General features: G+C 44.5%; 3 protein-coding genes across 9 annotated transcripts; 1 reads left to right on the top strand and 2 right to left on the bottom strand.

The window, feature by feature from the left end:
• The first annotated feature begins 11782 nt into the window (after positions 1-11782).
• Positions 11783-22580, top strand: RFC5 (replication factor C subunit 5). The gene is made up of 11 exons (NM_001309197.1): positions 11783-11847; positions 13405-13469; positions 13731-13867; positions 15335-15414; positions 16098-16171; positions 17369-17528; positions 18260-18341; positions 18744-18873; positions 19490-19567; positions 20640-20694; positions 21724-22580. Exons 1-11 carry the CDS (start codon positions 11783-11785, stop codon positions 21818-21820), a joined length of 1023 nt encoding a protein of 340 aa, NP_001296126.1. The 3' UTR covers positions 21821-22580.
• On the bottom strand, positions 22286-42296 carry WSB2 (WD repeat and SOCS box containing 2). 5 transcript variants are annotated; one of them, XM_070220095.1, is made up of 10 exons: positions 41868-42029; positions 41035-41125; positions 35304-35472; positions 30381-30625; positions 30086-30217; positions 27630-27730; positions 26096-26268; positions 25230-25340; positions 25001-25108; positions 22286-24383 (listed from the first exon to the last, which is right to left on the bottom strand). In XM_070220095.1, exons 2-10 carry the CDS (start codon positions 41054-41056, stop codon positions 24221-24223), a joined length of 1224 nt encoding a protein of 407 aa, XP_070076196.1. In that variant the 5' UTR covers positions 41057-41125; positions 41868-42029; the 3' UTR covers positions 22286-24220. The 5 variants fall into 5 exon arrangements, with proteins under 5 accessions (XP_070076196.1, XP_070076195.1, XP_070076194.1 ...); XM_070220094.1 differs by having other exon boundaries at positions 41857-41988; XM_070220093.1 differs by having other exon boundaries at positions 41035-41065; positions 41857-41988.
• Positions 42297-45797: 3501 nt separating this feature from the next.
• Positions 45798-83582, bottom strand: VSIG10 (V-set and immunoglobulin domain containing 10). Of its 3 annotated transcripts, none has more exons than XM_001489301.5 (9): positions 82998-83582; positions 72058-72339; positions 63308-63610; positions 61107-61367; positions 52438-52731; positions 50195-50305; positions 49888-49903; positions 47925-48136; positions 45798-47140 (listed from the first exon to the last, which is right to left on the bottom strand). In XM_001489301.5, the coding sequence occupies exons 1-9, from the start codon at positions 83065-83067 to the stop codon at positions 47085-47087; spliced, it is 1605 nt and encodes a 534-aa protein (XP_001489351.1). In that variant the 5' UTR covers positions 83068-83582; the 3' UTR covers positions 45798-47084. The 3 variants fall into 3 exon arrangements, with proteins under 3 accessions (XP_001489351.1, XP_070076193.1, XP_005612627.1); XM_070220092.1 differs by lacking the exon at positions 82998-83582 and adding an exon at positions 72845-73567; XM_005612570.4 differs by lacking the exon at positions 72058-72339 and having other exon boundaries at positions 82998-83401.
• Between the last annotated feature and the right edge of the window lie 24690 nt (positions 83583-108272).

Genomic DNA, 108272 nt, shown 5'->3' with positions numbered 1-108272 from the left:
TGAATTCAAACCCTGGTCTGCCTGACTCAAAGCTGGTGCCCTCGACCACGACTGTCTCATTCTCCTTTGCTTGTTGCTGAGGTTAGGTCTTTAGGCTGCTAAACACGACCACCTCCTCTCACCTTACGTGCCAGCTCGGGGTGACACACAACAGAGGCTTAATAAATATGTGTTCAGTTTAACTCCCCAAAAAGTAATCTCCTGCCAGTTTCCCCACACCCTTTAGGGCATCCCCAAATTCCCATATTCTCATTCTCAAATCTAATAGGCTTTTATTGGGCATTTATGTGCCTGAGACTAGAGAAATTCAAAGATGAATAAAACATGTGGTTTACTTCCAGGAGCTTAATTTCCAGTGAGGGGGTCATGATTATGACCTTGGAGTAATTTCAAATTTTTCTCCTTTTTCATCCCGTTGGACAATCAGCAATGAATTTGAAAACAAGAAGTATCTCTGTTATTATTTCCCCCAGCTATCCATAACAGGGACCTGGAGAACAGGAAGAGGAGGCTGGAAGCTCTTTCAGATTTTTTTTACGTTAATATCTATTTTTACTATGAGCACACACACAAACAGGGGTGATTTTAGGTTTTGTTTCTGCTTTTTAAGAATAGGTGCATGTTCTATGTATTATTCCTATGCTTGGTTTTCCAGTTAGGAATGCACAGTGGATATATTGCAAGCTTGCTTCCTGTTAATTTCATTCCCCTATTGAGGCTCAGCAAAAGTGTTTGAAGGATTTTCCCCCAAAACTGGCAGGATTGGAACTTCCTTCTGCAGCTCAAGTCCTGGTTACAACAAGCCTAAGGAGTGACAGGCCTACTTTTTACTAAACCATCTGGGACCTCGTCCTCAGAATGACCTTTCCAAAGCATAAGTTTCATGATCTCGCCTCTCCTCAGTTTTCCCACTGCCTGCAGGGTAAGTCCAAATCTGACCCTCTTGGCCTGGCATACCAGGGTTTTCAGAATCTGACCCTGAGAGCTATTCAGCCGTGTGTGGTGACTGTCTACACACATCCCACACCCGCAGTGGCATTCTTCATTCTGCCTTAGTGGTCTTTTTGCAGACTCTCGAAGGCATCAGCCTGTCCAGAATGCAGGCCTTGCAGTGTCCTCTATTCTCCGCCTAGACAGCTTTCTCTACTCCCTCATCACCAGGCTAAATTCTACTCATCTTCAAGTCTCGCTGAAACACGACTTCCTTAGGGTCCTCCTCAGCATCCCCCAGCCTGGGTCTTCCTTTACTTTCCTTACCTGGGTACCTGCCTTGTGCTAGTAATTAATAATGCCTGTCTGTCTGCAATTCTCTCTGCCCCACTGGAGGGTCTGTCTCTTTTACCTGCTGTACCCCCAGGGCATAGCACAGTTGGAGGCACATTGCAGGAGTCAGTAAGTGTTTGCTGAATGAGTGATAATGAATGACTCATGGGGAAATTTCACTGCTTCTAGTTAATACACAAATGCGTAGGTGCAGTCTCATGTTGAATATTTGGTTCCACTGACAACGATAAAAAAGAGAAAAATCGCTTACCAAAATAAAGGCGTCCTAGTTTCTTTTTCAAAAGTACCTTATCTATTTTAAGAGCTGTTCTTTTCTCGTGTTTATTAATTTATCTGTGGCTTTAATCATTGTAAAACCACCTTATTTTAAATCGATTCTTTAATAATCTAATTATCAATTAGGATTTGAGCTTGTTGCGTATTGTTGCCATTGTCTCTTGCCAATGGTGGATTGTTCTTTGTGTGTTTTGTAATTTTGAAGGAGTAGATCTTTATTTGTGGGAATCCGATACATCTAGGCTGAAGGTTTGTCCTTTCAGAGACTAGGTTTAGCTCATTTCTTGGCTTGGGGTTTCCCCATGGTGTAAATTTGAACCCCAAACCTATGAGTATGGTCTTGTTACGACAAATTCAAAGGGGGCATTTCTTTCCCACCCAGGGCCCAGAATAAGACAGACAAGCATATTATCTCCCTGTGCTGGCTGGACAGATTTTTCTAGTCCCTCCACCCCCTTCCCTAAGGGTGTAGCTCTTTGACAGTCCTCGTTTGTATGGAGGCCACAGTTCTAATTCCCCCACGGCTTTCCTCCCTGTCCTTTGGGACCTTGACAACCCGAACTCCTCCCCTGCTCCCACAGACCATCCTTTCACACTCTCTTTCTCTGACTCCTGAGGGTCATTCCCATTTCCTGGCATGGTTATATTTTATCCAGCGCTAGATAGATGACTATTAAATGTGGGAAAGTTTTTAGATTATCTAGTCCAAAATATTGCCAAAATGGAAATCCAGGAGACTAGTTGTTGAATCTTTCCCTCATTCTGTGTACATGAATCTGTTTTTTTAAAGTCACTTTGTTCTCCTCTTATTTTCTGTACATTTACCACTTTTCTCCTATTCTCTTATCTTACATTTACAACAGTTACATTACAGAACAAAATGCCTTATGCTAATAATTTCTCATGTATAAACTACTCTTTTTTTCCCTTAGTATTTGGCTCTCATTACTGGTTCTTTTTATTCTCCTTTCCTAACTATCCTTTTGTGTAATTTTCTTGTGAACAGGCACTAAATTTAACTAATATTTGATCTATATGTCACCTGCTAATTTAAATGCTCTTGTCTTTAAAAAAAATCTATTTCAATCTTGCAGATAAAAAAGTCTTGAGGTTGACAAAACTGCAAGCAATGTTTCCATACATAACACTGTCAAAGGCTGTCAAACTGGGCAACCCTGGGTGGCTAAGTCTTAAAGTTTTAGTCCTAGTAATGCAAGTCATATTTAGAATTTGAATGAAAATTCTAAATTGCTTAAAGCTTTTTTTTAGACCTAGATACATTTCTTTAGGTCTTAGGTCCAGGAATATATTTATATAAATATTTCTATTGATACACAAGCATATCAAATGCACTTTTATACAGACAACATTTGCAGCCCAGGAATGCTATGGGAGAGGGTCCTGTTTGTAATACTGTTCATCCTTACAGCTTTCTCAGAATTTCTCATTTACACAATACCAAGTGAAAATCAGACAAGTATTGAAGGAACTACTTTTGTCATTGCTACAGGCAAGGTTACACATTAACCAACTTATAAATAAATCACTCCCCATGACAGAAACATCAGCAACTAAGAAAGTTTATAAGCACAGCCATAAAGCTTTTCCAAAAGGACTCTTTAAAAATTCCCTTAGTTATGTCAGCTTTGATTAATGAATATTCTACCTGGTTTTTCCTATCAACCTCCAAAAAGTTTTAAGAGTTGGTAAATCTCCGTTTTAAAGATGGAGAAAATTGTCACAGTATCAGTTATCTACTGCAGCATAACAGACCACACCTAAATCTAATGGCTTAAAGTGACGATCGTTTTATTTGCTCCTGAGTCTGTGGGTCAGGAACTCCAGCAGGGTCACAGGGGCAGTCCATCTGTGTTCCACGTGGTGTTGGCTGGGGTGGCTTCACGTGAGGCTGGAGGATCGGAGATGACCTCCTCACAGGGCGGGCTCTTCAGCTGGAATGGCTTGGATGACTGGGGAGTGCATAGGACAGCTGGGCCTCTTTTGTTGTGGCATTGGCTGGACTCCCTCAAGTCTGGGTCCAGCTGAGTTCCTGCAGTCCCCTCCTTTGGCCTCTTTCTCCAGCAGGATAGCCTGGGCTTCTGGATAGGGAAGACGGTATCCCCTCTCGTTAAAAGTGGAAACTTCCAGGCCTCAGCTTGGATGTCCCGGAATAGCGTTTCCACCACACTGTGTGTTGGTCAAAGCAAGTCAAAGGCCAGCCTTCAAGGAGTGAGGAAATAGACTCCACCTCTTGAGGGGAGGAGCTGCAAGCGCCCACAGGGCTGAGAGGAATTGTTGGCGGCCATCTTTGCAGACAATCTACCGCAGTCTGTTTACCCAAATAAAGAAATGGCACCTGTTCTATAAAGTTGCAAGAAACCAAAGGGGGAAGTTTATTAACTCTAGTTTAGTACTAGTATCAGGAGAGTTTCTAGTACTGGACTGAAGATGTCGAAGTATATATTTAGGGCAGTTTGAAGGTCACTGTTATTTTTCAGCACTTAAATTTCAAGTGAGAAGGTGCCGTCTCACTTTATTAACATTAAAGCTTAAGCTAAATTCACCTAGTGCTTAGGATCTGGGGGATGACCTTTAGTTCATGACTCTGTGTATCTTCTCCCTCGTTGTCACTTAGGAGTGTGGGGAGACATGAATGAATTGTCTGTTTTCTTGTTCTGATAATACCATATTGCAGGCTTAGAATAACTTTCTAATCCCACTAATTGTTTTTAAAGAAATAACATGATTTTGATTTTGCAAATTTTATCACAGCAAGTTCTCCACAACCGGGTACACCAAGATCTTATCATTGAAACCCTCCCTGGTGTTAAGCAGATGGGTAATTTTGAAATATGTACGTATGGAATTAAGTTCCATGACTATCCAAATACGCCAACCACTTCCATGGCATTTTGAATTATGCAATGGAAAACGTTTCCAGTGATGCCCTTTTATGTGTTAATTTTGCAAAATTTATTCTCAATTATAATTTCAAATCACCTGAGCAACAGAAGAAAATTAAAAGTTGTATCAAAACCAAGAACTTATTTGAATTTAGCATTAAGAAGACATTTCAAGTTAATTAATTGGCACAAACTGAAGATAACCCATATTGAACAAGCCAGTTCCAGTTGACATGTGCCAAGATATGACATGTTGAATATGTTGTTTTTGTCCAATACCCTTTAAATTAAGAAAACAATGAAAGCAGAGGATATAAGATAACTTACTCCCATGAGACTCAGGAAACTTTAATTAGATACCTCTTTAAGAAAGAAATTTGCTTTTGTTAAATTTTTTTTAAAGCTGTACTTTAAATGGCCGTTAAATTTCAAAACTTTTTCAAGACAGAAGTTCCTGTGTCTTGTCCAATCTTCATATTAATGAGCAATCTTCATATTAATGAACAATCTTCATATTAATGAATATGCCAGATATTTTAATTTCCTGAACATCTGCCAACTCTTCAGTTTGGAATTTAATTCTAAGGTGAATCCCTTTTAAAAAAATACACTTTCTCTTAACAGTTTAGTGGTTACCAGAAGGGAAGAGGCTTGGGGGTGAGCAGAAGGGGTGGAGGGGCACATATGTATCATGACTGACAAGTAATATTGTACAAATGAAATTTCAGAATGTTATAAACTAGTATGACCTTAATTAAAAAAAGTAGGATTAAAAAATACAATTTCTCTTAAGTTGAAAGACTTTATAAAAATATTTTTTGACCATCTATATCTTTGAAACATTTAAAATATCCTCAAATTTAAAAATTCTCCTCCATTTTGACTTGGGGCATCCTTGGCTCTTCAATTTTCTGTACTACTCTCTTGCTCTACTTTTCAGCAGTACTTTTATTTAAAATATACATATTTTGGGGGCTGGCCCCGTGGCTGAGTGGTTAAGTTCGCGCACTCCACTGCAGGCGGCCCAGTATTTCGTTGGTTCGAATCCTGGACGCGGACATGGCACTGCTCATCAAACCACGCTGAGGCAGCATCCCACATGCCACAACTAGAAGGACCCACAATGAAGAATATACAACCATGTACTGGGGGGCTTTGGGGAGAAAAAGGAAAAATAAATAAAATCTTTAAAAATAAATAGATAAAAAATAAAATATACATATTTTTTATCAGATTACCATTGAACTTGGGCCAAATGCTTTGAAAGAGGAGTTTAGGGGGATTGGAGGAATGGGATGAAATGTCTATAAATAGCTATTCTTTGTGTAGCATCTACTGTATAATAAAGTGTTGTGTAACTCTGCCATGCCACGTAAATAATGATAGTAATTTGCATTTTCTTATTACTATTCATCCTCGAATTGAATCTACAGTCTTTTGCCAATATTAAGATCTATTTCTCACTTCCTTACATCCCTCAGGGTCACTACTACGATGTGGGGGGGGAGGTAAGCAGTGTCCTTGTTCTGCACACAGTTATACAACAGGTACACACCCAACTGCTTTTTCACCTCTGCATTTTCAGTCTCACAAACCCCAAGGCAGTGTGGTCCACGGCTGGACCAATGCCAGACAGAGCGAGGATAATGTAACCACACTTCCATCACCTCCTTATTAACACCTTTTTCTCTTTTTTTAATCACGATGACCCTAGAGATTCTAGCCCAGGGCAATTATGCTGGACTCAAAGTAGACAGAATCAGGAAAGATTGTAGAAGAAGAAATATTTTTTTTAATTTTACCAGCCTGGAGGGCCTATTATTAATGTGACAGAAGAATGTGATTGAGAAATTAACTAGACTTATTTTCTGCTGTAGACTCCTCACGAAAGACTAAGGGGTTTTATTCCCCCCAAGCAATTTAGCCTCAGAGTCCTGGGGTGTTGGGTTTGCCTGGCTGAGGGGAGCTGGATGCCCAGGAACTTTGGGACTTGGAGTTGAATTATCACAAGGCTGGGCCCTTAGATGGGAGGAGGTGGGAGTGTTGAGAGGCCCAGCTCCCTCAAGAATTGCACACCAGAGATGCAGAACAGCAGTGAGGAGCAAGATGGCGGGGTAGAGATACATCATGTAGTATCTAGGGCTTATCAACAGCAATGTGCACACAAATTGCCTGGAGACCTTGTTAAAATGCAATTCTGATTCAGGAGGTCTGGAGTGGGTCCAGAGACTCTGCGTTTCTAACAAGGTCCCAAGTAGCGTTGAAACTATTGGACCCTGGACGTCACTTTGAGTAGTAGGGGTGAGGAGGAGTAGGTGGAAGAACTTGGATGGAGGGGACCTCAAGCTTTGTGGCACTGAGAGCAATGACAACATTTCTGGGTGTCTGAGTTATACACTGAGGAGAAAGACACTATTATCAACAGAGTTGCCCATCTTCACAGGGATCATTTCAGTCTGGACAAAGAGCATCTTCTCCCACAGATACAGAAAGAACTGAAGACTAAAAGCCCTTCCCCAAGTTTTCTGGCCTATTTCCCCACAAGCATTTGGGCTTCTTGAATGACCCTACAGAAGGGAAGGAACCCAACTGCCAACCCCAATAGACTGAGTTTCCAAACTATCTTGGCTTGAAGAAGGAACGGTGGAGGACCTTGAGCCAGATATATTTAATTTAGAAAAATGAAGACGTGAAATTTTTCGAGCCCAAGTGTCACGGAGCCAATTCAATTGAGCTAGGCTTTCAATCTGAAACTTAAAGAGAATCAGATTCAAGAATCGATAAGTAACCATTCGTGAGTTATTTCATCAACAAATGTGAGGGGATGATGAGTGGATTTCCTTAAGCCCTAACGTGGGGCATTTTTGGGGCTTCTGACAAGAGAAAGTCGTTGAAGGGGACAAGTGCCTCAAAAGATTGAACTTCCTTATCGTCAGTGATTTTGCTGTGGCTGTCAGAGAACATGGCCCTTCCCCTCAAACACCCTCTTCAAACTGCCCTTTGAGATTTTTTTTTCCTCCTTCAAGTCCTTGCTCTTCATTTAAACATGATTTCACCAGTATCAACACATTCAGGAGAAAGACCCAGTTTGATTTTCTCCTGCCAGCATCTTCCAAAGATAGCCTCACATCCATTCTCTCATAAGAACAAGTCTTAAAAATAAACTAAGGCAGTAAGTGCCGTGTCCAAAGCCAAGTTTGTTCCAAAGCTGAGAGTCATAAAATCCAGGGCTCCCTTTCCCTAATTCAATTTTAAGAGCAAATGCCTTTTGTTAGTAATTTTGCCTGTAACCTCTGATCCTGCCATCTTCAGGACCCGATGTTTTATTAAAGCATTTCCAAATCTGGTTCTGATTATATAAGAAAAGTTTGTGCCTGTGCTCATCAATGTCACAAGTCACAAGGCGATACCAGCTTGATTTGTCCTTAATCCTCCAGAAGGGCTAAAATCCAGGCAGAAGATGAGGATAAGACGGAATTATTACATCTTTTTGCCTGATGATTTGTCCTTGAAAAATCAAGTCAGAAAGTGGTCCCACAGTGGTTTTGCTTGGCCAGCAGTTTTTTTAATTAGTTGCCATTGTTTAACATACAGGAATTTCACACAAAAATTCAAATTTCTGGTTTGTCTTGAGAAATCAGAAGATCTGGCCACATTTGGCTGCTGTCCCTTATGATTGAATACTGTTGTAGCGGTCCTTTGTGATCCTTCCGGCGCCAGGATCTGAACCCCGGTGCCATGTTCAGGGATGCCCCCAGTTCACAAGTTTTGATGGGAGGAAGATGTCATTTCCCACCATTGAAGCTATAGATGCGATACTCACTAGCATGCGACCCAGGCTTGGCCAATTCGGCACGTCTCCCCAGACTTTTAATGGAGCGCTAGTTTTAGGAAGAATCCAGTACAGGAGAGAATTGGTGAACTCTTTCTGGCGGTAGAAATGATGAAAGCAACGTCCAGTTTCCATGGCCAGTGCTTTCAGTAGCAACCCAAGGTCGGTCACAGCGGCAGCAGTTTCCCTGCTGGCTTGTTTCCATGGAGTACTTCTGACCATGGATTCAGTTCCACGGCATGTCTTTGTCCCATTTTCCAAGCCGGGTTCTCCAGCTTGCCTATTGATTATGAGTTAGCTAATATTTTGTTGCTACATTCCTTTTCCGCTTAAATCTGCCACCTACAAACTCCGCCCCCTTGAGGCAGGGCATAATTTCCACCGAACCCTCTTCCTTTATATATTAACTTCCAGGCTACTCAGAGACATGTGCGCTTGTAACTGCAGACGTTCTCTCTGTCTCTTTAAAGTGATAGAATTATGGCAGCTGGAGAGAAGCTAAAGACCATCTAGCACAAGGATCAGCAAAGTAATGAGAAAAGTATCCCAGAGGCACCTTCCCTCCCACCCCTACTTCCTCTTACATCTCATTGGGCAGAACTGGGTCACATGCTCACCCTTTAAGCCAATCAGGGGACTAGGGTTGCTGTGATTGGCTTAGTCTAGGGCAGTACAGCTTTCGCGGAATGTTAGAATCACTTGAGAAGCTTTTTAAAACGCCAATCCCCAGTCCCACCCTAGAGGCCAAATGTAATTGGTTTGGCTGGACTTCTGGCATTGGAATTTTTTAAAATCCTCAAGTGCTTTTAATGTCATCCCTCTCTCTAGTCCAGCCCCCTACCCCTGCCCATTTTAGAAATGCCAATACTGAGGTCCAAAGAGATATTAAGTAACTTACCCAAAGGACTATACCTTCAATTAATAGCAAAAACAGAAACAAATAAAACCACACCCATACAAATGTCATTTTAAAGGACACCTTTGTTTTTCCAGAATATGCATGTGAGCATCCTTTTTTCTTAGAAAGTGAAGTCATGTGGAGCTCAAGGACTGAGAAGCAGGAGAGGGTAGGGCAGTGGTTCTCCAACTTGAGCGCATCAGAATCCCCTGCAGGGCTTGTTAGAACACAGATGGCTGGGCCCACCCCCAGAGTTTCAGATTCAAGGGGTTTGGGGTAGGGAGAAGAATAATTAACATGTCTAATAAATGTCCCAGGGGCTGCTGCTGCTGCTGCTGGTCCAAGGACCACACTAGCACAGTGGCTAAGAGCTTGGGCTATAGAATCACACTGTCTTGGTAAGATTCCGTTCTGCCCCTTACACCAAGTCAGAATGTGGGCAAGTTACTTAACATATCTATGAAATGAGGCCAATGATATAGCTTGGAACTATCGCAACAAGTGAGTGAGTCTAATAAATGTAAAGTACTTAGAACAGTGTCTGGCACATAGTAACTGCCTAATGAATATTAGCTATTATCATTCATTCATGGAAGAATTATTGAGTGCTTCCTCGGAGCCAGGCACTATTCCAGGCACCAGGAGTACATTGGTGAATCAAAGCCCCGCCCCTCAATGAGCTTACAATCCACGGGGGAGACACACAAAGCCTGAACTTGGAAATGTATAATATAATGTCCCACAGAAGAATTCTGCATCCCCAGCAAACGGAACAGCAGGTGCGCACAGAGTTGTATGAGAACTCGGTCCAGTCTTGCTCGCATCTTCCGGCTCAAGGAGCTGGTGGCATCATGTTTCTAATGCAAAGACCCCCTAGCACGACGGCTCTTACATGGTAGTTGAATAAAGCCCAGGTTAGGGCATTTTTAGTTAGAGTTCTCCAGAGAAATAGAACCAATAGAATATCTATACAAAATTTATATTTATACTTATATTTATGTAGATTTAAAAATATGTTTTTATATTATATATTATACAAAAATACATATTATATATTAATAATATATTTATGTAATAAATATATACTTTGTATTTTAAATATATTTTTCTATCTTTCATATATTCATATTTGTATAATGTACATCTATATCATAGGAATTGGCTCACAGGATTATGGAGGGCGAGGCGTCCCACGATCTGCCATCTGCAAGCTGAAGACGCAGGAAAGCTGGTGGTGTAATTCAGTCTGAACCCAAACGCCTGAGAATCAAGAGTTCAGATGTCTGATGTTCAAAGGCGGGAGAAGATGGATGTCCCAGCTCAAAAAGAGAGCAAATTCACCCTTCCTCCGCCTCCTGTTCTGTTCAGGCCCACAATAGCTTGGATGGTGCCCATGGGCATTGATGAGGGTGATCTTCTCTACTCAGTCTACCCGTTCAAATGCCAGTGTCTTCCAGAAAGACCCTCAGAGACACACCCCAAAAATAATGTTTTACCAGCTCTCTGGGCATCATTTAGCCCAGTCAAGTTGACACATAAAATTAACCTTCACAGGCATAGTCATACCAGCCAATTCTTTAGATTTTTTTTGAGAAGGAACATTTGAAACAAGAACAGTGGAGATGAGTGTTAGAAGCGAAGGAGAGAGTAAGGTGGCAATGTGCTGCATGCTTCAGATATGTTATTTCCTTTAATCCTTGCAACCATCTTGGAGTAGATGTTATTGGATGAGGAGACAAGCACCTGCCCAAGGCCAAGGGGAAAAAGTGGCATGTGAGGATCTGATCAACCAGGATTAGAGTCGGCCTGGCGGGAAGCAGAGAGCAGGGCATCGTCGTACCACAAGCCACATCTCACCTCCTTCTTCTGGGTCCCCAGGCAGGGGCTGGGGTGAAAGCCATAACTGCCATGAGGTATTTGTCCACTGTCCCACTTCTCTGTTCCTAAAGCAGGTGACAGCGATGTCATAAGATGCAAGGAGCTGCTACTTCGGAATCAGAACGCTTCTGACCCCGGGCCAGCCTCATCTCCTCCCCAGTACTGTTGTCTTTCCCAGCATGTTAAAACAAACAAACAAACTTTATTATGGATGTAATACACACTCATTGCTGGGAAACACAGACTAGCAAAATAGAAGAAAATAAAAGTGGTCCATAATCCCCTCATCTCAGAAAAAAACACTAGGATTTTGATACCGAGTCTCCCTTCAGATCATAGGGAGCCTGTCCTCTGTGCTTGCTAACTAGCCCTTTCCAGTTACACATAGGGGGTCACCTTGCCTCTCCCCGTCTCCCCGGGCTGGGGAGTCCCGCTGGCGCGGGAGAGAGGTGGCGCTGCTGGCTAGAAGGGCAGCGCGGGAGAATAGTGGCTGCAGGCGCCTCCGGTAACCTGGCAACCTGCGCCTTAGCAAAGGCAAGGGGGCGGGACCGAGGGAGGAAGTCGGAAGCAGGCGGCTAAGTCTCGCGAGAGTTGCGTATGCGCGCGAACTCTAAGTGCAAGGGTACCCGCACTGGGTTACGCTGGTCGTTGAGCAGGCCCTTGGGGGGACGTGACGACCCCAGCGGACCCGATCACCTTCGTCTCCTCTTCATGGAGACCTCCGCCCCCGAGCAGCAGCAGTCCGCGGCGACGGCCAAGATCAGGAACCTGCCCTGGTAGGAGGAGGCCGGCTGCCGCGGGGAAGGGGCTGGGCCGCGCGGGGAGGCGGTGGCCGAGGTGGGCAAGTGGCGCGGCCCCGGCTGACCTCGCCCCGCCGCCCCCGGACCTGCGGCCTGGGCGGAGCCACAGAGATTCGCCTTGACACCCCCGACGCCCCAGTCCCCCTCCGTTCTCTTTGGGACTTTCGCCACGTTCCCCGCACCCACCGATTCCTTTTGCACGCAGAGGAAAGCGGCTTTCTCACGCACCTGGGTGACAGCACAAGGGTTCGGTCCCGCGTCTTCTGACATTGCATTGCCCTCTGTGCCAAAATGTTCTTCCCTCTTACCAGAAATCTTGGATGCGATTATTGGTCAAATTCCTAACTAAAATAGTGATGTTAATAATAGTAATTCTCCGTAGGTAACTTTAGTTTAAACGACTTTCTATTAGATTAGTGGTCACCCTGTTAGGTCTTTACAAAGACCGTGGGAGGTGGGTACTGTTATTATTTCAATTTTACATGTGGGGAAACTGCGTCCTAAAGGTTAAATGACCTGCCTGAGATGCAGAGGTGGAAAATGGGCTTGGGTTTGAACCCAGGTGGTCTGGATTCACAGCTGGCACTCAACCGTCCTACTCCCACGACTGTCGGAGAGATGCTTTAAAGACTTTGATGGGATTTGGCTTGCTTTCAGAAAACTCCAAGTTGTTCTTGTCTAAGAACAAGTTCAGTTTGTTTTTATCCTGACTAAAACACTTAACATACAGGTTACAGTTGTAACCATTTTAAAGTGTATGATTCCGTGGCATAAAGTTGTGCAACCACCCCACTATCTAATTCCAAAATTTTTATCAGCCCGAAGGGAAACTCCATACCCGTTGACAGTAACTCCGCGTTCCCTCCTCCCTCAGCCCCTCCCGGCACCCACTAATCTGCTTTCTATCTATGCATTTGCCTATTCTGGACATTTCATATAAATGGAATCATATAATATATGACCTTTGTACCTGGCTCCTTTCACGCAGCAGTGTTTTCACGGTTCTTCCATGTTGTAGCGTGTATCAGCAGTTCATTTCCTTTTATTGCCAAATAATATTCCATGGTATGGATATACCACTATCCATTCATCTGTTGATATATATTTGGGTACGAGTTCAATTTTGAATTCACTTTGAAATAAGAGGTGCCCAACCAGGTTGAGATTATAGGCAGATGGCTGGAAAGGTGAAATTAGAAATTATTGACATTTTGGGCCAGATACTTTGGGAAGGGGGAGGGCATGGGGCCTGTCTTGTGCATTATTGGATGTTTAGCAGTGTCCCTGGGGCCTACCCACTATATGCCAGGAGCACCCTCCACCCAGCTGTAATAACAGAAAACGTCTCTATATATCGCCAGATGTTCCCTGGAGGACGGAATCACCCCTGGTTGAGAACCGGTGGTTTAAATTCAAATTTAAAGGGTTTTGTTTCTCTTCCCCTTTTAGTGAGGACGTGAAAGGATTCTTTTGCACATGACAAAATGTTCTTGCATTTATATATGTTGTAATCCATGCTAAATTGTATTTTAGGGTTGAAAAGTACCGGCCACAGACACTGAATGATCTCATTTCTCATCAGGACATTTTGAGTACCAGTAAGTATCCAGGTGTCAGCTGCTGTTATCCTAGTCGAAGGACCTGTATACATTTCCTGGTGATGTTGTCTCTACTGAGTAATGACTCTGAAGAATTGGATTGAGCTTTATGTGGCTTTAAGAATTGAGTCCTTGGGATTTTTCCTTCCTGCATCTGATTTGAACACAGGGCTGAAGGGCATTCAGCCCGACTCAAGGGCCCACAGTGAATGAGGCAACTCTCAGAGACTCAAGGTGTCTCTTTTTCTTCCCAATCCTCAGTTCAAAAATTTATCAGTGAAGACCGCCTGCCGCACCTGCTTCTCTATGGTCCTCCGGGGACAGGAAAGACATCCACCATCCTCGCCTGTGCTAAACAGCTGTACAAAGATAAGGAATTCGGCTCCATGGTCTTGGAGGTAAATAGGAGGATTATTCTTAGTCTGTGAAGGACTCCAGTCTCTTACTTTTAGTTCTGCTAGTTTTGTTTCACTTTAAAAGTAAGTTGCCCTGCTGGCAGTTGGGAAAGAAGCAGACATAAAATAAGATATTTCAATTCACTTTTTTCTATAATCGTCATTTTGGTCTGGATTGGCATTAGCTAGAGGGCAGTTGAAGGGTTAGGTGGTATTATTATTATTATTATTTTTTGCTGTTGCCAACTTTTGCCCAAACCTTTGGTGGTCCCTCAGTTGCTGGCTGTCTCCCGTATGCCCCTCCAGATAGCTTCTCCACATGGCTCCACCCTGTTCTTGCCTCAGAAGGCCGAGCCGTATTGACTACAAGCTCCCTTGCCCTCTGGGTCCTGGTTGGGTTTGGCCAGTAGAGGCCCTGGCAGGGGTCAAGGAAGGAGATTAATGCCTGGTCCTGCCCTGGGGGTTACCATAGGCTGGCAGCATCCCCACCTGCAGGGCACATCACACAGCCCTCTCCAGGTGCCAATAGCAATCCCACCCCTAACCCTGTAACACCTGGGGGTGGGAATGGGCCCCAGTAGTCCCTGAGCTATTGCATATCCATGGTGGTTTCCCCACACCCCACCAGACCTTTTCAAATACCGCTTCCTTTAATTTTCTACAAATTACTGGATTTGAGTATGCCATGTGTTTCCTTCTGGGACCTCAACTGATATACTTAAATCACAAAATTCTAAATACTATCTATGGCAAGAAAAAAAGTTTAACTTTTCTTTTTTAGATTGGCACCTGAGCTAACAACGGTTGCCAGTCGTTTTTTTCTGCTTTTTCTCCCTAAATCCCCCCAGTAGATAGTTGTATATATTTTTTTAGTTGTGGGTCCTTCTAGTTGTGGCATGTCGGACGCCCCCTCAGCGTGGCCTGACTAGCGGTGCCATGTCTGCGCCCAGGATCCGAACCAGCGAAACCATGGACTGCCAAAGCAGAGCATACAAACTTAACCACTTGGCCTGGGGCCAGCCCGATAACTTATTTTTTTGATATAGGTCTTAGAATCTTGCTGCCACCAACATTCTTACTTCAATGTCTTAAAAACTTGGTAACTTCCAGGTTGCTCCGGGTTGTGGTAGCTAAAGTTAGCATCATTCTGCTCATGCCAGAGGTGCTATTCAGTGTGACCAGGCCAGTTAATGATTCCTCAAATATTCCTCAGTGATTGTTCTCAAAAGGGGGAGGAAAAAAGTCATTTGTCTTCCAGAATGTTATGTAATGAATGATCTAGTGAGTTGTGAGTTTTATATATAGTTGTGATCTTGTTGTTTTTTTTTTTTTTAATAATGATTATCTGTTAGCTGTCATTAAACCTAGAGACCTAGCTTGCTAAGCTGGATTGGTGAAAAGATACATTAATACGTAGATAGCACACCAACGTGTTTTTTATTTATTCTGGCTTCTTTCTCCCACATTTAGCTGAATGCTTCAGATGACCGAGGAATAGATATCGTTCGGGGACCAATCCTGAGCTTTGCTAGCACAAGGACAATATTTAAGTAAGAATTATTTGCCTAATTTCTCTCCCTAGAGATGTTGATCAGCTTAATTTTTTTAATCCTCCCTTTTGCCAGTTTGTAAAGGTAAAAAAAAATAACTTTGTCAAAAGCAGCCATGAAAAAGAAATAAATTGCAGGGATGGTAGTAAGAAATATTAAAATATAAATATTGAAATAAGATATTATCTAAGCCTATATTAGCAAATTCTTTGGGGAAGCATTAACTTCATCTTATCAGTTAACTGAGGCCTGATTACATCCTAAGACTGGATGAGCTGGTTTGAATTTAAACAAAAACAAATTGAGATTGGGACAGATAACTAGGATGGTGGTTTAAAAAAAAAAAAAAAGGGAAAGAAAAAGATGAAAAGACAGGCATGAGTGAAGGTGGTGGAAAGAAGCCGCGCTAGAGTAATAGGATACTATGCAGAAGGAAGATGAAGGTGCCAGAGGATACAACGTAAAAACATACAGAAGTTAGGTCTCAGTTCCCTGTGAGAGTTGAAGGAGTGATGGGATATGTCCTCTCTGTGTGACCGCAGATGTTTGCTTTGGTCAAAGTTGTAGGAGATATGGACTTTATGAAACAGGGCCTGGTGGCACAAATGTGAAGATGCAGATTTGTGCCTGGAAGTTGGAGTGAGATTGAAGAAATCTTTAGATGGTGCCATTTTTTTTCTCAGGAAAGGCTTTAAACTAGTGATCTTGGATGAAGCTGACGCCATGACTCAGGACGCCCAGAATGCCTTGAGGAGAGGTAAGAAGAGCTGCCAGGTACGGTGTGTTAGCTGATCAGCGCTTCGGTGGGAGAATTAGGAACTTTGGCATGAGCTGTGATGTGGCTGGTTTTCCGTTTTCGTTCATCTTCTGGCCCAGAGAAGTCTGTGTACCTTTCTCTGGGTACCCCACCTGATGATCTAGACAAAATAGCTTTGTATCAGGGTTCCCCCTTTCAGTAGCTTAAGGACATAGCCCTGTTGGGACTTTTAGGTGTGACCAGACACTGGTGTGTCATCCTTTTCTGCTGGGTTCAATTTCATGGTTGATGGGAGGTTATGGAAAGTCTTTCATTCCTAAACTGCTCAATAGACCTTTTTGCCGTTCGTACCCTTAGATACAAAATAGCCAGGAAAATAATACTGGGAATTTAGTGACAGTCAGAAAGCTGACATGACTTCCCTACTTGCCAAGTGAGGGATTTGGCAGGGAAGGGAGGGTATCCTGTCACTTGACTGTCTCAAGGGGCCTGGTGCGGTTAGTTTCTTTGAAAGGCCATTCCTGATTCTGAGGTAATCAGCTAGGAGAGAATGGCCTTTAGGAGTTCGGGGTGGGAAGGAGTGGATTGCAGCCCACGTTTAAGAAGAGGAGGACAGTTAGAATATCTTCTGGTCCAAAAGCTTTGGCAGCCTTTCTTTGGCATCTTGTTTTGTGGAGTGACTGTCAGTCTGGGCAGATCCCCATGCGAGAACACTGGGTACCTACAAAATGAGACTGCTGTCATAAGCATCTCTGAATTGGAGTTGTTGCTCCCTCGAATGCTCTGAGGCTTCAAGACAAGGTCCACTGGAAAGTCTGCAAGAAGCCACTCCCCTCCCCGCCCCATAGAAGATGAAGCATCATCAACCTGCGAACAGAATTTTATGCAAAAGGGCAGGAATACTGGAGTTCATATCTTAATGCAATGGAATGGTAGGAGCGCCAGAATCATGGCAACTCTTGAAAAAGGGTGCGTTTTGTAAAATCCGTGGAAGTGACTTGTCAGCTTTTGAAAGGAGAGTGGCTGATTTCTAGTCTTGACCACACTGGTGACACCCTCTCGTTATAGTAGCATCCCCACTGTTTGCATTCTTGAATTCTTTTCCTGTACCCTCTGTGGGACCATAGAAAAGTTCAGGCTTCTCTGTCCCTTGAGATATCAGAATGGACATGAGGTGGTTTTCTTTTCCCTTGCCAGTGATTGAGAAATTTACTGAAAATACCAGATTTTGCCTCATCTGTAACTATCTGTCAAAGATCATCCCAGCCTTGCAGTCCCGATGTACAAGGTTCCGATTTGGTCCCCTCACTCCAGAACTCATGGTCCCCCGCCTTCAGCATGTTGTAGAAGAAGAGAAGTAAGTATATTGAAAAGCAGGAAAGAGGAGTGTCTCGGGGATTGAGTGTGGTGTAAGCAGGGCTCTGGGATGGCCGGCGGGTTTCCATTTAAAGCCGTGTTTGTAAGTGACTTAGCAGAGTGCCCAGCACCAGGGTCTGTTAGCTGCTGTCATTTTCTCCAGTATCTCCCAGACGCTCTTCATAACAATCATTTGGTTCTTCTCTTGCTTCCATCCTCCTCCCTGGAAGCTGTCTCAGTTGCCTCCTACTCTTCTTTTGTCATTGGAGACTACAGGCTGCCAAGTCCCTTCTGCTAAGATGCCTCTTGGCTTTTTTGACTAGAAGGGAAGGTTCTGAGACATTGCATTCTGTGTAATCAGATGCCAAGCAAGTAGCCCACCCAAGCTGCTGCTTATCTCAAAGGGGGTGCTTTGGCTCTGATCGCAGATCTCACCAGTGCCCTTTCCAGAGAACAGAATTTAGAACTGGTCGTTCAACATAGCAATGCTTGGGCCTAAAATAAGGGTCTGTCTAGATTTTGAGTGGGCTGTGACTACTAATGTGAAGCCCACATCCCTAAAAACCAGAAGGAATTCTAGATCCTGGCGAGCAGGAGAGGATTGTTAACTCCTTCCTTTCCTTTCTTTCTTTCATTGTTTCAAAGCCTTAATCACTCCAGGCCATCTCGTTCCCTGGGTGAATGCCTGTGCTCTCAGGGGCCTCTATGTCCCTTCTGCCTGTTTCCTTTCAGAGTTGCTATAAGTGAAGATGGGATGAAAGCACTTGTAACTCTCTCCAGTGGAGATATGCGAAGGGCCCTGAACATTTTGCAGGTACAGTACTATTTGCAGCAAATCTCAGAGTCATTGCTTCGGAATAGTTTTTAAAGAAAGACATAAGCAACAGTACAACCAATCTGTAAACTCAGAAATCTAGAACTGGTAAGACTTTGGTCTCATAATGCGCCAAAGATTTCCCCCACCTTTGCGTTTTGATTAATTGAAAAAGTAATTTGTTGCAAACAAGGGAAAGATAGGGAATGATTGTGCAGCTGTAATGTGGTCAACAAACAGTGGCGTACTCTGATGAGGCCAATTCTTACCGGTGTAAAAAATACGAGGTTTGAGCCGTCCTGTGCCCTTGCAACCTCGCTGCCTCAGCGGTTTCCTCCTGACCAGCCTGCAGTTTGGCGGCTGCTCTGAACAGCCACTGTGATTCTCCCCCTGTCTGCACAGAGCACCAATATGGCCTTTGGGAAGGTGACAGAGGAGACTGTCTACACCTGCACAGGGCACCCGCTCAAGTCAGACATCGCCAACATTCTGGACTGGATGTTGAATCAAGATTTCACCACAGCCTACAGAAGTATCCTTTCTTGTGTCCTGCCGAGGGCGCAGTAAGTGCCTGAGACCAGAACTTGGTCCCATTGCTCAGGCTGCAGCCACACCCGTACCCTTCTGGTGAAAGACAGTTGGCTGCGTGTGACTCTGGTCAGCTTGTGGTGGGAGCACGATGTCTGCGGATGGAGTGAGGACTTGTCTTAACACCCCAGAGTTCTTCCTGAAGGGCTCTGACCTGGGGGCGGCTTGAAGCTGCTTCACTCACAGATGGGAGAGCAGCAGTTAGACCTGGGGATGGAAGATGCAACCGTTTTCAAGTGGTCAGTATTACTCTTGTTTTACCGTGAAATTAAAAGCTAGGGGAATGATATGAAGCCTTTTTTGGGAATGCATGTGGCTGTGTTCTCTGCTAGACAGAGATAAACCTTATTGAAGGTTGAAAGCCCTTATTGAAGATGAAAACATAAGAAAAATAAGAATTGGGGTCCAACATGTGCAGCTTCAAATGGAAAAAGAGCAACAGCTGCGCTGGGACTAAAAGCCCTACTTTTGGAAGTCACTCACCGGGGTGTGGATTCAACATTCTCTGCACTGTGTTTGTTCTGGAACTTGTTCCCTTTGCCTTAACTGCTCCTCTCTAGATATTACAGAGTTGAAAACTCTCAAGGGCTTGGCATTACATGATATCCTGACAGAGATACACTTGTTCGTGCACAGAGGTAACTTCCACACTCTTCCCTGGGTTAGCAGCTGTGGAGAGGGTGATGTGCTTTGGGGTAACGGCTGGTTAGACAGGGAGCATGTGGCTTCATTTTTGAAGCAAAAATACAGGAATGAAGAGGAAGTATGAACCTGACCCCTCATTTTTAGTTTTGTCTTGCTGCTATTTAAAACTTTGTTCCAAAAATACTCTTTTAACCTTTAGAACTGCTGGGGAGAGTGGAAACTCCTGAAAGCTAACTTTATTTCCACCGAGGGTTTGTATTTTATAGCAATAAGTAGTATATTTTAATTCACATTTCTAACAGAGTATTTTTCCCAAAAGGGGAGGGGGAGAAAGGCCTGTCTTCCTGTAAAGCGCAGCAGTCTTAAGTAAACCATCTGAAGTTCCACACTTGCTCATATCTTCTAGACAAAGAATCAGTTCCCAACCTTGCAGCACCTAGGAGTCACCCCAGACCAATTAAGTGGGCCTTTTGGGGGGAATGGGCATCGGTATTTTCTCAAGCCCCCCTGTGATCTTTGGCGCAGCCTTTTGGAGCAGCTCTTCCCTCCACAACAGCCAACTGCAGACAGAGACTGCCGGGCCCATGAATGTTGGTTCTGACAGTGCCTTTACAGGCCTCTTCCTGGCTGGCTGGCATGTTTGCTTCTGCCCGAGAACATGGTCGGCCCAAACCGGGCTCTGCACTTTGTGCAATCTGAGCATGAATTGACTTTTAAAAATCAGTTGTTTTTAAAACTAGGACGGTGAGAACTCAGCTTTCAAGTTAGCTTGTAGAGCTATCATTTGTTCAAAGAGCAGTCTTGGTAATGCTTCTGTCTTCTCATGATCACTTTGGAATCTGCTGCTTTTCTTTTTGGCTATACCATGAAGAATCACAAAATGGAGTGGATAAACTATGAAAACGTATACACTTTTTACTTCATTAGAGGTGTGGTATCTAGTGATCTGAGGCCTCAAGAGAAGTTTAGTGTTATCTATTTGATGTTTCAACTCATACTTGTCTTGTGTGATTTTAATAGTAGGGAGTGACAGACCTCACTCATTTGATTTCATTTTTCCCCCAGTTGACTTTCCAACTTCAGTTCGAATACATTTATTGACCAAAATGGCAGACATCGAGTGAGTATTTATTTCCCAGTTTTCATTCTTTTCCTGCTGTTATCCCTTTGGTGTTTGTTGTTTCTACCTGCTTGGTTTCAACCTTTTTAAATCATTCATATATGGTATAATCTAAGTTTTAGGTGGTATTATTGAATGATACATGGGGAAGAGTGTGAGTTGCTTAAAGAACATATGAATAAACACAAGCAGGGTACAGCTCAGTTATATACTTGGGATAAAGACCTCAAAGGCTTGGGCTCCACATTGGTTCTGGAAATGCTCTTGTTATTTGGGAGGCCTGCTTCAGTTCAGACATCTATGTCATTTGGGGATGACCAGTCATCCTGCTGTTATTAAGGCATTTTGGCATGCTAAAGCATATTGGGGGGAAAGTAAACATAAATTCAATTTCCCACTTTGCCTGGGTCAGTAACCACAGTTATTAGCCCCCGGTGAAGCTGGCAGCTATCATTTAAGTAGACAAAGCATTGGGTTCAAAATAGACATCAACATAGGCCAACTCTAATTTGCTGTCATTGGCCTTCACATGCACAAATTAGGTCACGTTGTGAACATGAGGATTTTGTTTTCAATGGCTGGGCACTTAAAAGGTGTCAAGATGAATTGCCAATGTCCTGCTTTACTGACTAGACCACAGAACCACAGATATGTCAACCAAACTTCCCAGTGAATTCAGAGGAAAGAAATCTTAATTATGATTCTTCTCTTAATGCATTTTGTGGATAAAGAAATAATCCTTAATCACATAAATTCTGCATATCAATATTCAGTTAGAACAAAGTTAAGTTCAGAACACTGTTATTGCTAACAATTTTTAAAATTTTTCCTCGCCAGTTTGAATCATTTTCATAAATGAGTGTTTAAGGCAGAGAAGAAAATGTTAGAGGACACTTAACATTGCTGTTGAGGATAAGTTTTTATTACCTCCTATCCTCCAGATTTTCAGTCTTTGATCTCTGTTGTTCTTGTTAAAAGGCAGCTGTCTGTGATATTCTCTATTCTTACTTTTTGTTTCATTTCTTTCAGGTACAGACTTTCTGTTGGCACCAACGAGAAGATCCAGCTGAGTTCCCTCATTGCCGCTTTTCAAGTCACCAGAGACCTGATTGTCTCAGAGGCCTAGATGTTGAGGATCATTTGCTACAGTTGTCACGCCCAGCAGTGACTGGAGAACAGGGGACTTGGTTATGGGATGAAGCCACAGTCACCCCACATCTTGAAAACTGTTCCAGGCGTGGGTGGGCAGACGTTTAAAAAGTACTGTGTGTGTGGCTTTTTGGAACAGGGATGTACAAAACAACTTTAACATACAACTATTAATTGTGTTTTATGGGGGGGAAGCAGCAAAAACCTTTTCTTCAGCCTTAAGGCTTTTACAGTTGCTTGGATGACAGGAAACTGGCCTACCCCATTTTGGTGTGGAACATAAGGCTTTCAAAGTCCAAGTGTCTTCCAACTCAAGATAAACAAAACATCTCCAAAATTAAGTTTATAAATCTAATCTGTGGAACAATCTTTGTATCTAAATAGATGTTAGTAGATTTCTGGCCAAAACTATCATACTCCTATAAAAATGGACTCAATTCTCTTACTTTAAAAACTGGTCTTTTTATTTCTCTTCTTGAAGTAGAATTACTAGCAGGCCCCTAATTGTGGTGTATTGACAGTAGAGGAACGTTCACTTAGATTATGCCACTGGGGGCCAGAGGTTGTACAACACTCACTTGTCAAGGCAGGGAGGGCACGTGAGATGGAGCTGGACTGTGAACCGGCACCTGCTCAAGGATTAGGACTTGTTTCTAACTGGAGCGTTTATTTCACAGCAATTACGCTGCATTTATGATAGTGGTCTTCACAATAAAGCAGCTTTCTTGTTGGTTGTATTACAAGTGACTCTTCCTTCCTTAGCCCGGTATACTTACTCAGCTTGCATCTATATGAAAAAGCTGCCTCGGTCTCTGGTATCACAGAATAAACTTTCTTTGGAGGCTTTTCGTTATAAAGTTGTCAAATTCTTATACTACCAAAAGGGAGAAGTCAGTTATTTCCATCATTCGTGTAAGACTCGCTCCCCAAGAACACCAGCAAAGTTTGAATCTAATGGCCAGGTGGGACCTCAAGGAGCCACCCAGAGCCTCTAAGACTATGCTGTCTGTGATATTTCAGGCTAACCACAAAATTAAAAATTTGCCCAATGCATTCCCATCTGTCCAGTCACACTCACTTGTTTTAAAAGGGGATTTTTCTTTCTTACTAGAAGAAATGAAACAGAGAGCCAAAAGCTTTTCACTTTGCTTCAATGAAAGCTTCTCATCTAAAAGAAATGTTTGCCGTCAGCAGCAAAGGTGGTGGGAGAGATTCCTCTACATTTTCAAGTTTTATAATGTTACACTGGCCCCCATAAAGCACCTATTAAGAAAGCCAAAGGATAAGATGTTGCATTTCTTTTAAAATAATTTACAATATATTAAATTTTCCAAAGGCTGATTTTGTTTGAATGAGGCGTCTCCACTGAAGGAGAGCAGCGCTTTTAAGAAGCTGTTTCTGTTTAGGGGTGGAGTGGAGGCTGGCTGATGAGTCTGAGGTGAGGCAGTAGTCAGCTCTGCATGAGAGTCAGCTCGATCGATGACCACACCAGGTCTTTACACAAGGAAGAAGAGACAGCTTCACAACTGTTGGACTTAAGTACTATGGTTTTTAGATACCGTCGAGAAAAACACAGTTGTACCTTAACATCAGTTGAGAAAATACAATAAATATGGTAACGAATGGCAAACAACTGACAACTCAGTAGCCATTTGAACAGCCATGCAGTTTAGGAATACATCCTTGTGTAATCTGACATATAAATTTGTCATCTCCTGCACATGCACACCATTGTTAAAAACAAAAAAAGCCAATGATAGTGTCTGTATCAGTCAGGAGCACAGCGTCTGAGTCACCTGTAATTTAGTTAAGCTAAGTTAATACCTCACATCAGACGGCTCCAGGAAAATTTTGTCCTGCTGGTCAGAGGGGAGCTAGACAAAGGAGAGCATTTGCCAACATCAAAACAACTGACACAGCAGGAGAGAACTTTAAACGATGCCACCACTGCATCTGAAACACAATAATGACAAGTACTAGGCAGAAGCCACACTTCCCAGTTGAGGGAGTTGAAACTCTGCCACTACACAGAGGCTTTTGAGGGCTAGTTACTCTTATTAAAACAACATCAGTAACTGCACTTTGAATCAGAACAACTAGAAAGAGTTCAAATTGCTGTTTATAAGTGGACTGAAGCTTTAAGGTAAGGCTGTGTTGCCGTGGATGCAGAATCCCCTCTGACTGACTTGCACGTGTCACAGGGGGAAAGATGCATGACCAGTCCACTGGAATCTGGTTTTGCTACATTCTATTCACAATCCCAAAGAGAAATTCTATTTCAATCCAAGATCAGATGTTTGGCCCATTACTCCAGCTACTCCTTTGCCAGGAAGATTTATCCTGCTACAAAGAAAACAAGTTAAGACTGTAGCGTTGCTTAAAAAGTCCTGTACGTGAGGAACTCTTTCATTTTCTTGGGGATTGGCAGTGCTAGCACTTGGTAGGTTGTTAGGAAACTTCGAAGGGCTTTTCGGCATAAGTGCTTCAGTGATGATAGGACCCTAGGAGCTGTCCAGAACTGGACATGGCCATCCCTCGTCCTGAAACGAAACAGAAATCGACGTGTAAGGACAGACCTTGGAAATACATGTTTTCATTGTGATGGTTATTAATGTTTCCACTCTGACTTGCAATAGCAGGAGACTCTGGAGTGAGATGCAACCCTGACCGTTGAAATGGATGTAAAGGCTGTGGTGCTAAATAATTCAATCTGCTGAAAGGACTAGAAGAACTCCAGCCACCTTTGATATCAAAGTGCTATCTGTCAGCACAGCCCTCTTTAAACCGCACTATGAGCGCGAATGGAACAGAGGGAAGATGAGTGCCACCGACTGAATTATAGATGTTCCCTGGAAGGTGGTCTCTGCCCTAAATGGTTTCCCATATAAATTCTGCATCATCTTAATTTACGCTTCCTTGCAGATATGGCCCATTAGGTGGCATGAATTGTAGCTCTTTAATTACATTTAGATTAAATATTAAAGAGTAAATAATAACCTATATTGGCAGAATAGAATATTAGAATTTTAAGTAATCTTGGATTTCCTAAAAGGTTTCCTCATAGGCAAGAAAATTCTAGATGCTTTCTTTCCTTAAAAAGCTACATGGTATACTCAGCAGCAATTGCTACCCATCTGTTCAGCTAACAGATACATACCCTGTGGCAATAACTCCACCATGTGGAAAAAATGTGCAGCAAAGACCATTGGTCATAGGAGCAAACGCAATTGGAGTTTTCAGTTCCAGGGCCCAGATCCTGAGGAGCCTGGACGAGAGAAAAAAAGAACATTCACAGATTAGCAGACCTGGGGCCAGATGCCGAGGGTGATGCTAAAATTATTTGCAGGGACTTGCTCTGAGGCCGCATAAAGATGTCTCTTCATTACCTGTCATCCGCCACCGTGGCGAGGTACAAGCCTTCGGGAGAGAAGCACACAGATCTCAGGGAGCTAATGTGGACATCACTGTCGTCCATGGGGGGGTCGAGTTGGGTATGGCTGAGGAGAAAGAAACATGACAGTAGGCCTGGAGTGACAGCCACCCTCCCCCCTTCATTTTCATCCCCAGGCAGGAGGCCAAACTGCCATGGCCATGAAAAGACTCAAGATGCATCTTGTACCCCATATGGAAAAGCTTGGGATTTGCAGACAAGAAAAGAAGACTAAAAAAGTGCATTTCCTAAGGCTCCGAGTGTCTTGTGGAGGGGACTGAAGGGTTACTAACACTCCCTGTGCTAATTTTCTTATGCAAAGTAGGTCAGCCCTCACTTTAATGCCACAGTACAAACTGAAAGTCTTTTTTAAGCTAAGATACATGATAATTATAGGAGTACCTATTATTTGCTTCATAAAACAACAGAGACAAAGGGAAAAAGCAGACCAAGTTGTGAGAACACGAAAATTCATTTTGGAAATAACAGTTTCGATAAGAGGATTGTTCTGAGCTTGTTTCTACAGTTATTAGTAAATGGAAAGAAAGAGTCACTTTGAGTTTCATAATGCTGAATCCAAAGAAGTACAGACAGCCTTCTCTATCAGGAGACTCAAAGGCACTCGGGTCTAATTTGAGAACTTAATTGACAATGAAACACTAGTGCACACCAGTGCCTTAGAATAACCACTGAACCCACTGTGTCTTTTCACCAGGGTGTCCCCTCCCATGCCCCAGACTCTAAAAGGGACCTGTCTAATCCAAGGCGGTTTCTCATCAGTCACCCCACAGAGGAAGTCGTACGCAGGGATTCAGTCCTTACTGGAGTGACCTCAGCCTCTCCCCAGTGTAGGGGTCCCACATGATCACGTTGGTATCGTAAGAAGCTGTGACAAGCAAGGCAGAGTCGGGGGAGAAATCACAAGAGACAACACTGCTTTGGTGGCCCTCTAGCTTCCGGATTAATGTGTAGGACCGCATGCTCCATAGAAAGACCTGTGGAAAGTGACAGATGCCTGGTTAGGGGCAGAAACAAAGTGCTGAGAACATGAACAGTCGGTGAAAGGCAAAGCAATGCCCTCTTCAGGCCCCAGGGCCTGGTGAAGCCAGGTTCTCCACTCCCCTTTTCTACAGCTCTTCCAGAACGTATCATACAGGTTTATAAAGTAACAGGTCTGAATTCTTGAGGCCCCTAACCAATGGACGTGCTCGAGGAACTTCCTTGAAGGGAGAATAAACTGAGCCAGCCTCAGGAAGTCTGCCAGCTACAACATCTCAGTAGAGGCTTCTGCGTTCTGCTTCCAAGCTGTTTGCAAACAGGCAATATGTGCTGATGAAGACCTAAGCCAAGGGCTATCTCATCCCTTCACTTAAAACCAAAAACAGGGCTCAGAAGTGAGCTCCAGGGCCCCCAACAAAGTGGCGGCACCCTGCCAAGACAGTTTACACCGCCCATATGTTTACAGGACCACGGAAATCTGCCCCATGGCTCTACGTCTGACATAGTTCATCACTTTAAACCTTTCTGAGAATCATTAAAAGTAGGATTTTATTTTCTTCCCTTTAAGAAAACGCTCACTTTCACATAGTTCCAAACCTCAAATGAATGATTAACTACCTGGGTATACCAAATAGCTAACTGTTAACTCTCCCAAGTCAGTCACAGCAAACAGCTCGATGCAGGCACAAAATTCAAACAAATTGTTCCCATATTGTCCTTGGGTTTCTAATACTTGTTTAAATAACAGAAAGGATTTCAGGACAAAGTTCAATAAGTAACTGTACATTTTATGATGTGAAATGGAAATTCTAATTAGGTAGATTCAAATTGGATGGTTCAAAGGAAACTTAGATCCATATATGGATGGCAACTTTTTCTTTTTTTTTTTGGTGAAGAAGATTGTCGCTGAGCTAACATCTGTGCCAATCTTCTGCTATTTTGTATGTGGGATGCCACCACAGCATGACTTGATGAGTGGTGTGTAGGTCTGGCCTGGGATCTGAACCCGTGAACCCTGGGGCTGTTGAAAACGGAGTGTGTATGACACCAGGCCGGTCCCTGGGTTGTAACTTTTAAAATCTTAGACTCCAAGGGGAAAAGACATTTAAAAAGCACTGCTTTACCATTCTGTAAAGGCAAACAGCTCCTCTCTTTTGGTTCAGGTCAAAGTGCAAATCAAATGGGAGGTGTGCAGGAGGAGGTCACCACCCACCAGCATACCTTCTGTTGGGGCTGATTTGCAGATGGAGTTTGAGGACACTGGCTTACTGACCCTCTCACAACACAGGCTGCTTCAGACTCCATGTCTTGCTGAACTAAACTGACAGAGGAAAAGGCAACAATGTTTGAGACTTACCGACTTCTCTCCAGCTGCAGAGCACAGCATGCTGCAGTCCGGGGAGATGGAGCAGCAGTAGACCCACTGCAGGTGGCCCGATAGCACCTGGATCTGCTTACCTAGCAGAGAAAAGGAGCTATCAGCGAGCCAACTCTCAAATCCACTACGCAGCAAGACTGAAGAACTGGGAGGAACAGCCACCCACCCAGTACATGCATCTGGTTGTCTATCAACTGAGCCCAAAGGCCCACTTTTTTAATGCAGAGAAAGAAATAAGGCAAGATTTGTCATTTAAACACCTGAAATCTATGAATATGCTATTCTAATGCCCAAAGGAAACTAGTACCTTCTGTTTCACCAAATCCACAAGATCAGTGGGATAAAGGGTCAGATTTGACAGCTCACTTTGATAGCAGAGATCATTCTTTTCAGGTCCCCCAACCACCTCAAGCACTTTGAAGCATCCCTCCAAATTTGAGTTTGTTTATCTTCAATTCTTGGTTGTTACACTCTGTGGCAGTTTCCCCCATCACAAGGATCCCACTCTATGCTCTCACCCTCGCCAGGCTGTCTGGGTGAGTAAGGGTGCAGAGGAATTAGGGTCACATGCTCTGGGGTCAGGCAAACTTGAATTTGAACGGTGGCTCCACTGTTTACTCAGCGCATAACCCAGGGTCAGTCACGCAACCTCTCCAGTTCTCAGTTTTTGGAAAAAACTAAATGCCCATCCATAGGGGAACAGGTGAGGAATGGTTGAACAAATGGTGATATATCCACTCCGTTAATTCAAATGGAATTGGGGATCTAGATTTCCACGGAGTACTGTTTAGCGAAAAAAGCAAGATGCAGAAAAAAACGTGAAGAATATGAATCCATTTTTGTGAAACAATGACCTCAAAACCCATAAATGTAAGAGTGTAGGTGTCTGAAGAGGATTATGCAAGTACACAGGGAAATACAGAAGGCCCTCGGCAGGGGTTACAAGGCTGCAGGGGGATTACAGCGGAATGCAATGGAGGGGAAGACAAGAAGGATGGGGCGGCAGGAGCCAAGCCAAAAAAGAAAACGGGTATAAATAAATATTTTTTTTGAGGGAGTCATGGTTTCTTGAGCTGTCAGATAAGAAGAGTACCTGGCCCCCAGAGTAGTTGTGAGTGTTGAATAAATTAAGGCAGCTTGGTAGGGCAGGGCCAGGCAGCGGGGAACACTACTTTAGTCCCCTCTTCTCCCTGCAGTCCTCATAACTGGCCTAGTCCACTCTGCCCACTCTCAGTCACCCTCAGCTAGTACCCCCTTCCCAGCCACCAAGTGATTTTAAAGCCACTTCCAGGACCTTCCTTAGCTGGCGACAAGCTGCCTCTGGCCATGCATTAAAAATGGCACTGCCTTTGAGAAGGCTTCCCAGTCAGCAGAGCTTTCTTAGACTGTGTGACTTCAAGTTCCATAGTAATGGGCAGAAACTATCCGGAATCCTCTCAGTGATTAGATGCTGCCAGATGCGGACATTACTAGCACCTTCTTAGCTGTCTGACAAGTTATCAGACTCGTTTCTAAGAGGGCGGGAGAGAGGTCCTCTCTTGTGGCTGTGGGGAGCTGGAACCATCATGGCTTGGACAAGAGTCCCAGTGCCGTTATTGGGGACGAGTGTGCCTCTTCAGGAACCGTCCACATCGCCATTTCCTCCTCCTGCCTCCCTCCAGGCCCTGCGTCCCTGCCCACGTTGGGGAGAAATGGCCTGGAAATAAACTCCCCTTCCCTACGCCACCTTTCCAGTTAAAGATCAACACCAAAGATGTGTGAAATTCTTTACTGGGCTGCTCCCGTAAGCAGTTCTGCTCAAGGCAGAATTCCATAAAAGTTGACCTTCTCTAGCCTGAGAGAACTCTTCTAGGCAAAGACTCTACTTCACAAAGAAACTCTTTATTTCTAACAGAGTGTACCCAACACGGATGACTTCTAGACCAGCAGTTTCCAGCCTAGGAGACTCTGCCCTCCACGTGGACACCAGGCAATGTCTGGAGACATTTTTGGTTGTCACAACCAGAGAATGTGCTGGCATCTAACGCGTAGAGGCCAGGGGTCATGCTCACCATCCTAGAATGCACAGGACAGCCCGCAACAAAGAATTATCCACCCCAAAATGTAAACAGTGCTGTGGTTGAGAAAACCTGTTCCAGATCAGTTTTTCCAAAAGGGCTGATATCAGTAGGAGTGAAAATTGGTTCTTGGTGTCCCCCAAAAATCACGTGTTTTTACACTGAAAGTATAGATGTGCATTCAGTGCATAAATAAACGGTGTATCTTTGGTATTAAAACCTCATGGGGGATTAGAAAAACATATCTAAAAAGGATCCTTAGGAGGCAATAAGAAGAAGGTTGAGAACCACTATTCTAGACAAAAATGACCGGGAAAGTGGAGAAAGGGGCAAATATAGTATTTTTGGAGTTGCCAAGTAGTTCTATCAAGTCCATACCATGTTTATTCAGGTCCCAGATGCGAAGAGTCTTATCTCGAGACGCAGAGACCAAAATCAAGCTGCCACTGGGTGTGAAGCTGAGATCTCTCACGACATCTTGGTGGCCAGAAAGATTCAAAAGCAGGAGCCCTGGCGTGGGAGCAGGAGCATTCAGTCAGCGGGAGAGGCGGCACCCAGTCTGCCAGTCACTGCTACACCCCTTAGCCAACTGGGCTGCCAGTAGATCCTCTGTTCCCTAATTAGAACATGCCCACGAGCCTCCAGGACCTTGTGCCACCCAGAAATGACCTACCTGTCTGCACCTCCCAAATCTTGATTTGCCCATCATTGAGTCCTGTAGCAAGGATGAGGCAGGAGACATCCGGCACTTGGGGATGGTGGCGTGCCCAGAGCTTCCTGCTAGGTGGAGAAGGCCACGGGCTAAAGGCCAAACCCCAGACAATCTGCCCACAGTCAAGAGTCTTCTCCTTTGGGCTGCCTCGTCCTTTTGAATCACTCTTGCTGCTTCGGCTTTTGGCTTCAAACCCTTTAGGGATGCTGGGGGAAAGAGAGTTCTTAATGAGCCTGAAATCGTCACCACGTCAACCAACTTTTCATCCTGGGATATCTAAGATGTTAAAGTCCTAGAAACAAATTGGCCTTCAGTGAATTCTGGTATGATTTTTCTTTTTCTTTCTTTTTAGAATTCATGTAACAGAGGTTCCACTGGCCTTGGATCATCTCATTTGTGATAGCCCTGGAATGGGGTGACCTGCCTGGTGGGATAACTAGATCACAGATGCTCTAGGGAGCCATACGCTTCCTCAGAAAGCTCTCTCAGGTTTTGACGCGTGGAAGGAAAGATGCACTCAGTTTTTCCCATGAGAAAGAGGGCATGCTGTAGGTTTGGAACTGGGGCAGAACTTAGGGTCTGAACACTCATCTGCTCTTCTCCTGCCTGATGAGCCCCCTTACCTCTAGCTAAGAAAGCCCCGAGGAGGAGGAAAATAAACCTCCTTCTGGCCAACACAGTTTGCTTGGTACACACTGATTTCCACCTTCACTCACTATGTTCTAATCAATTAATGAGGCTCTTTCGTTGACTTCTGATGGTACATCCAGCACAGGAACCAACCAGTGGGGTTGTCAAGGAAAGAAAGAACCCACAGAATGGTTCAGGGGTGCCCTGACCTGGAGGAGCTCCTAGCTCAACCCTCTCCTTTCATATTCTACTTATGGGAAACACAGGCCCAGATAAGCCAAGTGAGACTCCTTAAGACCTGGGCCCTGCCCACTACTCCACCTAGCAGACAGTGTATCGCAAAGGCATGCGGAGTCAGACAGCCCTGGGGGTCAGCTGGAAAACGTGAAGTTTCCTGCATGTAGCACACTTTATCAGGGCGAGTATTAAGTCCTACTTTTCTATGTGACCCTGACCACACTCCAGGGTACATCAAACTAGGGGAAATGGAGATGAGAAAGCTGGAACTCAGTTCTATGAGAAGCCCTATACTCAACACACATGTAGCTGGACCTCTTTATGTATATATTTGTTTCCAAAAAGCTGTGAGTTAATCACACTTTTGTCAATTGTGTAGTTGAAATATATTAAGGAATTTTAACCAAGTTCACCTGTAAAATTAAAAGGGAGGAACTGTGGCAAATGTAGGCTCCTTCAGCTCTAAAACTCTATTAGTCTAAATCAGGTTGGCAAACTATGCCCAGGCTGGCAGTCAGTTCTTATAAACGAAGGCTAGTTGGAACACCACCACGTTCATTCGTTCACGAACCGCCCATGGCTGTTTTCACACTAGAACAGCACAGCAGAATAGTCTCGACAGAGACTATATGGCCCTCAAAGCCAAAAGCATTTGCCATTTGGGCCTTAATAGAAAAAGTTTGCCAACCCCAGGTTTAAATGGCCAAATGTAGCCTGAAATTTTATTATTCTGACAAAATGTCTGAATGTGGTAAGGAAGGTCTTTTCGATTGGCCCTGCTTAATCCACACGCCTCACAGACCTGCCTGGCCCTGGCACAGGGGCCTGGGTCTGCCAGACAGGGAAGCAGCACAGAAAACGCTGGCTACGGGGAGAGCTGTAGGACAGCCTGGAACTGCCAAAGTTACCTGGGTTTGATTTTTCATAAAATCCTAACTCCTATATTCGAATTAAGGAATACATCTGTAGCTACTTTACTACAAAGAAACTAGGGCACATCGACATATTAATTCATTTTAATATTATACATTTAATTTCTCTAGAGGGACTAAAATTTAAAAATCTCCATTTTAGGGGTAGAGTTAATTTTCCTGGGGTCACAAAAGCAGGGGCAGAACTAGAACTAGAACTCGAGTCTGGGGCATCCCAGGCTAGCGCTCAACAGATCACCTGGATTTCTGAGGTTGCCAATGAATCAGGGGATGAGTGACAGGAGGTGGCAAAATGCGATTACAGGAAGGGCAAGAGAGATCACTGGGAGAACTTCACCGAAATTAAAGTTTCTAAAAACTTCATTTCTAAAAGTAGTACAATTACCTAATTAATATCAATTATTTGCTCAATATCAAAAGCACTGTAATATTTTTAAAAATGTGTAACAATCCTAACAGGAATATAAAGGCCCTAAATTCCCCCTTTTTAAAGGACTTTTAAAATAATTATTTTAAATTATGAAAATAGAGAAACATGGGAAAAATTTGGAAATGAGAGAAACAATAAAAAAATTACCCAATAATCCTAACACCACTCTAACCACAGTAAACATTTCACTGTAAATTTTTATTTATGTGTATATATATATGTTTAAAAAAAACAAATTTGGGACCATATTGCATATATGGTTTTATAGCTCACTTTTTTCAATAAGCCTTAAACTATAAGCATTTCCCCAAGTTAATATTCTTTAAAATGTGTGATTTTAAACATGTTACTTTCAAAACAAGTAACTTATTTAATATATTAAACAATAACATTTTCTCTCATTATATTAGATACACAAAAAAGGTTAATGCTCAAATCCCCATTTTCCTTAGTGAACACTGGAAGAATAAATACCTCTAGTAAAGTATACATTTGATACAAGAGTAATTTTCAGGAAAACAGATTCTCCACTTTATACTTTAAAAAAAAACTTTTTCAGACTATAAATTTATATCAGACTTAAGTGTGGATATGAAGTTGAGTCTCTCGTATTTTGAGTGCAAGATCAATAAACAACGAACGACCTTGGCATTATCAGTAAACTGAGCACAGAAGGAACCGAAAATCACGATTAACAAAACACATAAGAATCTTTGATGGCTGCAAAAATATCATACGGCAATGCCACAATTTCCTTAACCATTCTCTCATCACTGGATTTTTAAGCGATTTCTGATTTTTCACTACTATATAATTAATTTCGTGATGAAAATCGCATATGGAAACAGATGACCCCATTTCTGAGATTCCTAACAGCTGGGAGAACATTTTAAGGTCCTTGATGCATACTGCCAAACAGCCTTCCTTCCACAAAGTGCATCAATTCACACCCCGCAATCCCAGCAGTGTGCAGAGTACCCATCTCAGCAAACTCTTGCCAGCATTACTTATTATCAAGGCAACAAGCTGCACACTGAACTTATAAAAAACTTAAATTTAATGTGATTTATAAAAAATGCCCAAAACAAAACAAATGAGACCCTCAAGGGCAGGGGTTGTGTTTGATTTATTTCAGGATTCTTAACCCCTAGCTCAGGGTCAGGCAAAGAAGATTTGCAGCTAATGTTGGCTGAATAAATAAATGCAGACATAGAGCTGCCCTGGAACAAACAAAAAGATGCAAATGCTGGGCCATCTGACTGGGAGCTCACAACATGCAGACACGGGACCTGTCCAGCCCAAAGAAAGAAAAACTAGTTAATATCAGAAACTAAACTTAGTCGCTAATAAAAAGACAAATACCCAATTTAAAAATAGGCAAAACATCTGAACAGACATTTCTCCAAAGAAGATACACAAAAGGTCAATAAGCACATGAAAAGATACTCAACATCAGTAGCCATCAAGGAAATGCGAATCAAAACGACAAGGAGATGCCACTTCACATCCACTAGGATGGCTACACCATCATCGAAAAGACAGACAATAATAAGTGTTGGTGAGGATGTGGAAAAGTCACACATTGCTAGAGGGACTGTAAAATGGTGCAGCTAGTCTGGAAAACAGCCTGACAGTTCCTCAAACAGTTAAACGTGAAAAGATACGTCCACACAAATACTTGTATATAAATGTTCATAGCAGCATTATCTATAACAGCCCAAAAGTGAAAACAACCTAAATGTCCACCAACTGATAAATGTATAAACAAAATGTGGTATCTCCACACAGTGGAGCATAATTTGGCAACAAAAGGAAATGAAGTACTAATACAGGCTACAACTTAGGTAACTGTGAAAATATTATCCTAAGTGAAAGACGTCAGTCAAAAAAGACTATACACAGGGCCCGGCCACATGGCCGGGTGGTTAAGTTTGCATGCTCTGCTCTGACGGCCCAGCGTTTCACCAGTTAGAATCCTGGGCACAGACATGGCACCACTCGTCAGGCCATGCTGAGGCAGCGTTCCACATGCCACAACTAGAAGGACCCACAACTAAAAATATACAACTATGTACCAGGGGACTTTGGGGAGAAAAAGGAAAAATAAAATCTTAAAAAGAAAAAGAAAAGACTACACAGTGTATGATTCGATTTATGTGAATGTCTAGAATAGGCAAATCTGTAAAGACAGGAAGATTAGCAGCTGTTCAGGGCTGCAGAGTAGGAGGACGGCTAAGGGATGTGGGGTTTCTTTTTGGGGTAATGAAAATGTTCTAAGAGTGATCATGGTGATGGATGCACAACTCTGTGAACATACGAAAAGCTACTGAATTGTACAATTCAAGTGTACAATTTGCACATACAAATTGTAGTTTTCTATGATTGTATCATACAATCATACATTGTACGATGTGTAAATTCTATCTCAATAAAGCAGTTAAAAAAGAACTCGGAGCTAACGGAATCTCGATAGAATTAATTTTCGCACATACAGAATGCAGGACTCTGGAAACCCAATGATCAATTCCCAAACTGTTCATTTTCCCTCTCCTGTTCTTGGGCAGGGAGACCCCGAATGGCAGGACTGATTTGGGAAAGTGCTCATGTTCTCCATCATGAGGACTCTCTTGTCCCTTTGGGTGCCAGAATACTTACAACTGCTCCTCCAGCGGCCAGGGGATCAGCTTGACAATGCAGTGTCCTTGAGACCAAGCAAACCAGGAACCATCTGGGGAGAAGGCGACACTCCAGGTTTCACAGCTTGACTTCCAATCAAACTGGTGGGGGCGCCCGGGCTTGAGTTCGGCCAGCAGCAGTGGTTCCTCTGGGAGGGGAGACAGTATGCTTCAAACAAGCCCCCTCAGTTCCACGGAGGCGGGGAGCCAGGCTCCCTGACCACCTTGCTCACTCAGGTACAGGAAAGCTGCTGTCTCCCCATGGCAAAGGGTGACACTATGGAGGCTGAGAGGGAGTTGTCATTTAAATGACCTGGGGCGATAACAGTAGCCACAGGCCACATTCCACTGCCATTACTCAGTCCCGGGACTCCAACAGATTGCTGGTTAACCATGACTCAGAGTAACCTTTGTGCGGGTGAACCCAGTGAATGGAGGCCTCATTTTCCTATGAATGCCTGAGGAGGAAGAGAGGAGAGACCAGGCAAGGATCATGCTGCATGGTGCAGATTAGGAGGCCTTCACATGTATCTTAGGTCTCCTCAAAAAGAACCTGCTGTGAGGCCACAAGTGAAAGGAGTATCTCAAACTCCAAGGCTCCGGCTCACTCACCAGCATGCTCCTCCTCATCCAGGCTAAAACGCTCAGCACTTGCCCTGCTTCCTCTCCCTCAGGCCTAATGATCAGGCTCCCACTTCCATCTCCTCTCTGTTCCGATTTAAATCATCCCATCTTGCCCAGGTCTTTTACAAGACTCTCCTGATTCATTTTCCTGCCCCCAGAGACCCTGCTAAAGCTGAAACACACATCACATCACAACATTTCTTTCAAATACATCCCACCTGCCTACACAATAAAAGACGCTGGGCCCCGGCCTTCCACCCAACACCATCGGCCCCGGGCTCCTTTCTGTTACAACTCCCTGCACGCCACATCTGGCCACACAAGTCTTCCCGAGCAGCTCAGGCACGTTCACGTCTGGACTCATTCTCTGCCTAGGAGAATCCCACTTAGATTAGCAACAGAGACGTCTACCCTGATCTCACACTATCAAAGCGCAAGTCGGTCCACCGCTTATTCCATTCTCTCCTGTAGTAACCAGTTTCCTTTGCCCACCCCCCAACCAGAATTTAAGCACCTTGTTCAAACAGCAAGACAGTTAAACCTTCGTTTCTCTCGGGCTCTAGCACAGCACCTTGTGAAGAGCAGGTGCTGGATCGGTGCTTCTTCATCAGCCTGCAGGGCAGTTCCTACATCAATTCTCTACTCCAAGAGAAGAGTCTCCATGGCTGACAAAGCTTCTAAGTTAAAGGCCTTCTGAATTGATTTTTTGACCACTAGGATTGTGATGCATACTGATATAAATACTGGCCTCCATCCTGAATGAGGTCACTTCCTGATGTTCTACTTTAATGGTTTCGAGACTCTGACCCTTTCATATGTTACCAGATAGTAATTTAAATAGCCCATATTTCATATACTTTAGGACATACCCTTATACGTCTTCTCACATTTGGACCTCACTGAAATCAGGATGTACCTTACAAGTGATGTGGATCAAGGCTGCCCCAAGTACAGAAGCCCAAGGTGTCCTGGCCTACATGCTGATCTATATGACCAGATTCACATCTAAAGTTATACGACCACACAATAACCAGACCCCATCTGCACTGAAAGCCTGTAATGACTTTTTACATCATCTTTTCTTTGTCTAGTAAAAATAAGTACCCATGCCTTATAAATTTAGCCCCAACTCTCCACACACTGCAGCTCTTCACTCCCCATGGGTGCTGTCCCCATGCCTGCAGCTCTTCACTGCCCGTGGGGCCTGTGCCCACGCTATTCTCTGAATAAAGGGGCACTACTGCCAGACCTCGAGAGTCCAAGAAATCTTTCTTTTGACTCCTTGACTCGCCCAGCCCGCATCACAAGGACTAACTTTTCATAGTTAAATACGCAGTATTTTTTCTCAGGGATACATAATGGCAATACAATTCATGACATCTTGGATTCAATGGAATAGATGGTAAAGATGCACGTATTTGTGCATATATGTATATAACATTTATATATGTATACATTTTCTGGTATATACTTTATAGGAAAATACATGGGTGTATCTTGTTTTATAGAATGTGTTGCTAGAAATTCTGTCTTTAAATAGAATTTTAATAAATCATATCAAGCCTTTGGTGGCTTTGCTATTCAAAGAAAATTTAAGGAAGTTTCTTTGTAAAGAAAATATTCATTCCCTCAGGTTCCGTGTGTAAGTCTAGGTTTTACTATATTAGGTCTGTCTCGATGAGCATTTGTAAAGGCCCAGGTAATTCCTCCTGGAAATGTGTATGTGTTTGCACATATGATCCTCTCATTTACGCAATTACTTGTCTGTAGGCGCATACTCCTCTGGACGTGAATATTTGCATGGTAAGAAGTTACTTTATATTTTAAATCCAAAACAGGTCTCCTGACGTTACGCAGCAATCCCACAGCGTTTTCTTCAATCTCGTTACTTCTAGATATTTTCTTATGACGACACAGCCATAGTATGTTAATGCCTCCTTCATGTAGTCCAGTGGTTCTCAAACGGGGGTAATTTTGCCCCCTGGGGACATGTGCCAATTTCTGGAAACATTCTGGTTGTCATAACTGAGGACGGTGCTACTGGTATCTAATGGACAGAGGCCATGAATGCTGCTAAACATCCTACAGTCCACAGGACAGCCCCCGACACAAAGAATTATCTGACCCAAAATGTCAACAGTGCCAAGGTCGAGAAACCTGGATGTAGTCAAATATTAAATGACATTGACTGATCTGGAGATAAATTTTCATCAGCTGACTTCTTTATTCCATCCTAACAACATCCACACTTGGTTCACTTCTTCCACAACATTCAAATCATCCACCCTTTTGACACCATGGAAACTCTACGCAATATAAACTTGATTTCTCTCCTTTCTTAACCTCCCACCAAATCCATTATCAAGTCCTACCAAGTCTGTTTCCAAAAGACTCGGCAAACCCAACTTCTCTTCATCTCCATGGCTACTACTCTAACCTATGCAACATCATCTCATCACCATCATCTCATCTAATCTATGAAACATCAGCTTTCACTAAGCAGCCTTCTAACTGCTCTCCTAGCTCCCGCTCTGGCTCCCACCATCCATTTTCCTCACCAGAGAGATCAATTTCAACCACTCCTAGAATAAAATCCGAACTCCTCGCCCTGACCTCGAAGGCCTGCATAAACCTGGCCTCTGCCTTCATCTCCCACCTGAGTTTACACCTCTCCTCTCCCTGCCCCCGGCTCTAGCACACTAGCATTTTCTCACCCCTTGACTGTGCGCAATTAGTTCCAACCTCAGGACCTTTGCCCAGATTGCCCCCCCTCCCATGGCTGGATCCCTCTCTTCATTCAGGTCTCCGCTCAAATGACAACTCCTTAAAGAGCCCTTCGCTGACCCCAAGTCAATCTCCTTCACAACTCCTCACTTTATTTTCTTTACAGCACAATTGCCAGTATGATTATTATCCGTCTCCCCCAACTAGGACATCAGCTCCACAGGAGCAGGGACTTTGTGCCCAGCAGAACTGCTGGCAGAGGGCAGGCAGACAGTAAATATTTGCTGAATAAATATACATGGTATGCCTCTTTAAATATAAACGAAACGGAGCCTCTTAAACTATTATGATGCCTATGCCAAACATTTTGCATGAAATGCTTCTTAAACACAAGCCATACCCAGATTTCACACTCTATTTCTATGATTTGGGGATTTAATCTCTTGCTATTTCAGGCTCAGGAATCTAGAAGCTAAAAGAAGAAAGAACTCAGTGACTCCTGTCTGTTCGTTTCTAGTTTCTATAACTAAGGAAATTCTGACGGGGAGTCTGGGCCCAAACTAAACTTGGCTGCTGGAAAAGAAAGCCATAATTAGTGCAGAACTGGAAAAAAAAAAAACGGAGCCAGGAAGATCCAGCCTCATCTGGGATTGTACCTGCGGTGGCCCTTCTTGGTGAAAAGGCCTATAGATCAAGGTTTTCTAATCAAACATTGGGATGTGTTTAGACAACTAGGCCAAATGGAAAGATATTTATTATGGGACTCTTCTGTGAACGGAGACTCGCCTTAACACAGAGATGGAAGCAATATGACTCCAGCTGGCAGGAAGCTTGGTGATTCGTCCTGTCTCAGGATCTTTGCATTAGATGTTCCATTGGCCTGGAAAATTCTGCCTGCCTGGCCCCAGATCTTTGCCCGGCTGCTCCATCTTATCATTCAGGGCTCAGTGCTGATGTCACCTTCTCAGAGACCTTCTTGGCCTCACTATCTAAAGTGTCCCAGTCACTTTCCTCTCACTCCATTTAGTTTTCTTTATAATCATCACTTACAGATGCTTTCTTGATCGCTTACTTGTTGTTTTTATGTATTTATTGTCTAACTCTTCCCCAGTCCCACCCAGAACTTGTCTATCTGTTGACTGCTATTGAGCTGTGCTGTCCAATACAGTAACCACTAGCCAAGCGTGGCTACTGGCCACTTAAGTGTGGCGAGTCCGAATTACGAAGGGCTGTTAGGTATATAATACACACTGTATGATGGATCATAATTAGGCTCTGGGTGTTGACACGATGTAATCTACATAGAAATCGAAATATAATGAAATACACCTCAAATCTATATAATGTTATAAACTAGTGTTACTGCACTTAAAAAAATGGCAAAAGAAAAAAAATACAAACCAAGATTTTATTATTAAAAAAAATAGTTGCATATAGTTCAATTGTTGCAAAGTGTGACAATGTAAAGGTGGTGCATTCTTACGTACAACAGCTTTTCGCTCCCAGGGCAGCCTCAATAACGCTGCACTTCTGTTCTGCATGAATATGTATAAAATGTAATGCTGCAAAAAAATAAAATCCAATAACTGAAAGAAAAAAAAATACTACACATTGTATTTCAAAGACTTGGTACCAAAAAAATCCTAAAATATATCAATGATCAATCATGATTGCATGTTGAAATTATACTTTAGATATGTTGGATTGACAAAGATAGTTTTAAAATCAATTTCACTTTCTTTACTGCAGTTACTAGAACATTTTAAATGACATTACGTGGCTCGTATTACATTTCTATTGGCCAGCGATGGCCTAGATAGTGCCTGGCACATAGTAGACACTCAATAAATATTTATTGAATGAATAAATGAATTCTATCCACTGCTCTGAAGATATCTATTGTTGTCCATTGTCATCTCATTTCAATGGGCTTTACTGAGTTTCAAAAGAACGTAACTCTTGGGCCTTTTTTTTCTTTTTCACAGTAGCTTAGCAGCTCTCAAGAGCTCTGCTCATACCCCTAAAACAGACATCCATCATTAGGAAAAACTCAAAACTGGAAACAGATTCCTGCTAAAAAGGGAGGTTAGCTACAGATCCTTTTGGATTTAACTCTAGGGAGCTCATGGAAACAACAGCGGAAGCTACTAAAGATTCATACAAGATTGGGGCAAACAGTGGGGCCATTTAAAGAGATCCGTGGGTAACACATTCACTGAAAAGAAAGGCCTTATCTAGATGGGAAGGCGGAGAGAGCGGCCTCCACACCTTTTACTGAATGCCTGACTCCAGCAAACAAAGAAATGTCATTTCCCAAATTAAAAAGTTACACCACCCCAGGGAATACCCGGATTTCAACCTACCCACCGGCAATCCCTGCTCCATCCAACAAGCCTGGGAAACACAAATAGCAACAATCAGAATCCTCCAGACCAGGACAACGCTCGAGCTTCACTGGAAGAATACAAAGAGGTTCTAGAACAAATTCCGAGCCCTAGGCCTGGACCCGTTCTGAGAATGCTCCCTAAAGAACGTGCCTTTAAGCATGGGGTCTAGTCAAGAGTTCCGACCCCCGGAATAAATCCCAAGCCCGCCCCCAATTTCTATATAGGTGAGGTTTAGGGGCAGGAAACCCACCCCAAACTTCTAAATAGGTGAGGCTCAGGGGCGAGGCGGGTGGAAGGGAGACCCGAGGGCCAGGTCCCGAGGCTGTGCCTGTGCCGAACCGGCACACCGTTCCCACTGAGCCTGCCGTCCGCCGGGCTGGCTCGCAGCGCAGCCAGTACCCTGACTCCCGGCCTCCGATGACAGCGGGGCACAAGGACGCAGGGCCTCACCCAGCAGGGAATCCTCAACTTGCCGCACCGTACGTGTCACCAGGGATCAGCATCCCCAGCGCCACCCCCCTTGACGAATCCGTCTCCCCTGGAAGACGCTCGGAAGCACTTTGTAACGGGGACCCCAGACCCCAGCCTCTGGACAGGCGAGTCTGGGAAGCTCCCAACCTCCCACGGAGGCAGGCACTATTGTTGTCCCATTTTGCAGATACGAAACAGACTGGGGGTAGGTGCACCATCGCACCGCCTGGAAGGGGCAGAGCGGACTCCCACCCCGACCTGCGAGTGCGTCACCGGCACCTGGCCACCCCCCCCAACCCCGGGTATCACCCTTAGGGCTCGGCGCACCCTCATCCCACCGGGCGGAGGTGCCAGGCCCCCGTCCCAGGGGGTGGGGGTCCCGCCACGCCGAGGCCCGATCTCCCCGGTCCCGTCGGCTCCAGGAGACGGGGTGGCTGCCGCTGACAGCGAAAGTGAAACAAAGCTGGGCGCCGGGCGCGCACCCCGCCGCCTGCCCGCGCGGACGGCCCAGGCCGGCCCCCCCCGAGCCCGGCCGAGCCCGCCCCCAGGCCCGGGAGGGCGCCCCCGCCCCACTCACCTCCGGCCTCCATGGAGGACGCGCGGCCCCGCGGCAGGCGGCGGGCGCCTCAGCCCCCCGGGCCGCCGGCTCTCATGCCGCCCCCGCCCCGGCCCCCGCCCCCTCCCGCGCCCCGGCCCCGCCGCCGCCGCCGCGCCCGCCGCCCGGAGAGGCCATCAGCTGCTTCCCGTCACATGGCGGCGGCGCGGGCGGGCGCGGGGCGGGGCCGGGCGGGGAGCGGGGCTGAGGGGAAGACGGGGGCGGGGCGCGGCGGGGGACCCGGGGGCGGGGCTGAGGGGAAAGGGGCGGGCAGGTGGCCGCGGGCGGGCAGGTGGACGCCGCGGGGACGAAAATCGGGGGCGGAGGGCGGGGCCAGGGGGAACGGAGGAGGGCGTGGGGCGGGCAAGGCGAGGGCTAGGGAGACGTGGGGAGGGGCGGGCGAGCGCGGGTCGGGTAAGACCGGGGCTGGGGGCCAGGATAAAACGCGTGAGGTGGGAGAGCGGAGTGAGAAAACGGGGGGGGGCCAGGGTAAAACCTGTCGTGGGGGGCGCGGGCTGAGAGAAAACGGGGGGGCAGGCTAAAACCTGTGAGGTGGGAGAGCGGGCTGAGAGGAAACGGGGCGGGGGGGCAGGATAAAACCTGTGGTGGAGGGAGCGGGGCTGAGAGAAAACGGGGTGCGGGCAGGGTAAAACCCGTGGTGTTGGGGAGCGGGGCTGAGGGGAAAGGCGGGGCGACGAGGGCCAGGTACTTGGGGGTTGCGTGGTCTGAAGGGGAAATGAGTAAAAATGGGGGTGGCAGAAACGGGGCAGAGGGCACGCCAGCCACGGAAAACCTAGGGGACGTGGGGCTTAGGGGAAAACGGGGAGGGGGAACGCAGCTAAGCGGGAGTGGGGAGGCGGGTAATGGGTAAAAGAGGGGGTGTGCGGCGGGGCTGAAGGAAAAACGAGGGAGGGGGCACCGGATGGCACCAGTAGTGGAGGGGAGCTGAGGAGAAAACTGAGGGCGACGCGGCAGGGTGACACCCGCGGGAGGGGGGGGCCAATAAAAAAGAGGGGGAGAGCAGGAGGAGGAGACTGGAATAAAAATAAGGACCTGAAGACACCAGGGATGGGGGATTGGGGAGACAAAAAGCTAACACGAGGAGAGAAGGGGGTTCGGGGACACAGAAGCGGGTGGAAAGCGGGGAGGGGAGTAATGAGGTTAAAGATTAAAATGGGGACCTGGAAGCCAGGAGCCCAAGGGTTCAATGGGAGCCCAGGTGGAGGAGACCAACACCGGGGCTGGGGACCGTGTGCAGGGACAGAGGCAGGGGTGACCTCGGCCCATTTCTTAAAAATGGGAACCCGAAAAAGCCCAGGGGAAAATGGAGAGTGAAACGGAGCATGCCAAGGTTAAAATGGGCGGTGAGAAAGCGTGGCCAGCAAGAGAAAAAGGGGGATCCCAAAAGTGGGGGTCCAAAGACGGACAAACGGGGTAAACGTGGGTGTGATCTCCGAGGGCTGAGGAGAAAGGGGGCAGGAAAGAGGTGCTCAGGGACGGCGGCGAAGAAGTCACTCGGGCAGAGGTAAAATGGGGACTCGGGCTTGGATTGAACACACAAGCACCGTTAAAATGGAGGGACTGGGTGAAAAAGAACGTGGGAAAGTGAGGTTAAGGTAGGAAACACGAATTTGGTTAGAAAAGAAATGGGTTTAAAATGGGACAGTTGTGATAAAGAGCTTAGAGAGCTTGGAGTAAAGTGAAAGGGGGAGAAGGGAATGACCTAAGAGGAAAGGCCTGGAACAGGAAGAGGGAACGGAATTGGGCAACCTCAAGTGAGGTGTCCTGGGGACTACAATTAGCTGAGCCCAGTGAAAAATCTCAAAAGCCATCAGCAACTATGGGACAGGACAGCTGCTATAAACTGTCTTTTCAGACAGACCCTCAGATGGTCCCTGACTCCTATCCTAGCCCTTTAATGTCAGAAAGCATGCAATCTGACCAAAAAGGGGCATGTGTCTGAGGATATGCAGGTAGAAAGAAATGGAAGAACACGTTCCTCAGGGAGATTAGGTAAAGTGAAAGTGTCTCAGTAGGTATAACCGGGTAGGTAACATCTACAAGTCATGGAAAAGAATAAAATGACAACAAGGACAATATTGTTACCGAGATTGGGGAAGCTAGTAAAAAAAAAAATTGGGGAAGGCAATCCCATTTCCCCAAATCTTTCAGTTTATTAATCAAGTCTAAATCAAGATCATGAAAGCATTTATTTAAAAATAACTTTATTCCATAATCTTTTTTTAAAAATCCATATTGTAATCTCAGAACAAATTTCTCCCCAAACCCCGCCCACCCACCATCACCAAATTTTAAACTAAATAATGCAGAGGGACCTGCTTATTCTTTGCAGCAGTTCCTGGCCACTCCCCTGGTGAGAAATACCAGTTGGCACTTACTGCATCATCATAAATTTTACCCAGCAACGGTGATTTTCCAGGTTTCAGTGCAAGGGTGATAGAAATTTTCCGTCATGCATTTTCTTGCTGCAATAATAGGGCCTGTATGTGCTTGTGAGAATTAGAGCCAATATCAAAGCCACAGGATTATGGGAGCCCCTTCCCTGGTGTCCACCAGATTTTGAAGAAAAGAAATGTGAGTTGTGATAGCCCTGAATTATTTATCTTCCTGGTTCTGATAAGCAGATCTCCTGGTCTCTGAGTTCATAATACATTCCGATAAGATTTTTCAAAAGCACAATGTAATAGCTTGGACTTTGCTACACAAGTCTGTAACCTACTGTCAACATGCTTGTGGATTTGGGGATGGGTTATCTCTTAAAGAAAAGAAAAGCCCTAATTCTTCAAAAATCCTTAAAACTTGAAGACCCCCAGCACCTGGGCTCTTAAGTGACGCAGCCACGTTAATGTGTTCACAGGGCTCAGATAGCAGTGACAGCAGTCACAGCTCTGCTCGTCAAAGGTTTATGGTGTTTGGCACCAAGACCCTGACACTCCCATTTGCTAGTGGAAAAAACCCTGCCTCGAAGATTTTCTATTGTGTGTGTGTGCAAGAGAAGAGGAAGTGGCAGAAAGCATCTCAGTGATCTTGCAAATTATTCTTTGTGTTCCCAACTAGGGATTTTTTTCCTACAGTTTTTTTTCCTTTTTTTAAATATGGTTGCCTCTGCATAATTGACTCTCAGATTCAGGAGCGTACTGATGAAGACTAAAGGAGAAACTAGCTCAGTGTTCAGTGACTTCAGAAGCAACCTATCTTCAGCATCTTGTTCTGAAATGACACTAACTTAGACTGGGTGGAGTGGTTCAGTTCGTGAGGTACCAGGCAGCAAAGACCCAGCCCACAAGAACTGCAGTTCACAGCTATTCCTGAGGGGCGAACGTTGCAGCCAGCTCCTGAGCTGCCCAGCGCTCCGAGCTGGGGACACGGCTCACTTCTAGTGATTTGCTTAGTTTAGTCCCTTCATCCAAGAAAACCGATACCCAACCACACCCGCAGAGTAACCCTGCGGATAACCAGCTGCTCACCTTAGGAGTCCCAGTGCCTGTAATTGGAGAAAGGAGGTTCTTGAAACCCTAGGTTTTGTCCATCAGAACAGGGTATGCAACATAAAAGAGTGCAAATTCAAGTCAGATTTTCATGTTTAGCGCATATCCTTTGCTAAGGTCCCTAACATTTAAGAGATTTGGATGAAATCAGAAAAATAAATCTCTAAATTGTACAGGGATTTATTGGAAACATCAGCAGCTTAAACTCATCACATGTTATTTTCTTTTGAAACTTAGTATTACGGATCAGTGTATCCTCCTAATATCCTTAAATAGGAAGGAAACAAGTTTTCCCATTTCCGAGAGTGAGAAACCGGCCAGATGAGCCGGTCTGCCCAAGGAGTACTTTATCACCAAGATACTCCATTACAAAACATTCCTCCTGCCTCCTTTCAAAGCCACAGGGGAAAGGAAGAATGGGAAAGTCTGAAAGCTAATTGTGCATCACTCAAGAGGCTTCTGTATAAATATGAAACTCTGGAAAATGTGAGGTGTCAATGAAAGGCACTTCCTCGTATGGGCCTCTACCTCTTTGGAAAAGAATTGTATCTCCAGGGAAGCAAAAACCATCAGGAGAGCTCTACTAATGCCCTCAGTGGAAACCATGCTACAAAGAAGGAAGAAAAGATGAAAGGCCCAGGCAGCAGCTCGCAGCTTACAGCTGACGGTTTTTTTCCACTAGGGAAGGCAAAGGAGCAGATAACTAACATCCTTTGAGCACCTCTTAGGCACTTTCACATCCAAAAGTACCTCGTTTAGTCCTCACCACAGCCCTGGAAGGTAGGTGTGAGTTCACCTGTTTCATAGATGAGGAAATTGAGGCCCAAGGGAGAGGAAAAGCAACCTGCGCCACCCCACAAAACAAGTCAGGGGCAGGGCTCAGAATCAAGACTGAGTGTCCAACTGCAAAACCCGAACCAAATGGCCTCCCTCTGATGAGCATCAGTAGCTGACACCTCCTCACCTTTTCCAGGGAGCTGACATTTGTCTGGTTTCTCAGCTCACCTGGGCAGTGAAAAAGTGTCCTTGTCACCCCAGGCTAGTCCCTGTGTGCTGGGGCTGGGTGGTTACAGACCTTTAATAGTGGCAAAGGGCACTGAGGCCAAGTGCCTCCCCCTACTCCTGTCCCTACAAGTCAGCATCAGTCAACCTGGACAAAGCCAGGAGTCACAGGGAAAGGGGCATCTCAGACGCCAAATGCAGCTGTCCCTGACACGCTGCCTGTTCCCAAAGCTTTTTAACATCCTTGAGAAAACTTACAGCACGTCAAGCCAATTTAGGAAAAAAATGTCAGGAAAAGTGTGTGTGTGTCTTTCCTTTTTACCAAGTCCCCCAAACCTTTTGAAGCCCTCAGGCAGGGGTGCAGGTCAAGTCAAAGCAGAATGCAAAGCTCATCTTCAGCGTAGCTTTTCAAGCTCTCAAGACAGGATAGTGAAGGACAGTTCTCTTCTTCAAACTGGCCTGTCCTGTTCTTGAACGATGTCACTCTGCTGCTCACTGCTGTCGTCTGTACGGAGGGAAAAATAGATGCGACTCTGAGTGATCTCAGCAGGATCACTCTGTTTTCACTGTCAGTCTTCCAACATCTCGATTTCCAGGCCTTTACTGCTGTGCCTCAGAATTGGATTTCACGGAGGGGCAGGTAGAGCAGGGGCTGTACTTCCCGTTCACCTGTTCTTCTCACTCAGAAGGCTCTAGGCTTGCCTGACGCTGTCCACGCTTCATACTCTTGGCTCATGTCATGCCCCTCACCTACAACGCCCTCTCTCCTGCTTATTCAAACTCAACTGTCCTGAGACACGTGCCTCATATCCCGCTTCTTCCATAAAACTTCTCCCAACCAACGCGCCCCTCAAGACTCTCATCTTACTCTGAAGTCCTGTAGTTTTGAAACGTATCATCCATTAGGCAATTAATCAAATTCCTCCTTGTGACAGCTCCCCTGCTGCTCTCTCACAGTGTTGGTTAGATCTTGCTTCCATTTTTATTTTCCCCACGTGTTTTGGTCTGTTCACACTAACTGGTCTCATAAAGCACCCTGCATGCAGATATCATCGGTCTTTCTTTTTTATTCCCTAGCAATGCCCATCTCGACCCTCTCCCAGAGCAGGCCTTTGTTAAATGTTTGTCAATTTAATTGTCCTGTTGGCAGTTGACAGTAGATTCTCAGGCTCTAGATTAAACTTTAACTATCTTCCCAAGCCTTTAAAAAACCATACTCACCCCTAGAGATTTCCTACTGGGAAGCTCACCACAACCCACCAGAGTGCTTTTAAGGAAAAAGAGCTTACCTTGCAGAGCCTGGAGTCCATTGCCCATCCGGTCTACGTCCCCATTCACCAGTGCGGTCACTCTGTGAATGTGGCCATGCTTGTGTATTTCTTTTGGCAACTCCTCCCTCTCATTTGCGTCCTCCTCCTCCACTCCTGCAGCATCTTCCTCCTCCTCCACCTCTTCCTCTTCTGAATCCACCAAAACCATGACATCATTCATGTCTTGCCCCCTAATTTCCAAAGGGGAAGAAATAATCAGGAAGATACCCTGTTTTTTCCAACGTCAGCCCTCGCTGAATAGGAAGTACTAGATTCTTTACAACCCCTTTGGTAACGTGGAAAATTATTCATGCATTGAACTTGGGTAAGTCACAAGACGACAGTGTGATTGTAACTTCTGAAGAAGATGCTACCACAGGTTGTTACAGATAATCCTATCTTTTCCTGGGTGAGTTTTATCCCTCCCCCCTGGCTCCTCTGGCAGGTCACCTCATTGTCCCAGGCACCTACCTACCATTTTGAGGCTCCCGTCAAAACAAGTACACAAGTGTTCTGCTCCTTTCCTGAAATGCCCTTATTTCTGCTCCACTTACTGAATTTTTTCCTCCTCTTTGTTATTCAAGGCCCAGGTAAAGTCCTCTCCCTCCCCCTGAAGCCCTGAACTACGACCACATTTGGAGTCCGTGGCCAGCGGTTTAGCATTTAGTTCTCTAGTTCATTACTGGTGTTGCCGACCCAGCCAGACTGTACATTTCTAAAGGAAGGAAGAACCCATGCCATGGGCCAGTCACAGTCCTAGGAGCATCACATTCTCATTTAATCATCACAGTCTTCCTGTGGGAAACAGATAAGGAGGCAAAGGCTCAGAGAAGGTCAGGATTTTCCGTGATATCAAGGCTTGGGAACTGCAAAGCTGCGATTTGAACTAAGGTCCACTAACCCCAAAGCCTTTTCCCACTATGCCACCCTACCACCTCCTCTGAGAAATAAGCCTGGGAATGACACACTGACTGGGAGCATGGCCCTCAAATATGGGGGGGGGGGGGGGGAGGTACATTTTCCCATGAAAGATGGTCCCAGAACAACAGTATCCCATTATTATGAATGGGTAAAGAGAAACAAAGAGAAAAGTTCTTTGTTCCCACTCAGATTCTCCTTAGGAAATAAAATACATGAGTTCCATTTAGTAACTTTGCCCCTACTGAGGTTTCCTTTTGGGAGGGGCTTCTTGGCATGTTCAGACTAGTCTTCCAAAACATGTTGGAACCCTATGACTTATTCTTCCTTTTAGCTCTTTTTAGAAAATTGGATAAAATAAATGCATGAATGACTGGGCTCAATACGTACACGCTGTCTTCGTGCCTCAGCGACAGACCAGCAATGTGCCTTGCCCTGAGATCTGGCATTGTAAAAAGAGCACAGACTTTGGAATCAGTCAGACCTGGGTCTGAATGCAAGCATTGCTGTTTACTTCCTGGATGAGCTCGCAGAAATTACTTCACTAAGCCTCCAGCTCCTTGTCTGGAAAATGGAGATGCCTCTTCTACCATGAAGAGTTTATGAAAGGGTTTCTTTTTTTTTTTTTTGAGGAAGATTAGCCCTGAGCTAACATCTGCCAATCCTCCTCTTTTTGCTGAGGAAGACTGGCCCTGAGCTAGCATCCATGCCCATGTTCCCCTACTTTATATGTGGGATGCCTGCCACAACATGGCTTAACAAGCGGTGCCATGTCCGCACCCAGGATCCGAACCAGTGAACCCTTGGGCTCCCAAAGCGGAACGTGCAAACTGAACCTGCTGCACCACTGGGCTAGCCTTTGAAAGGGTTTCTAATAATGCCTAATGAAGGCCCTAGCCCAGTGACTGACAGCTGGTAGGTTGTCAATGATAGTTGCTATTACTGTTCTTATGAAGGAAACAAAACAACAGTGAAGAAAGATCATGGAAAAAGGGTTTTTGATTTGATTTTAGGGAATACTCACCTGAAAGTGTTTCCTACTGCAGGGAGAAAGGAAAAAAAAAATTAATATCCAAGAACATCTATTTCAGCCTCACAGAAGTTTTTAATCTATGTAACATTTACAAAACAATGGACAATGAGAAAACTGACCCAAAATGAGAGGTGGCAGGTGTTAGGAAGGATTGAGTGCTTCACTGTTACACATCTGGACCCAATGAAGAAGCCTATAGAATGGGACTTCAGGTGGAGACAAAGCAGGGCCTCCTTCCCCCACCCACACCCTTTCAAGAAGCCTGAAAGATAAGCAGAGGGACCCCAGAAGTCCTTACCTTTCCAGCAGAACACAGGGCTGTAATACAACATAAGCCCTGAGATAATGGCCAGTCCCAGCAGAAGAAGGCTCACGATAGTGCCCACAATTCCACCAATATTTAAAGGTTCTGTAAAGACAAATTACACCATTGACTCTTCCCTGTGATACACATGCAGCTAGGAGAGCAACACCTCCCGTCCTCTGCCTGGGTCCTAGTCTTATTTTGGTCTCATGACCTTGGGCAAAGTATATGAAATCTCTGTAAAGCAAGATAAATGTCTTCCTCAGATAGTTTGTGGGACTCAAATGAAGCATGTAATGCAAAAGAACATTGGGAAGTTAAAATTTCTATGTGTCCATTAGGCATCAAGACTGTTTATACGACAGAAATTAAGGGCATGAGTTACTGGTGCCATGATAAACAGTATCAATGGAACAGAATAGAGAATCCAAAACAGGCCCACACATAAAAGGAAACTTGATATATGACAGATTAATAAGTAAAAGAGGAACTACTCAAGAAACGGTGTTGGAACAAATGGTTATCCAAATTTGGGGGCAAGGAGAAACTTGATCCCTACCTCACACCATTCACAAAAGTCAATTCTAGATGGATTAAAGATTTAACTGTGAAAGGCAAATGTTAAAACTTTTAGAAGAAAGTGTGGAGAATATCTTCATGACTGTGGGATAGATAAGGAATTCTTACATCACAAAAATTGCTAACGATCTAAGAAAAGATTCATAAAATCAGCTACATTAAAGTAAGAACATCTGCTAATCAAAGGATACCATAAAGAGAAAAAGACAAACAACAAACGGAAGGAAATATTTGTAACACATAAAACTAACAAGGAATTCGTATCTGGAATTTCTAACAAACTCCTACCTAACTATAAGAAAGGGGAAACTGTCAAAGACAGAAATATGTATTTCTCAGAGAAACATAAATAACAAATAAACATGAAATAACTTTCAGACTTTTTAGTAACCAGGGAAATTCAAATTAGAACCAGAGTGAGATTCCATTTTACACCTACTTGATAGGCAAAATCACAAAGCCTACGGGTGAAATCGTGGAACAACTCAACACTCTTATGTACTGCTGTTGCAAATGGAAATTGGTACAACCACTTTGGAAAATAATCTGGTGTCATCTCAAAGACAAAAATGCACATAACCTATAACCCTTCATTTCTACTCCTTGTAGATATCCTAGAGAAATATTTGCCTGGGGACTGGTATATAAGTACACAAGGAGCTGGGTAAAAGAATTTCATAGCAACACTGTTAGTTCATCACAACAAAAACATCAGAAACAGCACAAATGTCCATCAGCAGGAAAATTAGTAACTTAGTTGTGGAATAGTGACACTGGGAAGTTATAAAGCGTTGAAGAGTTATAAAGTATAATTACATCAGCATGAATAAATCCTAGAAACAAAGTGTGGAGTGAAAAAAAGCAAGTCATAAAAGACTACATTTGTATGATAACCATTTTTTTAAAACTCAAAAACAAAAATAAACAATATATTATTTAGAAATGCACACACATGTAGTAAAGTTTTTCTTAAAACATGAAATTCAGGATAGTGGTTATCTTTTTCAGGAGGCCCAGGTGGAGACTGAAAAGGGGCCTACAGGTAGGGTTGATAAAATACAGGATGCCCACTTAAATCTGGATTTTGGATAAACAACAACAAAGTTTTTAGAATAAGTATGTCCCATGCAATATTTGGGACATACTTACACTATGAAAATTCTTCTTTGTTTTTCTGAAATGCAAAGTTAAGTGGGCATTCTGTGGTTTTGTTGTTGTTTTCTAAATCTGGCCACACTACCTACAGGTAATTTAGCAATGTTGCCACTGTTCTAATGTCTTAAGTGGAATGGGAGTTTCTTGGGTGTTCATTTTGCTATTATGCTTCACAACTTACATTTTATATATAGATATTTTTATATATGTATATATTTCATTTTAATATATATTTTTTACATTTATATTTTTTCTAATATATATATTCCTTCCTTTGGGATACACAGATGTTAAGTAGTTTTTTTTATCCCTATGCAAATGTTAGAGATTTAGGACTGAACAATAACTTTTCCTATCCATTTTGTCAAGCCATAGGCAAGCAGGTATGCCTTCTCTCAGGTGGCAGTGACCCACGTGCAGGGAAGAAGCAGCTGTCCCCATGCTGGTACCGGGTCCTCTGAAGCTCTCAAACCTCCTCTTTTGGGGCCACTTCCACCACTCACCTTTCACGCTCAGCCAGATGTCCACCTCCCTCACCCCCACGGGGTTCTCAGCCCGGCAGACATAGTAGCCCTCATCCAGGTCCTGGGAGCAGTTGCGGATGGTGAGGGTGGACCTCTGGCCATTCTGGGTGATGAGATAGTGGCTGTTGGGCTGGATGACCTCCTCGGGCTGGGTGAGGTTCCTCAGCCACAGGATCTTGGCAGAGGGGTAGGCTCCAGACACTTTGCAGGTGAGTGTCACATTACCCCCTATGAAGCAAGTCTTCATGGGCTCAGAGAGAAGGGAGGGGCTCCCTGGCAGTGAAAGAAAGTAAAGAAAGACATATGTTTAAGGAGATCCAAGGAGTCGCCTGAGATTTTCAAGAATATTCTTTCTTTCCTGACAAAGCATCTCCAGGAATTTCTGTACCACAGCTGGTGTTATCTAATAATAAAAGCTGTCATTTACTGAGCACTGACTATGGGCTAGGCACTGTTACACATATTAACCCAATTAGTTCTCACAACTACTCTGTCATTATCCCCATTTTGCAGATGCGGAAACCGAGGTACAGAGAAAGTTAAGTAACTTGCTCAAAGTCATACAACTAAATAAGTGGTGCAGCTAGGATTTAGGGTCACCAACTGTCCTGGTTTGCCCAAGACTGAGGGCGTTCCCGAGACCTGGGGCTTTCGATGCTAAAGCTGGGAAAGTCTTGGGCAAACCAAGATGAGTTGGTTACTGAGTGTGAGATTGGAACCCAAGGAATCAGGCTTTTTGTAGTCCACACTCCTTACTTCTATGCTATAGGCTTCTATGTCCAATAACCACACTGATCATATGAAAAATGGGCACGCAGCCTGACAAGGATATTCAAGAGGACAACAGGGCAGCTGTATTAGTTTCCTAGTGCTGCCGTAACAAATTGCTACCAACAGTGGCTTCAAACAACACAAATTTATCCTTTCACAGTTCTGGAGGTCAGAAGTTGGAAACGATCTCATGGGGCTAAAATCCAGGGGTTGGCAGAGATAGTTCCTTCTGGGAGCTCCAAGGGCGAACCTGTTTCCCTGCTTTTTCAACTTGGAGAAGTCGCTTGCATTCTTTGGCTCGTGGCTCCTTGCATCACTCCGACCTCTCGCATCTTTTATCACATCTCCTACTATTGAGCCTCACCCTTCTGCCTCCCTCTTATAATGACCCTTGGGATTACACTGGGCCCACCCATCTCAAAATTCTTAATTTAATCACATCTGCAAAGCCCCTTTTGCCATGTAAGGTAATATATTCACAGGTTCCGGGGATTAGGACATGGATGTCTTTGGGGGCCCATTATTCTGTCTGTCCTAGAAAACTCAGAATGCATGTCTCTGTGGCCTTGGGGTCTGATTTGAATAGGATGTGGGGAGCTGTAAGGTCTACCATAGTGATCCAATTGTTTTCTTTGCATAAGAAGCCCTTCCCCAAAATGCAAACCCTCCTGGGAAGCAGATCATCTTGGGGGACTTATTAAGTCCATATTTTCAGCAGCTGAGGGATACGGAGTGGCATGCTGGGTTCCTGCCCGGGAGAGTGAAACTGCATGCTTCCCCTTGGCAGTCGTTCTGAGAATCTAGGGTTTCACTGCTGGCGTCCTGGGAACGGGAGGGGGGAGGCATGGGAGTGTGGAATAGCCCCAGAGCCTCTCTCTCCTGGTCAGGTCAACAAAAGAGAAGCCCCCAAACCTAGTTCTGCTCAGGAAACTCACATGCGAGCACCCCTTCTTGGATCAACATTTAGGTTCCCCCCATGTTGCTAAATTGTACCTTCCCCTCTCTGTGGTTAACCTGAATTTCCTTTGGGGTCATAAAGCCAGCAGCAGTGACAAGCCTTATTGGTATGTTTGTATTTGAGGGCCCCCAAACCAAAGTTTGACACCCTCATCATTTATTAAAAGCAAAACAAATAATCCCCCTGGTGGACCCCTCTGCCCCCAAACAAATGTCACGTACATGAATGTACTTTTGCCAAACAGAGCATTCACTCCTCAGAAAGCTCTGAGTCACCCATCCAGCTACTGTGGCACTTATAAATTCAAGGAGTTTAGCTTAAGAGGATGCTGTGTGCAAGGGTCGGGTCAGGGGTTGGGGTGGTGGGGGTGGGTGATGCAGGGCCCTCAGGGATCTGTAAGATGGACAACATACTGGGGCCTTCACATACTGGGCTGGCTAATGTTGCAGCCTGTCATGAGTTGAATTGGTTTCTTCAGTCTAGGGACCTACAAGCCATAAAAGAGAGCTCTGGGTAGCAGGACTTCCTGAAAGCATCATTTTGGGGGCTACGCTCTTCTGCATCCCTGAGGTGTGAACATTAATATTACCTTTCAATGACTTACTAGTCCTCCCAAGTGAAATGATCCAGAGACTCTCCCCAAGGGCACTGCTACTGGAAGTGTGGTCTGAGGACCAAGCAGCCTTAGCACTTCCGGGCACTAGTTAGAAATGCAGAGGCTTGGGCCCACCCCAGACCTAGAGAGTCAGAATCTGCATTTTAATCAGACCCCCAGGTGACTCGTATGCACATCAAGGCTGGACTCAAGTGCTCATGAAGGGAGGAGGTGAAATATGGACATTGTCAGAGTCAAAAAAGTTCCAGGCTCTTGTGCCTGCTTCCCATACTCCTGGAATTGGGAAAACTTCTGGTCAGCTCCCTTCCGCAGACACATTTCTTAATCTTGAGCACATATCTAGGTTCAAATTACTGGCCAAGTCTCAGGGCCACAGGAATGATGATTTAGGCAAGATATGCAAATAAAATGGAAGGGTGGGGGGGGAAAGACACAAAGCTCATCAGCTGCCTCTGCCATTTTCCCCCTCTCTCAGCATCAGTCCATCATTTATCCACTTCCTGGAACTTACTGTCCACAACACACTTCGGGAGTCTTCATTATGTTCCACTCTGGACATGTGCACTGCTTTCCAGCTGCAGGAGTCTGGGCAAGTCCATTGCCTCAGTTCCACCATCCACAGAATGGAGGGTAGCAGGTTGAACAGCATTCTCCCAAAATTCATGTCCACCCGGAACCCCAGAATGAGATCTTATTTGGAAATAAGGTCTTTGTAGATGTAATTAGTTAAGGATCTCAAGATGAAATCATCCTGGATTAAGGGTGGGCCCTAAATCCAATGACGGGTATCTTAGAAGAAGAAGAGAAGACAACAGAGATACGCACACAGAGGAGAAGGCCATGTGGTGACGGAGGCGGACAGAAATTGGAGTGATGCAGCCACAGGGCAAGGAACGCCTGGAGCCACCAGCTGGAAGAGACAAGGAAGGCAAGAAAGGAGCTTGGAGCCTTCCATGGAGGCATAGCCCTAGAGATACCTTGATTTTAGATTTCTAGCCTCCAGAACTGTGAGAAAATAAATTTCTGTTTATTTTAAGCCACAAAGTTTGTGGTACTTTGTTATGGCTGCCCCAGGAAACTACTAGAGGCAATAATATGAGCACTCACTGGACAGCTTATTTTCAACAAAGAACCAAAAACACACAATGGAGAAAGCAAAGTCTCGTCAATGAATGGTGTTGGGACAACTGGACGGCCACATGCAAAAGAATGAAAGCAGACCATTATCTTGCACCATACACAAAAATTACATCAAATGGAAAAGACTTGAATGTAAGACCTGAAACCATAAAACTCCTAGAAGAAATATAGACAGCACACTCTTTAACATCAGTCTTAGCAGTATCTTTTTGAATACCATGTCTCCTCAGGCAAGGGAAACAAAAGAAAAAATAAACATATGGGACTATAACAAACTAAAAAGGCTCCGCACAGCAAAGGAAACCATCAACAAAAAAGACAGCCCACCAACTGGGAGAAAATCCTATATCTGATAAGGGGATAATATCCAAAATGTATAAAGAACTCACACAACTCAACAGCAACAAAAATGAACAACCTGATCAAAAAATGGGCAGAGGATGTGAACAGACATTTTTCCAAAGAAGATATACAGATGGTCCACAGGCACATGAAAAGATGTTCAGTATCACTAATTATTAGGGAAAAGCAAATCAAAACTATAGTGAGATATCACATCACACCCATCAGAATGGCTATAATTAACAAGACAAGAAATAACAAGTGTTGGAGAGGATGAGGAGAAAAAGGAACCCTCACACACTGCTGGTGGGAATGTAAATTGGTGCAGCCATGGAGATTTGTCAACATGGATGGCCCTTGAGGGTATTATGCTAAGTGAAATAAGGCAGAAGGAGAAAGACAATTACTGTATGACTTCACTCATATGTGGAAAATAAACAAACACACACATAGATAAGGAGAACAGATTGGTGGTTACCAGAGAGGAAGTGGGTGAGGGGAGAGCAAAAGAGGTAAAGGGGCACATATGTATGGTGACGGATGGAAACTAGACTTTTAGACTTTTAGTGGGGAACATGATGCAGTCTATAGAGAAGTCAAAACATAATGATGTACACCTGAAATTTATATGTTATAAACCAATGTGACCTCAATAGAATAAAAAAATTAAAATTTGCTAAGAGAGTAGATCTTAGTTGTGTTCTTAATCTCAAAAAAATAGATTTCATAATAAAAAAGTGGGAGGAAACTTTTGGAGCTGATAGATATGTTTCTGTCATATACTGTGGTGATGGTTTCATAGATGTATACTTATCTTCAAACTCATTGAGTTGTATATATAAATATGTACAGCTTATAAATGTCAATCATACATCAATAAAGTGGTTTTAAAAATAATATGAGCACTCAGCTTATAAAGGGTGACTATGAGGACTACATAAGATACTGCGTGGAGAACACTTAGCATAGCACCTTGCAGACAGTTGGCACTCAATAAATGTTAATGCACTCTTACTGTGATATTGCTGTTTCCCTGTTTCACATTTGTCAGACCAACCTCTCCATTTCAAGTCCTCTAAAGGCAAGTATTCTGGGTTCCCCTACAGTATCTGGGCACCGTGCTAAGTACCTAACTCCTACACAAAAAGATTTGCTGGATTAGGTATGGAGGGTCTCGAGGGAGGGAAGGGCTCTGGAGTCAGACCAACCTGGGCTAAGCGCTGGCTCAGTCACTTAGAAGCTAAGTGATCTTGGGCAAGTTAGTTCACACAATGCCATTATCTGCAACTTACAAATCATCCTGTCTAATTTGCAGGCTATTGTGAGGATTACAAATAACACATTAATAATCAGGAAACAGGAAAAGACCTTCTGAGCTCAGAAACCTAAAACAGGACTGACAGAGGTGACCCTTTCAAAATCAGAAATTGCTCATCACTAACAGAAATGCCACAAATGTAGTTTAGGAGCAAAACATGCCAGAGAAACATCTATAACATGCATGACATTTCTATGAAATTAACTGACAAAGTTAATATGAAGTACTGTATGGAATATTAAGAAAAGATGAACAACCCAATAGAAAAATGGACAAGATAAGAACAGATAATTCACAGATGATATATAGGGAGCCAATATGCATACGAAAATTATCAACCCACTATTGATCAAAGAAACTCAAATTGAATCAATTACGCCATGTCTTAAACAAATAGGAAAAGTCTAAAAAGTTAATTATAACACTCAATGTCAGTGGAAACGACATTGTCAGTGGAAATGACACTCAATGTCAGTGGAAAATACTAGGAAATGAGTACTTGCACAGTGTGTCTAGAGGGAGTGACTGCCAGCGGGTACAGGGTTTCTTTTTAGGGTGATGGAAATGTTCTGTAAAGAGATAGTGGTGATAGTAATACACCACTGTGTATACTGTGAGAGTAATACACCACACTAATGGTGGTGTGTGGTAACACAACATTGTGAATATCCTAAAAACCACGGAATTACAGACTTTAAAATAGTGAAGTTTATGTTATGTGAATTATATGTCATTAAAAAAAATTGCAAAAAGTCAGTTGGGGCAGATCGGGCTCAGGGGCCATAGTTTGCCCACCCCTCTTCCAGCCTAGAAAGAGTCTTGGTCCCTTCGGTTGCCCAAGGCCAGATACAGTGCCTGACACAGAGGGGACACTTGGGACATGATTGCTGAATGTCAGTGGGAAGGGCCAACCATTTAAATATCACTTGCTGGGAAAACAAGCACCTCCTGGCATAGCAGGGCTGAATTCTCAGCACGTCTGCTCTCCACGGCGGCACCTCTGAGGCTTATCCTGATAAACTGTGAGGAAAAGCTCACCATGGCCAACAAAACTCAACACACTCTGGTCCTGCCTACCTGCTGTGTTAATTTCCTGTTAATTTTCTTGTAACAAAAGTACCACAAACTGGGTGGCTTAAAACAACAGAAATTTATTCTCTCACAGTTCAGAAGGTCAGAAGTCTGAGATCAAGGTGTCAGCAGGCTCGATCGCTCTCGAGGCTCTGAGAGAGAAACCATCCCAGGCCTCTCTCTCAGCTTCTGGTGGTTGCCAACAATCACTGGCATTCCTTGGCTTATAGATGTACCACTCCAGTCTCTGCATCTGTCATCACATGGCATTACCCCTGTGTGTCTGTGTCCAAATTTCCCTCTTCTTATAAGAACACCAGTTATTGGAATAGGGCCCACCCTAATCCTCATCTTACCTTAATCCTCATCTTACCTTAATCAACATCTGCAAAGACCATATTCCAAATATGGTCACAGACACAGGTACTCAGGGTTCAGACTTGAACATACTTTTTGGGGGACACAATTCAACCACGACACCCATCCAGCCTATCAGTACCTCACATATGGCACTCTGGCTACACTGGCCTCTCTCAGTTCCTCAGAGGCCACGTATATTTCCACCTCAGGGCCTTTGCATTTGCTGTCCCCTCTGCTTGGAATACTCAACCACAGATCTTCACCTGGCCAGCTCTTTCCCATCCTTTAGGTCTCAGTTCAAAATGTTACTGCCACGAAGAGACCTTCCTGCCACCCTAGGAAGAGGGGCCCTCTTTCTTTAATATACTCTCTTTTACATACTTCGTTTTATTCTCCTCATAATTATCATCACTATCTGAACCTATATTATTTGTTTTGTATTTTTTGTCTTCTCCCACCTGCACTCCACCCACAAGAATTTATGTTCTGTGAAAGAGGAATGGTTGTAGTTTTAAAAATATGTCCAGAAAATTCTTTGATACTTCTCCCTTCAAAAAATGGAGCCTAGTCGGGGCTGGCCCCGTGGCTGAGTGGTTAAGTTCGTGCGCTGTGCTGCAGGCAGCCCAGTGTTTCGTTGGTTCAAATCCTGGGCGCGGACATGGCACTGCTCATCAAACCGCACTGAGGCGGCGTCCCACATGCCACAACTAGAAGGACCCACAACGAAGAATATACAACTATGTACTGGGGGGCTTTGGGGAGAAAAAGGAAAAAAATAAAATCTTTAAAAAAAAAAAAATGGAGCCTAGGGGCCGCCCCCATGGCCGAGTGGTTAAGTTCGTGTGCTCTGGTTCAGCGGCCCTGCGTTTCACCAGTTCGGATCCTGGGTGCAGACCCAGCACCGCTCATCGGGCCATACTGAGGCAGCATCCCACACAGCAGAGCCAGAAGGAACTACCACTAGAATATACAACTGTGTACTGGGGGGCTTTGGGGAGGATAAGAAGAAGGAAAAAAGAAAGATTGGCAACAGATGTTAGCTCAGGACAATCTTTAAAAAAAGAAAATGGGGGGCCAGCCCAGTGGAGCAGTGGTTAAGTGCGCACATTCTGCTTCGGCGGCCCAGGGTTCTCCAGTTCCGATCCGGGTGCGGACATGGCACCGCTTGGCAAGCCATGCTGTGGCAGGCGTCCCACGTATAAAGTGGAGGAAGATGGGCACGGATGTTAGCTCAGGGCCAGTCTTCCTCAGTGAAAAGAGGAGGATTGGCAGCAGTTAGCTCAGGGATAATCTTCCTCAAAAAAAAAAAAAGGAAAATGGAGCTTAATACTTCCTGTACCCTTTCAAAGTGGACCCAGACTTAGTGACTCACTTCTAATGAATAGTATGTGGTGGAAGGGATGTCATGTGACTTCTGAGGCTAGGTCATAAAAAGGATAGGATCTGCCTGGCTCACGCCCTCTTGCATCACTTGCTCTGGGGGCAGCCAGCTGCCATGTTGTGAGGACACTTAAGCAGCCGTGTGGAGAGGCCCACACGGTGAGGAAGCAACTTGCCAGCTGTATGATCCTTCGAAGTGGATCTTTCAGATGATTTCAGCCCTCCTCTTTCAGCTGAGTCTCCAGGCATCATGGAGCTGAGAGACACACCATCCCCACAATGCCTGTCTGCGTTTCTGGCCCACAGAAATAGTGAGAGAATAAATGACTTGTTATTTTAAGCCATTAAGTTTGGTGGTAATTTGTTACATAACAGGAGGTAACTAATAAATGAACCTTGTCCATCTTGTTCACTGCTCCATCTCCAGCACCTAGAAACTGTGCCTGGCACAGAGCAGGTGCTCAGTGAGTATTTGACAAGTGAAAAACAGCTTGGACTAGGACCAAGAAGCTTGGTTAAGCATTTTTAAGTTTGAAAGGAAGGAAACAAAGCAAAAGAAAGGAAGAAATGGAAGGAATTCAGTTCATTCTGACACCCTGGGATTTCTTTCCCAGACCTTCTTTTAAATGGTCCTCCCAGAAGAAAGGAAGGTGGGTGGACCCCAACCCCAGGACAAGGCAAGCCAGACTCACTGATCTGTACCACACAGCTGGCTCCTGACTCTGGCCCCACTACGTGGCTCCCAACACACTTGAACTTCTTGCCATCCGACAGTTGGGACTGGTTCAGCATCTCCACTCCCAGTTTTGATGAGCCCACGACAACACCTCCTGGCTCTTCTGTCCACAGAAAGTCTGGGTCTGGGTATCCCCCGTCCCAGCGACAGGTGAGCTGCAGCTTGAACAATCCTGGTGACATCTCTGCCCAGCACTGAGGAGCTGATGGAGGGGGGTCTGCAAAACACCAGAGGACGTGGGCTTAATCACAGACTCAAGACAAGCCATTGGGCTGGCTCTCAAGCTTACAGAGCCAGGGTATCAGAGAAACATCCACCCCAGTTAGGGTACCTTGAAATAGCTCCCAGCACAAATGAGTGCCTGACAATAGTCAGGTTCTCTCTGTTGGGTGTTAAATCTCCAAGGGGGACATGGGCCTCATTTATCGTTGCATTTCTTGCTAGCCACATGTGGCTATTTAAATTTAAATTAAATTACAAATTTAGTTCTTCTATCACACTACCCACATTTTAAGAGCTCAGTAATCACACATGGTGGGTGGCTACTGTATCAGATCACACAGAATAGAACATTTCCATCATCATGGAAAGTTCTACTGGACAGTGCTGATCCCTAGAGGGAGTTACAGGTGGGAGGGGGACAGATTCACCCCCACCCCCAACATATACTTCCTTTTTATTATGTGCATGTATTATTAAAACACACATAAAAACTTAATAAGTTACAAACCTGTAAATCCAATACATGTATTAATAACTATAAAAATTCATATATATTATAAATGTATATACTATGTATATATTATGTATGTAATCAAATATTTTTATATATTTTATATAATATCCATAAATAGAAATAAATTTGGATCTTACGTGGATGAATAGATATGTGGCATCTACAAGAAAAATTATTGGAAATATACCAAAATAATGGTTAGAGTACAAGTGATTCTTTTCTTCTTTATACAGTCATGCATTGCTTAACGACAAGGATACATTCTAAGAAATGTGTTGTTAGGCGATTTCATCATTGTGTGAACACGTAGAGTGTACTTACACAAACCTAGATGGCACAGCCTACCACACACCTAGGTTCTATGGTACTAATCTTATGGGACCACCCTTGTATATGCAGTCTGTCTTTAACTGAAACGTCATTATGCGGCATGTGACTGTATTCATTTATATTTCCAACAGCAAGCACATTTGACTTTATATACAATAAATGTCATTTATGACAGAGAACATAGAGACACATAAAAGTTCTGAATAACATGAATTAAATAATGTGTCATTATCCTGCCCACTAATTTGTTGTTCTGATGTTCCCTTTGGTTAGCATCGATTATGAGTATACTCAGCGTGTCTACAGTTATTTTCGTTTGGGAAATTTGTGTCTAAATGCATTTGGTTATTTCCTCACCCCAAAAATAAAGATTCATGCTGGTTCCTAACAGTGCTAGAGGGCCCAGGCTTCAGGAATAGAGTGCATGAGGATAGATGAATGAATAAACAAATTGTGGTCTATCCATATAACAGAATATTATTCAACCATAAAAAGAAAGGCAGTACTGACACATGCTACAACATGGATGAATCTCAAAAACTTGATGCTAAGAGAAAGAAGCCAGTCACAAAAGGCCACATAGTGTCTGATTCCGTTTATATGGAATGTCCAGAGCAGGCGCATGCGTGGAGCTAGAACAGACTGGCGGGTGCCAGGGGCTGAGGGGGAAGAGGGGATGGAGGGACTGCTTAATGGATACGGGATTCCATTCGGGGTGATGAAGATGTTCTGGAACTAGATAGAGGTGATGGCTGCACAACATTGTGAATGTACTAAATGCCACTGAGTTGTACATTTTAAAATGGTTAATGTTATGGACTTTCATCTCAATTAAAAAAAAAAAGCATTAAGCTAGGCATTAATTCCCTCTCTGGCTCACAGGGACTCTTCTGTACCCCTACTTAGCAGCAAGCTTCTAGAAGAGGTGACTCCCTCTCTGACATGCAGCCCCTGGGTGTGTCCGTGTATGCTGAAGCATGGTAGGACTCATGCAGCGGGCACACCTTTGTCGACAAAAGGAAGAGGCACAAACATGCAGTTCACAAAGGGTCAAGGAGAGGAAGTGGGGGCGGGGAGTGCTGCTTACGCACAGTAGACAAGGAGCTCAGTGGTCACCTTTCGATGCCTCCCACTGAGCATGTTCATGGCCGAACAGGTGTAGTTCCCTTGGAGGTTTCTCGACATCAGCAGCAGAGTGAAACAGCTGACCGTCAGGTTGTTTCCAAAGGGCTCGTTCCTGGAATGCGGGGCCTGGAACCACCACTCCACCATAGGCGAAGGCCGGGAGTTGCTCCTGCAGCTGAAATCCACCTGGGAGCCCTGGGCTGCATAGAGGGTGCCGTTGGGGAGCGAGCCGGTGGTGGAAATGTTGACTTCAAGCTGATAGGGGCCGCCTGAGAAGAACAGGGGGGATGGGGAAGACTTGAGAGTTCATTTGAGCTCCAGCAGACACAAATGATCAGGAAGCAGCCAATGAGGACAATATGGAATACTTACTATGTGACAAATGCTATGCTAAGTGCCCTTACGGCAAGTACCCTTATTTAATCCTGAGTGATTACGTGAGACTTATGGGGGCTATCAATCCTTATAGAAAAGGGAATATGCGAATTGCTCCTCTTCAAAAACACTGGTGAATGGAAAGGCTATCTGTGCACTAAAGAGCTGACACTGCAGGCCTGAGTCTGCTGTCCTTAGAAAGGCCTGCTTACAAGGTTGGCCTTGGCTGGCAGCTGAGAACTTAGGTTTCGGGAGAGTTCTCACCATTCCCAGAACTGATAAGAGGGGGACTCTCTGTGCCTATGCTGTTTGTACAAACAGCGTGGTTTATGCTGAACACCTGCTTTCCCTCTGAGAGTCTGGAATTTCGGTATGTGCTGGGCAGAGGATGCCTACGTGACTAGCCCCAGTAAAAACCCAGGGTGCTGAGTCTCTAAGGAGCTTCCCTGGTAGGCGGCATTTCACACGTGTGGCCACAACTTGTTGCTGGGGGAATTAATCGTGTCCCATGTGATGCCCCTGGGAAGGGACCCTTGGAAGCTGCCTCCTGGTTTTCCCTGGGCTTAACCCGTGTACCGTTTCTCTTGGCTGATTCTGCTTCGTATCCCTTCACTGTAATAATCATGTTACACACTGAGTTCTCTGAGTTCTCCTGGAGAAGCGCTAAAACTGGAGGTGGTCTTCGGGACACACAGCACAATTTCACACTGAAAGACCAGAAACATTGGTTCCAGTTCCAAGTCTGGACTCCACTTACTAGCTGTGTGACTTTGGACAAATTACTTAACCTCTCCTAGTCTCCATTTCCACATCTGTAAAATGGGGGTGATGCTAGAACCTACCATAGGGGATTGTGGTGACAATTAAAAGAGTTACTACAGTAGAGCACTCAGAACAGTGCCTGGCACGTTGAAAGCAGTTGATCAATGCTAGGTCTTATCTTGGTTTCCCCTCACATTTCTGAACTTCTTGTCCCCAGAAATGCCTTCCCACTGTTGGTACCCATGCACCGACATCCCCTTTGATGAAAAGAATAATTCTTAACACCTGTGTATACTAAAGTCATTTAGTGTGTCACCCCTCCCAAAGATGTCCTCTTTTAAAAAGAAGAAGTTAGGAGGGCACTGCATGGCCAAAGGAATAAATCTATGACTGTAGAATTTTGAACAGAAATAGGCCAGTGGGAAAAATTATTTGGGGAAGGAAAAGGCTTTCCCAGAACCCCACAAAATACAGCATCTACTTTATCTATGTCTGGAGTCACTGTATAACTACAGAAATTGTGGGTTTCTGAGGACAATATTCTTGACAATATGCTTGTCAAGTTGGGGCTGGCTCCTAATAGTTGCAGTGATTTGCTGCAATCATGTCACCTCCCAGAAGGGAGTGCAGAAAAAATTCTACTGTGGTTTGGGAGGTGCTCAAACGTCCCATTCACTGTTGCTGGCTAGCTGGTTAGGTATGTGGAGCAGCAGGTCCCAGGGCGTGCCCACAGCTGGCAGGCACCCAGCTAAGCGCAGCGTACCTCTGCAGTACTGAGAGCACACCCGGGCCAGCAAAGGTAGTGTGTTACACTGGACAGCCTGGGTCTTCCAGATTGTCGTCTGGAGGGCCACAGTGGCCTGGCATGGACAGTGTGGACTCCCAGAAACTGGCTCGGAGGGGCTTTTGGCCAGCGCAGTTCTCAGCAAGAAATGGGGTAGGAAACAGGGAATGGATGAGAAGGAAGCAGGTGGAAGAGTTAAAAAAAAAATGAGAGAACCTGAAAGGCCTCCTGAATTAGGTGTTCAAAGGTTACAGCTCAGCTATAAACCCCTTGGGTTGAGTCTGCTTACTTAATTAAAGCTGACACCATCTTCTTGATTCCCTGGGGTTCTTCCCCTACTCTGATTTACTACAAAGAAGGAGGCAGCCATTTTCTTCCCTCCCACCTCTCTCTCCGCCCCCTTGATATCCCTAGAGAAACCACCAGCCCTTTTTGCTTGCGGGGTGATGGTAGTAATCAGATAGACAAATGGGGGAGGAAACAAAAATAAAAGGGCAAATAAATAAAAATATAGAGTGGTTACAAAGGTTCAGCATCTTATCGAGGCCTTAGTCATTGTCAGTTTCAGTTCTCAACTCTTTCTTGGTTGGATGCCTGAGCCTAGTGGTTATGCGCTTGTACTCTGAATTCAGACAGAACTGGGTGTAAATCTTGTTGCCACTTAAAGACACAAAACCTTGGTCAAGTGCTCACCCCTCTCATTCGTACTTTCCTGTCCTTCCTTTCAAATGAAAAGAACAGTAATAATTCTATCACTGGGTTCCTGAAGGATCCAATGAGAAAATATAAGCAAAACACTAGCCTGGTGTTTGACATGTGGTCAACGTCCTATAAATCTTACCTGGTTTTGTTATCAGAGGTATATGCGCAGACTGATTCAGTGACAGGCTCTAGCAAATGATGATCCACTGTCTGTTTTTGCACAGCCCACAAGCTAATAACGATGTTTATAGATGAACATTTGCAGTGGATTTGATGAGAGTGAACACTAACTTTGAACCCCAATTAAGTGAAATGTTATCCTCCCAAAAATAAATTCCATTCTTTTCACTACACTGTACTATAAAAACAGTAATTATTATATTTTGAATTTTGTCAAGAAAAAAATGTGGAAATATGTTTTCTCTCTTGTTTTATAAGTACTTATATAATATCCTCAATATTACCCATTGGCCCATGAAGTCTAAAATATCAACCATCTGGCCCTCTACAGAAAAAGTTTGATTCCCGTTCTAGAACAATCTACCACTATCTATCAGTAGGCATTTACTCTTTATACCAGTATTTTCTATTTGAAAATGACCTAAGAATATACTAGGCAGTCTCTACTAATCAGGGGACATACCTATAGTTCTACGGTGGGATGAGATCCTTGGGAAAACTTACAGAGACTGTTTTGATATCACTTTCAGAGACTGAACATAGAAACAACTGCGACAACCTCACTGCCTCCTGAGCTCCCTGATGACTGCCGATCCCATCCCAAAAGCCAGAACCCAAAGGTCTTCAGCCTCTTATAAACACCTATCTCTGCTTCAGATGAGCTTGGCAAGACTCAAATGAATCAATCCATGGGCAAGGATTATCCATCTTCTGATGGAAGCCAACAGTCTCTCTTCTTATGTTTATGTTCTTCTTATGCTTATGTTGTGACAAGGCACAGTGTCACCACTGCCAACAAAGAACAAGTGCAAATCCGATGGGCCCAATTAGTCAGGGAATGTGGGACTTTCCTGAAACTCTTTCCTGGAAGTCTGGAATGGCGGCCACATCACTGGCCAGACAGGAGCACTCCCCATCCCCCAAGCCCCAACTGAACCCAAAAGGGTTCCTGGAGGTTCATACAAACCAGCTTCCTCATTACCCAGGTGCCAACCAGCTCCAATGCTCCCTCGACCCTTGTTTGGCCTGAGATAATAGACACAGGGAGAGTCTGGCCCCGTGTTCCATGAACTCTGACTGCAGTCTTTCACGGACTAATCTTTAGCGTGATCACTCAGCTCCCCAATGCATAAGGGCACAAAGAAGCTCAAAGAAGCACAAAGTCTACTGGAATGTCTTAAGGTCTATGCTACCTTCTCCGTCCCTCCAGCCTTTCTGCAGATAAACACACAGCAGTTCTAACCTCATATTCACCCCAATCTGGAGGCAGGAGAGGGTAAGTCAATAAAATAAATGCCACAGCAGCCCTGAACGGCTCTATGCTAAGGGGTTTCTGTACTCTCTGGAGCAGCAGCCCCAATCCTGATGGTAAGTCTCTTCAACCGCACCATTAAATTAACAAGTAACGGCGCAGACTCTGTCGTCCTGAGATGAATAACAAAAATCACGTTGCGGTGCCCATTCCAGGTAGGTTGAATCACCCCAGGCCTATAGAAAACCTGATTCCCTGGAAGGCAGAGGCACCAAAGGCCCACCGATCAATAAGCAGAGATCCAAGTGGTAAGGAGGGGAAGCTACCGGCCTTCATACAGCCCGCTTCGTGTTTCTACAGCATCTCTGGCCATTCCTACATTCAGTGTCACTCACAAATAACAACTTGTCACATATTGGAATTTTTTTCTAGCTTCCAAGGGCATGTTAGAATGTTTGCAAACTTTTCTCCTTAAGAGACTAAGTTATCAACCACGTCAGTGAAAAGATAGAAGCAAAATCTAGGCACACAGAGTCCCTGACCAACAGCAACTCCTGTTCAAAAGGCCCAGACGCTAACCAATTGCTGGGAATTTGAGATGCATTTTTCCCAGAGGAATCTGCCACCTGCTTAACCAGTTGATCGAGGTACATGGGCCAAAGGCATACAGTGTGCCTAGCTCTGTGCTGAGAGCTGGCATGTTCATTTCATGAATGTGAGCAGTAAATCTGTGCCGAGTTTCCACCATTACCCCTGATTTCACAGATGACAAAACTAAAGTGAGAGGAGTGCAGGTGACTTCCCCCAAGGTCACAAGGACAACAGCCTGCAGGACTGGATTTGGATCCAGGCAGCTGGACCTCAGAGTGTACGCCCTCAGCCACTCAGCAATACCACCGCCCTCCAAGAAATAGTGATTGGATCAAGCCTAATCCATATTCTCAAATCTTCTATGCTGAAAACTATATGACATTATTGAAAGAAATTGGAGGAGACACAAAGAAAGGGAAAGCTATTCCGTGCTCAGGGATTAGAAGAATAAATATAGTTAAAATGTCCATACTACCCAAAGCAATCTATAGATTCAATGCAATCCCAGTCAGAATCCCAATGACATTCTTCACAGAAATAGAACAAAGAATCCTAAAATTTATATGGAATAACAAAAGACCCTAGATAGCCAAAGCAATCCTGAGAAAAAACAATAAGCTGGAGGTATCACATGCCCTGAATTCAAAATATACTATAAAGCCATCATAACTAAATCTTCTATGCAGAAATGAGGGCCAAGTTCCAATCTGAGATGCCAAGGCCTCCCCTTTGCCTGCTGTCGCAAGAGCAAGAAGGGGTTCTCTGATGCCCGGAGGGGTCTGGTGTTTGCCTGGGGTTCTCCTGGATGGGAACAAGGCCTGAGATTCTAGAGGGCTCTGGTGTATGTGAAACCAGAGGATGTCTGTGCTATGGACTGAATGTCTGTATCCCCCACAAATTCATATGCTGAAGCCTGTCCCCAGTGTGACGGTGTTAGGAGGTGCGTGTTCGGGAGGTGATTAGGTCATGAGCATAGAGTCCTCCTGAATGGGATTAGTGCCCTTATAAGGAGAGACCCCAGAAAGCTTGCTTCCTCTCTCTGCCCTCCACCATGTGAGGGCACAATGAGAAGACATTTATGTGCAAACCAGGAAGGGGCTTTGCCAGACACTGGATCTGCCGGCACCTAATCTTGGACTTCCAGCCTCCAGAACCATGAGAAATAAATGTTTGTTGTTTAAGCCACCCAGCCTATGTTATTTTTGGTATAGCAACCCGAACTAAGATAGTCTGTGTCCTGTTTTTATCAACAAGCCCGACACTAGTCAGGGACATCCTATGTTTCCAAATAAAGAAGTTTCTGTAATACGAATTGTACCACTGTAACTCAGGGAGCCCAAAGCGCCATTTCAGTTTAGTGATATTTTTTAAGATGTAAGTTCATTTTCATCATAAGAAGGGCTTGCATTTATCTCCCTACAGGGCAATAATGAAACTAATCAATCCTCCAATAAACTTAGGCAATGATTAATAAATCAGTGTCAGATAGAGTCATCATAAACTGGAGAGAGCGATGATAAAAAAACCAAAATGCTGTATTGCCACTGTACCCTCTGTGGTCAAAAGAGAAGATATTTATTGATGAGAGACCGACATGAAGGAATTATTAATTACTGTTTGGCCCCCGGAGGAAGGGAGGCCTGCCAGCACTCGCCCATAGGCTCACAGTGGGAACTGAAAAGATCTGGGCCAAAATGGGTGGCATTTTTCGTTCCACCCACATTCATTCCTGGCCATTCAGCAATTCAGCTGTGGCATCTCCAGACACAAAAACACTGCGCTCACAAATTCCATAAGCCTTGAGAGTTGGCGGAAACCTTAGAGACCATCCAAACATCTAGAAGCATTCTGGAAACCTCTCTTTCCTTCCTTCTCCACTTCTAATCCACCAGCGAGTCTCACTGGTCTACCTCCAAAATATTTTCTGAACCTGTTCATTTTCACCAGGGCCACTGCTGCCACCCTGGCTTTGGCTACCAACATTTCGTACCTCCAGTTGGCGTTCCTGTGTTTATTTTATCAGTCCTTCTCAAGACCACACACATACATTCTCCATGTGTAATTCAAATAATCCACACACCTGCTTAAAGCTCCAAGAGTTTCCCCTGTACCCAGAATAAAATCCCAATTCCTTACTAGGTGTATTCGTTCCTGGGGCTGCCTTAATAAGGTACCAACAACTAGATGGCTTCAAACAACAGCAATTGATTCCCTCACGTTCTAGAGGCCGGAGACCGAGGTTTCAGAAGAGCCACACTCCCTCCAAAGGCTCTAGGGGAGAGTCCTTCCTTGCCTCTTCCCTCATGTCTGGTGTTGGCCATCAGTCCTTGGCATGCCTTGGCTTACAGCTACATCACTCCAGTCTCTGCCTCTGTCGTTATATGATGTTCTCCCCGTGTGTCTCTGTATTCACATGCATTTTCCTCCTCTTATGAGAATGCCAGTCAATTTTGGTCCAGCCTAATGACCTCATCTTAATTTCATTACATCTGCAAAGACCCCATTTCCAAATAAGGTCACATTTACAGGTACCAGGAGTTAGGACTTCACTATATCTTTTTGGGGGGCATAGTTCAACACAACATGAGGCCTCCCCGGCCCCCACAGTGTGGCCCTGCCTCCCCCGTCTCACACATCCTACCCTCTCACACACTGGGCTCGCACCACACCAACCTTCTCCCCGTCTGCACGTGCACCATGCTCTACCCATCTGGCACTGGTCGTAGGTCCTACTGGATCGCTCTCTGTCTCCTCTTTGCACAACTGGCTCCTTACTTATCAATTAGCTTTGATGTCACACCCTCCAAAAGCTCCTCTCTGATCCCCCAATTTAGTGTTTCAGAGAATCACATCACCCCATCTCAATTCTCTGCATAGCCTTGCACTCTGATATTGCCTGATGCTTTCGTTCACTGGTTTACGGTCCGTCTTCTCCCTCTAGGATGTCAGCTCCACGCATGCAGGGATCTTGTCCATCCTGTTCACGCCTGTGGTCCAATACCTGGAACAGTGCTTGGCATCAAGCTCTCAATAAATATATGTGGAATAAAGGAATGAGTAAATTCTTATTTTACAGACGAGGAAACTAGGGAGCAGTAAAATGATCATATGAGCATTTCTACTAAACTACACAACCTGGATATAGAATGTGCATGTCCCTCTAAACCTGTGACCAGCAAACTTTTTCTGTAAAGGGCCAGAGAATAAATATTTTAGGCTTTGCAGGCCATACAATCTGTGTTACGGCCACTCAACTCTGCCAAGGGCAGTCAGAGATAATATGTAAATGGATGAGTGTGGCTGTGTTCCAAGAAAACCTTCTTTATGGACACTGAAATTTGAATTCCATATATTTTCACATCACAAATCTTATGCTTCTTTTGATTTATTTTCAACTGTTTAAAAAGGTAAAAAAATATTTGTAGCTTACAGGCCATACAAAAATAGGCAGCAGGCTGGATGTGGCACACAGGCTGTAGTCTGCCAACCCCTGTTCTAAATTCACACATGTCTATTGACAGACATGAGAGACTGTTTTTGGAAAGCACAGTAGTAACAGTAGCTCATGCCAAGCCCTGTACTGAGCACTGTAGCATAAGGGCACGTACGGGATCAGGCATGCAGTATTTTGTCCCCAGTTAACAAATAAGAAAAATCGAAGCTCCGAGATATTAAGCTACTTACTCAAGATAATAGAGAATTAAGCAACAGCCTTAGGAGTGGAACTCAGGCAGGCTGACTCGATTACTTTATACTCTGACTTTGCTGCATAATAAAATGATATTAATGGTAAGGATAATATTAACAACAAGTCGAAAGTAATCACTAACCAATATTCCAGGAACTGTTTACGGCACTTTATAAACTGGTATCCGTCACAGCAATTCTGTGAGGCAGGACTTCTTTTCATCCCCATTTTACAGATGAGGAAATACTGGTGCGAGAGGTCACCCAGCACACAGGAGGCAGAGCCCGGAATGAAGCTCAGGCCATCGACTCCCAAGCCCTCCTCCTGTCCAAGGCTGTGAGCACCTCACCAGCCAGCCCCAGTCTGCTCCCATCCCACTTACTGGCCACCTGCAGCCACACTTGGAACCACTGAGTCTCGTTCAGGACCTCCCGGCAGGTGTAGTTCCCCTCATCCTGCAGGCTCAGCGCCTCAATGTGCAGGGAGCTGGCATTCGCCAGGGAGAAGCGCGGCTCGGCTGGTGGGAGGCTGGAATTCGAGGACAGGAGGAAGACGGGCTCTGAGTCATTGCGGTACCAGGTCACTAGGCCCCTCGGTCCCGAGATGTCGCCACAGGGCAGAGTAATGTTCTCATGCACTTCTCCGATGACAGCAGCCTCCAACCCTGTACAAGGAAAGGTCAGGCTGTGACTACCTTTACTGATCTCTGAAGGATCTCCTTTTTGCAGCCCCTCTATTAGAATTTAAAAAAAAAAAAAAAACAGGAGGAAGATCCAAGATGAGCAGACTTCTTTGTCTCTCCCCCTTCGAATCTACAACTAATTGGACATTCATCGCTTGACAAAGGATATCTATATAGCATCTCAGGACATTAGAGAGACCCACACTGCTATGCATCACAAGGCGGACAGACTTCCCTCTGGGAGGAGGTGGAGATAGGTGAAAACTCTCTGACCCCGACCCCTGAACAGCCTAGAGCCTGCGGGCAGCTTTCTTCCAGTGGACGCCCCCAGAACATTGCCGCACACCAAGGACAGGAGGGAGTGCACACCAGAGGAGCGACAGTGGAAACAGGTGAACAGAGCCCTACCTAAGCCCCCTGCAATTACACCTGAGCCCAGAGGGAAGCTCCAGAGTTACACACCGGAGGCAGTGGGGAAAACCCCTACCTGCCGTTAGTGGAGAGGTCCCACCCAGCATCCACAACGCCTGGAGGATCCCGGAGAGAATCCCAAGCAGCGCGCCGGCCTGCCAGCTGCCGCCGCCGGCTCCTCTGACCGGGCTTCCGCCCGGGAGGGAATCAGGACTACCGGAGATCTCCTGGGAGAGGTCCGGGCCTGGGTGGAGCTCCAGCGGCTGGCTACGCGGCCCGGGGGAGAAACTCTAGAGTTCAGTCCCAGCAGCAGGCAGAGTCTTTCCCTGCCATTATCGGAGAGGCCCCGCCCAGCATCCACAACGCCTTGGGGCTCCCGGAGAGAATCCCAAACGGCCCGCCGGCCGGCCAGCTGCCGCCGCCGGCTCCACTGACCAGGCTTTCGCCCAGGAGGGGCTCGGGACTACCGGAGATCTCCTGGGAGAGGACCAGGGCTGGGTGGAGCTCCAGCGGCCAGCTACTTGGCCTGGGGGAGAAACTCTGAAGTCCCGTCCGGGCAGCAGGCAGGGTCTTTACCGGCCATTATCGGAGAGGCCTCACCCAGCATCCACAACGCCGGGAGGGTCCCAAAGAGGAGAATCCCAGGCAGGGCGGCAGCCGACCAGCTGCCACTGAACTCAAGGTATCCAGCTATCCCCTAGACAGGGCAATGGGCTCCCCGAGATCCTATGGGAGAGGACTGGGGCTGGGTGGAGTTCCAGCGACCCGGCTCTGTGGCCCAGGGGAAAACTCTACAGTCTCACAGAAGCCTCAGTGATAGCCTCTGCACAGCACTAGTAGAGAGCACCCATCTGGCAACCACAAGGCTGGAAGACCCTGGGACAAAAGTAGCATAGCTAGGCGAGCTAACCACAGACTGTAGAAAATTCCCATAGCTCTGCTGTGGCCCATAGTGGACAAGCGAGATTTTGTGGGCACCGACAGTGACAGAGCTGCAAATATAAGTGATCCTGCCCCTGGCCACTGGGAAAGCCCATAACACTGCTGCAGAACCTAAGGAGGGAGCACGTCTAGGTGGTCTGCAACAGTAGGCACCAGCAGTCTGAAGCCCCCCTGTGACGGCCTCCACAGCTGAAGAGGGAACCCACAGGATCACTGTGACTGTGAGGAGGGGCCCAGGCCCAGTTAGCAACAGCTGATAGGGTTCCTGGTTGGAGCAATATAAACAGCTGTCCCCCCACCACACCAGTAGAAACAAGTGGAAGCAGTAACTAAACTCTATCTCTATGCGGAGGCACAAATCTAGCAATATGAAAAAATATATTAAATCTCCAGAACAGAAGGAAAATGACAAACACACAGAAAACAATCCCAAAGACAATGAAATATACAACCTAAATGATGATGACTTCAAAACAGCCATCATTAAAAAACTCAGTGAGTTAAAAGAGAATTCAGATAGACTACTCAACGAGTTCAGGAGCTATGTCACAAAAGAGTTCGATACTATAAAGAAGAACCAAACAGAAATACTGGAAATGAAGAACACAATAGAGGAGATTAAGAAAAATCTAGACGCGCTGAACAGCAGGGCCGATAATATGGAGGAAAGAATTAGCAATTTGGAAGAGAGGAATATGGAAATGCTGCAGGCAGAGGAGGAGAGAGAGCTAAGACTAAAAAGAAATGAAGAAACTCTCCGAGAATTATCTGATGCAATTAGGAGATGCAACCTAAGGATTATAGGTATACCAGAGGGAGAAGACAAGGAGAAAGGGACAGAAAGCCTATTCAAAGAAATAATGGCTGAGAACTTCCCAAACCTGGGGAGAGAGATGGAACTTCATGTGACAGAAGCCAATAGATCTCCAAACTTTGTCAATGCAAGTAGACCAACCCCAAGACATATAGTAGTGAAGCTAGCAAAAGTCAACGACAAGGAGAGAATACTAAGGGCAGCCAGGCAGAAGAAATTTACCTACAAAGGAACCCCCATCAGGCTTTCAGCAGATTTCTCAGCAGAAACTTTACAGGCTAGAAGAGAGTGGAGTGATATATTCAAAAATCTGAAGGACAAAAACCTGCAGCCAAGAATTCTCCACCCAGAGAAAATATCCTTCAAATACGATGGAGAAATAAAAACTTCCCCAGATAAACAAAAATTAAGGGAGTTCATTGCCACCAAACCTCCTCTTCAAGAAATGCTCAGGAAAACCCTCATTCCTGAAAAATCAAAAGAAGGAAAAGGACTACAAAACCAAGAGCAAAGGAGATAAGTAGAAGGACAACAACAGAGAGTAGCAGCTCTCCATCAGAACAGACTAAACCATGGGACGAGACACAAAGGAAATTCAAGAGAACCGGAAAACAAGACGTAAAATGGCAGCAGTAGGCCCCCACATTTCAATAATCACTCTAAATGTAAATGGATTGAACTCTCCAATCAAAAGACACAGAGTGGCAGGATGGATCAAAGAACAAGACCCAACAATATGCTGCCTCCAGGAAACACACCTCAGCCCCAAAGACAAACACAGACTCAGAGTGAAGGGATGGAAGACAATACTCCAAGCTAATAATGAACAAAAGAAAGCAGGTGTCGCTATATTAATATCAGACAAAGTAGACTTCAAAGCAAAACAGGTAAAGAAAGACAAAGAGGGACTGTATATAATGATAAAAGGGACTCTCCACCAAGAAGACATAACACTTGTAAATATATACGCACCCAACAGAGGAGCACCAAAATTTGTAAAGCAACTCTTAACAGAACTAAAAGAAGACATCAACAACAATACTATAATAGTAGGGGACCTCAACACCCCATTAACACCAATGGATAGAACATCCAGACAGAAAATCAACAAGGAAATTATAGAATTAAATGAAAAATTAGACCAGATGGACTTAATAGATATATATAGAACACTTCATCCAAAAACAGCAGGCTACACATTCTTCTCAAGTGTGCATGGAACATTCTCAAGAATAGACCATATTTTGGGAAACAAAGCAAGCATCAATAAATACAAGAGAGTTGAAATAATATCAAGCATTTTTTCTGATCACAATGCTATGAAACTAGAAATCAACTACAAGAATAAAGCAGAGAAACGTGCAAAAATGTGGAGACTAAACAACACGCTACTGAACAAACAATGGATTATTGAAGAAATTAAAGAAGAAATCAAATATTATCTGGAGACAAATGAAAATGAGAACACGTCATACCAAATCATTTGGGATGCAGCAAAAGCAGTCCTAAGAGGGAACTTCATCGCAATACAGGGTCACCTCACAAAACAAGAAAAAGCTCACATAAGCAACCTCAAACGACATCTAACAGAACTAGAAAAAGAAGAACAAACAAAGCCCAGAGTCAGTAGAAGGAGGGAAATAATAAAAATAAGAGCAGAAATAAACGATATTGAAACTAAAAAGACAGTAGAAAGGATCAATGAAACAAAGAGTTGGTTCTTCGAAAAAATTAACAAAATCGACAAACCCTTGGCCAGACTCACCAAGAAAAGAAGAGAGAAATCTCAAGTAAATAAAATTAGGAATGAGAGAGGAGAAATCACAACAGATACCAAAGAAATACAAGGGATCATAAGAGAATACTATGAAAAACTATAGGTCAACAAATTGAACAACCTAGAAGAAATGGACAAATTCCTGGACTCTTACAACCTCCCCAAACTGAATCAGGAAGAAATGGAGAATCTGAATAGGCCAATCACAAGTAAAGAAATAGAAACAGTAATCACAAACCTCCCCAAAAATAAGAGTCCAGGACCAGATGGCTTCTCTGGAGAATTCTACCAAACATTCAAAGATTTAATACCTATCCTTCTCAAACTATTCCAGAAAATTGAGGAAGATGGAGTACTCCCCAACACATTCTATGAAGCCAACATCACTCTGATCCCCAAACCGGACAAGGACAACACAAAGAAGGAGAACTACAGGCTGATATCACTGATGAACACAGATGCAAAAATCCTCAACAAAATTCTGGCAAACTGAATACAGCAATACATCAAAAAGATTATACACCATGATCAAGTGGGATTTATACCAGGGACACAGGGATGGTTCAACATCCGCATGTCAATCAACGTGATACACTACATTAACAAAATGAGAAACAAAAACCACATGATCATCTCAATAGATGCAGAGAAAGCATTTGACAAGATCCAACACCCACTTATGATAAAAACCCTCAATAAAATGGGTATAGAAGGAAAGTACCTCAACATAATAAAGGCCATATATGACAAACCCACAGCCAATATCATACTCAACGGACAAAAACTGAAAGCCATCCCTCTGAGGACAGGAACAAGACAAGGGTGCCCACTTTCACCAATTCTGTTCAACATAGTGCTGGAGGTGTTGGCCAGAGCAATTAGGCAGGAAACAGAAATAAAAGGAATCCAAACAGGCAATGAAGAAGTAAAACTCTCGCGTTTGCAGACGACATGATCTTATATATAGAAAACCCCAAAGAATCCATAGGAAAACTATTAGAAACAATCAACAGCTACAGCAAAGTTGCAGGGTATAAAATCAACATACATAAATCAGTAGCATTTCTATACACTAAAAATGAACCAACAGAAAAAGAACTCAAGAACTCAATCCCATTCACAATCGCAACGAAAAGAATAAAATACCTAGGGATAAATTTAACCAAGGAAGTGAAAGATTTATACAATGAAAACTACAAGACTTTCCTGAAAGAAATTGATGACGACATAAAGAGATGGAAAGACATTCCATGCACATGGACTGGAAGAATAAACATAGTTAAAATGTCCATACTACCTAAAGCAATCTACAGATTCAACGCTATCCCAATCAGAATCCCAAGAACATTCTTTACAGAAATTGAACAAAGAATCCTAAAATTCATATGGGGCAGCAAAAGACCGCGAATTGCTAAATCCATCCTGAGTAAGAAAAACAAAGCCGGAGGCATCACAATCCCCGATTTCAAAACATACTACAAAGCTACAGTAATCAAAACAGCATGGTACTGGTACAAAAACAGGTGCACAGATCAATGGAACAGAATTGAAAGCCCAGAGATAAAACCACACATCTATGGACAGCTAATCTTCGACAAAGGAGCTGAGGGCCTACAATGGAGAAAAGAAAGTCTCTTCAACAAATGGTGCTGGGATAACTGGACAGCCACATGTAAAAGAATGAAAATCGACCATTCTTTTTCACCATTCACAAAAATAAACTCAAAATGGATCAAAGACTTAAAAATTAGGCCTGAAACAATAAGTCTTCTAGAAGAGAATATAGGCAGTACACTCTTTGACATCAGTTTCAAAAGAATCTTTTTGGACACTATAACTCCTCAGATGAGGGAAACAATAGAAAGAATAAACAAATGGGACTTCATCAGACTAAAGAGTTTCTTCAAAGCAAGGGAAAACAGGATTGAACCAAAAAAACAGCCCACTAATTGGGAAAAAATATTTACAAGCTACTTATCCGACAAAGGATTAATAACCATAATATACAGAGAACTCACACAGCTTAACAACAAAAAAACAAACAACCTGATCAAAAAATGGGCAGAGGACATGAACAGACATTTCTCCAAAGAAGATATAAGTATGGCCAATAAAAACATGAAAAGATGTTCATCATCATTAATCATCAGGGAAATGCAAATCAAAACTACACTGATATATCACCTTACACCCGTCAGATTGGCAAAAATATCCAAAACCAAAAGTGACAAATGTTGGGGAGGTTGTGGAGAAAAAGGAACCCTCATACACTGTTGGTGGGAATGCAAACTAGTGCAACCACTATGGAAAACAGTATGGAGATTTCTCAAAAAGTTAAAAATAGAAATACCCTATGACCCAGCCATCCCATTACTGGGCATCTATCCAAAGAACCTGAAATCAGCAATCCCAAGAGTCCCATGCACCCCTATGTTCATCGCAGCATTATTTACATAGCCAAGATGTGGAACCAACCTAAATGCCCAGAAACTGACGACTGGATAAAGAAGATATGGTATATATACACAATGGAATACTACTCAGCCATAAAAAAGGACTAAATTGTTCCATTCGCATCAACATGGATGGACCTTGAGGGTATTATGTTAAGCGAAATAAGCCAGACAAAGACGAACTCTGTATGACCCCACTTATAGGTGGAAGTTAACATATAGACATGGAGAACCGATCAGTGGTTACCAGGGAAAAGGGAGGGTGGGGGGAGGGCACAAAGGGTGAAGTGGTGTACCCACAACATTACTAACAATAATGTATAACTGAAATCTCACAAGGTTGTAATCTATCATAATCTTAATAAAAAAAAAAAAAACTGCACACACACACACAAAAAAAACAACAGGTGTCTGCTTTTCAGATGGAGAGCCTCCACCCTGTGGGGAATATTGGCCAGTATTGATGACGTTGAACTTGTGGTAAACCACAATAACAAACACCCAACATGGCCCCAACATGGCCCCCCAGCCCGACTCTCCATGCCCTTCACCATGTCACTCTGCAGTGCCCTCCCACCCTGCCCCTGGGCTCGGCCATGTGGCTTGCTTTAGCCAATGGGATGTTAGCAAATGTGATGCAAGCAGAGGCTTCAAAAGCACTTGTGTAATTGGGCGTGCTCAATCTCACCTTCTGCCATCACCTTGAGAAGGACAGGCCCAGGTTAGATCCCAGGGGGAGGATGAAAACTACATGGTGCAGACCCTAGTTGTCTCAGTCATCCTAGCTGAAGCCATTCCAGGTCAGCCTTCAGCCACTTAGTCGATGCCCAGACATGTGAGCGAGCCCAGGCAAGGTCAGCAGAGCCAACTAGCCAACCACCCCAGGCCTGGAGCAGGAAGCTCTGATTGTCATTGTGTGATTGTTACATGGCATTATTGTGGAATACATAACTAATACAGAACACAAGTGCTTTTATTCGCCTAGAACTCCAGAAGGGTGGGAGGAAGAGGGCTTCAGCTTTTTCCCTCTTTCCTGCTGCTCTCTTTGGCTTCTTTTTCGGGTGATGAAAATATTCTGGAATTAATTAGTGGGAATGTTTGCACAATCTTGTGAATATACTAAAACCCTGACTTGTACACACTAAAAGGGTGAATTCTGGGGCCAGCCTGTTGGCATAGTGGTTAAGTTCGTGCACTCTACTTTGGCGACCTGGAGGTCACAGGTTTGGATCCTGGGTGCGGCCCTACACACTGCTCCTCAAGCCATGCTGTGGTGGTGTCCCACATAGAAAATAGAGGAGAGTGGCACAGATATTAGCTCAGTAACAATCTCCCTCATGGCACAGATATTAGCTCAGTAACAATCTCCCTCAAGCAAGAAGAGGAAGATTGCAACAGATGTTAGCTCAGGGCCAATCTTCCTCACCAAAAAATAAAATGGTGAATTTTATGGCCTGTAAATTATATCTCAATAAAGTTGTTATAAAAAAATAAACTGCAACCTGCCTCGGGACATCCTTCCCTTTTATAAAAGAAAGAGTTTAACAGTTGTTTGTATCTGGCCTTTTGCCTGGTTAGAAGAGGCTCCATTTAAAAGATCAGAAGCCAGCCTGCAGCCACAGGACTTTCCGACTCTCCCCATCTTGGCCACTTCATTCCCAAAAGCCAGGACAAGATGAAGAAAAGAATCTAAGTCACTGGCTGGAAGGCAGAGAATGTCATCAAATGCTACAGGTTCCAATAAGGCAAGAAGTGTTTCCCAGGCTCTTCTCCTCCTGGCTTTGCTCACTCCATTCTTTTAAACTACGGAAGCTGAAGGTGATCTTAGAGAGGATTTAGTCCTGAGATGTGACAGCCCTGTGGGCTGGGTTAAAGATGAGACAAGGTGAGTCCTGGCTCAGTGCAGAAGAATAGGTCATAGCTTAGTGATGTCTACCACGGACATAGAAATGGTAGTCTTGGACGTGTACTAGTTCTGTGCCTGATCGTCCTATACCCTTTCATTTTACAGTTGAGAAAACTGAGGTTCAGAAAGCCTGAATGATTTACTTAAGGTCTCATGCAAGTCATGGGGAGAGCTGGGATAGCTGTTCAGCTTTTCCATACTGCAGGTCACAGGCATTTACTTCAGTCTCCCACCCAGACAGGGTGAGAAATTAAAACGTAGTAATAGTTTGTGTTACTAAAAGTCATTCACATCGTGTCCAGAGGACCCCCTAGAGTCCCCCAACCTTAATTTCAGAATATGGACCAAAGGAGGTAGCAATATAAATGGCCATTTTCCAATGCTGCCCTCATATTATCATTTAGAGTTGGGATTGTACCAAAACGTTAATTTTTTCCTAGCAACTTCTCCCCAAGACTAACCCAGCATTTACAATCTGAGGTGACAGTGGAGGCATGAATGTTGTCTGGAGTTAAGAGACAAGAGAAAGACAATTTGCCCCCCAAGACAACTCCCAACTTGAAAAACAAACAACAGAATCACACCAAGCTAGGGAAGCCCCTGGGGCACTGGACACAGAGGTGAACCTGGCCTGGGCATCAGAATGACTGGGCTAGGCAGTAGGGGAAGCGGCCCTGGGTGGTGAGCTGCTGCCAGCGTCAAAGCTGGTTCATTCCAGTACGATGATTTCAACCCAGGGTTCTGATGTCCTGAGGCCCTTGATGTTCACAGTGCTGTGAACACTGCAGACAGCTGGGAGAAGAGAACAGACAATTGCCTCCAGCTTCCGGAGACCACTAATCGGAGACTGTGCGTCCTCTCCTCCTCCCCTCAGCACAGTGACCACTGTCAGGTGCCTGGAGGGGCCAGCAGGTAAGGTCCATGACTGAAGAGGACCAGGAGTAAGTACTGCAACAGGGAGAGGGAGAACAAATTTGGGGTCACATGCCTTAGGATAAAAGGGGGTGACCAATGCTCAGTTGCAGGGGAGAAAGCAGGCCCTGTGCTGCCAGATCTTCAGATTTTTCCAGACAAACTGAAAATTTAGACTATGGGAAATTTTACTGTTTTCAAATGATTGCTGAAAATAAAACAATAAAAACTTGCAAGAGCCTAACAATTAGGAACTTTTGGCACTTGCTGCTAGGAAGCTCAGAGCACTATTCCTCCAGGAACCCACCAAAAGAGATCAGCCGGGTGCCAGCGCTGGACAACACGGAAAGCAACACTCTGCAAGTATTCTGGTAACTACACTGCCTCCTGGCTCCATCTCCCTTCCCTCCCCTGGAGTCCCCTCACTGCTTGTCACAATGCCCTGCACACAGTAGACATGCATTCGCTGGAGAATTAAAATCGAAAATATTTTTTCAATTTTTTTACATTCTGTATATTATTGTAAGCAACTCTCTAGTCTTAATATTCCAAGGTAGAGTATAGATGAAGCAGTTAAGTCCTTTCGCTAATCATGTGAAGTGGAAGAGAGCATGCAAGTGTAAGGAGACGTTTTTTATAGGTCTGAAATTATTTCAAAATAAAAAGTTAAGGGGCTGGCCCTGTGGCCGAGTGGTTAAGTTTACGCGCTCCGCTGCAGGCGGCCCAGCGTTTCGTTGGTTCGAATCCTGGACAGGGACATGGCACTGCTCATCAGACCACGCTGAGGCGGCGTCCCACATGCCACAACTAGAAGGACCCACAACTAAGAACATACAACTATATACCACGGGGCTTTGGGGAGAAAAAGGAAAAAAATAAAATCTTAAAAAAAAAAAGTGAAGGAGGAAGGCACAGCTTTGAACGCGCTAGCCTGCACAAGTCGGCTTGCAGGGGTGTGTAGGGGAACCCACAGGTTGCAGGTGTAAGGCAAGTTCAACCTTGAGCAGAAGGAGGAGAGAAAAATAAAGGAGCCTCGACTTCGAGCACCGGCGCAGCAGGTCAAACCAGAACGCGAATTTACATCCGACGCTTTATAAAAACCCATTTTCCCCCTACACGTGCCTCTCCAGTTCTCCCATCTTCAGAATTCCCATCACCTCTCCGCAGGTCCTTGCAGCCTGGCCGGCCGCCCAGTCCAAGAGCGTGGGGATGGGATATCTTGCCCTCCATCAAGCGCCCGGGAAAATTCCCTCCTGCAAAGACAGCTGAGCTGCGAGCAGGAAACTCAAGACCCCGCCGGCGCGGCTTCGGGGCCGCGGGCACAACTGGATCCCGCGGAGCCGGAGGGAATTCGGTCCTTGGCTCTCCCCTCCCCACCGCTGCCGGGCAAAACGCAACTTTTCCGTCCAGATCGCGGCCGCTTACCTGCGGCGACCCAGCGGGCCAGCAGCGCCCCAAGGCAGACGAGGACCCGGGGCTGGATGCCCGCGGCCATCTCGCCCCAGATGCGCGCAGGGGCCCCTCAGGAAACAAGGCTCCGGCTGGGCTGGGTGTGCGTCCCCCGGTGCGAAGTGCTCCTCTCAGGTCCTCGGGACGGCAGAGTAGCTCCACTTTCCGCGGCCCCGGGGGAAGATGCTGGGGGTGAGCCCGATGTCCGGGGCTGGGAGCTGCGCTGGGCGGCCGGCGCGATCCTCTCTCCGAGCGCACGGCCCGGGGTGGGAGGGCGCACCCCGCCCCCTGCGACCGCCACCCTCTCCGGCTCGCGGAAAACAACAGGAGCGGGGCTCCCTCCCTCCTCCCATCCAGGCGGGAGCCCGACTTCCTCTACCTTGGCCGGGGGGAGGGCTTTATGCAGAGAGCGCGCTCCCGGGCGCGCCGAGCCGAGTCCGGCCCGACCGGGGGAGGAGCGCGGAGCTGGGCCCTCCCCGAGCCCACTCCGCCCGGGACGGCCGCCCGGAGTCGCGGGGACAGCTGGGCCCGGCAGAGCCCCGCAGCTGCCGCAGGCGGCCCACCCCCTCCACCCCCCTCACCCCTGGCCCGCCGGCTGCTCCCTCCCCGGCGCTCCGGCTGCAGCTCCCAGAGGAGCGTCGCGAGCCAGAGGGGCAGGCTGCCAAGCTGCAGATTTCGGGGTCCCCTCGGCGTCCCGGCTTAGCTCCTCTCGGGATCCTCATTTGTTTTCCTGCGCTCAGCACGGACGCCAGGCCGCCATCGCTGCCCTTTTTCACCCTTTGCAGAACGAAGGCAAGTCCAGGGCAGGAGAAAGACGATCCCGGAGACCTCCCAGCCAAGACCAGCCGCGAGACTCCTGCGCTGCAGTTAACCGGCTGAGAGCGCAGTCGGAGCGAGGGCCGGGGGTCGGCGGAACTGGGTTCTCAGGGGCTTGTTTTCCCTGCTTAGTACCCCAACCCCCATCCAGTCTGATTCCCAGAGCCACATTCCCGGGCTAAAATCCATGGCTGTCCGCCACACCCCCATCCCATCCTTCTGTCCCAGGGAAAACACGGTTATGACATCCTCAGGAAGAGCTGATCCATGAAACAGCTCTACCAGAAACTTCCTCTTAAAAAAGAATGCAATTAACACGGTAAAATATTAATTGTAGACTCTAGGAGGTGGATATATGTGTGTTCACATTCTTTCAACTTTTCTCTGTTTGAAAATGTCCCCATCACCTCATCATAAAATATTGGGCAAAACCAAAAATTGCTATTAAGAAAATGATTTCTTCTGTTGCCCAAAGGCCTCTGATTGAAATACTTGTTCGGTGATGAAATCCCCTTGAAACCAGTAAAAAGAAAAGCGTGTTTCGCCTGATGAACTGAGCCATGAAGCTGCACAGATCTTCCTTTTTTGCCTCTTTTGCTCAATGATTTTAACTCTTCCTCTGTCTCCTGACAGTTTTCCTCTTTTCCCTGCCTCTTGTTTTGTGTTTCATGTTTTGCCTTGTGATGGAAAATCTCTGCTAGGCCGACCTCTTCCTGTATACCCAGTGCCTGGGACCTTGTTACCACCCAGTATATATTTGTTACATAAACAAAAGAAAGTTTATTGGTTTTGATATTGCAAAAGCTCCTCAAGCTTTTCTGACAAACACCTCACATCCTGACCTGAAATTAACAAGATATACGTAAAATCAATAAGTGGCAAGTTTTCAGCTGAGAGTAGGGAATTTTCTGTCACCCTGGTGGTGCCTCACACAGAGCAGGGCCTCAGGATATATTTGCTGAGTCAAATACACTGTTCTTATGGCCAATTCTCCACTCCCCTGAGGATCAACCCTGCAGGACAGCGTTTTACAACACTGATAACAGCACCTCACAATTGCATGGCTGGGGCATTTTTCCAAAGCCACTTTAGAAAGGGAATCTCATCGGGCCCTCCCTACAACCCTTGGACCTAAGAAATCATTCAATCCCGTCTTATAGGTGAGAAACCTACAGCTGTGGGAGGTGAAGCCTAGGTCACAAAGTCCGATGGTGGAATTCATGACTGTCTGACTCTGGGTCATCCCCAAGTTCCAATCCTGTCACTTATACAAAGGCTGCTATGGTCTGGAGCTTTGGGTGACATCGGGCCAGCAGACATGGGCATTCCCCTGAGCAGGGCTGGAAGGAAGTGGCCTGACCACTTGCTCTGGGTTCTCTGGGACCCCTTGCCCAGGGGACACCCATCCTCTCTGGTTGGGGCACAGGCTGTGGCTGACCCTGAGACAGAAGCTGTTAGGAATCACCCTGCCTGACGTCCAGTCATGGTTCAGGCCACTCTGAACAGGAGAAAATGCCCTGCCTGGAACAGTGACCAGTGAGTTGGGGGCTCACCGTGGGGTCCCCAACAAGGCAGGGGCTTTTCAGAGCCCTGGTTTCACTATCTGTGCCTAATAGCTAACATATGCTTCATGGGATTGTTGTGAAGATAAATTGACATGATTGACATGTAGAGGGGACTTGACAGAGGTCTTGAAGGCATCGCTTGGGGGTCTCTTGTTTGAAAGGAACCATGACAGAGCCTGTCAGGACTCCTGAATCCCACCGTCATCTATGAAACGTGGGGCTCAGACACTTCTGTGCTCAGGCTGCTACACGTGGCTGTTTGTGTTTTGTTTCATTTGTGCCTCCCATGAATTGAACAAACTTGCTCTGAACTACGTGCTTTATGTACATTAGTTCACTGAATCCTCAGCACAACCCCGAGAGGTAGGCGTTGTCATTCCCAATTCGCAGATGGCTCAGAGAGGCCAGTTTACGTAGCAAGTAAATGGGGAGCTGGGATTTGAACCCAGCTCTGAGACGGTGTCATCATGATCAGTCTCGGAGGGAGGACAGAATGGGGCTCCTACCTGACTCTGCAGCCAGTGCTCCTGCAGCCTGGGTCTCTGAAGTCACCAAGCAACCTACTATTTCTGCTCCGCTACTCCTCTTGTCACGGTTCCTCCCTAGAGGTCACGCTGAAAGGTTTCTTAGCAACAACCTGCTTCTCCCTTCAACCTAGAGAGATTCTCCTGGGGGCTTCAGAAAGGGCGAGCCAGTCGGGAACAGCAAGGGTAGCAGCCTGGCCACTCAGGTCCAGCTCTGAACCCTTCATTTCAGGAAGTACTAAGAGATCGATGACAGAATCCTACCCGTGCCCCCTTGGATGGGCTTGGGATTCACAGGCTGGTACCTCGAGGAACAGGGACAACAAAATCAACCTGGCTTGTTCTCTGGAGAAGAAAGCCTGCTAAACCTCCCCAAAACACCACCTCCTCCCAGCTCCCCTCTGCCTTCTGTCCAGGAGAATTGGGGTGCAGAGGCTACAGCAAGAAAGTTCTTGAAATCAGGGGAAGTTCCAAGAAGAAGCTGGCAGCATGAAAAATGGAAAATGGAGAGTTGTCAAATGAGTGTCCAATTTTTAACCAAAGCCCAGTGTCTCCTCTCTGGACTCGACATCGGGAGGATGAAGTTTGGTGTTTCTGAGTGACAAAGAACCTTCTGGCAGATCCACCCCCAGAAGGCAAAAGGCTGCTCACAGAGGGATGGGGAAAATGAGCATCCTGTTCCCTGAGAAATGGGCAGCCCGGGCTGAAGAGAGGGGGATGACTCACCCCCATGAGAGATGGAAGCAGCCCTGCCGTGTGCGGGTAAGCGTGCAACCACAGCCCCTCTGGCTGGTGGCAGTGGGGGGTGGTTTGATGTGTTTGCCAGTTTCCACGGTGTAAATACTTCCACTACAGCCAATTCCAAGCTAAGCCTGTGAAGTTACTGACCTGTACATACAGTTGGCTCTCCTGAGCCAGTACCGCTGGGACAGCCCCACTTTGCCCTAATGAGACAACTCCAAGGTGGGAAGCTTGACAGGATCACCCAGGAGGAGACCTGCTGGGAGCCAAACAGATGACTCAGGTAGGAAACACCTGTTGATCTCTCTCCTCTTCTTTCATCTCACATTCACCTGTTGAATGCCCTTGTTGGCCAAGACAAATATTACTTTCCTAACTCCAAATTGGGACAGATGGATTGACAACCACAGGTGTATTTAATTTATGGGGATAGAGGAACTGAGTAGACTCAGAGTATCCTGAGAAAGCTGGGATGAAGCATTTTCTCTAAGTTGGCATACGTATTTTTTAGGTAGCATTTGCTCTTTTCCTGACTATAAATATAACATGCTCATTCTAGAAGAATGAAAAAAACCCCAGAAAAATGGAAAATAAAATATAACTATATCCCATCTAGAAATAATCACTATCATTGCTAGAAACATCTAGTATTTTCTGCTGGGTTCCAATGCGTTTGATTTATTTTTTCTTGGTGAGGAAGATTGGCTCGTGAGCTAACGTCTGTTCCCAATCTTCCTCTTTCTGCTTGAGGAAGATGGTCACTGAGCTAACATCTGTGCCAATCTTCCTCTGCTTATTGTATATGGGATGCTGCCACAGCATGGCTTGATGAGTGGTATAGGTCTGCACCCAGGATCTGAACCTGTGAACCCCAGGCTGCCAAAGCAGAGCATGCAAACTTAACCACTACACCACCGGGCCAGCCCCCCAATGCGTGTGATATTTTTTGTACAAAGTTGTGATGACATTTTATATAAAGTTTTGATTCCTGCTTTTTTCTTTAACTTTATAAGTATACATGGTATTTTCTTTTTACTACTAGCTACTCTTTTTAAGTGGAAAAGTAATAAAATACTAATGGCAAAAAAAAAAACAAAAACAACTCCAAAAGAACTTTGCGGACATTTTGCTAAGTGAAATAAGCCCGTCACAGAAGACAAATACTGTATGATTTCACTTATTTGAGGTACCTAGTGCAGTCGAGTTCCTAGAGATGGAAAGGAGGATGGAGGTTGTCAGGGCTGCAGGGTGGGAGGGGCGAGAGAAATGGGGAGTTCTTGTTTAATGTGTAAGTTGTTTCAGTTTTGCTAGATGAAAAGAATTCTGGGCCGGCCCGGTGGCGCAGCGGTTAAGTTCGCATGTTCTGTTTCTCGGCGGCCTGGGGTTCGCTGGCTTGGATCCCGGGTGCGGACATGGCACCACTTGGCATGCCCTGCTGTGGTGGGCGTCCCACATAGAAAGCAGAGGAAGATGGGCACGGATGTTAGCTCAGGGCCAGTCTTCCTCAGCAAAAAAAGAGGAGGACTCGCAGTAGTTAGCTCAGGGCTAATCTTCCTCAAAAAAAAAAAAAAAAAAGAGTTCTGGAGATGGCTGGTGGTGATGGTTGCACAGCAATGTGAATGTACGTAACGCCACTGAGCTTCAAACTGAACTAAAGTTTCGGATGAACTGAACCTAAAGAGGTTAAGATGGTAAATTTTGTTATGTGAATTTTACCACAATTAAATTTTTTTCAATGCAGAAGAAAATGGGAATGTGGGAGAACAATGAGGGAAGAATGATACACATATAGGACAGAGAACAGAGATACTTATTGGAGTTTGTGAAAAAAAGTAAATCAAACAAAAGAAAATCCAAGCAATTTTACAGTGAAATTATACAGTGAAAGTAAGCCTTCTGCCTGCCCCCAGCCCCGAACCCCAGTCTTCTTCTCCAGGGACAACCAGTCTCACAACTTTGAGAGACTACGGTTTTTGCTGGTTACCCAATATGCACCTGTTGGAATATTATACTGCCATTAACACTTGTGTTTTCAAAGTTTATGTCACATCAGAGGATCCATCTATCGTGGTTACCCAGATGTGTGGAGTTCCATGAGAGGTTTTTTAAAATAACTTTATTGAGATATATTTCACATACCATAAATTCACCCATTCAAAGTGTATAATTCAATAATTTTTAGTACAGTCACAGAGTTGTCCACTCATTCCCACAAATCAGTTTTAGATTTTTGTCACCCCCAAAAGAAACCCCTTACCCTTTAGCTGTCTCCCCCAATCTTCCCCACCCCCAGCCCCTGGCAGCCACTACTCTGCTTCTGTCTCTCTGGATTTGCTTATTCTGGATATTTCACATAAATGGAATGAAAACATCGATGTTGTGACTGGTTGCTTTCATGTAGCATAATGTTTTCAAGGTTCATCCGTGTCGTAGCGTGTATCAGTACTTCCTTTCCTTTTATGGCTGAATTATGTTCCTCTGTCTGGAGATCCCACAGTTTTGTTTATCCGTGCATCAGTTGATGGACTTCCAATGAACATTTAAGCTACTCTGGGACGCAGAGAACTTGGGGCACTTCTCTAGTTTCCTCTCTGCCTTAACCATCATTCCACGTATGTCTTCTGGAAAGAGATTGTTCTTGCTTCCTTGACGCTCTCCTGTGAGCACAGTGGCATTTTTTAAGAGCCTGCCTCTCTTTACGTGGCATCCAGAGAGTTTGGGCTCTCTGTGTGCCAAGGCACCTGAATGGAATTCAGTCAAGCGTATTTTATGCCATCATCTTTCCTTTTTTCAAAGATTTCAGTCAAACTCCTTCGGGTGTATAGCCAGGAATTCCCAGCTTCTTAGGGCCCCAGCATCTGATCCTTGTTTGCTACAGTTCTTTCTCTCCCCCTGCAAAAGTTCCATCCCACTTCTCAAAGACAAGTGTATTAAACTTAATTCAACTCTAAGATTTTTGCATTCCCTGTGCAGGAGAACTTGGTCTTGCTAAACTGGTAGAGACATGGTAACTACGTGCGCCCTGGCTTTTCCAGCTCATGGTTGACTTCCTGTAAGATCTTGAGAAGGTCCCCTCATAATATATACTGTTTGCTCTTGCCGGGCACACTTTCCATGGAAGGTGCCCTGCCATCCTTTGAGCAAACCTCTGAAGGAGGTACTCTTCTCATCTACAGTTTACAAATAAGGAAGCTGAGGCTCAGGGAGCTGGAATAACTTTCCAAGCAAAGTCGCAGCCTCAAGATGTGTTTATAAAATGAATCACTTCTGTCTGGGCCTCACATTTACTTAGAGGAGGAAAACTTGGATTGGGAGGAGGGAAGATTGAGAACCTTGTGAATGGAAGCTCTGTTCCCCCTTCCTGGGAAAATGCACATATTCACAAAATGTTTAAAAGCGATTTCAAGGAATTAAGAAAAAAACAGAATTCCTGCAGGTCTAAACTGGAAGGGTAAACTGGATTGGGTGTGCCCAGGAGGAAGTGAAAAATCTCGCTTAGAAACTCAAATCACCAGGTGGCGCTCTCAGCCCTGAATGGACTCTGGGTTCCGCCAAGTATTCTAAGCGATGAGTTGGTCCAAACTACATGGAACACCAAGAATTTCAGAGATTATTCGTTAAAAGAATAACTTTCACCGTCCAGAGGAGGAAAAGAGACCCAGCATTGTTAAGCAGCTTGCTCAAGGTCACAGCTCGTGGACAAAGCCAGGACTCGCTCACTTATCCAAGTTCTGATATTTCTGAAATGGATCCCATGGTTCCCGTACTCTGAACAGAGCACAGTGGACACAATGCAATGTTTTCTCATGAGGATTCAAGGAATGAGCGTCTGTGTGTGGGAACATTGTGAACATTGGCTGCTGTGCGGTGCTATCTGTGGGAACTGGAGAGGCTTGTCTTCCACACAAAATGGCCCCAGACGGCTGTTTCTCTGTTAAGACCTCCGGTGGGTGAGACACTGAGCACAGGTTTTGGTCCTCCTATCTGTCAGGTTTGCTTATGTTTCTGTGTGTCCTTAGGAAAGTTATTGCCCCTCTCTGAGCCTCAGTTTTGGGGGTTATTAGTGGATTTCTTGAGGCATGTGCCAGAAAAGTGCCCAGCAGGCAGTAGATACCCAATAATTGGGAACCATTAATATGATTGTGCTCCTTGCTCCGTCCATTTGCTGCTTTATAGATGCTCTGCCTTACAACCCAGATGACTAAACTGATTAGAACTCTGTAGCAAATAAGAATACATAGGAGCCGAATGAGAAAAGTGCCTGTTCCTTCGTGGATTTCGTGACATTGGATTTGTGGCTTGGCAGTCCTGGTTCTCAGCTGGGTTCTGGAGAGGCCGGGGTGCCTTCACAGGACACAGGACATTTGTGGAAACAGAAGGAAGACGGAAGATTAGACTTCTGGAAGAGTAAGCTGCTCCTAGGTTCGGTAGCCCTAGATTTCCTCTTTCTTTTCAACATGTATTTCTGACCATTCCAATGTAAAATAGCAATAAAATTGTACTTTTACAAATATGAGACCTCCAAAAGGCAAAACCCCAAGGAATGTGAAATTTCACTTTACAGGAGATTTGTTCATTACCAGAGTGCTTTTAGAGATGTAGCACCTTCAGCCACTCACACGCTCCAGCCCTGGAGTCTGTCCCCTCCCTTCGGTTCCCACTCCCTTTACTGGGGTTCTGACCTTTACCATGTGCCAGGCTCTGGGCTGGGTCCTGGGGTAACAATGGGGAGCACAATACAGCTGGGACTCTGCCCTCATGGAGCTCACTGTCCTCGCCGTAGCTCCATCCAGCCACATCCGACAACGGCTGTTTCAACCAAGCCCTGTTCTCTCTACACCTCCCTGTCCCCCGCCCACGTTCTTTCTCTTTCCACTACCAGGGATGCCCTTTATTCCCTTCTCCTGGCGAATTCCCAGAAATTCTCCGATCTCAAGTGGCACCACTTCCAGGAAGTCTTCCATGGTGTACACAGCAGGGACGGGTGCCCTTCTTCTGCTTTCTCATAGTGCCCTGCAGAAATTTATGTCATGAACTTTGCCATTCTGAGTTGTAATAATCGCTTTCTATGTCTGTCTTCCTGCTCCAGCTTGGAGCTTCCCAGAAGGCGTGGACAGTGTCTTATCCATGTCTGTGTCCCCAGGGTGTAGCTCAGGACTTGGCACACAGTAGATGCTCAATACAAGGTAAGTGCACACATCAAGTGTGGGCCCCGGCAGGAGCGGACAGCAGCACTGAACGTAACGCTTGGGAGAGGGTTTGTTTTGGCAACTCTTGCTCACAAAGCTTAGAACTTGCAGATGGTTCTTGCTTGCCTCTGTCTTCTAGACAATGTTTCATCTCTCCCTTTCCAGAGGACATCTGGTCTCCCTGGGAGTTGCTTATCTTCTCTGCCTCAGGGTACAGGCTTTCTGTTGGGACCATCTTTCCTGGGCATCTTCACCTAACTGTTCTTGTCCTTGACATTCATTTCCTTAGTGACTTCACTTTCTCATGCTCTGTTCCCCAGCCTGCGTTCCAGTCTTTTCTAACTGACTACAGGACAAGGCCCTCGGTTCTGGTCTCAAACACACTTGGATTTGCAGCTCTAGCCTGTTGCTTGTAAACTTCAAGACCTGGGCAAGTTACTTCTGTGAGCCTGAGTTTCCTCCATTTGGAGAATGGGAATGATAACTCTAGCCCTTCCCGCAGGACATGTGGAGAACATTGTACGAGAGGAAGCACACAAGAGGCTTAGTGTGGGGCACGCCAAAGAGCAGGAGCTGCATAAACATCATCATGCCATTTAGGACACGCAGAATATGTGGCCCTCCTTATAGGTTTTCTTTACATTTTATATATCAAATATCAACATCATCATCCTAATTATTTGGCTTAGTTTCTTAGCTTTTAAAACTCTTTTTGCTAATCAAGAAGAAATATATTAATTGCTTTTAAAGGAAGATTTGTAAAAATATAATTTAAAACAATTCAGTCCACTTGTGGGAAGTGAGAGTCCCCATAATGAGTCTCGAATTGTTTATTCCTCCCCAAAGAAAACCACAGTGAATGTTTATTGTTTATCCTTCGAGTTATGCACTTACATCCGTATGCATTATCCACAACACATAAACATGTAGATTTTTTTTAAAACATAGATGAGATAACACACTACATATTTTTAAATAACTTGCTTTTTCTTTTTAACCCTTTAAATAAAGTGTACAACTCAGTGGGTTTTTGTATATTCACAAGATTGTGCAACAGTCACCACTATCTAATTCCAGATTTTCATTTCCTCAAAAAGAAACCCCACACCCATTGGTAGTCACTTCCCATTCCCATCCCCCCCCATCCCCTCTCCAGCCCCTGGCAACCACTAATCCACTTTTTGTCTCTATAGATTTGCCTATTTGGGATGTTTCATATAAATGGAGTCATACAATGTGAGGCCTTTTGTGTCTGGCTTCTTTTATTAACATAACGTTTTCTTTTCTTTTTTTTTTTTTTTTGAGGAAAATTAGTCCTGAGCTAACGTCTGCTGCCAATCCTCTTCTTTTTGCTGAGGAAGACTGGCCCTGAGCTAACATCTGTGTCCATCTTCCTCTACTGTATATGTGGGATGCCTGCCACAGCGTGGCTTGCCAAGCAGTGCCGTGTCCACACCCAGGATCTGAACTGGCGAATCCTGGGCCACTGAAGTGGAACGTGCAAACTTAACTGCTGCGCCACCAGGCTGGTCCCTAACATAACGTTTTCAAGATTCATCCATGTTATAGCATGTAGCATAGTTCGTTTCTTTTTTTCATTTAAAAATCTTTTTAATTGTAGTAAGAAACATATAACAAAATTTAGCATCCTAACTATTTTTAAGTGTATAGCTCAGTAGTGTTAAGTATATTCACATTGTTGTGCAACCAACCTCTAGAACTTTTTCATCTTGCAAAACTGAAACTCTGTACCCATTAAACAACAATTCTCCATTTCCCTCTCCCTCCAGCCCCTGGCAACCACCATTCTACTTTCTGTTTCTAGGAATTTGACTACTTTAGATCCCTCATGTAAGTGGAACCATACCGTATTTTCTTTTTGTGATTGGCATATTTCACTTAGCATAATGTCCTCAAGGTCCATCCATGTTGTAGCATGTGACAGAATTTCCTTCCTTTTTAAGGCCGAATAATATTCCACAATAAACATGCACCACATTTTGTTTTCCATTCATTCATCAGTGGACACTTGGGTTGCTTCCACCTCTTGGCTACTGTGAATAATGCTGCTGTGAACATGGGTGTGCAAATATCTTGTTGAGACCTGCTTTCAATTCCTTTGGATACACACCCAGAAGTAGGATTACCGGATCATACGCTAGTTCTACCGTTTTTAATTTTCTGAGGAACAGCCATGCTGTTTTTCATAGTGATTGCACCATTTAACAGTCCCACCAACAGTGCATAAGGATTCCAATTTCTCCACATCATTCCCAACATTTATTATTTTCTGGGGTTTTTCGAAGTAGCCGTCCTAAATGGGTCTGAGGTGATATCTCATTGTGGTTTTGACTTGCATTTCTCTAATGATTTGTGATGTTGAGCATCTTTCCATGTGCTTGGTTTTCTTTAGTTCTTTGAACATCTTTAAAATAGCTGATTTAAAATCTTTGTCTAGTAAGTCCAATATCTGGGCTTCCTCAGAGGCAGGTTATATTGATTGATTGTTATTCCTGTGTATGGGTCATACCTTCTTATTTCTTTGCATATTTCATAATTTTTTGTTGAAAACTGAACATTTTAATAATATGTGACAACTCTGGAAAGCATCCTCACCACTTCCAGAGTTTGTTGTTGTCGCTGTGTGTTGTAGTAGTTTGTTTGTTGGTGACTTCTCTGAACGAATCCTATTAAGTCTGTGTTCTTTGTCACTGTGGCCACCAAAGTCTCTGCTTGGTGGTCAGCTAATGATGAGGTGGATTTCCGTAACCTCCTGGAACCAGTGAGTCCAGCCTTTGCCAAGGGGCTCTGTGTGCCAGTTGGGGCACATCTTCAACACAGTGAATTTTCAGAGGTCCTTATTCCACCATTTTCACTGATTTCACTCTGTTTTCCAGTTAACATATTTTGGGGTCCTCTCCATGTCATTGCATTTAAATGTAGCTTATGCTTTTTAAAGACGGCGCAGTATTCCATAGCATGGGTTCATCATAATTCAGTTCATCCTCCGCTTGATGGGCATTTAAGTTGTTTTCTCCTTTTCACTCTCACAAACTACAAAGTAGTGGACACCCCAGTGCTCTGGGAATCTCAGATTTCCTGGGGGACAAATTCTCAGAAGAGGTATTACTGGGTAAACAGGCACGCATGTTTGAAATTTTGATAAATCCTGCCCAGTTGCCCTCCAAAAATGCTATGCCACTGTCTACTCCTTGCCAGTGTTTGAGACTAGATTTAAAAGAGAAGTGGCTTCAAAGCCCACTTTCCTTGTTACCATGCCAGCTTGAAACCGATTATATGGTGAAAATGATGATATATTGGATTCATTGGATAAAATAAAATATATTATTAAAATTAATTTTGCCTGTTTCTTTTTACTTTTTTAATGTGGCTGTTTGAAATTTTTAAATTATAGATGTGGCTCACCTTTTATTTCTATTGGGCGGTGCTGCTGTGGAGTTAACCAGGATCTGTCCTCCTCCCAGATTATTGCTTTTTACAATCAACGTGCATTTATATTTACCCACATGTTTACCAGTCTCTTTGTTCTCCATGACTTCTTGCATCTCCTTCCTTTAAGCATGTATATCCTCCCAAAAGGACATTTTTTTTTGGTATTTTTAAAAAATTGTTTGAGTTCATAATAGTTTACATCATTGTGAAATTTCAGTTGTACATTATTTCTTGTCTGTCACCACATAGGTGCTCCCCTTCACCTCCTGTGCCCTCCCCTCACCCCCCTTCCTCTGGTAACCACTGAACTGTTTTCTTTGTCCATGTGCTTGTTTGTATTCCACACATGAGTGAAATCATCTGATGTTTGTCTTTCTCAGTCTGGCTTATTCTGCTAAGCATAATTCCCTCCAGGTCTTTCCATGTTGCAGCAAATGGGATGAATTTGTCTTTTTTCTGGCTGAGTAGTATTCCATTGTATATATACACCACATCTTCTTTATCCAATCCTCAGTTGATGGGCACTCAGACAGTTTCCATGTCTTGGCTATTGTGAATAGTGCTGCAATGACCATAGGATACATGTGATACTTTGGATTGTTGGTTTTAGGTTGTTTAGATAGATACCCAGTAGTGGGGTAGCTGGGTCTTAAGGTAGTTCTATTTTTACTTTTTTGAGGAATCCCCATACTGTTTTCCATAGTGGCTGCGCCAGTTTGCATTCCCACCAGCAGTGTGTGAGGGTCTCCTCTCCACACCCTCTCCAACATTTGTAATTTTTAGTCTTAGTGATTATAGCCATTTTAGCAGGCATAAGGTGGTATCTTAGTGTAGTTTTGGTTTGCATTTCCCTGATGATTAGTGATGTTGAACATCTTTTCATGTATTTATTGGCCACCTGTATATTTTCTTTGGAAAAATGTCTGTTCATATCCTCTTGCCCAATTTTTGATTGAGCTGTTTGTTTTTTTGTTGTTCAGTTGTGTGAGTTCCTTATATATTATGGAGATTAATCCCTTATCAGATGTATGATTTGCAAAAATTTTCTCCCAATTGGTGGCTTGTCTTTTGGTTTTGATCCTACTTTCTTTTGCCTTCCAGAAGCTCTTCAGTCTGATGAACTCCCACTTGTTTATTTTCTCCTTTGTTTCCCTTGTCTGAGAAGACATGGTATTCGAAAAGATCCTTTTAAGTTCAGTGTCAAAGAGTGTACTACCTATATTATCTTCCAGGAGTTTTATGGTTTCAGGACTTATCTTCAAGTCTTTGATCCGTTTTGAGTTTATTTTTGTGTATGGCGTGAGATAATAGTCTACTTTCATTCTTTTGCATGTGGCTGTCCAGTTTTCCCAACACCATTTATTGAAGAGACTGTCTTTTCTCCACTGTATGTTCTTGGCACCTTTGTTGAAGGTTAGCTGTCTGTAGATGTGCGGTTTTATTTCTGGGCTTTCAGTTCTGTTCATTGATCTGTGTGCCTGTTTTTGTACCAGTACCATGCTGTTTTGATCACTATGACTTTGTAGTACATGTTGAAGTCAGGGATTGTGATACCTCCAGCTTTGTGCTTTTTTCTCAGGATTACCTTAGCAATTTGGAGTCTTTGGTTGCCCCATGTGAATTTAGGATTCTTTGTTCTATTTCCATGAAGAATGTCAGTGGGATTCTTTTTTATTTTATTTGTTTATTTTTTAGAAAGATTGGCCCTGATCTAACTACTGCCAATCCTTCTCTTTTCGCTGAGGAAGACTGGCCCTGAGCTGACATCCATGCCCATTTTCCACTACTTTATACGTAGGACAGCTACCACAGCACGGCTTTTGCCAAGCAATGCCTTGTCCGCAACCGGGGTCCAAACCGGCATGACCGGGCCGCCGAGAAGCAGAACATGTGCACTTAACCGCTGCGCCACTGGGGCCAGCCCCTGTCATTGGGATTCTGATTGGATTTGTAGATTGCTTTGGGTAGTATGGACATTTTAACTATGTTTATTCTTCCAATCCATGTGCATGGAATCTCTTTCCATCTCTTTATGTCATTATCTATTTCTTTCAATAATGTCTTACAGTTTTTATTGTATAAGCCCTTCACCTCCTTAGTTAAATTTATTTCTAGGTACTTTATTCTTTTGTGTGTGTGTGTGATTGTAAATGGAATTGTATTCTTGAGTTCTCTTTCTGTAAGTTCATTATTAGAGTACAGAAATGCAACTGATTTTTGTAAGTTGATTTTGTACCCCACAACTTTACTGTAGTTGTTAACTATTTCTAATAGTTTTCTGATGGATTCTTCAGGGTTTTCTATTTTTAAGATCATGTCATCTGCAAGCAGTGAGAGTTTCACTTCTTCACTCCCTATTTGGATTCCTTTTATTCCTTTCTCTTGCCTAACTTCTCTGGCCAAAACCTCCAGTGCTATGTGGAATAAGAGTGGTGATAGCAGGCATCCTTGTCTTGTTCCTGTTCTCAGAGGGATGGCGTTCAGTTTTTCCCCATTGAGTATGAGGTTGGCTGTGGGTTTGTCATATATGGCTTTTATTATGTTGAGGTTATTTCCTTCTATCCCCATTTTTTTTAAGAGTTTTTATCATAAATGGCTGTTGGATCTTGTCAAATGCTTTCTCTGCATCTGTTGAGATGATCATGTGGTTTTTATTCCTCCTTTTGTTAATGTGGTGTATCACATTGATTAATTTGTGGATGTTGAACTATCCCTGTGTCCCTGGAATAAATCCCACTTGATCATGATGTATCATCTTTTTGATGTATTGCTGTATTCAGGTTGTCAATATTTTGTCGAGAATTTTTGCATCTACATTCATCAGCAATATTGGCCTGTAGTTTTCCTTTTTTGTGTTGTCCTTGTCAGGGTTTGGTATCAGAGTGATTTTGGCCTCGTAGAATGTGTTAGGAAGCATTCCGTCTTCCCTAATTTTTTGGAATAGCTTGAGAAGGATAGGTATTAAATCCTCTCTGAAAGTTTGGTAGAATTCCCCAGGGAAGCCGTCTGGTCCTGGGCTTTTATTCTTTGGGATGCTTTTGATTAGTGTTTCAATCTCTTAACTTGTGATTGGTCTATTCAGATTCTCTACTTCTTCTTGATTCAGCTTTGGGAAGTTGTAACAGTCTAAGAACTTATCCATTTCCTCTAGATTGTCTGTTTTGTTGGCATATAGTTTTTCATAGCATTCTCTTATAATCCGTTGTATTTCTGTGGTATCTGTTGTTATTTCTCTTCTTTCATTTCTAATTTTATTTATCTGAGCTTTCTCTCTTTTTTTCTTTGTAAGTCTGGCTAGGGGTTTGTCAATTTTATTTATCTTCTCAAAGAACCAGCTCTTTGTTTCATTGATCCTTTCTACTGCTTTTTTTGTTTCAATAGCATTTATTTCTGCTCTGATTTTTATTATTTCTCTGCTGCTGACTTTGGGCTTTGTTTGTTCTTCTTTTTCTAATTCAGTTAGGTGTAGGTTGAGATTGCTTATTTGGGTTTTTCTTGTTTGTTAAGGTAATCCTGTATTGTGATGAATTTCCCTCTTAATACAGCTTTTGCTGCATCCCATATGAGTTGGTATGGTATGTTTTCATTTTCATTCATCTCCAGATATTTTTTGACTTCTCCTTTAATTTCTTCAATGATCCATTGATTGTTCACCAGCATGTTGTTTAGTTTTCACATCTTTGTCCTTTTCTCAGTTTTTTGCTTGTAATTAATTTCTAGCTTTATAGCACTGTGATCAGAAAAGATGCTTGTTATTATTTCAATCTTCTTAAATTTATTGAGGCTTGCCTTGTTTCCCAACATATGGTCTATTCTTGAGAATGTTCTGTGCTTAAGAAGAATGTGTATTCTGCTGTGAAATAAGTGTTATTTCTTCTTGACGGAGTGTCCCTTGGATCACTGTATCCCGCCCCTCTTTGTCTCTCTTTGCCTGTCTTATCTTGAAGTCTACTTTGTCAGATATAAGTATTGCAACACCTGCTTTAATCTGTTTGCCATTAGCTTGGAGTATCGTCTTCTATCCCTTCACACTGAGTCTGTGTTTGTCATTGGAGCTAAAATGTGTTTCCTGGAGGCAGCATATTGTTGGGTCTTGTTCTTTAATCCATCTCGCCACTCTGGGTCTTTTTATTGGAGAATTCAATCCATTTACATTTAGGATGATTATCGATATATGAGGGCTTAATGCTGCCATTGTATCACTCATTTTCTGGTTCTCCTGCATTTCCTTTGTTTCTTGTCCTGTGTATTTTGGTCTACCAGTCGAGTTATGTAGTTTTTTATGTTGAGTTTCTTTATTTTCTCCTTATTTATTATTTGTGTCTCTGTTCTCCTTTTTTGCTCAGTGGTTACCCTGAGGTTTGTATTCAAGATCTTGTGGATAAGGTTGTCCCTTTTCTGATGACCTCTAATTTCCTTAGACTAAACTGATTCAGTCCCTTTCTTCTTCCCTTCCTAAGTTGTTTTTCTCACATCTTATTCCATCTTGTGTTATGAGTTTGTGGTTAAAATGACAAGATCATCTTTGTTTTGCGTATTTTCCTTCTCTTTGTCTTTAATGCTATGCTTGAGTATTTGCTATCTTGCTTTGATTCTGTCTACCTGTTTAACTCCTTACTCCATGCTTTGTAACCCCTTTCTCTCCTCCCTTTTTTTTCCAGGCACGAGGGCCTTCTTGAGGATTTCTTGTGTGTGTGTGGGGGGGGGGGGGTCTTATGGCTACAAACTCCCTTAGCTTATGTTTGTCTGGGAAAGTTTTTATTTCTCCATCATATCTGAAGGATATTTTCACTGGATAGAGTATTCTTGGCTGAAAGTTTTTGTCCTTCAATGATTTGAATATGTCATTCCAGTCTCTCCTAGCCTGTAGGCTTTCTGCAGAGAAATCTGCTGAAAGCCTGATGGGGGTTCCTTTGTAGGTTATTTTCTTCTGCCTTGCTGCCCTTAGTATTCTTTCTCTGTCATTCAGTTTTGCCAGTTTCACTACTATATGCCTTGCAGTAGGTCTTTTTACATTGACATATTTAGAAGGTCTGGCAGCCTCTTCCACATAGACTTCCTTCCCTAGGTTTGGGAAGTTCTCCACTATTATTTCTTTGAACAAGCTTTCTACTCTATTCTCCTTCTCTTCTCCTTCTTGAATACCTATAATTCTTATGTTGCATTTCCTAATCAAGTCGGATATTTCTTGGAGACTTTCTTCATTTCTATTCAGTCTTAGTTCTCTCTCCTCTTCTATCTGGAGCATTCCAGCATGTCTATCATTGATTATGCTGATATGCTCCTCTATGGTGTCTGCTCCAGCATTCAGGGAATCCATATTTTATTTCTCCCATTGTGTATTTCATCTCTAATATTTTTTTTTAAGATTTTATTTTTTTCCTTTTTCTCCACAAAGCCCCCCAGTACATAGTTGTATATTCTTCGCTGTGGGTCCTTCTACTTGTGGCATGTGGGATGCCGCCTCAGCATGGTTTGATGAGCAGTGCCATGTCCACACCCAGGATTCGAACCAATGAAACACTGGGCCGCCTGCAGCGGAGCGCGTGAACTTAACCACTTGGCCACGGGGTCAGCCCCCCTCATCTCTAATATTTTTGATTGATTCTTCTTTATAATTTCAATCTCTTTTGTGAAGTAGCTCCTGAACTCATTGAATTGTTTGTCTAGATTCTCTTTTACCTCATTGAGTTTTCTGATGATAGCTGTTTTGAATTCATTGTCATTTAGATTACATATTTCTGCGTCCTCAGGACTGATTTCTGGGCACTTGTCATTTTCTCTCTGATCTGGAGATCTAATATAGTGTTTGATATTGCTAGAGGGAGTTCTGCTCTTTTGCATCCTGGTGTTATTTGGTCGCAGTTACCACCTACGCCACTGTTTGGGAGTCAAGAGTCCAGTATTCTGAGCCCTCTGCTTTCAGCCAAAATCCCAGGGGCAGGAGCCATGCTGAGCAGATGGGGGGAGGGGCACTTTCTCCTGCATGCTCTTGGGGTTTTCACCCTCTGTTCTTCTTGAGTGTTGGCTTGATAAGGTCACTTCCTCCCCTCCCCCCGCAAAAGCTTTCACCCATGTAGAGGGCTTCCCTCTAGGCTTCAAGGGCCCATGGGACTCCTTGATGTTCCTGCAAACAACCATCCCCTCCCTTGTTCCTTCCCTCTCAGAGGCCTCCCCGCAGTCCCAGATCACAGTCTTTAAGGGGAGAGAGTGAAGATTTCTCTTACCCCATTCCACCTCCTCCCAGGGGGGACTCCAGTCTTTCTGCCCTCTGTCATATGGGGGCTTGGGTTTCTCTTAATGTTTGTCGTGATAGGATTGGATGTCCTCTGTTGGATTATGGGTGATTTTTTGGTTGTATATTGGAAGGGAAAGATTTCTGTGAGACCTCACTCCACCATGATGCTGACATCACTCTTTTTTTTAAGCAGGGATATGAGAGTGGAAAACCCTCTAGCTTAGTCTAAAGAGGTAATGGATGATAGTTTAGCTAGATGTAGAATTCTAGGTTGGCGTTTTCTCAAGTTTTGACATCAGTATACTTGTCATCATTTGTAGGTAACATCTTTTGTCTTTGATTGCTTTTAAGATTTTCTTTGTTTTCATGGTCTGTAGCTTAATTAGGATATATCTAGATATTATGATATATCTTTAAAAAAATCTTTATAATAATCAAAGCTTTACATCTGTATATTTTAAGGGATGAAATAGTTCAATAAGCTTTCTGTGAACAACAGTCCCCTACTGCTCCTCTCCTTTCTTCATTTCCAGAGGCAACTATTTTCCACTCTTTTAACTTGAGACTATTTGGTATTTACCTCTGTGTCTCTATGTCTCCTTAAATCACGTGCTTATATTGGTTATTTCTCCTGTTTTTGGGAGAAATATCCATGCCTTCAAGTGTGCCTGCTGTTATGTATCATGTCCAAAGCTTTGTGTGCTTCTTTGTTCAGAAAATCTGTATCTTTTTCCAACTCTAGAAGGTGACTCAGTCATTACCGCCCTCATTTTCCCTTATGAGACATATAGTGGGCATTCTTATTCTGTCCTCTATATCTCTTAACCTCTTTTTATATGTTTCAGTGTTTTTCTAATCTTATTGTTACATCCTGTAACTTTGTCAGCACTATCTTCCTGTTCACTAATTCTCACTTTAGCTATTTCTAATCTGCTACTCACCAACTGAATTTTTAATTTCAAAGAGTTTTTTTTTTAAAAAGTTCTATATTTCATATCTTCTTCCTTTCCCCCCAAAGTTCTGATAATTCATTATGGTTTCAATTCTTTCTTTTATTTCTTAAATCATTAAAATATACTTTTTGACCAATTATCTTGATACTGTTCCATTGGTTCTTATGGATTATTCCCAAGTTCTTAAGATGGTGTCCTCTCACTCTCTTGATCATGGAGGATTATTTTGTTGTTTTTTATTGTGAGTCCTTAGGGAGTTCCTTGATCTTTGGGTTGTAGAAGTGTCCCTCAAGAGTTGTTTAGAATTTCCTCCTCCCTAATATTCCAAGGTTTCATAAGGCCAGACTATTTTTTTCTCTTAGTTATCAGCTTGGGGTTCCTCCATAATGTGAATAAAGTTCATTTGGACTCCACATCCATATTTGGTAAAGACTTCAGGTTCTGAGTTCTTATAAAAGACTTTTTTCTCCACTCAGGTAAAGACAAGATTCCTTCTTTGCCTCTTTCCTGGACTAGTGGGCAGAGCTTCCATGGTTCTCTTCTCATGGAGGTGGCAACTCTTCTGTGGTCCTGGCTTTATGGTGAGGTCTCATGTTGGTACTGTGCCTTGCCCAAGCTCAATTGCTCCCAGCCATGAGGACCTGCATTTGCGTCTGACACCCACCAGGTGCCACTGCAGTGGCAGCTCATGCACTTAACCATGCTGGCTACACGTTCCTTCTTTATTTTTGGGAATGGAATTTCCTTTGCTTTCCAAGCTTGGCTATGTGTTTAATTATTTTTGTTGTTAATTTTTTTTCTAGTATTTCTATGTGTTTGAAGCAGGAGGGGGCCTGCATTAGCTCCGTGTGCCCATGTGGCTGATCTGATTCTACACTGCATTTTTAAACATCTGAGATACCTGAGTTTTCAAACTAGGGAGACCTTTCTTGGCCTGTGTATAAAGAAATGTTCCTTATGTTGACCATATTCCTTCTGCAGACTATTTCAGGTATGTTCTTACTGTGCACATATTTTTATATGTGCATCTTCATATATGACTATGTGAATTCCACTATGTTTGCTTAGAAGAGAGAGAGACAAATATAAGTTTACTCAAAAAGAAATTTACTTTTAAGCTTAATTTTACTACAATTTAAGTAGTTTGGGGGACTACACTTACTTTTGGCCTTACACACTGATGGTGGACCCTAACTTCTACATAACATAAGATGTATGGTCTTCTCAGGTTGCCATGAGACCCCTCAATTACGATTTTATGTCTCAGCTTACTATAAAGGGAAATAAGATGCTGCATTTCACTGAAGTATCTTCCATCTCTCTAACTCGACCCCTCCTCCCACCATAAAAAGTGCAAATAAACCCCTAAGTCCTCAGTGTCCTTGGGTTTAAAGCAACTAGTAACCCTGACTGGGTTCATCTGATGGCAAACCAGATTAACATGAAAATATACATATATTTCTGGATATGTAACATTTGCCTTTCTAGGACTTTGACTCAATCACAGGAAAATGGCTTGATACCCTTTTATCTAATCTCTTTGTTCACTTTCCTTGGACTTCTGGACCAATGTTAATTACAGCAAAACCTTACTAGTGCGAATGAGTTGGGGAAGTCAACATAAGTGCTAGGTTAATGTGCTTTAATAAATATAGTTTCTTAATTTCCAGAGCATGCAGAAAGTTCTAGTAAGCGTAGAGATGGAGTCTAATAAAGTGACGAGTGTCATACCTAACTAGTATTAGCTGTGTAGTTGTGCAAGGCACTCACTGACATGGAGCTTACGAGTTGCTCTGCTGAGCTGGTTACCAGGATCTCTGCGAAGGTGTGTGCGTTACTCATTTGTGACTTGTAAAGAATATCTTTTGCTTTTGCCTTTCCTGCCTCTATTTCTCTTCTTTCTGGAGTCAGCACAATTATTTTCCTTCAGTGAGCTGCCCCTCCCCCACTCTAAGAAAACATGATTGGGATGGAGCTACGGGGATGGAGGAGGACCCACACGTGGTCAGACTTATAATGAGTGGGTTAGGGCTGGGCACACGACCCAGTCTGGATCAGGGAGAGGCAGTCCCTGTGTTTGGCTGGAAGTGTTGGGCAGCAGAAGCTGGGGTTGCTAACCTGAATGAATGCAGGCCCGAAGCTATTGGTGGCTATTAATTACTGGCTATCGCTGCTTTACAAATCACCACAAATTTCATGGCTTAAAACAATATACATGTATTATCTCACACTTTCTGTGGATTGGGGACTTGGGCATGACAGAGCTGGGTGCTCTGCCTCAGGGGCTCTCAAGAGACTGCAATCAAGGTGCTGGCGAAGGCTGGGGTCTCATTGTCAGGGGCGCAGTTGAGCTGAGAGAGAGTGCTGGACTATTAGTGTCTGAGCAGCGAAAAAGCCACAGGCCAAAAATGAAAGTGTTAAGCCTTCAGTTACTTGCTGCAGTGGTACAAGTGAGAGGCTAACAACCCCTGAGCAAGCTTCTGCTCTCCCTGTTGCATTTTTCCCCATGGACCAGCACACTGGTCAAGGCACACGGGGATGGATCAGTGCAGACTTGGGGGTCACTCACTGTTGAGAGAGCCCCAAACGAAAGGCTCCAGCAATTTTATAGACTCTAGGGTTTCGGGTGGGGAGGGCTGCAGGGGTCAAGGGAGGAGGGCTCAGGGTGGAAAAGTACTGGGTACTCGGTCAGAGTGGGCAGAAAGTATCTTCAAGTTTCCCCCTTCCTCCCCTCCAAGGAGGCCTTGGCAGAGGTGCCTGAAGACACTGCTGCCCCAAGCCTCAGATAGAGAACCCGGAATGAAGGAGCCACTGCTAGGAACGCAGTCTGGTGTGAGGAGAGCAGCTTCTCCTGGGAGGCCTGCCAGGAAAGCCTTTATAGTTGCCTAAGAAATCACACACGGGTTTTTCATCAGGAGCCAGACACCTCACTCATTCAAAGTCCTGACTGGGCAACGGTCCACTTCCAGCTTCACTTGGTCGTGATTGGCAGGTTTTGGTTCCTCAAGGGGTGTTGGACCAAGAGCCTCAGATCCTCACTGGCTGTTGCCCAGGGGCTGCCTTCAGTTCTTTGCTGTATGGACCTTTCCACGTGGCAGCTTGTTTCATGAAAGCCTGCAAGCTGAGAAGGCGATAGAGAGCATATGCCAGCAAGATGTAAGTCACAGTCTTATGTAACCTAATCACAGAAGTGACAACCCAGTAACGTTGTCATATTTTATTGGTTATAGCAGTTACTCAAGGGGAAGGGATGACACAAGGCTGTGAATACCAGGAGGTGAGAATCACTGGGGCCATCTTAGAAGCTGCTGACCACAAAGGCTATCTGGCAACATAAAAGGAGAGTCTACCTGAGGGTGAAATTAGCCCAGAGGCAGACAAAGCTGAGAAATGGAGGGAGACAGATACTTATGACACCACTTAAGCCTATGGATCCAGATGGTTCTGAAGCCAACAACTCATTGACATCCTCATATCTGAATTACAATCATGTGTTACTTAATGGTGGGGATACATTCTGAGAAATACATCGTTAGGCAGTTTCGTCATTGTGTGAACATCATAGAGTGAACTTACACAAACCTAGGTGGTATAGCCTACTGCACACCTAGGCTGTATGGGACTAATCTTATGGGACCACTGTCATATATGTGGTTCATTGTTGACCGAAACATCATTATGTATGACTATAATTACAAACTTTAAAGATTCCATTTGCGTTGGGTTTTATCCACTTACAACTGAAAGAGTTCTAATTAACATAAAAATGACTTGGTCAGATTCTTTGGGTTTCTTGGGACAGAGATGTGTTGAGGTCACCTTAAGAACAAGGTGTTTGCCGAGAGGCTGCTCGTGTTCTGGCGCCCTCCTGGAGCCCTGTCACGGAGTGGGTCAGTTCTGGAGGGTGGAGGCTCTCTGTCTCTCCAGGTGTCCATTTTCCTCTGTGAATCTGCTCTCTTCCCACTGCCAATGGGCCATTTCTCCTCCTTATGATATATTCTTTTACTCATACTCCCTACTGCCTCAGATTTCCAGCTTGCACAAGGCTCTTAATGGCCCCCCTGCACCCCCTGTACATCTTCTCCCTTCTGCATTAGCTCCTACTGTTTATACCTGCCTGATTCTCCTCATCTGACCACTAGTGCAGATACAAGAGGTCAAATCTGATCAGTCCAGGTCATCCTGTTGAGCCAGGCTGTTTCATAGGTAGTTTGACAAGCCTGTGGATTGGCTGTCATGTGGGCATGGCAGGCATTGTGTGGCTTGTCTTGTCTAAGACACAGACGAGCCACTTTTCATGAAGATGGTGCAGATTCTGGTTTGAATAATCACTAATTTGATAGTACTAAAGTCTGAATGAATGAGGCTTCACTGAGTTTTAGCACGATTTGGGAGACCTGGTTTCTATTTCTAGCTCCTGTTTATGAGCAGGTCATCTGCATTAACCAAAGACTCTTTCTGCTGCAAGTGAAGAACATCCAACTTAAACAGGCACAGGTCCAAAATGGAATTTGCTGGCTCATGCATCTAAAAAGTTCAAGTGTAGATCTTGCTTCATGCTTGGCTCCATCCAGGGTCAAACAGTGTCAATGCCATTATGTCCTCGTGACTCTCTCCCTCTTTACTCTTTGTGGCTCCATTCTCAGCTAGCCTCTTCAGTCCCAGCGGCAAGATGGCCACCAGCAGCTCAAGGCTGACATGCTCTCTCCTCAGCAGCACTGGCTGGAAGAGAGATTCTCTCTTCCCAGTGGTTCCTACCTAGGTCCCAGCACTGAGTCTCATTGGCCTGACTTGGTTCACCTGTGCATCCCTGAACCAATGGCTAGGCCAGAGGGATGCAATGCTTTGATTGGCCAGCCTCAGTGTTACCAAAAGTTTGGTCTCTGATCCCGATGCCAATCCAAATAATGAGAACAGAGTCTTGGGTGAAAAAGGAAAGGCTTTACTTTGCCAGGCAGAGGGAGCAAAGCAAGAGCTAGTGCCTCAAAAGTTGCTAGCTCCCTGTTAAGAAACAGGTAGGGGTTTTTATTTGGGGTTTTAGGTAGGGGAGGGGGGCCGTGGCCTTCTTGGTCAGCCTTTTCCCATCGGCGTGTGTCTGCAGCTGCTTCCAGTGGAGGAGACAAAGGATTTCTCAGGTGAGTGTCCTTGGCTGCTTATCTCCACGGTGGAAGGTAGACTCTGACGTCAGGAAGTCAAGGAGTTGGCCCTGGAAGCTTCAGTTTCTTAATATTCTCTGGACATTAGTTTCCCTGTGAAAGAACTTCAAGGTCCTGTGATTAGCCACAACTTTAGTGGGAGCCCAGCTTGAGGCCATCTTGGCATTAACAATGTTAATTTCTAATGTAACTTCTATTTGATTGTAAAGCTCAGGGAGTCAGAGGTTAAAGAAACAAATATTTACAGAGGAGTGTAACTAAAGACTGAGGGACCTGGGAATGTCTGCTTTTAGTTCTAACCCATATATACTGGATTCACTGTAGGGGAACCAATATCAGGGCTGATATTAATTAAGAGCTGGTAACATCAGGTCACATGACCATCCCTGGTGCCCCACCTAAATATGAACTGAGAGTGACAGAGGGTGGTTCCCTAAAGGAAAAGTGGGGTATTATCAAAGAAAGAGAAATGGAGACAGGGAAAAGCAACACCGGTGTCTACACCCATTAATCTGTCCATTTCTGTTTCCTGGTCTCTAAAACCACGTGCTGTTTCGGGGGGAATCCTGAAAACAACCTCTGAGCCAACAAACTCATTTCATTTGCAAGTTACTTC

The sequence above is a fragment of the Equus caballus genome, chromosome 8 (assembly GCF_041296265.1).
Source record: "Equus caballus isolate H_3958 breed thoroughbred chromosome 8, TB-T2T, whole genome shotgun sequence".
Lineage (NCBI taxonomy): Eukaryota > Metazoa > Chordata > Mammalia > Perissodactyla > Equidae > Equus > Equus caballus.
Note: the sequence above shows the minus strand (reverse complement) of the source record. Positions and strands in the feature narration are given on the sequence as shown.

What these genes read in the sequence shown, in the direction of transcription:
- RFC5 (NM_001309197.1), top strand. Translation starts at nt 11,783, where the DNA reads ATGGAGACCTCCGCCCCCGAGCAGCAGCAGTCCGCGGCGACGGCCAAG. An exon ending in TTTCACCACAGCCTACAGAA is followed by an intron (nt 18,874 to 19,489) that starts GTATCCTTTCTT and finishes GCTCCTCTCTAG; the next exon opens with ATATTACAGAGTTGAAAACT. An exon ending in ACCAAAATGGCAGACATCGA is followed by an intron (nt 20,695 to 21,723) that starts GTGAGTATTTAT and finishes CATTTCTTTCAG; the next exon opens with GTACAGACTTTCTGTTGGCA.
- WSB2 (XM_070220093.1), bottom strand. An exon ending in TGGCCGCTGGAGGAGCAGTT is followed by an intron (nt 30,626 to 35,303) that starts GTAAGTATTCTG and finishes TCTTTCCCCCAG; the next exon opens with CATCCCTAAAGGGTTTGAAG. An exon ending in GGTGGAGTTATTGCCACAGG is followed by an intron (nt 24,384 to 25,000) that starts GTATGTATCTGT and finishes GTTTCGTTTCAG; the next exon opens with GACGAGGGATGGCCATGTCC.
- VSIG10 (XM_001489301.5), bottom strand. Translation starts at nt 83,067, where the DNA reads ATGGCCGCGGGCATCCAGCCCCGGGTCCTCGTCTGCCTTGGGGCGCTG. An exon ending in AGTGTGGCTGCAGGTGGCCA is followed by an intron (nt 63,611 to 72,057) that starts GTAAGTGGGATG and finishes TGTTCTTCTCAG; the next exon opens with GCGGCCCCTATCAGCTTGAA. An exon ending in CACTGAGCTCCTTGTCTACT is followed by an intron (nt 61,368 to 63,307) that starts GTGCGTAAGCAG and finishes GGTGTTTTGCAG; the next exon opens with ACCCCCCTCCATCAGCTCCT.